Source organism: Mus caroli, unplaced genomic scaffold (genome assembly GCF_978045245.1).
Source record: "Mus caroli unplaced genomic scaffold, Mus_caroli_1 scaffold_7, whole genome shotgun sequence".
Taxonomy (NCBI): Eukaryota; Metazoa; Chordata; class Mammalia; order Rodentia; family Muridae; genus Mus; species Mus caroli.
In genome coordinates, this window is record NW_028227262.1 from 28,169,846 (window position 1) to 28,314,024 (window position 144,179).

At 41.6% G+C, this 144,179-nt stretch overlaps 2 protein-coding genes across 7 annotated transcripts; one reads left to right on the forward strand and one right to left on the reverse strand.

Moving 5' to 3' along the window:
• Positions 1 to 7,320: 7,320 nt before the first annotated feature.
• On the reverse strand, positions 7,321 to 80,825 carry Kdm5a (lysine demethylase 5A). The gene is made up of 28 exons (XM_085840018.1): positions 80,334 to 80,825; positions 78,367 to 78,444; positions 76,132 to 76,254; positions 70,447 to 70,617; positions 64,540 to 64,674; positions 63,225 to 63,330; positions 61,050 to 61,141; positions 58,201 to 58,359; positions 57,324 to 57,443; positions 56,659 to 56,817; positions 55,530 to 55,711; positions 52,111 to 52,273; positions 48,193 to 48,312; positions 44,594 to 44,788; positions 41,640 to 41,821; positions 41,102 to 41,226; positions 40,349 to 40,499; positions 38,724 to 38,838; positions 34,558 to 34,913; positions 31,721 to 31,859; positions 28,551 to 28,730; positions 27,728 to 27,889; positions 23,670 to 24,221; positions 22,954 to 23,097; positions 22,454 to 22,613; positions 20,715 to 20,935; positions 18,164 to 18,574; positions 7,321 to 10,775 (listed from the first exon to the last, which is right to left on the reverse strand). The coding sequence occupies exons 1-28, from the start codon at positions 80,496 to 80,498 to the stop codon at positions 10,569 to 10,571; spliced, it is 5,073 nt and encodes a 1,690-aa protein (XP_085696144.1). The 5' UTR covers positions 80,499 to 80,825; the 3' UTR covers positions 7,321 to 10,568.
• On the forward strand, positions 80,794 to 121,311 carry Ccdc77 (coiled-coil domain containing 77). 6 transcript variants are annotated; one of them, XM_085840021.1, is made up of 12 exons: positions 80,794 to 81,031; positions 92,657 to 92,710; positions 96,206 to 96,443; positions 98,171 to 98,313; positions 104,395 to 104,491; positions 107,682 to 107,745; positions 109,134 to 109,225; positions 112,472 to 112,620; positions 115,457 to 115,676; positions 118,188 to 118,313; positions 118,402 to 118,554; positions 120,257 to 121,311. In XM_085840021.1, exons 2-12 carry the CDS (start codon positions 92,673 to 92,675, stop codon positions 120,404 to 120,406), a joined length of 1,470 nt encoding a protein of 489 aa, XP_085696147.1. In that variant the 5' UTR covers positions 80,794 to 81,031; positions 92,657 to 92,672; the 3' UTR covers positions 120,407 to 121,311. The 6 variants fall into 6 exon arrangements, with proteins under 6 accessions (XP_085696147.1, XP_085696145.1, XP_085696148.1 ...); XM_085840019.1 differs by lacking the exon at positions 80,794 to 81,031 and adding an exon at positions 89,053 to 89,171; XM_085840022.1 differs by lacking the exon at positions 80,794 to 81,031 and adding an exon at positions 89,053 to 89,171 and having other exon boundaries at positions 96,260 to 96,443.
• The last annotated feature ends 22,868 nt before the right edge of the window (positions 121,312 to 144,179 follow it).

Consider the following 144,179-nt stretch of genomic DNA (forward strand, 5'->3'; position numbering starts at 1 on the left):
TGGAGAAGATAAATCCATTATCTCATAAAGGGGAGAATTACTCCTCCCATCTCCTTAGCATGGCTTCTTCCTGGGTAGCTGACTGACAGGCCTAGCTGGATTAACTCTTAAGTGAAGAAACAATAGTATATGAATTCTGCGCATATCAGAATGTCCTGTCTCTATCCAGGGCCGGGGTAGAACCCAGAATTCATTATTTTAACTAGAAGGAAGCTTTTACTCGATGGACCTCAGCAAATCCTTGAAATTTCTACCCTGTATATGGTAATTTAAATCTTAAGGGAGCAACTACAATGCTTTGCTTGGAAGGTGGATCACCAAGATGCCCATTAGGGACCAGGCCCCCAGTCTCTATTTAGCTACTTAACTTTTGGTGTGTTGTATGGAAACTCTTACTAGAAAGGATCTAACTAAAATATTTCATTTTCTGTGTTTGGGCATTTTGCCCACATGTATATCTGTGCACCACGTGCAGACCTGGTGCCATGGAGGCCAGAAGAGGGGTAGTTATCTAAAGGACAGGGACATTCTAGAAGTAGTGTTTAGCTTTGGCCTCTAGTGTCCTTTATTTGGGTTTAATAATCTATGGTTTATCCCAGCACTCAGGAAGCAGAGGCAGGAGGATCTCTGAGTCTGAGGCCAGCTTGGTCTACAGAGTGAGATCTAGGACAGCCAGGGCTACATAGAAAAACCCTGTCTCACCCCCAGCGGAGGAGCTAGAGAAAGCACCCAAGGAGCTGCAGGGGTCTGCAACCCTATAGGAGGAACAACAATATGAACTAACCAGTACCCCCAGAGCTCGTGTCTCTAGCTGCATGTGTAGCAGAAGATGGCCTAGTCTTGGGAGAAACTCTGTAAGCATTGCATGAGGAGAGACTGTGGAGAAGCTAAATCCATTATCTCATAAAGGGGAGAATTACTCCTCCCATCTCCTTAGCATGGCTTCTTCCTGGGTAGCTGACTGACAGGCCTAGCTGGATTAACTTTTTTTTTTTTTTTTTTTTTTGTTTTTCGAGACAGGGTTTCTCTGTGTAGCCCTGGCTGTCCTGGCACTCACTTTGTAGACCAGGCTGGCCTCAAACTCAGAAATCCACCTGCCTCTGCCTCCCGAGTGCTGGGATTAAAGGCGTGCGTCCCCACGCCCGGCTCTGGATTAACTCTTAAGTGAAGAAACAATAGTATATGAATTCTGCGCATATCAGAATGTCCTGTCTCTATCCAGGGCCGGGGAGGAGAGGCCCCTAGGTCTTGCAAACTTTATATGCCCCAGTACAGGGGAACGCCAAGGCCAAGAAGTGGGAGTGGGTGGGTAGGGGAGCAGGGTGGGGGGAGGGTATAGGGAACTTTCGGGATAGTATTTGAAATGTAAAAAAAAAAAAAAAAAAAAAAAACCTGTCTCAAAACAAAACAAGCTCAAAGTTCAAAATCTCTTTAAAGACTCAATCTCTCTTTTAATTAATCTCTCTTGTGACCCCCTTGTAAAATCAAAAAGCAAATTACATAATTCCAGCTAATACTGGCACACAATATTGATTACTATTCCAATAGAAAGAATACATGACCAAAGAAAGACTAAAAACCAGTAGGGAAGACTTCAAACCCTGTCACTCCCTGTCTGAAGTCTAAGAGCTTAGAGGTCTCGTAACATACTCCTCTTTTTTGGACTACTTCCATTTCCTACAAGCAGCTCTCCTTGATAGGTATTCCACGGCTCTTCATCTCTAACATCTTGGAATCTCCAACACAATTCAAGCTTCTCTTTCACAGAGTCCCACAGTAGTCTTTCTGGGTCTTCCATGCAGAGGGACCACCCTGCCGTGTCCTTGGTCTGTCTTAGTGTGGGTCACTGTTCTCTGGTGAAACAACACGACAGGAGCAACTTGGGATGGAGAAGATTTATCTGACTTATACTTCCATATTGCTGCTCTTCATCGAAGGAAAGCAGGATAGAAACCCAAACAAGCAGGAATTGGACAGAGGCGCTGATGGTGGAGGCCATGAAGGGATGCTGCTTACTGGCTTGTTCCACATGGCTTGCTCAGCCTGCTTTCTTATAGAATCCTGGACCATTTTCCTCAGGGTTGGCACCACCCACAGTGAGCTAGCCCTCCCCCATTGATCACTAAAATGCCTTAGAGCTGGATTTCATGGAGACATTTTTCTCAACTAAGTCTCCTTCCTCCGATGATTCTTACTCATGTCGTTGACACACAAAACCAGCCAGTACATCCAGTTAGCCACAGGGGCTGGTGTGACTATTTATGGATGAAAGAAGAGAGATCTTTAATGGTAATGGAGTTTCTTGTCTTGATGGGTGCAGTGGTTACACAAAGACACATGTGTAATGGCGTGTGTCAAAGGCGCACACACATACCTGCATTGCTTTCTTGGATTTTATATTATGTCATACGTAATTTCTAGAGGAATTGGGTCTATACTTCCTTTTTTAAAAAGATTTATTTATTTATTATATGTAAGTACACTGTATCTGTCTTCAGACACTCCAGAATAGGGCATCAGATCTCATTACGGATGGTTGTAAGCCACCCATGTGGTTGCTGGGATATTTGAACTCAAGACCTTTGGAACAGCAGTCAGTGCTCTTAACTGCGGAGCTGTCTCTCCAGCCTCCGGGTCTATACTTAACTCTGTGCCTTTGTGTAAGGTTTAATTTTTTTTATTTACGTGTATTGTGTGTATCAATGTTTATGTATGCTATATGTGTACATGTGCAGGTGCCTACAGAGCCCAAAAGGTTTCAAATCTCCTAAAACTGGAGTTTTAGGTAGCTGTGAGCCACCTAACCTGGATGCTGGCTGGGAACTGACTTGAGCCTCTGGAAGAGCAGCCAGTGCTCTTAGCCACTGAGCCATCTCTTCAGCCTCAATAGTGCATTTTTAGTTTTTGTGGCCTCTATAAAGTCTATAAACCAGGTTGGCCTCAAACTCAGAGATCCCCCTTCTTCTACCTTCTGAGTAGTGGGATTAAAGGTGTATATCTGAATCTTTGAGTTTAAAGTTTTTCCCATAAGGTTTTAACTTTTTTTTTTTTTTTTTGGCTTTCTGTTTTTCTTTTCTCTTCTCTTCCTCCCTTCCTTTCTAAGATTTATTTATTTATTGTATGTATGTGAGTACTCAGCACACTGTCACTGTCTTCAGACACACCAGAAGGGGGTATCTGATCCCGTTACAGATGGTTGTGAGCCACCATGTGGTTGCTGGGAATTGAACTCAGGACCTCTGGAAGAGCAGTCAGTACTCTTAACCACTGAGCCATCTCTTCCCTACTCTTTATATATTCTCCCTTTTCTATCTCTCTTCCCCTCTTCTTCCTTCCTCTCTGTCTCCTGTCACTTACACATACATAATAATATCTAGACATTTAAAAAAGTGAAATATAACTCTTATTTTCAAGACAATAATCAGAACAGAGGAAGAGGAAAGCTTCGCTAATAATAATAATAAAATCTTAAATCCTTATGAATCTAAACATAAGGGCTGGACAGATGGCTCCTCAGTTAAGAGCACTGACTGCTCTTCCAAACGTCACGAGTTCAATTCCCAGCAACCACGTGGTGGTTTACACCCATGTGTAATGTGATCCAAAGCCCTCTTCAGGTGTGTCTGAAGACAACTCATATATATTTAATAAATAAATAAATCTTTAAAACAAACTAAAAAGAATTGCAACGTAAGAAATGTTAAGCTGGAGAGATGGCTCAGTAGTTAAGAGCACTGACTGCTCTTCCAGAGGTCAAGGTTATGAGTTCAATTCCCAGCAACTACAGTAAACTCATATACATAAACTTAGTAAATCTTCTTTTTAAAGAGTAAGGAAGAGAGTGATATAAAGAAAGAGTAGGAAGAGTGAGAGATAGGGAGAGAGAAGGCAGTGGGGAGGGAGAGGGAAAATGTACATGGAGAAGTCACAGAATGAATAACTCTCTAGAATTGGTTCTCTCCTTTCCCCTGTAGGTTCCAGGGCTCAGAGGAAGCTCTTCAGACTTTTGTGGCCTTTTAGCCACTGGTCCATCTCTTTGGCTCCACTGCATGTTTTCTTGGGATAAGGCTTTGCCTTAAATATGTAGCTGGGGGAGTGGGAGTTGCAGTTTTAAATGCTTGTTCTTCCTGCCATTCCCTCTTGAGTACTAGCATCATAAGTGCACACATAATAACATTCAAGTCTATGTTGATACTGTTACACATAACTGATAGCCAATACGGCAAGCATACTGAACACACACACGAGAGGTTGTGTTTGCACTACAAGTTTTTAAATGACTGCATGGAGAGATGCAGGGAGTTGGAAGCACAAGCCAATAGTCAGAAGAGTAAACACACCATATGTACTTAAGAAATGTAGTCAAGAGGGGAATAATCTAGAGAAAGCTGCCATATCTCACAGTGGTTAACTCAGGACCGAACAAAGATGTAATATAGAGAATAAAACTATCAAAGTATTAAGCCATTGGGGAAGTCCTTTTATATCATGTAATGCCAAAGCTCATTGTAAGCATGTCAAAAAAAAAAAAACAAACAAAAACAAATCAAAACAAAAACAAACTCAGGATCCATAAAATTTTAAAAGTTGGTTATCATAAAAGTTAAAGCAGACATTATAAATAAGGTTGAAAGACTAATAAAAAGGGGCTCAAAATTTGAAACACAAAATAAAGAATGCTTACAACATGCATAGCTCTTAAAAATCAAGAATTCAGCCAGGCAGTGGTGGCGCACACCTTTAATCCCAGCACTTGGGAGGCAGAGGCAGGCGGATTTCTGAGTTTGAGGCCAGCCTCAGAGTGAGTTCCAGGACAGCCAGGGCTACACAGAGAAACCCTGTCTTGGGAAGAAAAAAAAAAAAAAAAAAAGAGAGTCACTTCTATTTCCAACACCACCCACCCTTTCTAAGCAGTGATAACAGGCTAACCACACCAATAATCAAATCATTCTTTTCGCTTAGCTCTTCATATTATAGATAGCAAGTAAAAAAACAGCTTTGGCCCTGGTTAAAAGTGGCTCCTGTTTATTGGCTATTTTTCCTCAGGATTTCAATACTCATTCTAGAATTTACATTTACTTGGTAACCATTTGAAATCACCACCAATACAAATGATGGGATTGGCTGAGAGTTGGGTGGGGAATCTTGAGCACAGACATAATGGCAAACAATGTAGTAAAATTAGCTACAGTTCAGACAAAAACAAAAAACCAGATGCTCAAACATCATGAAATCAAGTTATAATTTCTGTAAGGCACAACTGTGGAGTAATTTTAATTCAGAACATGGCTGCTCTGCCAAGAGATCACATCCAAAGACCTTCTAGGTCTCTGTGATCTGGCTGGAACACAGACATGCCTTTAATCCCAGAGACATAGATAAGCAGATCTCTGGATTCAAGGCCAGCCTGATACACAGCAAACTTCAGGTAACGAGAAGCTTAAATCCAGACGTGGGGGTATAGACTCTTAATCCCAGCACTCAGGAGAGAGAGGCATGCAGATTTCTGAGTGCTAGTTAGCTCTCTTTAGTCATTTCGGTTGAGTCAGTTCAAAGGCAGGCAGTGGAGCTGAGTTGGTGGAATTCAGAGGCAGTTTTACTGGGAGAGGTTTCCAGAGACAGGTGAAAACAGAATGAGCCAGAGAATGAAAAGGAGCCTGAAGTTTGGAACAGATTGCTAGAGTTAGCAGAGCAATTCAAGCAGAGCAGAGAGTAAAGCCAGAGTTCACAAGGAGCTAGAAGGGGTGAGCACAAAGTCTCGGAGGTGAATACCTTCTAAGCTTAGGTTAGCAGAGGGAGGCAGGAAGCCTGAGAACAATTAAGCCAGACGACTAAAAGTTACTCTTACACACAACCAAAAACCCTGGTACAATTTAATGAACATGTAAGGGAATCATCAACTGGAGGAGGTTCAAGTTCTTAAAATATATTCCTGTTTAGACAGACACATTGTATAAGATGTTGTGTCCCTTCCCGGTGCACATCCTATGCTGCACAGTGGTGAGTGGATCCCGGCCAAGAGAATACTCCAGTCTCAAAGACGTCAATGTCCATTCTTTCCCTCTTGTGCTATAAATACCTGTGGTAAATCCATATTGAAAGTAACAGTGTGGTTTGATTTAAAGAAACAGGACGTCTGAAAGGTACTGTGCTCAAGGACCTACTCCAAAAGCAACATTCTACACACATAAAGCTAATTCACATTTGAAACTTCATTGGACTTGGTTTAGGGATATTTGGGACTTAAACAACTTAAAATCTTTACACTTTGTAATTTTCAAAACCCACTCCAAATTGTTGCTTTCTCCCAAAAGTATTCTAATTTAACCTTTTGAAAGGCAGGGTCTCTCTGTAGCTTTGGCTGTTCTTGAACAAGTTCTTTATACCAGACTGGCCTCGAACTCAAGAAAAGATCCTCCTGCCTCTGGTTCCTGAGTGCTGGAAATAAAGGTGTGCTTCATAACTACTTGGCAAAAGGCAGGCTTTATTTTTCCATTATTTCTACTTTACTGGCTGACACACTGACAAGCAGTTCCTTTTCCTTTTTTTTTGGTGACAAGTTCTATTATGCAGCTCTGGCTGTCTTAGAACACACTATATAAACCAGTCTGCCTCTGTCTCCCGAGTGCCAGGATTAAGTGTATACCACCATGCCCAGCTGACAAGCAGTTTCTTTATATTCACTGAACTGTGTCCAGCAAACTAAGAAAAACAAACTGACATTTCTTGGACCCTGTTGAGGACCAAAGGCAGAGCTGGAAGGGAAGAACTCATGAAATCACATCCATCTTTCAGATCTGGCAGTGTCTGCCATGTTCCTCAGGTCATGGGCAATCACAGATTGAATGTTTGCCTCCCAGTTCTTCTAAGTATGCCACACAGTAATTCATAATCTCACTGCGGCTCAAGTCAGAGTCAGCAGGGCAGAGCTGGCTCACAGCAGCCACTGCTCATGGTTTCTGCAGCAACACCAGGAGGTGAAACATCTGCGAGAGGGTGACGATGCCTCTTCTCCACCAACTAGGGACCTGCAACGATTGCTACCTTGTACTTCTGTAGAGTTCTAAATGACCTACTACTTTTCCTTTTCTTTCTTATTCTATAGCCCTGGCTAGTGTAGAACTCACTGTACTTAAAACTTCTGCCTCTGATTCCCAAGTGCTAGGATTTAGTGTGTGTGCCAAAACACCAGGCAGACTTCCAACTTTTTTCATTCCGTTACCTTTGTTAAAATATAATGAAGGCAGTGAGAAATAGCTTAAAAAATATTAAACACTTGAGTTAAAAAATCTAATAACGAAGAAGTGCAACTTTGAGGAGTCAGAAAGAAACATAAATCAAGTTTTAATACAAAATGTAAACAAACAGTACAGAAGAATGGAGTTACTTGCAATTCTTGTGAAACAAAGCTTTACATTAAAACATCTACTTTTCCTTAAATAGATGACTCTTATTTCATTGACTCACAAACTGTAGAATAGGTGACTCTTATTTCATTAACTCACAAACTGTAGAATAGGTGACTCTTATTTCATTGACTCACAAACTGTAGAATAGGTGACTCTTATTTCATTGACTCACAAACTGTAGAATAGGTGACTCTTATTTCATTGACTCACAAACTGTAGAATAGGTGACTCTTATTTCATTGACTCACAAACTATAGGTTTTTAATTTGTGGGTAGAGTGCTAGTTTCTCTTATATCCTTAATTTTTTAAAAAAACATTTTAATTACTTGTATTTGTGTTTTGAGTATTTTCCAGAACGGATGTCTGTATACCACATGTGTACAATGCAGTAACGTCCAGAAGAGGACATTACAGATGGCTGTGAGCCACCATGTAGTGCTGAGAACTGAACCTGGGTCTTCTGGAAGAGTAGCCAAGATTCTTAACCGTTGAGCCATCTTTCCACCCCCTCCCTTATGGTCTTCTGAGTTTTTGTCTAAATCTATGGTTAAAACATATCAAATTCTTCAAATAAGTACAGAAGAGCCAAACGAATCAATTAAATTATATATTTAAAAGTTTCAAAACATCAGAAGATGACAGGCAGCTATTCACAGGTACAGACTGCCCATTTTTGAGGTCTCCAACAGACAAACACTGTACAAAGAACACAAATTACTCAAAACAGTCACCTCTCAGTATCCTCATGACTCCTTACTATTGATAACACAGTTAATGAAAAGTAGTTAACTGGAAGGAAAATCAAAATTGTATAATGTATTCTTGGATTCTATCATTTACATTGTAAATTTCTGAAGGGTTGGTGTACACTCAATTTTAAATCACAAGTATCTCAAGTCTTTTACAAAGACTAAAAGTTAAGAAATATTGTGCTTTTTTTTTCATTATAACAATAACCAAATAAAATTTTTACATGATAATCTTCATGTTTGGCAAAATGAAAATGTGTGAAATTAACTATTTACTTAATTAACCTTGTAACCATTACTGAAATCTTAGCTCACACTCACATTGAGATGGAAATTCAAGAAACAAGCACAGCAACACATTCAAACAACATAACTGGTCAAGATATGTTATTTAACATTAAGTGAAGAGACCAAAAAGTAGGTAGTATAAACCAGAGAAAGTATTTTCAGAAATTGGATGTTGTACCTATAGCCGTACCACCTGCACGTGTATGTCTCCTCTGACCTTGGAAGCTAAGCAGGGCCAAGCCTGGTTAGCACTTGGGATAAGGGGTTTTGTAAGAAAACCTTTTCTTTTCCTAAGATGCCTTTTGAGGTAACCCTCATACCCACACAGTCTGTAACTGGACAGTACATCTCACTTCTAGTTACTAGAAGACATTTCTTTAAGAGACTGGAGCAAAGGGGAACAGAGGCTACAAACTTCCTAGGTTTGCTCAATGCCCCCTTTAACAGGACAAGTGATGAGTTTAAGTTAAATTGCAGATTCTTAAACCAAAATAAAGAACAAAGGATAGTGAAGATAAACACTATTTTTAGAAAACCTTTTTGTCCTTTAAAATATATTATTCTCCTTCTAGCAGGAGTTTACAGAGTCCACCTAAGACCTTTGTAAGAACACAGAACCCAATGGGGGCAGGGAGGGGGCACAGCACCATAGTTTCAGACATACAAAACATTCAGCACTGACTAGAATAAGACCAAGCTGCCCAACAGACAGGGACAAGTCCCAACATGGAGGAAATATATTATCTATTTGAATAGAAGAAAAGTGGAAGATACGTTTAGGTGAGAATGAAGAAGGAAGTGCTAACTCCTTGTACTACAAGGAAGGAATGGGATTTCTTTATCAAAAAGCAGAAAGAAAATGCAAGCTTCCAAATGGATTTCTGATGCTCAAACTCTATCATACGCTGCTGGTAACAGTAAATATATATATATATATATCTATATTCATATATGTATATCAAAAAAGGAAAAATAATCTATAGAACAGTCAGTAGTCAGAGACATTTAGAAAAAAGTAAAAACAAGTCTTTCTTTTTAAAAACGGATTTACTAGAACAGCCTCACACCCAGAGGACCTACAGCCCCACATCCTCTGATGAAGCCATGGTGTTATTCATTAACATCTGCTGGGGCCATGTTGGAAACTACAGGCATTGGGGTTAGGGCTGCAAGGCAAAAGCTGTTATCTGCCAGTCTTGCTCATGGCCATGCGTGAAGCATGGTGGAGTCTGGAATACTTGTGAATGAGGGTTTCCCAGATAAGCATGCATCACCGAGGCTCAGTAAAACATTCTCATTAGTCATCCCTACTCCCTCCAGAAACCTGGATCCGTGTACCTACCTTTCTTTTCTAAAACACAGACCCAGTTGTACTTCTCAAACCAATGGCCTACTTGCCTTGAAGTAAGAAAAAAACAAAACAAACCAACCAACCAAACAAAAAAACCCCCTTCTTCCCAGAATCCAGTCTAATCAGATGTTCTAACCTGCTTGACATCCTCCTGAGGAAAGTGAGGGGATCTTTTGGAGGATTTTCTTATTGGTCTAAATAAGCACAAGCAGCTGAGGTCATAGACTGCACTGCCACTCCAAGACTTCTAGAAGGGATAACTTTGGCCTGCTTCTCTTAACTGGATCAGTAGGGCATAAATGTCAGTAATTACAAAGTTGTGCTCTGACTCCTGTCCAATTATCCTAACTAACGATATTCAAACAGTCAGGGCCTTCCAATGGCACCACCTGTAGGTTGTAACCGTCTACAACAAGTATCAGTTGGCTGAAAGCCACTTCTTATATGCCCCACTAAGCACATCAATGTATTATGCCAAACAACCTCCTGAGAGTTCCATTAGAACCTGACCTGAATTCAGCAAACCACACTCAAAGGAATCAAGAGTTGAAATACTTGGCTGCTGCACCAAAGAAGACATCCTCTGCACAGATGATAAGAGAATGGAGCCCACACAATCCATGCAGAGAGGAAGCCAGCACTAAGAGGACTTTTTCTGAAGTCCATTCATCTTTGGAAACAACATTCTGAGTGGTCAGAACCACTCTGCTTGATGAGTAAGGTCTCAATGTGGTCCACTTCCCCCCATGTTCAAGCTAACCAGACATCTGCTAACTGGTCTCTTTAAGATCCTCCATTGGTAGTTTGTAGCTCATTAGGAAGGGAGGAGGTGGTGCTTGGCCTGGGCTATCTGGCCCCTGCTTCTTTGCACAGTTTATACAGATGTAATCTTCATTTTCAGCCATTTCTGCGGATACACCAACACAAACTTGATGAAACCACTCATCACAGCCACCATCACACTGTACCCAGTCTACCTGTAGGAGATAAAGATTGGGAAATGTTTAGCATCATAACAATAAGGCCAGAATAAAAGCAAACCAGAGAACTTTCTTGGAATTAGAAGAGCAAACAACTGGGATATCCAGAGATAGATATGACTTCTTATGGGGTTATTTTTCAAAGAAAGAAGCTGAGAAGTTAATACCCCCAAATTATATTTTACCATAGTGTGTCCACAAAATTAGGCCTCTTAGGTACTCCATTCCCTCATGAATACCTGGGGTTCCTTGTGAGGCAGAAACATGATTGGGGAATACTTAACAAAAAAGAAACTTCTAATAGAGCAGCCAAGTAGTTTTAGCTAATATTAACAATTTCTAGGCTCTAAAATAATGCAATTAACAATCAAGAAAGGAAGAGGACAATAATGTGAGGCAATCCTGTGGATTAGCTTTATTTCAAAGAGATAAGCCAAAGTACTAAGAGCATTAAATACCTTTTTAGAAAAGCAGTCACATAGGCCACTTTTAAAACTACTATTTTTTATTCTTCTCTTCTTCCGTTACAAATACAACTCCCTATAAAAAGTTAGCAAATATCAGAGGTCAAATCTTACAAGTTAACCAATTACAACAGTCAAAGACACAGGTCAATAGATTAACTCTGGGGTTTAAAATTAGTCTGAGAAAGTGACAGGTGTCAGCGGCAGATGCCAGGCAAACACTGATCCTTCAGACCCTACAGTGACTAGGAGGGGCACAAAAGGGCTTTAGTTTGGTGACTTAAAACCTTGGCGCTAACAGTAAAGTAGGAAAGTAGTGCAACTTCAGGCTTTTCTGTTCAGAAGGCGACCTTATACTTAATGTCATATCAGACAAGATCTATCAATACAATAACAAGGGCTACGGGCATCCCCCTTCACAATAAAAAGGCTGGTTACTGTGGTAGCAATACAGGAAGGCACTTAAAATCATAAGTTTTATTACACCTTGGAGCAAAGAATTATGAAGGGATCAAAGAAATCCCTTAACATAGCCAGAAGGACAAAGGAGGCCTTGGCTAGGTAAATACGTTTTATTTAGGGAAAGTGAGTGGCTTTAAAATGCTTCCATAGCTTATAAAACAAGTCATGTCAGTAAGTTTTGGGTTTATAATAGAGGATGGAAAAATTATAAAATATTGCGATTTGGCTTTTATTATCTTTTATCATTTCTATTCTAAGCATTCTTAAATATTTGTATTGTTCTTAAATATCTGTTCATCCCTTTAGGTGTTCCCTCCTAAGCATACAGTCTTACTGTGTAGCCTAGGTTAGCCTCATCTTCATCTTTCAATACAGCACTCTGCCAGGCTCAGACTTGAGATCCTCCTGTCTCAGCCTCCAGAGTGTTGGGATCACTGTGGCAAAATTGTGAGTTTATTAAGCAAAGGAAAGTACATATTCCAAGAACTAAGCGTGGACTTTAAGACATTCTAGATGATCCCTATGTATTTCAGATCACTGCTGTCTGTGATATTGCTTCCTGTAAATTCAGAGCAACTTAATTATTCCCAACTAAACTCAATTCCATGTTTTGCCTCAAAAGAAAGCAAAAGTATAGTTATGAAACTGATAACAGCCAGGCAGTAGTTAGTAGTGCTCACCTTTAGTCTCAGCACTCAGGAGGCAGAGGCAGGCAGATCTCTGATTTCAAGGCCAGCCTGGTCTACAGAGTGAGTTCCAGGACACCCAGGGCTACATAGGAAAACCCTGTCTCAAACAAAATAGAACATCCCCCATCCTGCTCAAAGAAATAAAGAAAAGATCCTGCTGTAACCAGAAAAAACTAGGATATAACAGGCTGTAGAATAAGGTAACCATAAAGGAGCTGTGGGAAAGTGAACACTTACAAATGCTAACAAGAGAGTGCTCTGGGTATTTGGAGTCTGTAAGGGAATTAGAAAAATGACCAGTTGGGCTGGCAAGATGGCTCAGTGGTTAAGAGCGCCAACGGCTCTTCTGAAGGTCCTGAGTTCAAATCCCAGCAACCACATGGTGGCTCACAACCATCCGTAATGAAATCTGATGCCCTCTTCTGGAGTGTCTGAAAACAGCTACAGTGTAATTACATATAATAAATAAATCTTAAAAAAAAAAAAAAGAAAAATGACCAGCTTTTCATGGGATTTGAAATCCTACGCTGTTTTATAATGACAGCCTAGCCAACAGACTCCTTCATTGCTATCTCTAACCCTATTAAATGGATCAAGTCTTCATTTATGCTAGTCAATAGTAAAAAAAATGTTACCAGGAGAATGACAGTGGTTAAGAGCACTGACTGCGGGCTGGTGAGATGGCTCAGTGGGTAAGAGCACCCGACTGCTCTTCCGAAGGTCCAGAGTTCAAATCCCAGCATCCACATGGTGGCTCACAACCATCCGTAACGAGATCTGGCTCCCTCTTCTGGAGTGTCTGAAGACAGCTACAGTGTACTTACATACAATAAATAATAAATAAATCTTTAAAAAAAAAAAAAAAAAAAGAGCACTGACTGCTCTTCTGAAGGTTCTTAGTTCGAATCCCAGCAACCACATGGTGGCTCACAACCATCTGAAATGAGATCTGACACCCTCTTCTGGTGTGTCTGAAGACAGCTACAGTGTACTTACATATAATAAATAAATCTTAAAAAAAAAAAAAGTTACTAAATCAGATGTATCTGTTACCTACCAAAAAGAAAATTCTATGGTTTTTAAATCTATTTTTTTTCAATGTATACACTGGTTTCAAGTTTCTAAAAACTAAATCTATTATTTTCTTTCAAATAAGAAAGGCAGTATTGGATGGACCACAGGCCCCCCCCCCCCCAAATGGAGGAGCTAGAGAAAGTACCCAAGGAGCTAAAGGGATCTGCAACCCTATAGGTGCAACAACATTATGAACTAGCCAGTACCCCGGAGCTCTTGACTCTAGCTGCATATGTATAGAAAGATGGCCTAGTCGGCCATCACTGGAAAGAGAGGCCCATTGGACATGCAAACTTTATATGCCCCAGTACAGGGGAACGCCAGGGCCAAAAAAGTGGGAATGGGTGGGTAGGGGAGTGGGGAGGAGGGTATGGGGGACTTTTGGGATAGCATTGGAAATGTAATTGAGGAAAATACGTAATAAAAAAAAATATTAAAAAAATAAATAAAAGAAAAGCAGTATTAGCCGGGCAGTGGTGGTGCACGCCTTTAATCCCAGCTCTTGGGAGGCAAAGGCAGGCGGATTTCTAAGTTTGAGGCCAGCCTGGTCCACAGAGTGCATTCCAGGAGAGCCAGGGCTACACAGAGAAACCTTGTCTCGAAAAAACCAAAAAAAGAAAAAAGAAAAAAAAAAAAAAAAAAAAAAAAGAAAGACAGTATTTTTTTCTCTAGTGATCTTGATTAGAAGTAGCTTCCTAACCCAGCTCTTCCACTGTTTCTAAATAAATAAATAAATAAATAAATTTTTACATTTTTCCTGAGTTGGGTATTCATTTGTGCAGATTCTACTTCAGCCTTCTGGTTATATGACAACTTACCCTGATAATTCAAGTAAGGAAATTATATCCTTCATGTACCAATTTCTTTATTAACAATCAACCTGAATTCTACTTCTGTATGAAAAGCCTCATAGGAGCACAAATCAAACAATTCAGAATGTCAACTGAATCTACAGACAATTCTGAGAGGGAGGAAGTGACCTATATGATAACCTGAAAGTTCAAAAGCATAGAATCTGGCTAACTACATTCTAATAGTCACCTCCTGCCCTGCCCCTCCCCACCATTGATTAGGGAAAAGGACTTTGTTGTTTAAGAAATTACAAAAATAAGAATAAATTTCCCCCAAATGCAAGCATGATGGCAAGTGTCTCAATAACTATAAGGTGATAGATTAACTGGTAAGAAACTACTAAAATAGAACAAATGGGTTACTGTGTTCAGGTATAAGAGAAATGTCTGTTCAAAGAGAAATAGGGCCTCAGACATCTTGTGTTGGTAAGAACACTGCTGCCAAGCCTAACAACCTGAGCTGACTCCTAGGATCGACTCCACATGGTGGAAGGAGAGAACTATTGCTGACTAACACATGTACACCCTCCTCCACAAACACACACATTAATATATTGAGGTTGGGTGTCTATAATCTCAGTGCTAAGAATGCTTGCCTAGCATCTTAAAGGATCTAGGTTTTATCTCCAGCACAATCAAGACAGAGAAGAAAAGGAATGGAAATGTGAGGGAAACAGAGGAGCAGAAACAATGATAGCCTGGCCTTCTTTTGTTTTATCATTTCATATTTAGACTTAAGTTCCTGGCAACTTGTATTTTGTTGTATGCCTTACAGTGTAATACTGTTGGAAGAACCGAAGAAAACTAATATTTAGTGATAGTCTTAGCTTACTAGTTTTAATCAATTTATGTACTCTAAGCATTATGACTAACCATTCCAGTTTTCTTAGGGGCTTACCAGGATACAGGAGCAGACCTCAGGGAGAAAAAGCTTCTAGATTAAAACATTTCCAAACATACTTCTATCTTGTTTTAAAAGTTAATTTCAGCTCAAATTTCATAGCCAATGGAAGAAATAAGACTTTCAGAAACCTTCACCTTCCTCTGATGCTATCTTTCTTTACTATTTGTTAGCTATTTTGAAACTGAAGTTAGGTCCATTCAAGTAAACAATTTTAAAAATTGTCTCAATCTATTTTTAGAAAGAAATCATATCCATTATTTATAGGAGAAATGATGAAGGGGCATTCAGTATGATTTTTAAAGAACAGGATATTTTCCTTAAAAAGTGCTTTTTTCTTTTTCTTTTATTTCATGTATATGAATACACTGTAGCTGTCCTCAGACACACCAGAAGAGGGCATCAGATCCCATTACAGATGGTTGTGAGCCACCATGTGGTTGCTGGGAATTGAACTCAGGACCTCTGGAAGAGCAGTCAGTGCTCTTAACCACTGAGTCAATTCTCCAGGCTGAGAAAAAAAAGTGTTTTTCTTATTCTGAAGTTGTATATCAGACATCTGTTATATACTTAATTTACAAATTAAGAAAGTTAAAAAAACTTAAAAAAAAATAAAAAAAGACAGTTTCTCTTTATAGCCCTGGCTGTCTTAAAACTCCACTGTAGACCAGACTAGCCTCCAACTCACAGATTCACCTGCCTCTGCCTCACAGATGCTGGAAAGGTGTGTGCCACCACAGTCCAATGAAAAAATTTAATTCAGTAAACTAGTGCCAGAAAAAACAAAAACAAAAACAAAAACAAAACAAAACCCTGCAAAATAGCACTGGAGATGAAATATTTATAATCTGAAATAATCTGCATAGAATTAAACAAAGAAATAGAATATTAATTTTATTTTATGTAAGTTAATGTCAGGGAAAACCAGTGTTCACCTTTAAACATTTTTCCCAAAAGACGTAGCAAAATCTATGTTCTATCAAAATATACCCATATAAATATCAATTACGGTAGGAGCAAATCTCACCTCTACACTTTTCCTTTTACCAAGTGTTCTCACAGACTGTGTCCTCTTTTTTTCCTGAGTTAATTTATATTTAATTGTATAGTGAGTGGGGTGGTGGTGCATGCAGAAGGAAGAGGACGGGGACACATTGCTAGTACTGAAATTACTGAAAATCAGCTAAAGAGAAGATAGAAGGAGGATCTGATAGCACTGAGCTGCTGCCTTCACAGCCAAAGAAGAAAAGCTAACTTCCCATCAGCCTGTTTAGTTAATGAATGAAGAATGACCCACGAGCCAGGGACTTAGTAGAGAACCTGAATCTGGAACAGTCGGACACCAGGGCTGGCTTTTGGTTTTGCGGCTCTGCTACTAGTTAGCTCTGTAACTGCTCACCTCACCACCTGTGAATGTGAGAAGCTGGAACAAGAGACTTTTTGGTTCCTTTCAGGCTCTAAAAGTGTATTAAATTTATAATTCAGAAAGTAAGTGGGATACTACTTTCAAGAAATGGTGAAAATGCAGTTCTATTTATTCTTTATTTTCAAACTGAGGAGCTAGTAAGATTCTAAAGTATCAAATGGTGTGAGAATAAATTTAAAATTACAAATTGTGTGTAGCAGCAGGAGGTCTATTGGTATCAGATGTCTTCCTCTAATGCCCTGCACCCTAGTTTTCGAGAGGGTCTCTCACTGAACCTGGAGCTCAAGTGGCTGGACTGTGGCCAGCAAGTTAAGGCTGCTCCTGTCTCACATCTGTCCTCCCTCTCTTTCACCTCAATGCTGTTACAGCTCAGTGCTGTTATGCCCAGCTGTTACATAGGTTCTAATACTCAGGATCTTACAAGCAAGCTTCAACAACTGAGCCGTCTCCCTAGCACTTTAAAATTATCTATATTGGTTTTAAAATTTAGGTAGGTCAAGTTGGTCTCTAACTTGAAATCCTCATTTTCTCTGCCTCCCACGTGCTGAATTGTTTTGTATCACAATGGCTCCTTTCTAGTATTCTTAACAAGAAGAATAAAAGATGTCTTCAATCACTAAAGAATTGAGGTTTTATTTTCTCCAATAAAGTATGTCCATTTCTCCAGACACTAATGAAAGCATCACCTAAAAAATAGCCAACACTGAATTACTGTTCTTAAAATTTAAGGTTAGAAAGTTACTACATGAGCCGGCGGTGGTGGCGCATGCCTTTAATCCCAAAACTCAGGAGTGAGAGGCAGGTGGAATTCTCAATTTGAGGCCAGCCTGATCTACAGAGTGAGTTCTAAGACAGTCAGGGCTACAGAAAACAAAAAAGCTCAACTAACCAACCAACCAACCAACCAAATAAACAAGTTACTACATGTATTTGCAGTCACATAACAGTCCATATGTAGGGGTCAGAAGACAACTTGAGGAAACTAGCTTTCTACTTAAATCATGTGGTCCTGGGACTGGACTCAGGTTGTCAAACTTGGTAAAAGTACCTTTAACAACTGAGTGATCTACTAGCCTAGGCTGAAAAATTTTAACAATAACATTATGAGTCTGAATTATTTGCTTAAAAAATCATTTTCTATTTAAGAGAGTATCTTATTAAGTATACATTAAGAGAGCATCTTTTATCTAGAGCGTGGATAAGCTAAGGATGAACTATTCGGGTCAGAAGAGTATTCTGAAGACTGACCTGCATGCACACTATGCATGAGAAGTACAGCACTTGCCAGGGTGTCAAGTAAGTTTTCTCTGCTTCTGTATGTTTCTAGTAAATGACTTAAAAACTTCTTCCATTAACGCATATTTAAGGAGCTTAATAACAAGTTTGTAAAAATTGTATAAAAATATGTTTGACGTCCAAATTCTGTCATCACAACTATACTATTATCACATCATACACACATGTCTACGACCACTAGCTCTGGCCCTTCACAGCAGGCAGTGAACCCCTGCACCTCACCTTGTCCTTACACGGCCTTTGGCAGTTTTGGGCTGCACACACAGCATTCTCATCGTCAGACTCCTCTGCCCCCGACCAGTCATACTTTGAGGGGATATCCAGCACCTTCCTCTCCCGTTTCTTCTCCGTGCTCTCTTTCACAAGCTCCACTTTGGCGGCAGCAGCCTTTTCTTTCTTTTTCTTTCGCTCTTCTTCTTTTGCTAATTTCTTGGCCAATTTATTCAGCTCTTTTGATTTGTCCACATTTAATTTTAATTTCTTCTTTTTAGGTTTATCTATTTTCTTTAGCTCCTTGGTCTTCTGTTTTCCTTCTCCAAAAAGCTGTTCTACCTTTTCTAGCTTCCGTTTCCGTTTCTTCTCTGAAGAATCCTTTCCTTTCATTTTTAATGGTTTCTCTTCTATGCTATCATCCTTCAAAATATGAAATTAATCAAGTCAATGCAAAACTTAAAAATAGTGTCACTCTCTTATGTGAGGTATTTAAAACAAGAAAATTAGCAGACAATTATTTTTTTAATGGTTGAGATTTCCTGTTTGGGATGATTACAGAGTTGCGGGAAGCTAGGCATTGGTGGTACACATCTGTAATCCCAGTTCTTGGGAGGCAGTTGCAATGGGGTGGCTTCAAGTTCAAGGGTTGCCTGGTCTATATAGTGAGAGTGAATGAGTTCTAGGAATGTATTGTGGTGGTATTTGCATACAATATGATGTACATAATAGAACTGAACTGTTTACTCAAAAAAGGTAAGATGATAGCTCTTGTGTTGTAGCTACTGTACCAACATTTTTAATTTTGAGTTTTAATTTATTTATTTAAATGATTTATATACTTTTATTTTATGTGCATTGGTGTTTTGCCTGCATGTATGTCTGTGTGAGACTGTCTAATCCCCAAGAAGTGGAGTTACAGACAGTTGTAAGCTGTCATGTGGGTGCTTAGAAATGAATCTGGGTCCTCTGTAAGAGCAGCCAGTGTTCTTAACTGGTGAGCTGTCTTTCCATCCCCTAAAATTCTTTATATGACAAAATGTATTATTCTAAATACCATAGAACCAGATGGTAGGGTGCTTGCCCGTAACCCTAGCACTGGGGAGGTAGAGACAGGAGGATCAGAAGGTCAAGGTCACCCTTTGCTACTCAGAAAGTGTGAGGTTGAACTTGGCTTCCAAAGTCCCTGTCTCAAAGAAAAATAAATAATAAACTGGTTAAGCCAAGTGTAGTTGTGTTCATCTTTAATCTCCCAAGACTCTAGAAGCAGGAGGTGTTTCTCTTTGAGGTCAAGAGTAGAAAATAAAACCAAACCCTAAATTCAGAAATGGACTGCTCATGCCTGCAAACCTAGCATGATCAAAGAGGATCACAGACATAAAAACACCAATATGAAATGCACACTGCTGATGCAAATGTGGTATGTGACTGTAAAGTATCCTAATTCATCCAGTTCTGCTTTACCACCTCCTTGCCTTTCTTTACCTGTGGGCATGTTTGGAAGTGCCAGTGGTGTGTGTATACATGTGTTGATATCAGGTGTCTTCAACTCTCCACTCTAGAAATTGAGGTACAGTCTCTTAATGGACATGGAGCTCACTATTTTGGCTAGTGTGGCTAGCCAGTTTGCTCCAGAGATTCCCTGCCTCTGTCTTCCACCCACTGGGATTACAGGCAGGCCACCAAGAGCATCTCCTTTTTTTTTTTTCTTTCCCCGAGACAGGGTTTCTCTGTATAACTCTGGGTGTCCTGGAACTAACTTTGTAGACCAGGCTGGCCTCAAACTCAGAAATTCACCTGCCTCTGCCTCCTGAGTGCTGGGATCAAAGGCGTGCGCCACCACGCCCGGCTTTTTTTTTTTTTTGGGAGCATCTACTTTTAAAAAAAATGTATGTGCCAAACTCTGGTCCTCATATTTGCACAGAAGGCAATTCCCCAGCCCAGACTTTAAAAAATTTCAACATTTATCCAGTTATTTAAGGCAACTGTTATAAAACTGATTCTTTTTTAAAAAAAAGAGGCATTTTAAATGGTGTGTGTGGGTATATGCATGTGAGTGGAGGGGCTTTTGAAGTAGAGGAGGGCTTCAGACCCCAGAAACTGAAGTTACAGGTGGTTGTAAGCCACCTAATGTGGGTGCTGGGATCTGACCTGGAGCATATGGATAATCTTAACATCTCTCAACCCCTAAGCTGCTTTCTTGTTTTGTTTGTTTATGTATTTCTGAGAAAAGAGCTTGTGTAGTGGAGGCTAGCCTCAAAGTAGCCAAGGATGGTTTTGAATGCCTGATCTTGCCTCCACTTCCCATTTTAGGATTATAAGCCTGACCCATGCATGATACTTGGTTAAACTGTTTTTTAATCCTTCCTTCTCTCTAGCAGAAATAGAAGAATTATTACATAAAATTTCAATGAAGAAATAAGGAAACAAATATTTCTGCTTAAATGAGAGAACATGACTGCCAAACTACAACCCACTCTGCCATCCCATTGCCAGTATCATAGCACTAGTAAGGAACATGGACAGGTTAAAATCACTAATAAAGTCAGTATGAACTCCATACCTCCATGATATGTAAGAATCTGTCCTCTGAGGGTGGATGTGTGGCCTGCAAAATCCGCCAAATGTGTTGTGTCTCATCCAGAGACACTTCTAGGAGGTCTCCAACCATCATGAGTTCTTCCAACTGGGCTTTTGCTCCAGGAGACAATTCCAATACTGGAGGCTCCAAACTTCTGGGAACCAAAGGACTCTTCCGAGGCTGCTTTCTTGGAGTGCTAGAACCTTTCCCCAAGACATCAAGAAACAAAGCAAAGAACTGAAAGTGGTATACACATATTATGATAGTAAATGTTTAGAAAAAATTTACCTCTCCCCTTTATTGGAAATTTAGGTAACTGAATTATTATTTCAATACAAAAAAAGGTTTTTAAAATTGAATTAAATGGATAATATAATGATCCATAAAATTTCTAAAAGTTTATCATATCATAGAGAAAATAATCTCCATTTTCTAGGGATGTGAAATAAAGTATTACTTATTTTCTCTGGGTAGAAGAAAAGTAAACATCAGTGAGAAAGAATTCACCAAAAGAAAGAAGTTCCTAACAGTTAGAAATACCAAACACTCATACACATTAAAAAACAAATCACAAGACAAAAACAACAAAAAACTCAAGTATTAAAGTCTAACCAGGTAGAGTGGTACACTTGAAATCCTAGCACTTAGGAAGCTGATCCAAGAGGATTGTTTTAAGTCTGAAGCCAACAGAGGCTACACCAAGAGAATGAGGCCTACTAAAGCTACAGAATGAGACTGTCTCCACACCCACACGTGTGCGTAAAAACCCCAAGCAAACCAATAAACTCCACAAAATAAAAGAATATCTGAGTCCCGTATTGATATTAAGCATCAGTGAGTTCACTGACAGCTGGTACTGATCAAGAAGGTAAATGAAGGTCTAACAGAGATTGCACACAAATTATGACATGCAATCATGTGACCCCCAAAATATCCCTAGTTGGGACTCAATACGTCTATTATCTTTTCAGGTCATCATCTAATGATAGAAAATGAAAACAAATTTTGGCTTTTCCCAACCACAATAGTGTTTTCAAGTTCTCTCACTAGGTGGCAACCAGGTCATGTATTCAAGAGAGGTTGACAGTCTGGGTTAATATGATGTCTTTTCTATCTGTTTCAATTTACTTTCTAAATATATATTATTTTGTTTTTCTCAGGACTTAGGACCAAACTTAGGCCTTTCACTTGCTAGGCAAACATTACCACAGAACTCAATCTCCAAACCTTGTTTTCTGTTTTGTTTGCTTTTTATTTATGTTATGTGTGTGTTATGTGCAAGTGAGTACAGGCACATGTGTGCCACAGCATGTAGAGATCAGACGACAATGTTTCGAGAGTTTGTTGAGGGACCTGTTGTTTCTCCTGTTGTGCTACTTACTGCAGACAGGCTAGTCTGAGAATTCCCAGCCAAATCTGTCTCCACTTCCTACCTCTTGTACCAGTACCGAACTACATACACATGACACTGCATCTAACATTTTTATAAGGGTTCTGGAAATAAAACTTAGGTTGTCAGATTTACATGGCTGGTGTTGAACCATCTCCCAGGCCCACTTCTGTTTTTATGAAGACAGGATCTCAGGTAGCCTAGGTTGGCCTCCAATTTGCTATCTGATAGTCAGGAACTCCCGGGCTCTCCCGCCTACATCTCCAAGTGCTTAGATGACAAGCATGTACCACCTTGCCCAGATTGTGCCTTTTCAAGAGGTAATTAATACCTTGAGAACAACTCTTAGAAGCAGAAGAATATGCATGCTCTGCACAGAATGAAGGTGCTGTCCACATGTGAGTCACCACTTCCTCAGACTTGATGGGAATCTCTTCATCACAAAAGAGATTGGGTTCCAGACTACTAGAGGACTTCACGCTGGCTGTATCCTAAAGAACAAGAAGTTATCAGAACTGTAACCAGTTAGTCTACAAAAAGCTAAAAATGAAAGCTTTTGTGACCTAAGATACTAAAAACATGACATTAAAATTGACTCTAATATTATATAATACATAATCGCCACGGCAGGGGCACCTCACCACAAACATAAGATAATTATTTAAAGTTTCACTTTTTTTTTTCTTTAAGTTTTGAAAAACTGCCATTACCACATACTCGAGGCAAATATATGACTATTTCTCTTCCACCCTCAGTCCTTAAGTATCAACAGCAGCAGGTTTAAAAACAGAACTTACCAAATACAAATCCTTAGCCTGTCCCTATAATTACCTTCATGTCATAGCCGTATGTCTCCCGAATATCTTCATCAGAATCTGTTTCTTCATCATCATAGTCCATTGTTTGGTGGGGGGAAGATGATACACTGCTCACCACCCGGTTAAAAGCAGACTGCTGGAAACTAGGTAAGTGTCCCTAAACAGTAAGATGAACAGACAGACTAAAACATAGGCAATTGATGTATGCTTAACACAAACAAAATGCAAGTATTTTACTTAAAAAGCAGCTAACAGACTTCTTCAACAGAGCAGAAAATAAATATTCTACAGTCTACCTAAATATTTTCAGGTAGTATTTCACTAAAATTACTTGAATTTTTACTGAGAAGAAAAGCAAAGCTGTGTATGCAGAAGGAAGAAGATGCTATGGACCACAGAACTGCTGGCAAATGATAGTTGCTTTCCTACCCAAGTCAACAGGTTAAATACATTTAAGTGGGCTGGTGAGATGGCTCAGTGGTTAAGAGCGCTGACTGCTCTTCCAAAGGTCCCAAGTTCAAATCCCAGCAACCACATGGTGGCTCACAGTCATCCGTAACGAAGTCTGATGCCCTCTTCTGGAGTGTCTGAAGACAGCTACAGTGTACTTACATATAATAAATAAATCTTTAAAAAAAATAGGCTTTAAAAAAAAATACATTTAAGTTACGAGGTACACACTGACAGATGCTACCACATGAAACATAAGAAGGTAAATTAGAAGCTGACCTGTAAATCTGGATTGGCAGCTGCTTTTTGGAGTTCTGCACTGATAATCTTTTCAGTTTTTTCTCTAGCTGCTTGTTCCACCATACGTTGGCTTAACACAGAGAGTTTGGCCAGGGCAGAGGACAGTTCATCTGTGGCTAAAGCTTGTCGTGCTTTATCTTGCCAACTCATGGCACGTTCTGTCAAACACTGCAGTGCTTCTCCTTCTGGCAACCGTACAGGCAACTTCTGAAGGGATACCAGGAGTGACAGAATAGTCTCTAGCCTTGGCCTCCGAGATCTCATGCAAAGAGGGCAAAGGAATTTTACATCTTTAGCCTGCCAGCTGGACCCCTTTTTCTGGGAACTAGATTTAGGAAGGGGAACACAGCTGTTATGGAACCAGTCTTTGCAGAGCTCACACTGTAGCATAAACCCACTGGCTGTCTTGCGGCAAATACAAAATTTCACTTCTTCTATGCGCTCCACAATTGTCATCTTGGCTAGGTTGGCTGCTCTGAGGGAATGCATGGCTTCAATCTCCTTTTGCTCTCGTTCTTTGAAAACTGCCACCTGTACACAACAAGCATTTAATTAAAAGAAATCATTCTAAATCACCCACAAAATAGTAAATGCTTAAGCTGAGGAGTGTTTCTCCATGTTCCAGCATCATCGTAACCAAGTACTGCCCTTCTAAAGTACAGTGGCAATTTCCTAAAACGTGTGTTAGCACACAAACATTTCTCACCTATGAAATGGACATTATACCACAGTACTTTACGTAAGGTACAGTATAAAGAGTGTGTTTCTTGAGATCAAGTACCCTAGGTACCAAGCCCGGCTATTGGACTCACAGACCACTAATCAGTGGTACAAATTTTCCAGATTTCAGTATTTCTGAAAAGTGCAGGCACACCACCAACCACATTTTATTGTTTTAAGGATTAAATACAATTATACACCAAAGTGTGGGTGGGACCATCTCTGGGCTGGTAGTCTTGATTCTATAAGCAAGCAGGCTGAGCAAGCCAGGGGAGCCAAGCCAGTAAAGAACATCCCTCCATCTATGCATCAGCTCCTGCTTCCTGACCTGTCTGAGTTCCAGTCCTGACTTCCTTGGTGATGAACAGCAGTATGGAAGTGTAAGCCAAATAAAACCTTTCCTCCCCAATTTGCTTCTTGGTCATGATGTTTGTGTAGGAATAGAAACCCTGACTAAGACGCAATCCCACTAAAATCAGGACTAGACAAGGCTGCCCACTTTCTCCCTACCTACTCAATATAGTATTTATAGAGGAGACAGTGCGGAAAACCCTCAAAGATATGGGCACAGGGGGAAAATTCCTAACAGAACAGCAATGGCTTGTGCTGTAAGATTGAGAATCGACAAATGGGACCTCATAAAATTGCAGTTTCTATAAGGCAAAAGACACTGTCAATAAGACAAAAAGGTCACCAAGAGTTTGGGAAAGGATCTTTCTTTAGCAATCCTAAATCAGATAGGGGACAAATATCCAATATATATAAAGATGGACTCCAGAAAATCAAATAACTCTATTAAAAAATGGGGTACGGAACTAAACAAAGAATTCTCAATTGAGGAATACCGAATGGCTGAGAAGCACCTGAAAAAATGTTCAACATCCTTTTTTTTTTTTTTTTTTTGTTTTTCGAGACAGGGTTTCTCTGTGTAGCCCTGGCTGTCCTGGCACTCACTTTGTAGACCAGGCTGGCCTCGAACTCAGAAATCCACCTGCCTCTGCCTCCCGAGTGCTGGGATTAAAGGCGTGCGCCACCACGCCCGGCTTAATGTTCAACATCCTTAATCATCAGGGAAATGCAAATCAAAACAACCCTGAGATTCCACCTCACACCAGTCAGAATGGCTAAGATTAAAAATTCAGGTGACAGCAGATGCTGGCGAGGATGTGGAGAAAGAGGAACACTCCTCCATTGTTGGTGGGATTGCAAGGTGGTACAACCATTCTAGAAATCAGTCTAGTGGTTCCTCAGAAAATTGGACATAGTATGGCAAGAAGATCCAGTAATACCTGTCCTGGGCATATACCTAGAAAATGTTCCAACTTGTAATAAGGACACATGCTCCACTATGTTCATAGCAGCCTTATTTATAATTGCCAGAAGCTAGAAAGAACCCAGATGTCCCTCAACATAGGAATGGATACAGAAAATGTGGTACATTTACAACACAATGGATTAGTACTAAGCAATTAAAAACAATGAATTTATGAAATTCTTAGGCAAATAGATGGATCTGGAGGATATCATCCTGAGTGAGGTAACCCAAACACAAAAGAACACATATGATATGCACTCACTGATAAGTGGACATTAGCCCAGAAACTTAAGACTACCCAAGATACAACTTGCAAAACACATGAAACTCAAAAAGAAGGAAGACCAATGAATGGATACTTTTTCCTTCTTAGAATGGGGAACAAAATACCCACAGAAGGAGTTACAGAGACAAAGTTTGGAGCTGAGACAGAAGAAGGAACTATCCAGAGACTGCCCCACCCAGGGATCCATCCCATATACAACCACCAAACCCAGACACTATTGCATATGCCAGCAAGATTTTGCTAACAGGACCCTGATATAGCTATCTCTTAAGAGGCTACGCCAGTGCCTGGCATATACAAAAGTGGATGCTCACAGTCATCTATAAGATGGAACACAGGATCCCTAATGAAGGAGCTAGAGAAAGTACCCAAGGAGCTAAAGGGGTCTGCAACCCTATAGGAGGATCAACAATATGAACGAACCAGTAACCCACAGAGCTGTGTCTCTAGTTGCAAATGTTGCAGAGGATGGCCTAGTCAGTCATCAATGAGAGGAGAGACCCTTGGTCTTGTGAAGATCATATGCCCCAGTACAGGGAAATGCCAAGGCCAGGAAGTGGGAGTGGGGATCAGGGTGGGGGGTTTAGGGGATTTTCGGGATAGCATTTGAAATGTAAATGAAGAAAATATCTAAAAAACAAAACAAAACACCCAAAAAACAACAAAAAAAACAACCATAAAATGTTATTAATCCTAACTCAGCAATTTTATTCCCACAAGTCAAGACTAGAAAAAATAGTTTCAAAAAAAGAAATGGGCAAAGAAATCATGGAAAATACCTGTACCTTTCATTCAGTTTTCTAGAAATTAAAGCTGTTCTTTGGGTGGGGGTGTCTAATTTTAAAAAGTACATTTAAAGGGATGGAGAGATGGTTCAGTGGTTAAGACCACTGACTGTTCTTCCAGAGGTCCTGAGTTCAATTCTGAACAACTAACTACATGGTGGCTCACAACCATCTGTAATGGGATCTGATGCCCTCTTCTGGTGTGTCTCTACACAGTTACACTGTATTCATACACATAAAATTAATAAATAAATCTTTTTTAAAAAGTACATTTAAGAGTAGTTTCTATTAATATAGTAATAATGTAAGATATTACTTCACGATCACCCCCCCCCAAAATTAAAAACATAAAAAACCTTTGGTTTTTTAAACAAAAAAATGATAAATATTTCAGATTCAAAATGGACAAGGTCTACAAAGAAATTCACTTTTTTTTTTACCTATAACAGAAAAGGCTTAGTAACAAGTAAAATATTTAAAACTGAAGGAAGGGTATAGGTCAGCAGTAGAACACTCCAGTGGTCAGTCCAGAGATCCACACTTAATCCAAAGCACAAAAACAAAGAAAACTATGGACTGCTTTGATGAAATATTTTGCATTATAAGAACAATAAGGAATAAATGTGGAGGTTGGGAATATAACTCAGTGGGATAGCACCCAACCATACATGAGGTCATAGGTTCTGAGCAGCCAAAAAAAAGAGAGAGAGAGAGAGAGGGGCGGGGGAGGGAGGGAGGAAGGAAGGAGGAAAAAGTGGGGGAAATTCTTTGGGAAAAGAAGAGCAAACCTCTTACACTATGACATGTGTGCAGGTGCGCCTGCGCACACATACACACAAGATAGGTAAACAAATAGTTAAGAACCTGCTAACATCTTCATAAAATTTTGCATTCAGAGAGCAAACTCAAGGTCTGTCCCTTGGATCCTTACCACCATGGCTGTATCTCTTGACTCCTCCAGTCCTTCTTCTAAGTCACTCAAAGGCTCAAGGTCGAGGTCCTTCTCCTTTTCTTTTTCTATTATTTCTTTTACTTTTTTCCTCCTGTTTTTACCACTCCCATATACACCAATGTCAGTTCGTGGACTTAGCACCTGCAAAATTTTAAAAATATTTAAAAATAAACTCTAGTTCAAAAATTAAAACCCTTGAGAGTAAAAATAACCATTAATGCAACGCTCTCCATGCCCAAGGTACCAATTCACTTAACTTTAATGTTTAAGAGGCAAGATCTTACTCTGTAGCCCTGTCTGTCCTATAATTTATGGTGATCCTTCTCCCTCACCCACCACATCACAGGTATGCTATCTAATTAAAATTTCACAACTGTACACAGCAGTTACTAATTCCCAGATTTTATTGATAAGAAAAATGGACTCAGACAAGGGACAACTTGTCAAAGGACAAAAGCTGAAATTCCAAAGTGTATCTATCCTCTTTGACTACTGTTAAGATGTTCAACTGTTCAAGATAAAAAGAATTAAATTTGTCTCTGAGGGATAAAATTCTTTAGCAGAGTCTGTTGACAGAAGTTTAAATATATGCTGGTTGCTTTTCATGGATACAGCATAGATTAATGAAATAAGAGTTTGCCTAAGACTCCAAGTTTGAATTTCACATCTGATACCAGCTAACAGAAATAAATTATAATGAAGGCTAAGTTAACCGAAAAGACCCCTTCACTAATACCTCTACGGGGAGTGGTTTATCAACTGCTGTGAGAGTGCCGAAGCACACACATGAATTATTCCTCACCTGTAACAATGTATGGCTGGAATTCTTTTTAAGGAAGGTCCGCCCAGTCCGTTCTCTCCAGGCCCGTGCTGCTGCTACCTGTGACTCCACTTGAGGCAAGGCATCAAGACGCACAGGGATAGGGCGTCCTTTAGCAGATAGGCTCTCAAGCTGTTCCAAGTAAGCATAGTTGTTGCCACTCTGGAAAAAGAAAAAGTAGATCCATACAATTTTAATTCTTTCATGGAATCTGGCAAAATATTTGGAGGAACTTAGTTAATGCTTTCGTTTCTTTTTTTTTTTTAAATTCAAAACAGGGAATGGAACCTATCCTTTGTAGACTAGGCAGGTAGTAGATCCACTAAGGGACACCTTCAGTATTCATGTTAATTTCTGTCTTAAACAAAGTAATTAGGTCTTTTTAAAAATTTAAACTTCAAATTTTTTACAGAAAAAGTTAGTAAAAATTAATTTAATGTAGTTTATTTTTGAGACAGTGTAAGCCAGGCTGGCCTCGTACTCACATATATCCACTTGCCTCTGCCGCCAAAGGAATTAACTTGTTTTGTTTTGTTTTTTCGAGACAGGGTTTCTCTGTATAGCCCTGCTGGCTGTCCTGGAACTCATTTTGTAGACCAGGCTGGCCTCGAACTCAGAAATCCTCCTGTCTCTGCCTCCCAAGTGGTGGGATTAAAGGCGTGTTCCACCACTGCCCGGCTTGTTTTGTTTTTTAAAGATCTATCTATTAATTTATTAATTATGTATGCAATGTTCTTCTTGTATGTATGCCTGCACACCAGAAGTAGGCATCAGATTCCATTTCAGATGGCTATGAGCTAAAAACATGTGGTTGCTGGTAACTCAGGACCTTTAAAAGAGCAGTTAGTGTACTTAACCACTGAGGCATCTCTCCAGTCCCTTGTTTTCTTTTGTTTTTTTTTAAAGACATGGTTTCTTTGCATAGCCTTGATGGTACTGGAATTAGCTCTGTAGACCACGCTGGCCTTGAACTCAGGGATTCACCTGCTTCTGCCTCTGAAGTGCTGGGACTAAGGATGTGTGCCACTACTACCCAGCAAGAAATTCATTTTTTAAAAAAATTTATTTATTTATTATATGTAAGTACACTGTAGCTGTCTTCAGTCACTCCAGAAGAGGGCGTCAGATTTTTTATGGTTGCTGGGATTTGAACTCAGGACCTCTGGAAGAGCAGCCAGTGCTCTTAACTGCTAAGCCATCTCTCCAGCCCAAGAAATTCATTTTTAATGAACAAATTACCAAAATTTTTCTTTTAATAATAAATAAGAGAACCAGTAAGATAAAAATACTTCAAAGGACAAGCTAAAGAACAGAAATATATAAATGAAATTAAGAAATGAAGAATGAATTTGCTACTAAAACAAGTAAATATTTTTAAAGATTTTATGAGACTGACTTGCCAATATGTATGTGTAGCATGTACAGCGCCTTCAGAGGTCAGAGGTGTCAGATTCCCTGGAACTGGAGTTACAGATGTTGTGAGGTGCCATGTGAGAGCTGGGAACTGAACCCAAGACCTTCACAAAAGCAGTTAGTCCTCTTAACCTCTAAGCCATTGCTTCAGCCTCCATAAAAAATCACAGAGGACAACAGAAGAATCTTTTTTGCAGTGTAGAAATCTATTTTACCATTACAACCCCAAATTTAATTTCTATGGATATAAGATTTAAAAACAGTTCCTTAGATTGCATAGCCACTCCTGTGCAGTTACAGAATGAAAGCTATGAATGATTACTTCGCTCCAAAAGACATGTGGTTGCAGTATTTCCATGTTGTGAAATCACTTCTGTTTTCAGAACCACTCTACTACATTCTAGGAAAATGTTATTTCTCATGTAGTAACTGATATGGTTGCTTGAAATTTCATTTTGAAAGATACACTGACATGTCTTGGAAAATAAAGACAAATCTATGAATTTTTGCTGGTGTATGCATATAATCCCAGCACTCAGAAGATAGGAGGTAAATTCAGAGTTCAAGGCCCACTTTGGCTACACAGCTTGAAGGCAGTTTTAGGCTATATGAAACAGTGTTTTAAAAAATAGGCAACTAACTATCAATTCTTTACAATAATAATATAGAGACAGGGGACAAGAGAAATGGCTTGGTGGTTAAGAATTTTCTGCCCATGTATAAGACCCAGGTTCAGTTCCCAACACTCACATTACATCTCACTACAGCATAGAACTCCAGTTCCAGGAAATCCAAAACCCTCTGTTAGTTTTTCTGGGCTTGTCCATGAATGTGGTACATAAACATACATTCAGGCACAAACACAATTAAATAATGCTTTTAAATAATAATATAGTGTGTAATTATGAAACACTAATGGCAAGAAACAAATAAAAATGCTCAGATATCAAAAAGGGCCAAGAAATAATATACTCATTCTTACTCCTTCTGATGTCCAACTATGGTCCTTTGACCACAGATTATCTTCTGGGTAAAACTACAAGTCGTGTAGCCTGAAGAGCCGTCCTAGTAAAAGACTCTACTCACTCACAGCCTTCAAGTCAGTATTTTACCAAAGGGAAGGACTGACAGACAAGTTCTTAAAAATCATCAAGAAGGTAAGTTAGCAGTGGTAGTACATGACTTTAAGCCCAGTCCTGAGATAGCAGAAGCAGGCAGATCTCTGTGAACTGGAGGCCAGGCAGCTCTACGCAGTAAGTCCAGGCCAGTTTCCAATGTATAAGAAAATCATATTCATGAGCTCACTTAATCCTTTTCACACTCCCACAAGGCAAACAAAGCAGCTGCCATCTTTATTTCTATTTTACAGACAAGAAAACTATTTTATTTCTCAAAAAAGTAACTGAATGTAGTACAACTTTGAGTTTCAGACCAATCAGAGCTACACAGTGAGACCTGTCTCAAAAAAACAACACCCCCCCATATAAACTGTGAAATAATTTGTAGTCATAAAATTTAACTGCCCCTTTCTCTGAAAAATTGATTATCTAACTCTATCAGCTTTCCTAATCAAAACTAGTTACCTTTAAATATTTAGTATTTATTCTGAATTTTAAAATCAGAGGAAAGAATAGATGAACTATTACTTTATTATGCATATTCTAATGAAGTAAGGCTTATATAATTTATTTATAAGAACGTATTAACTGACAGGTAGGCTAATCTGAACGTTTCTTTACCTGAATAGCTTCCACTTTAGCTGTCCATTCACGAGCCTTTTGTAAGGCTTCTTTTAAGGACAACACATTGGGTAGAAAGGCTGGAATGTTCTTGGCTTCATTCACAATATTTTCTAAATTTGCCATACTGTGCCGTGGTCTAAATGAACAATAAAACAGTAAGATACTATGTAAAAGTCCAATTACTAAAAGAATTAAAATAGCATTTTCCAATGTGTAAGAAACTCATATTCATGAGCTCACTTCTTTTCACACTCCCACAAGGCAAACAAAGCAGCTGCCATCTTTCTTTCTATTTTACAGACAAGAAAACTATTTTCTCATAAACTAATTGGCAAACCTGATGTACTGATTCAGAATGAGTCTTGACTCCAGGTTCCTTTTACTATTTACTACTTAGTCCTAGACTACCTCTATTCTACCTCTCTAAACTACATGCAACCATCAGAGGTGGGCATGGCTAGCAACACATTTATGATGACCTTATTCGCATTCATCAAAATCCAAGAATTACACTGGTATTGGAACAAATTATTTTGGGTTCATAGCCACATAGTAAGTAATTCTGCCTAGAGATTTGAAAGTGCTTTAACGAAGGCTCTAAAAAAGTACATTACCTAATGAATGAAGAAAAAAAAAAAGTATGGACAAAATTTGTTTTTAAGCTGTCAGTTTCATCTTGAGACTGGAGGCTGTACGGTAGGTGCAGGAACGATGGAGTGCGAGTGAGTGTGAACTAGCAGAGTGTGGGCAGTGACACATAAAGGATTCTGAGCCCCACACATCCACTCTGTAAAGCAGTAGGAAGCTTTAGTCTTATCATCATGAATTGCATTCCATGTTAGGAGACATGTGGGAAAATTCAATGGCATTAGCTAAAAACAAAACAAAACAAAACAAACAAACAAAAACCAGAAGGCATTTACAAAAGAAACTTGTTATTGATTAAAATATTATGAGTTAGGATACTGTGGTGATGTATGCCTTTAATGCCAGCACCTGATGGATCTCTGTGAGTTCAAGGCCTAGTCTACATAGAAAGTTCCAAGACGGGCTGGAGAGATGGCTCAGCATTTAAGAGCACCGAATGCTCTTCCAGAGGTCCTGAGTTCAATTCCCAGCACCCACATGGTGGCTTACAACCATCTGTAATGGACATACATAAAATAAATAAATCTTTAAAAAAAAAAAAAAGTTCTAGGACAGTCAGAACTTTTGCTACATGGTAAGACCCCCCCCATCTTAAAAAAAAGTTTTGCTATATAAATATATACAAAGATGGTAAATAAAGCCATGAAATTTCCAAGGAAACTTTATATAGAGTAAAAAGAAAAGGCTGTTATTTCCATGAAAAAGCCATCATTTAAGCAGCAAAGAAAAGGCAAATGGAAGATACAGTAATTAATGCTAAGAGATCAAATGTACTAAGATATGGTTCAGAAAGCTAGAAAGCTCAGTCAGTCAGAAATAGAAAATTACACTACCACCTTTTTTTCTTCTTCTTCTTCTTTTTTTTTTTTTTGACTTTTTGATAAAGAGTTTGTGTAGCCCTGGGTATCCTGGAACTTCTTTTGTAGACCAGGCTGTCCTAGAATTCACAGAGATCTGCTTGCCTCTGCCTCTCGATTGCTGGGATTAAAGGCATGTGCCACCATCACCTGGCCAGACATCAGCACTTTTTATTTTCTTCAAGATATTAAGTATGTAAAATTCATTTATCTACCTTTTTTTTCCTCACTGAAATCTTAGCACTATAGAAATTGGGACCTTCTGGGTCTTGTTTACTACTATCCTCACAGAATGGAGAAATAGTGTGATATGGAGCAGATACTCTGCAAACACCGCACTACAAAACTCAAGGGAAATATCTAATGATTATTATAGTTAAGGTAGTGGCAACAGAGTTAAAAGACAGATAAAATCTTATTAAGTCAAAATCATTACAGAGTTTAGTGACTTAATCAAAAATTGAGAAGAAAGCTTCAAAAATTACTAGTTTCTTATTCCAAAGTTCCTTTCCCCATTTAAAATGTTCCAATCTCCATGAACAGAAACAGATGATACATAGTTATTTGAATATTTAGGATATCAGAAGTTATAAATAAATATTGGTATGTATTCTATACAGCATTTACAAAGCAAAATATCCAGGCTACACAGAGGGCCCTTTTAACTAAGCAAAACTGTATGAAGTCACCTGAAGTTTTCCCTATCAAATGCTTCCAAGGGCGCTGTGCACGTTTGGATCCTCTGGAACTGAAGTTACAGCCAGTTGTCAGCCACCACATGGGTGCTAAGAATCAAACCAGGGATCCTCTGAAGTGTTCTTAGCTGCTGAACTGGCAGTCTTCCCCTTCAATGAGCATTTTGTAACTCTGATTTTGTAATTGTATTAAGAGCATGGACTTGAAACAATACTATTTCCCATCATTTCAGTTACTTAACAACATCCTCTACACGATAGTCTGGACATATCTGAAACTCTCTACATGTAGCCACATTTGATTACTAATCATTGGTCAAAAGGCACAAGACAAATAATGTAAGTTAATGAAACGGGCTTTATGTTCCTCCACCTCATCTACTCTTTTACTCAGGATGGGTGCTTTCTCTTGTATATTTGTCTATGTACCATGTGTGTGCCCGGAGTGACAGAGGCTAAAAGAGGGTATCAGATCCTCTAGGATTGAAGTTACAAATAGTTATGTGCCACCTTGTGCTGAAACTCGAACCTTAGTACCTGGAAAAACAAGCAGTTCTCTAAACATTGAGCCATCTCTCTACCTACCCCTTCACTTAAGTTATTAAAGGGAAAATTGTCACCAAAATATGTTCACCTTGCTTGCAGGCAGACCTTAGCCTTCTCTTCCCATCGTTCAGAGACTGTAAGGAGTTCCTGTAGTTCGGCCATTGCTTTTTCCACAGCATGGTGAGGTGCCAAGCCTACGCCAGAGTCAATCAATTTCTTCATGACATCCAAAGTGACTTGTTGTGGATCTGATAGAGTTAGTCTTACTTCATCCAGCCATCGAGCCTGCTGCAGCTCTTGCTTTAGTCGGGGCAATTCAGGTAGCTCCACATAGAGACTAGAGCCCATGTCTATTAACATTTGGAGTTTGGAAGAATCTGGGGTTTCATCCATCATGGCCTCCTGGGCACGTTCATGAAATTCTTCTACATCATCCAGCAGATTCTGAAAAGGTAAAAAAATAAAACATAAATAAGCAACAGATTTTGTTTGACAATGTAGCTAGTTATAGAGTATTTGCCTAGTATGTACAAGGCCTTGGGTTTGATCCCCAATGTTACTACTAAAAAAATAAAAGAGGAAGTGTTATAAATAGCTCAGGTATAGTGTCAATTCTAGGCCCTCCTACAGTTTCACCAGAATAGCACAAGATATTCAGACATCTGAAAATCTTAGCATGTTACCTGCTAACTAATTTCTTTCTACATTCCCCTTTAAAAGGATTTATTATTTACATACATGAGTGTTCTATCTATACGTGTATATGTGTACCACAGGTATGTAGGTGCCTGGTGTTCTGAGAGGGCAGACCCCCTGGAGATGGAGTTAAGAATGGTCATAAGCAACCATGTAGGTGCTGGGAGTCATATCTGGGTCCTCAGAAAGAGCAAGCAGTACTCTTTACTGTTGAGCCACCTCTACAGCTTCCACCTCTTCAATTAAAATATGGCTAAATTGGGCTAGAGAGATGGCTCAGCAGTTAAGAGCACTAACTACTATACCAGAGGACCTGAGTTCAATTCCCAGCAACCACATGGTGGCTCACAACCATCTGATGCTCTCTTCTGGTGTGTCTGAAGACAGCTACAGTGTACTCATATATTAAAAAAAATATATGGTTAGCCGTGCAGTGGTGGCGCATGCCTTTAATCCCAGCACTTGGGAGGCAGAGACAGGTGATTTCTGAGTTCAAGGCCAGCCTGGTCTACAGAGTGAGTTCCAGGACAGCCAAGGCTACACAGAGAAACCCTGTCTCAGGAAAAAAAAAAAGGCTAAGTCAACAAAACATGTCTTCTTATGACAAGGAAAGTACAACTGATATATTCAATAAATATTAAATGCTGACTAATTTAGACACAGGCATTTCTATAGCATTTCCTTTGTTCTTCCCGTTTTTCTTTCTTGGAGATGGGGGGAGAGGCCAAAGTCAAAAGACAACTTGTGGGAGGTGGTTCTCACCATAGATTATGGAGGTATCAAGAATGGTACTAATTCGGCCTGGTGGCGAGCACCTCTACCCACTGAGTCATCTTGATAGACCCCCCATACATTCTAATTTAGATAGATAGTAGTAAATATCTAAATAAAACTGTGTCAATTAGTGTTACACATACTAAATATAAACCAGAACAACCTAACAATAGCGAAAGGTGAAAAAAGGTCTATTACTTAGTAGTAGTAACCATATACAAGAGTGAACCAGAACTAAAACAAAGATTAGGGAGATGGCTCAGTAGATAAAATGCTTGCTGTATAAATGTGAGGATCCAGACAGAGATGGGGCAGGAATGGTGGCCTGCTTGTAATCCTAGGACTTGTAGCCACAGAAAGAGAAGCTCCAGAACAAGCTGGCTGGCTGGACGAGCTGAATAGGTGAGCTCCAGGTTCAGCAAGAAACCCTGCCTCAGTAAATAAAGTTGAAAGAGACCCCACCTCATTAAATAGAGAATGGTTGAAAAAGACACCACTGGCCTTCACATACACATACACCTGTATAAATGCGTTTACATATGAACATACATATACATATGTAAGTGCATGCATACCATACATGTGGGAGGAAGGAAGGAAAGATGGAAGGGAGAGGGCGATGGAGGGAGGGAGGGAAGAAGGAAGAGAGAGAGAGGGAAAAGAAGTGGGAAAGTAAAGATTAAATGAAGAGGTGGAGAGGTGGGATGGGAGTGTAGTAGAAAATGTTCAAGCCTGGCAAACATTAATCACTGCCCCACTCTTTGTTTTGAGGCAAGCTTTCATGTATTTTAGGCTGACCTCAAACTCACTATGAAGCTAAATATGACCTTGAACTTCTGGTCCTCCTTCAGCACTGGAATTATAGATATTTACGACCACACTGATTTTTGTTTTTTATTAATCTGATATTGTAGATCAGGGTTTCTGATACGCATTCTACTAAGTGAACTACACACAGCCCCAGAGCCACTAAACACATGATTTTAGAGTTGCCGGAGCTCAGTATGTTGCTACAAGTGAGTAAAGTACAAGCAGAAAAACTAAATAGGCAGAAGACAGATGAGATGACTTACAGATTACAGCAAGTTAAGATTTCATTTGAAGCCAGGCAGTGGTGACACATAAACCCAGCACTCAGGTAGCAAACAGATCTCTGAGTTAGAGGCCAGCCTGATCTACAGAGCAAGTTCCTGAACACCTAGGACTATACAGGAAAACCCTGTTTTGAAAATAAAAGAAAACAAAAAAAATGACTTCATCGATAACTCTGGAGATCCACAAGAAAATTTTAATCATAGGAAAGTAGTCTAATTTGATTTATAAGATGGCCATTAACAGTAAAAAGGGAAAGAGAAAGGCAGTTAAGTAAGAGGTATTACAGGGGACCAGAGAGATGGTTCAGCTGCTCAGCGCACCGACAGGCTGTTCCTCCAGAGGAGGATTTGTATCCCAACATACACAGGGGATTTACAATCATCTCTAACTCCAGTTTCAGAGAATCAGACGTCCTCTTTTATTAGACTCCTTGGGCACTATGCATGCAAGTGTTCTACAGACAAATAAACAGACACCATACACATACCCCCCGCCCCACCTCACACACACACAAATACACACACACACGGCACAGAGCAAACTTTAAGTAATAGAAATAAGATGTTTACTGTGGGATATAGTTTGAAGTGAATATGGAAGATACACTGGAAACAAGTATATCGATTCATCAGAAGTCTTTTACCATTCTTTCTAGTCTGCCTACAGAAATAAAGAGTATCATCAGAACATAGGGTCTGTGGAAGGAAAAAAAAAGGAAAGGAAAAATCTTAGAGCTAGAGATTTGAAAATCAACATGATGTAGTAGATACTCGTTGAAAGCAGACAACTAAGAAGGTGTCAGAAGAGGGCACACCTAAAGAATACAGTCTAACACTTATTAGTCAAGCTAAGAACAATAATAAATAAATTAATAATTAAACTTTTTTAAAAGGGGAGAAAATGAAGAAAGGATACAAATTGTGTCATAAGTAGCCTTAGAAGAAAACTGTTACTAAAATACAGCTAACCAGATGCAATAAGACAAGAATGTAACTGATACTAAGATATTACAAACTAAGATATTACAAAGGCATTGCTACCACTGTCTTGCCACCTTTAAGATTTTTCTATGATCATTAAATAATAATAGTCCTAGAAATGTCAGAGCCCTGATTTTAAAGTGTCATGCATTATTAATGATTTATCACTATACTCTTGTGTTCTTTTTATGTACACTGCACTTAAAATACATTTGTGTTAGATGGAACTTTGACTCGAAATTAGCATAGAGAAGAATAATTCTAAAGTACTCATAGTTCAGGATTTTTAAATGGAATAAAGGCCAAGGGATCAGAGAAATGATGGTTTAGTGGTTAAGAGCACTAGCACTGGCTGCTGCTCCAGAGGACCCAAGTGTGATTCCTAGTACCTACATGGTAAAGAAAATGGCCTGTAACTGCAGTTCCAGGGGATCTGATGCTCTCTCCTGGCCTCCATGAGTACTGTGCACACATGGTGCACAGATATACACGATGGCAAAACAACTTGAAAAAAAAAAAAAGCCAAGAGTCTGCCTAGTCTTTCTAGTCTATCTAAATCTCAACTCTCTAAATTTTTTATCTCATATGTATACTAAGATTTCTTAAGATAGCATATATAGGGAGGAATACACAGAACCTAACACTAGTCTATACATACAATTCTAATTTGGAACAGAAGCTCGTAAATAAAACAAAAAGAATATTTCACCTTTACTTGTCGAGTTTGGCTGATGACACACGGAAGACTAACAAGTTGTTGGACAAAGGCCTTCAATTCTTCTACTGTCAGTTTGGTCCGAGTCTTCCCACTATCTGAGCTCTGCCTGATATGAAATAATATTGAGACATAGAAAAATACAGTCAATCTGATATCAAATGGGGCTCCTACTCTCCTATGAATTAAAGCCTTAGCAATCCTAGAGTTCTAGTGTTGAATAATTCCCCCCCAGATAATTATCAAGAAATAGTAACAGTCCTTCTAATCTATAACTACTATATATTTGACCATTAAATAAATTCCCATGGTAGAACATGAAGACCACTGAGAAAATGAAATCCTTGTATCTTAAAGAGGCTCACACTGGGAACATAGGGTTTTGATCTGCTTTAGACTACTGAACCCCCTAAATGCATCCCAAATTCTGTTTTGTTTTACTACAGCTCTTTTTATTTTCTATGTAGGGATGGATGTTTTGCTTGCAAGTATGTCTGTGTGTCACGTGAGTGTGGTGCTCAAGGAGGAGCAAGGGCATCAGACCTCTTGAGCTAAAGCCATGTGAGTACTGGGAACCGAACCTGGGACCTCTGCAAGAACAGTCAGTGCTCTTAACCACGGAGCCAACTCTTCAGCCCCCCAAAATCTTTTACATGTACACTTATTTTGAAACAGGTCTGAGCTCTGCCTGATATGAAATAATACTGAGACATAGAAAAATATGGTCAAGTTTTCCTAAAAGCAAGTTAATATCCACTGGAAAATGTCTTTAGCAAAGGTTCTCTGATTAGATTTAAAAAAATAAAAACTTAAAATCGAATGTAAAGTACTACAGAAATAGCCACACAGATAGAAGAAATATATTGAATAACTATAAAATAATACCACAGAAATTGTTTATAAAATAGGAAGGAAGGTCAGAAGAAGAAAGAAGTGAACAAGCTGCCTCAGATATGGCAGGAAAACTCCAAGCTGAATGAAAAGCAATCGGGAACCCTAAACAAGAGCATACTTGGTATGTACGAATAACAGCAAGTCAAAGAGTGTTGTAGAATGGAATAAGAGTTTATTGAAGAAAAGAAAAATGTAAAATTAGAAATGTAACTTCTCCTAAGAAGTCAATCAGTTCTAACAAAAGGTAGAAAATAAAGCTATTGCCTGAACTCAGAATATTTTATCTATATTCAAATCTTTTGTTATTAAGCATCTTGATCCATGCTGCTAAGAATGGATGCTGTGGTGTATGCCCTTAACCTCCCTACAAAGGCAGGTGGATCTCTGTGAACTTGAGCCTATGTGTCTAAGATTTTTGTTACTTCAGATAAAGTTGAATATAAAACTAGGTCTTTGTCACAAAGATACTGCATAAACTTCAGTATTATTTTCATCATTGAAGCTAGCAGGTCTTTTGCTGTTTTCTCAGTGTAGTTTACAACTAGCTTAAATTTAAAGAACTTCTGACAATTTATGATCATGGAGAAAGGGAGGGAATGGATAGGAAGAATGGGAGTTACTAGGGATGGAAGAAACATGGCCACTGGAGCAAAATAGGGCCTCATAGGCCAATTAAAATAGAAAGAATAGGAATCCAGAGGAGAATTCCACTATTCTTGGTTTACCTGTGTTTTTGCTTTTTGCTCAGAAGCAGCTGAGCCACAGAACCACAGGTCTCAGCTTCTTTCACCGCGTCCCTCAGCTTTCGAAAGAGATCATTCTCTGGATATTTCCTATCCTCAGCATCTTCCAGCATTACTCTCAATTCAATCAAATCTGTAAAGACAAATATGATAATAGACACAAAAAAGCCATTCTACAACGGTCATAAAGATCACTTAAGAGTCACTAATATACTAGTAAAACAATTTGGCTTTGAAAGTCTCTAGTGTAAAATCTTCTGATTAGATGTTTATTCCTAACAGATAACTTCACTCAAATAAGGTATATTTGACCTGTCTCCTTTTCCCTTATCCCAATTTGTCTCTCTTGAAAACAATCAAAAGTCTTTCAGTATCATTAAACTAAATTTGGTTCTCTAAAATACATGTCTACTACAACTTATCTGTCTATTTTAAGCCAGCTTTTTCATTTAAAACAGATTCTCAATAGGTGTGGTGGCACTGACACCAAGGGTAGAAAGGTCATGAGACTGAGGCAACAAAGCACAGTAGATAATCTTAAAACTAGGCATAGTCTACAGCCATAGCAAATGACCAAACCTGCTATCTGATCTCAGAAGCTGAGTTTTATCAGGTCTGCTAAGTACATGGACAAGAGAAAACTAAATGTATATTCAACTCTGTTATTATAAGCTAGAACTTCCATTTGTTAATGGAGAACAAAAACATATAATTAAAAAATTAAGGAAACATAACCTTTCTTATGGTTGAAGCTAGCTGACAATGCTTCTGTAACACGATTGACCCAAGTGTCATAGGACTGTGCTCTCACTTTGACACCATAAAGCAGAGATGGAAGGTCTTCTAGTGGATAGCGGTACCTACAAAAAAAAAAAGGTAAAAAGAAGTTTAAAAAACAGAAGTAAAAGCTTCAAAATACAACAACCTGAAAAATAGTGGGGGAAAAAAACTCCCAATTTCAATGGAGAGAGAGAGAGAGAGAGAGAGAGCGCAGAATCATGACATTAACTGGTCATGAAATTAATAATAGTTAGGCTGGATATGGCTAATTTTATAGGAAATTTAAAATATGAGAAGTAGATAGTTATCTGTTTAAGAACAGGAAAGAAAGCAAAGAACAATTAAGGTGGTTTTCTTAACAGATACTGCAAGAATGCTTTTATACCAATACTTGGGAAGCCTGATCTACATAGTGAGCTCTAGGCTAGCCAGGATTACAAAAAGAAATCCTACGTCAAAAAAGAACCCAAAAAGGTGCAGTAACTTTTAATACCTAAGACATTTGTTCTGCATGGGGCAAGAGCACAAATCAGTTGGATGATACAGACATACAAGTCGCTCCGGATTACAGGAGCATGTGAGAGCTGAGAGAAAACATGTAGTTCTGCATGCTGAACACTGCCGTTCATCATCAGGAACAAGTTCAAAGACTTCTTCTTCTGACATCACGACACCCTAGAATATAATTTATATTATCAGATCAGATCTCAACTGAAAATAAAACAGTAGCTTTAAAAAATTCAAATTTAGGCATGGTGAAGCACTCTTTTAATCTCAGCACTCAGAAGATAGAAGCAGGTGGATCTCTCTGAAGGGTAGCAAGGATTACACAGTGAGACTGTGTCTTAAAAACATAACAAAACAAAAAACCCAAAATGTACAATTCTATCAATAGACACTACTCAAAAGATTAAGAAAGGTCAAAAGTGCTGGGCATGGTGGCACACGCCTTTAATCCCAGCACTCGGGAGGCAGAAGCAGGCGGATTTCTGAGTTCGAAGCCAGCCTGGTCTACAGAGTGAGTTCCAGGACAGCCAGGGCTACGTAGAGAAACCCTGTCTCCAAAAAACAAACAAACAAAAAAAGATCAAAAGTTATACCCTAAAACAACCACCATTTGAAGAAATAAGAGAGAAGACAGAGTAGTCCAATCTGACAGTCCAGAATCACATAACTTGGATGGAAAACAAAAATGGATTTAATTTTCTTATTTAAAATAATTAATATTAGAGGGCCAGCTAGATGGCTCAGTAGGTAGAGTTGCTTGCATGAAGGCTTGACTCATTGAATTTAATATCCAGATTTCAAGAAGACCAACTTATAAGAGTTCTCTGACTTCAACATGCACCATGGAAATAGATGATTACATTCACATACATGTAAAATAAAATAAGTAAAAATTCATTAATATTAGAGCCAGTGACTCACATCTGTAATCTGAGAACTTGAAAGGCCAAAGCAAGAGGATTGCCAGGATTGTCACAACTTCAAGGCTACTCTGGGATTCATAATTAGTTCTAGGCCAGTCTGAGCTACAGAGTAAGAATCTGTCTTTAACAAAAAGGAAAAAGAAAATGGGGGCTGGAGATAGCCCTGTGATCAAGAGCACTTACTGCTCTCAAAGAGGTTCAATTCCTATCATCCACATGGTGACTCACAATGTCTTTGGCCTCTGCGGCTGTCAGGCAAGCATGTAGTGCACAGGTTAAATACACACACAGAGATGTACACTGTCCCCCTCCAAAATTAAATCAAATCTTACCCTTGTCAGAATGGCTAAGATCAAACAAACAAACAAACAAAAAACCAACTGGGGCTGGAGAGATGGCCCAGTGGTTAAGAGCACTGGCTGTTCTTCCAGAGGACCCAGATTCAGTTTCCTGCACCTATATTGGTCACAGCTATTTGTAACTCTGGTTCCAAGGGATCAAAAGACTTTTGTCCTCCAAGAGTATTTTTTTTTTAAGATTTATTTATTTATTATATGTAAGTACACTGTAGCTGTCTTCAGACACTCCAGAAGAGGAAGTCAGATCTTGTTACAGATGGTTGTGAGCCACCATGTGGTTGCTGGGATTTGAACTCCGGACCTTCGGAAGAACAGTCGGGTGCTCTTACCCACTAAGCCATTTCACCAGCCCCCCAAGAGTATTGCATATGTGGTGTTATACATGCACACAGGCAAACACTCATACATATCAGAAACAAAAAAACAACTGACCACAAACACTGACAAGGATATGGGAAGAGGAGAACGCTCAGTTCATTCATTCAGACATTGTGGAAATCAGCTGGAAAATTCTTTTTTTTTTTTTTTTTTTGGTTTTTCGAGACAGGGTTTCTCTGTATAGCCCTAGCTGTCCTGGAACTTACTTTGTAGACCAGGCTGGCCTCGAACTCAGAAATCCGCTTGCCTCTGCCTCCCGAGTGCTGGGATTAAAGGCGTGCGCCACCACGCCCGGCTGGAAAATTCTTAAAAAGCTGAAAATAAGTTTTCCTTATGACCCAGTTGTACCATTATTTGGCATATGCCCAAGGCCTTAACATTCTTTTCTGTAGTAATTTGCTCACTCATTTTCGTTGCTGCTCTATTCACAATACCTAGGAAATAGCAACAACCTAAATATCCTTCAACTGATGAATGGATAATGAAAATGTTCATATATACAATGGAATTCAATTCTATTATAAGAAAAATGGAAGGCCGGGCATGGTGGTGCACGCCTTTAATCCCAGCACTCGGGAGGCAGAGGCAGGTGGATTTCTGAGTTCGAGGCCAGCCTGGTCTACAGAGTGAGTTCCAGGACAGCCAGGGCTATACAGAGAAACCCTGTCTCAAAAAAAAAAAAAAAAAAAAAAAAAAAAAAAAAAAAAAAAGAAAAAGAAAAATTGAATCATAAAATTTGCAGGTAAATGAAAAGAACTAGAAAGCATTACACTGACCCAGAAAGACAAACACTACAAGATCTCTCTTATATGTGGTCCCTGGCTCTGAATCCTCAAATGTAAGTATATAACCTAAGTAACCACAGAACTAGGCAAGTACAAGTGGATCACAGGGGGTGGTTAGTGTGGGAACAACTGTACAGGAGAATAGCAGTACAGGTGCCATGAAGGGCAAAATGGGGGAAAAGCAGAGACAGTACTAAGGGCAGAAGAGGGGTAACATTAAGGTGATTATAATATACATAAATGTACGTGTGTGTACACACACACACACACCCCACAGTTTAAATAAAGTTACATGACACTTGGGAGTGAAATTGCTCTCCCTAATGCCACATCGTATCTAATAAGAAACCCAGTACTAGATATGAAAAACAAAGGAGAAACAGGTAATAAAGGAAATACAGTTCCCATATATAAAATTCCTAAGGAAAAACAAAACAAACACAACTGCTATTTAAAAGAGGGGAAAAAAAAAAGAAATCTATTCAGCATACTCACCATTTGAACAACTGATTCCCTTAGTCGGGTTTCTTCTTCAGTCATGAGAGTCAACTCTTTGCATACCATGGCAGCCAGCCCCACATCTAAGCATTCTGGATCTGCTGCCATCTTGAAAATGAGTTCCTCATGTGAAAAGACACAATGGCGCCTGAGCCGTCGATAGTGATTTACACACTGACGTCCAATGGGCAACTGAAAAAAACAGATTTCAGAATTAAATTATTTATGATATGTCCTAACACAGACCTTAATTTACTTTCAGGTACTCATTTTTATTATAAAGAAGATAAAATAAGTTCCATCTGAACAAAATATATAACATTAATTGCAATTCTTTGTAAACCAGCCAAAATTTCACAGGTTTTTCCTGAGACAATGTCCATAAACTGAGATGCTAAGATTCAGCCTTAAGCTGACAATTTTTTCTCTAACTCACGGTGTATAGGAAGAAACTAAAGAGACTCGGTCCTATTAATGCAGGTTTCTAATCCTGGCACTCAGGGGGTAAAGCAGGAAGATCTCTGAGTTTGACGCCAGCCTCTCCTACATAGAGAGACAATTCTGTTTGGGAGGTAGAGGGGAACAATCCAAACTAAAAAGGAACTGAAGATCAGAACAGGGTGGAACAAAGTTACAATTCTATCATTTGGAAAGTGGAAGTATGAAGATCAGGGGTTCAAGACCATCCTTTGCTCATTTGAGTTCAGCTCAGGGTAAACAAGACTATAATTAATTAATTAATTAATTAATTAAGTGAAGGGTCTTGAAGTGATATGAGGTAGCAAACTCTGAAACCAATCTAACACAGGACTATCCTTAAGTAACAAGGAAAAAATATTGCAAAAAATTTTAAAGCTCAGGCTAAAGTATTAAGTGGAAGTATTCAAAACTTAAGATTCCATAGAACAAAAAGAAAAAGTATTACCAGAAGGGGAACAAAAGGAAAAAAAAAAGATATTATTTAAGATTTTTAAAAATAAGAACCAAAGCAATGGGTAATTTAGATTCTAGCATCTAGAAATTCTTTCAGTAACAATCAGCCTTGAAGAAAGAGAGTTCAAAACTGTGAAATCGGGCTGGCAAGATGGCTCAGTGGGAAAGAGAACTGATTGCTCTTCCAAAGGTCCCAACCATCATGAATGAGATCTGACACCCTCTTCTGGTGCATCTGAAAACAGCTACAGTGTACTTATGTATAATAATAAATAAATCCTTAGGCCTGAGCAAGCGGGGTTGACCAGAGCAAGTGGAGTAAACAGAGATCCTAAAATTTCAATTCCCAACAACCGCATGAAGGCTCACAACCACCTGTACAGCTACAGTGAACTCATATACATAAAATACATAAATCTTTAAGAAACTGTGAAATCACTAAATAATAATACACGTTGTTTTCTCTAAAAATAAAATCTATACAGACTATAAATGACTACTTTTCAAAAATCAACAGATATACTCTGTTGTTGGATATGTAGTTCACTGGCACAGCATGCCTTAGCAAGCACAAGGCCCTGAGTTAGACCCACATCACCAAAAAATAAAAAGCCCAAATACAGTCTCCTCAAAACAGTGTTTGAAAATTTCTATAGCCAGTTTGTAAACCAAATTATGGTGGTTAGAACTCATATTTAAATTTAAAACCTGAACACAAAGGGACCAAAAAAGGAATCAGAGAGGAATCAGACCCAGAGTGTAGGAGAGAGTTATTTGAACCAAGCAGTGTTGTATTCATTAAATGAATCCACGGAAAGATATTTTGAACTTGTGGCTATAACTGTCCACTAATGTCACACAACTCCTTTGTATCTTACTCTACACCTTTCAGGGATTCTGACACAGGGTCTAACTTACGCTGGAGTCCAGTCTAACCTCTAACTCACAGCAATCCCTGTGCCTCAACCTACCAAGTGATAGGATGAACCATAAGGCCTCATTTGTTTTTGGATTTTTTGCAGTCCTTAATTATTATAACATGTGAGGAAGTCAGAACTGATAGTCATGGCAACTTAGAAAAGCTTTTAAATTTTCATTCACGTCACAACCTTCACCTTAAAAAAACCAATAGCTCTTAACTATTAACATTTAAGTTGCTTAGGGTTGGGTAAGTCAAGCTATTAGTCTCTTGACACAGAAGGTGAAAAAACCTTAGGCCTTTGGGCTGATGAGATGGTTCAGCAGGTAAAGGCACTTTATAATAAGTTTGATAATCTGAATTCAAGCCCTGGGACCCACATGGTAGAACAACTAGCTCCTATCAGTTTTCTTCTGACTTCCACATGCATACTGCAGCACACACACTAAATAGATGTAGAAAACACACAAAATTTAAAAATTTAAGACCACTAAAATTCAGAGATTCTCAAGATCAAATATCAGTATTTACTGGGTATGCTGGCCAGCACTCAGGAGACAGAGGAATTGTGAATTTGAGGTTAGCCTAGTCTACATAATGAGTTTCAGGTAAGTTATGGCTACATAGTTAATTAAGACCTTACCTCAGACAGATGGATGAATAGATGAATGGATGGATGGATGGATGGATGAAAACCCGTATTAGTGATCATATTAAAGACATTAAAAATCATCTCTGACTCTTACCTGAATCATCCTGTATCCTGCCCTATATCTATCCAGTATCGTGTAAATCCTAATTAATGTTAGGTACTTTTCAAAAGAGCTCAGGCCCAAAACAAACCCTTAACTGAGTTTTAATTACACTGTATTATGTTTCCACAGCCAAATATGGAAGAAGTTTTAAAATACTAAACCAAGACAAGACAGCTCATAGTTCATGCCCAGCCTAGTTCAAGGGCAGGCTAGGAAACACAGCAAAGTTCCATGCCAAATACAAAATACTATCTATTTTATTATTATATATCTTTTGTATGATGGACTAGTCATGAAATGTAACAAATTAAATTATCCAAAGAAAATGTAAGATCAGTGTTTAATTAGTGTTCCCCACAGCAAAAGTGTTAAAAAGTCAAAGAACCCAGCATTACTGGGGGTGGAAAATAAATTCAGCGTGTATTAAGCATTCATTCAGACTTTGCCAGTCATTTCTCATTCAACATGATATAGTCACAACTAACTGTGGTTTGATATAGTCATTGTTGTGTTTTAATTATACATGTTTTTAAAAGATTTATTTATTTTTATTTTATGTGCATCGGGTGTCTTGCCTACATATATGTCTATGTGATCATGACAGATCCCCTGGAACTGGAGTTGTGAGCTGCCATGTGGGTGCTAGAAATTGAATCTGGGTCCTCTGGAAGAGCAGCTACTGCCCCTCAACCACTAAGCCATCTCTTTAGTCCCATCATTTATACATTTTAAGATCTAAAAGAGCTCAGTGAGAATGAAGACTAGAAAAAACATATCTATTCCCTCAGGAGAGACAAACAAGTAACTGCCCATTTAATTGCAAACATACCAGGGAAAATAATGAATAAGGAATGCAATGAAAAATCTAAATCACAATAGTTACTCCAGTATACCCTGAAATATTCAAGGGCACTACCCCACACCCAGCTAAGCAAAAATTTTATAGGGGTGTTAGTAGACGTACAACAGCCACGTGCTATAGAACAGACCCAGTCAGCAGTACAGAAGTTCACCGCTTCGGCAAAGTTGTATCCCTGGTTAAATCCAGAGTGATAGGCACGAGGAAAGGTCACCACAAACTCTCCAGCACACTGATTAGTCCTGTACACCTAAAGGCAAATTAGGAACAGAGATTAAAATGAGGGGAAAAGACAAGCCAACTCAGATCATTTCAAAAATACTTTCTAAAATTGAAAATAACAGATTACCTTATAAATATCAGAAATAATTTTAGGATTTAAGAAACAGCTACAACTCTGCCTCCCTCCAACTCCTCACCCTAGACCCCGCAAGACAGGGATTCTCTGTGTAGCCCTGGCTGTCCTCCTAGACCCCGCAAGACAGAGATTCTCTGTGTAGCCCTGGCTGTCCTTGAACTCTCTGTAGACCACGTTAGTCTCAAACTCAAAAGAGTTCCACCTGTCTCTGCTTCCGAGTGCTGGGATTAAAGGCTTCTGCCATCACTGTCTGGCAAACTCTTTCTTTTTTTTTTTTGGTTTTTCGAGACAGGGTTTCTCTGTGTAGCCCTGGCTGTCCTGGCACTCACTTTGTAGACCAGGCTGGCCTCGAACTCAGAAATTCGCCTGCCTCTGCCTCCCCAGTGCTGGGATTAAAGGCGTGCGCCACCATGCCCGCCTTAGGCAAACTCTTTCTTGAGACAGGGTTCGTCTGTGTAGCCCTGGCTGTCGTGGAACTCACTCTATAGACCAGGCTTAGCCTTGAACTCAGAAATCCATCTGCCTCTGCCTCTGCCTCTGCCTCCCAAGTGCTGGGATTAGAGGCGTGCACCACTACCACTGCCCGGCCAAACTCTGCTTTCTTAAAATGATAAAATATATGACAAGAATGAGCAGCCAAAAGAAACTCTCAAAGAGAAAACTGTACTCAACTTCCTAAGTCTTGTAAGTAATGATGAATGTCTGTAATTCTAGTACTCAAAGAGTAGAAGCAGAAGGGTCAGGAGCTCAAGGTCATTCATTGCTATAAGCATGAGCTAAATGAGAACCCTCCTTTAAAAAAACAAAAAAGACCTTTTTCTTTAAAAAGTAAGAAAACTGAGTTTTGTTCCTTTGTTATAAAGATAGAAGATTAAATTTCCTTCAATCATTAGATAATATTTAGAAGTAAATTGATCAGTTAATGTCATGAAATACCACCCAATCCATTTTACCAAATGTAACTTTGTTTTGTGATAATATTATGAATGCTTTTTAAAATTAGTTTAAAAAACAGTTTTGTTTTGTTTTTTTCATTTTATCATTTCGGGTTTTCCAAAACAGTTTCTGTGTATGTAAGAGCCCTGTCTGTCCTGGAACTCTGTAAACCAGACTGGCCTCAAAATCAGAGATCCATCTGCCTCTGCCCCTCGAGTGCTGGGATTAAAGATGTGCACCATCATGCTTTAGGTGTTTTAATTACAACCTACAAAAATATATTCTGAAAGTGTATCTTGATACACATCAGTTGTTAAATCAAACAGAATTAGCATGTAAACATGGAAGATATTTCAAGACAGTGGCAACAACTATTTTAAGTAGGTTTAACCTTAATCCTCTGGGTCCTAGCATAAATCCACCGTTTGAAGACAAAGGTAACATAATTTATCTACATTTGAATCACCATTATATGAAGGGAATGTAGTAGCACATACTTGTAAACCCAGAAGCAGGGAGCCAGAAACAGAAGGAGCACGAATTCAATGCCAAACCTGGACAAATAAACCCTGAGGGAATGTAGCTTAGTGGTAAAGTAAATTTATAAAGTATACAAGGGGGCCGGGCATGGTGGGCGCACACCTTTAATCCCAGTGCTTGGGAGGCAGAGGCAGGCGGATTTCTGAGTTCGAGGCCAGCCTGGTCTACAAAGTGAGTTCCAGGACAACCAGGGCTACACAGAGAAACCCTGTCTTGGAAAACCATAAAGTGTACAAGGCCTTGTGTTCCAGCCTTAGCAGTTCAAACAAACAAACAAACAAAAATAAAACAAAACAAAAAGTTTTAATGAGTGCCAAATGTACGTTGCAAACGTATACAGCAAATTCAAGGCCAGCTGCTACCTGAGAAATAGAAATGAAAAAAAAAAAAAAAACCAAAAAAAACAAACAAACAAAAAAACCAACTCTCTCTCAAAAGAACAAAAACCCACCTACCAATATCTGAGCTAAGTGGTGATTCCATAGTACATTTGTTTTTTCTTTCGAGGCAGGGTGAACAGGGAAATTTCAGAACAGTGAGATAACAGAGCATGAGTATTATAATCGTAACTTTTTAGCTTATTAGTAGCATTCTTCAGTGTCAGCGAGAAAAACCACAGTGAGCTCATATGCAGGTGCAGAAAGGGTTGCCCGGGGATCATCTCTGACTCAAGCCATTTTAGTCAGAACAGTTCATATTGACCTTTGACTTGATGGATCCTATGTAAAGGTTTGTGGAATTTCTTAAGATTAGCAAACCTCAATCAGAAAATACAGAACAAAGCAGGGTATGTGATCAGCATGTCCTTGAGCCATGGCTAGTCACTTCTTTGTGTCAATGACTGGCAGGTCTGTTACAGCAACGATATGAAATAGCTGACAGGCATAGAACCAAACGGCTACTGCTATTCTGGGGGAGTCAGACCATAACACTACCATGCCTGATGACCTGAATTCAATCTCCAGGATCCACATGGTGTAATTAGAGGAATGAATCCTACAAGTTGTTCTCCAAACTACAACACATGCATCATGGCACAACAGGGCAAAGGCTGGGCTCACAAACAAAACCACAAAAGAATCTAGGTCAGTTTCTATCACTCACATGGCAGCTAACAACAAGCCATAATGCCTTTTATAGGGATCCAGTGTCTCCTTTTCGCCCCCGAAGGAACCAGGAATACATATAGCACACACACATACATGCAAGCAAAACACTCATACACATAAAATAAACTGGAGAAATGGCTCATCCATTAAGAGCACTTACTGCCTGCACAAGACCCAGGTTTGATTCCACCCACATGGTGGTTCATAAACATTCTCATCTCTAGTTCTAAGGAATCAAAGCCCTCTTCTGACTTCCTCAGGTACCAGGCATGTACACGATGTACATATATACTTGCAAAGCATTCATACACATTGAATAACTCTCTAAAAAAAATTAAAAACCCCAAACATTTGGAAATGATACTTCACACATTTAAGTAACATGTGAAATCAAATACTTATTTAATTTTGGTTTTTTGAGACAGAGTTTGAGTGAAGAAATCCACCTGCCCCTGCTTTTCAAGTGCTGAGATTAATAAGGGCTTCTGCCACCACTGCCTGGTGAAATTGAATGTCTTAATAAAATCAAAGTACATATTAAAATCAAAAGTATACTTTAAATTGTGAAAATGACCACACAAAATATTTTGAAAAAATAATTCTTAAATCAAAAACAAGTTGGGCATGGCAGTATACACTTTAATGCCAGCACTTGGGAAGCAGAAGGAGGTAGATCTCTATGTATTTGAATCCAGTCAGCTTGGTCCACACTTGGTGTGTGGTCCACAGAAGAGTTACCAAGTAATACTCTACTTAAAAAAGAAGAAGAAGAAAAAAAGGCAAGGCAGTGGTGGTGCAGGACTTTAATTCCAGCACTCGGGAGACAGAGGCAGGTGGATTTCTGAGTTCAAGGCCAGCCTGGTCTACAGAATGAGTTCCAGGACAGCCAGGGCTACACAGAGAAACCCTGTCTCGAAAAACAAACTAAAAACCAAACAACAAAAGTTTAAAAAGAAAATAAAATTAACAGTTTTTATTGAAAAATAGGTTACTCATACTTTAAGGATCCCTTCTTAATATTAAAGTTCTATTCAAAGTATAAACTCTAATTTGGCTATACTAGAAAATCTTTAAAAATGCTGAAGGAAGACACAAGAAGACTCACAGGCACACCATGCTCCATGAGCACATTTGGGTTCATGATGGTTACTAACTGATGTAGGAGATCAGGCTGGGATTCAAATAACTCGGGGGCCAGCTCCCTCATCACCTCCTCCAGTTGTTCTGCAGCATGAGATGGTACACCATACCATGTCTTTGGCTCGCCCCTAGCAAAAGAAATAACTGTTTAGCTAGGTAGAACATGGTACCAAATAAAGCCAGGGTCTTTCATTCAAATCCACTAAATTATAATTAACCATGCCGTATTCCTGGCCATAGGTTATATGCCCAGAAACCTGGCATCCATCCCATCAATCAATGCTACTACTAATATGGTAAATAAGGCAAGGATATATGGACAGGTAAAATACACACTCATTGCCACTTGGCAAATAACCCAAAGTACATAAATAGGGGATCAGTAAAAGTAATTTTTGGAACAGAAAATAGATTACATGGAAATCACTGTTCAAAAGGATATGGAAATAATTCTCTAGAACCGCAGAACAGGAGTCTTTTCTAGTCTGATCAAATGGTTAAAGCAAAGAGTCAACGATCTCCAGGGTCCATATAAATAACTCCTTTCAGTTCAATTTCCTCTCTTCATGGAAATAACCTAGTATTACAAACTACTCAAACTTTAAATATGGCTATCTTCAAAAAGATAAAACCAAAAATTAGGCATCATTAATCTATTATTATTAGAGTTCATTTAGAATACTCAGGAAATAGTACTGGTAGTTGGGTGTAAACCTGACACAAGCTAGTCATTTTTGAAGAGGGAAACTGGAAGATGTCCCCACCAGACTGATCAGTGGACAAGCTTGTGGTACATTTTCTTGATTTATGATTAATGTAGAAGGGCCCAACACACCATGGGTGGTCTGGCCCTAGGCTGGAGGTATTAAGTGCTGTATGAAAGCAGGCTGAACAGTACTCTACTCCTCTAGGACCTCTGCGTCAATTCCGACCTCTAGATTCCTGCCCTGACTTCTCTGGATGACTGCTACAAGCTCTAAGATAAAAGAAATCCTTTCCTCCCCAAGTTGCTTTTGATTATGGTGTTTTATCACAGTAATAAAACCGCTAAAATAGAAATGAATTTATTAATCAAGCTATTTAAAAACTAGTTGCATTTCCTAATTTTCATAATTCAGAAGACTACAGATGAAAGCTATTCCATTCCCTATAGGATTTACTGGAGCAATATTTGGGGCTAGATAGATGACTCAGCAAACTAGATAGAGTTTGCTGCTCCTGTATGATTACCCAGGTTTAGTTCCCATCACCTATATAAGGCATCTTACAACTGTCTATAACTCCAGTTTCAGGGAATCTAATGCCATCTTCTGGTCTTTAGAGGCACCTGTACTCATGTGTACACACACACACACACACACACACACACACACACTTCCCATACATACACATAAAATTTAATAAATCTTTTATTAAATTATAAAGTAATATTTTTAAAAGTATTATTTTGTTTGTGCTAGTAAATCAAATAGCTCCTAATCATATATAATCATAAAACACTTGAAATGCGGCTACTTTAACTGAAGTAGTAAATTTTCAGTTTTACTTACTCTTAACTAGTATTTAAAATGAAGATACAAAAGGCAGTCAGGAAAAAAAAAAAAAAAAGGCAGCCAGTTACTAATAGAAGGTAAGGAACTGGGCTGGAGAGATGGCTCTGAGGTTAAGAGCACTGACTGCTCTTCCGAAGGTACTGAGTTCAAAACCCAGCAACTATATGGTAGCTCACAACTATCAGTAATGAGATCTGATGTCCTCTTCTGATGTGACTGAAAATAGCTACAGTGTACTTAGATATTATAAATAAATAAATCTTTAAAAAAAAAAAAAGTAAGGAGCTAAGTGAATGAAAGTCTTTTGAGTGAAAAACAACAAAAAAAAATCAGTAAATGAATTTACTGCATATGTATTTTAGGCATTTTAGAGGAAATGTTACAAAAATGAAAAACCGCTTTAAGTTTCAAATACCAAATCAAATCTTTCAGCTATGAAGTTTAAGTATCTCATTTTATCTGTCAAGATATTTCAAAAGTGGGGGAATGGAGATGGCTAGGTGGTCCTCTTTCAGAGGACCCAAGTTCAGTTTCTAGCATCCCCATGGCAGCTCACAAACACCCAAACTCCAGTTCCAGATGATCTGATGCCCTCTCTTGACCTCCAAAGGCTTATATACACATGTGTACACACACATACACTCAGACATACACATGTATACACATAAAATAAAATATAAATAATTTAAAAATATGGCTACATATATAGCTCAGAACTTTAGTGATAACACTAAAAACAGGAACAAGGTCTTTTAATCCCTAATATACGAAGTAAGTCATCATTAATTCGTTAATCATATACTACAGAAGAAACATTTTAATTTAAAACTTGGGGGCTGGAAAGATAATTCAGTGGTTAAGAAAACTGGCTGTTCATTTAGAGTATTTGTGTTCAATACCCTGAAGCTATGTGCCACCTCAAAGCTGTCTGTAGCTTAAAATTCCAGAAGATCCGATATTCTCTTCTGGCCCTTGTGGCACAGCACACGCATGGTCCATACACACACATACATGCAGTCAGAACACCCACACACATAAATAATACAAACCAAAAAAACCTGTTCTAGGTTCTGGTAATTACACTTAATTCCAAAGAGTAGGTAGTCTGAGACAACTCCCTTCCCCTCCTCAGTATACTATTTTGCTTTAATGTAAAAAATACTTTTGAAGTCAGTTCTCCCTAACACATCAGCTAATATTATATCTTAAAAATAAAAGACGAGGCCTAATATGGTGATATATGCTTATAATCCTAGCACTCTGGAAGTAATAGAGTCAGAATATACAGCAGCTCAAGTTGAGCTACACACAAGTTTGAGGTTAGCTTGTCTCAAAAAATAAATAAAAAAACCAAAAAAACGAGTCAGGGATGAGAGTATGGCTCATAGATAGTTCAAGTACTTGGCATATATGAGTGGAGAGAGAATATTTTGTCAATTAAGAAGCCTTTGGCCTATGGCTTAGACAGGAAATGGAAGGTGGGAAACCCAGAAGAAAGAATTCTGGAATAGAGCCGGGCATAGGGAGATCCACCCAGAAAAATGTGAGGAGATGGACACACAGGTAACCAGATATGTGGCAGAATGTGGGTTAAAATGCTTGAGTTATAATTTAGTCAGAGAGGAGCCCTAGCTATAATGGCCAAGATATTTGTAAATGTGCTTTGAGTCTGAGTCTTATTTCTGGGAACATAGAACTGGGAGGTAGAACCATGCCGAACTTCAACATGAGTCCCTGGATTTAATTCCTAATACCACTCCATGACCCCTAACTCCTCATTACAAAAAGCCAAGGTCACTAAGTACACATGCTGTAACAAGATTGGACATACCAATGCAAGTAGTTAATGGAATAACTCCAGTGATCTTCAATATGCCAGCAAAAAGAAGAAAAGCACATTCCCACATAGAGCCATGGCACCTTCATACCAGAAATGTCCACATTAATATGTGCAAGAACGGACTGCTCCAGAACAGGCATGTTATTCAAATTCCAACCAGAAAGTGCATATTCCTATAAAAGAAAAAAAAGTTAAACAACAACAACAAAAGAGTTTACAAGTACTAAACAAAAATCTTAAAGAGAATTTTGTAACCCACAGCTAATCTACAACTAATCTACTAATTTAGGTACCTACAATTTAATCTAAATAAATGCTTGATATCTAAATATTTAAACTTTCCTAGGTTCTACTGACATTCCCCTTTATTTTAGGTATATATCTTCAGAGGCCAGAGAGCATGTTGGATCTCTCGAACAAGTATTCTTAAGCACTGAGCCATGTCTCCAGCCCACTTTTAGATTGTGGAACAGGAAGAACTAGGCAAAAACTATAAATGAGGGCCAGTGAGAAGGCTGGATGAGTAAAGGCACCTGCTACTAAACCTGATTACTTCAGTCAGATTCTTGAGACACTCTATATAGAGAGAGAGAAGTGACTCTCATACATTGTCCTCTGTCTACCCCAAACAATACTCCAGCATGTGTCACAACACTAATACAACAAAGAGAGGGTTGTTTTTCCTGGAACTTCATATGTAGATCATGGTGACCTCAGAAAGATCTACCCACCTCTGTCTCCCAATCATAATACAATTTTTAAAAAACAACTTTTAAACTGGATTAAAATTTGAACTAAATTAACTTTAAAATTTAGAGATAAAATAATTCTTAAAGCTATTGCTTTGCTTTATGCATATGCTTTGTTTATGACAGCTTCAGTGTGCAGCTCAAGCTGAACTATTCATAGATCTCATTCCAAAGCATCGGGACTATACACATGCACACCTATGGTTAGTTCAAAACCACTGCTTATAAAACTAAATTTTATTTATATTGTCTAAATTCTACATATTTCATATTTGATACTGGCAAGGTCCCTTAGGATTAGAGAAAAAAAGTTTTCTATGAAAATGCAACATCAGCTTCAGAGTAAGAAGTTTACAGAACAGTATCCACACCTCTTCTTCAGGCAACATCTTTCTTTGACCATCCTTTTTAGGAAATCCACTTCCAAAATCTTTTGAAGAGATATCAGCTCCATACTCTACAATAACATCTTCTTCAATGCTACTTACTAGCCGCCAGAATTCTTTTTCTACTAGCTCTGTAGGAACCATCTATAATAAAACCAAAGATGATAATTAACTCATTATAATTATAATCTCCTGAAACATAATACACAAACTGAACAAAAACATGATAAAAACAAAGAAATTACCCATTTCCCAGAGCAGAATTAACCCCTATTATCTCTCCACTGAGAATAGGGAAAAGCTAAAGATAACTAAAATTTAAACATCAAAATGCTTTTCTTATGAGTTGTGGTGGTACACACCTTTGATCCCAGCACCAGGAGGCAGAGGATCTCTCTGAGTTCCAGGTCAGCCTGGTCTACAGATTAAGTTCCAGGCCTGCCTGCCAATGCTACATACATAGTGAGACCTCATTTCATAAACAAAAAACAAAACAAAAAAGAGTGAAACTAACGAAACAGATTATTAGGTCCCTAATTTTAAGATTTGGTAGTCTCTAACCTTTTTCATATTGTTCCCAATTTCTACAAAACTTAACAGGAAAAATATCTTTGTTTCTCTCTAAGCCAACCAAATTGATAGCTACTCACATGGACTGGCATATTGAAATAATCAGACTTAAAATTATCTGCCATCTCTCCAAAGCTTTGAAGTGTATATTCTCTTACAGCTTGCTCAAATCCAAAGGCTTCTCGAGGTTTGTTACATTCCTGTGGGGGAAAAAGATGCCTGAGGTAAACTCACTGAAAAGTGAAAAAGAAAGCATTAAAACCTGCCAATACTAAGAGATATGGATAGTAAATCAGTGGAAAAGCTTTCGGGCCGGCCGAAGTTTGATATCCAGACATACAGCAAATAAATGTATCAAATATAGCATTTCTTGATCGTTCCTTTAGCTGAAACAATCTAATCACCCGTACACAGCAAAACATGAATCCGCTATTTGCAACAGGTTAGTTACTTGAGACTAGACTCTCAACTGAGTGCTCACGCTTCTAAGGTAATACTCTGCTACCAAAATAAGCCTCAAAAGGAAGACTAACAGGAATCAAACACAAGGATGTTAACATTATTAGCATCCATGAAGCAAATAAATACAAAGGAAAGAAAGGCTTGTGTTATAGGACATCCACTGAACTGTTAGGCTAGGAGAATGGTTTCGTCACACTACTAGTCCCAGAAACTCAAATATCTCTAAGTCTTTTAAGTAGCAATTAAAAGGCCATAAAAGCCTCTGACTACATCTAGATATCTCAAACATCCCTTTTCTTCAGAGATCTATCATGATATTTTGTTAAAATAAGTACAAAGTCTCATTCAACTAAAACAATAAAATTATAAATAATAGTCAGAGAAGAAAAAAAGTTAAGAAATACAGTTGTTACACATCCATTGGAAACGTGTTTCTATTACACACATGGATTCCTGTCATTAGTTTTAAATGGATCCATAAGGTGAAGTTTGTACCTCAGCAACACATTTAGGACACCTCCAGTCTCCTTTGGGCACATCAGGTAGTGGTGGAAGTAGACAGAATGTATGATAGCTGTCATCGCACCCATCACACAAAAGCAGTTTATCCTCATTATTTCCTCGACCACAAAACATGCAAACATAGAGATCAACCTATGAAGATAAATAAAAATAATTATATTTTCTACAGTATGGAGTATTATATTTTTCTCATGAACTACTCCATAAAACAAATAAATCAATGTACACTGAAGATTAAACATAAGCCAGGCAGTGGTGGCACACGCCTTTAATCCCAGCACTTGGGAGGCAGAGGCAGGCAAATTTCTGAGTTCAAGGCCAGCCTGAACAGAGTGAGTTCCAGACAGCCAGGGCTATACAGAGAAACCCTGTCTCAAAAAAACAAAACAAAACAAAAACCCTAAAAAGACAAAACAAAACAAAAAAATAAACATAGCTTAATCATAAAGAAATCTATTTCAAACAATTCTCCTCAGAACTTCTGTATGCAAATTAATAAAGATATAAGAAAGTGTCAGAATAAAGAAACAGTATAATCTAGGGAAATGGGAAAGTAAATTCATACTTCAAAACCATCACTCAATCGAACATACAAATACTATACTACAGAATGAATTCTGAAAAACTGCTACTGAGTATCCCACACCTCAGTGATTTTTAAGAATCCTTGGAGAGGACTAGAGTGATGGCCCAGTGGCTAAAAGCACTGGATTCCACAGAAGTGGATGCTCACAGTCAGCTATTGGATGGATCACAGGGCCCCCAATGGAGGAGCTAGAGAAAGTACCCAAGGAGCTAAAGGGGTCTGCAACCCTATAGGTGGAACAACAATATGAACTAACCAGTACCCCCAGAGCTCGTGTCTCTAGCTGCATATGTAGCAGAAGATGGCCTAATCGGCCATCAGTGGAAAAAGAGGCCCATTGGTCTTGCAAACTTTATATGCTTCAGTACAGGGGAAAGCCAGGGCCAAGAAGTGGGAGTGGGTGGGTGGGGAGGGCATGGGGGACTCTTGGGATAGCACTGGAAATGTAAATGAAGAAAATATCTAATTAAAAAAAAAAAAAAAAAGCATTGGTTTCTCTTCCAGAGGACCCAGTTTCAACTCTCAGCACCCACATGACAGCTCACAACTGTCTCTAACTCCAGTTCCAGGGGTTCTGATATCTCACACAGACATACATGTAGGCAAAACACCAATGTACATGAAATTTAAAAAAAAATAAATTAAAAAAAAAAAAAAAAAAAAAAGAGCCGGGCGTGGTGGCGCACGCCTTTAATCCCAGCACTCGGGAGGCAGAGGCAGGCGGATTTCTGAGTTCGAGGCCAGCCTGGTCTACAAAGTGAGTGCCAGGACAGCCAGGGCTATACAGAGAAACCCTGTCTCGAAAAACCTAAAAAAAAAAAAAAAAATAATAAAATAAATTTAAATTTTCAATCCCTGGAATTTTGTCAGGGTTTAGCTCAGGCTCCAATCATGCATACCCATTCCAGTAGATATCAAAACATACATGTGATTAAATTCCTTACATAAAATAAAATGGCTTAATATTTGTCTATATTCTATATATATCATCCCTCAGAGTAAGTCATCTATAGATTATTTATACTAACATTATGTAAATGCTTTAGAAATTGCCACACTACACTGTTTTATATATATAGTAAATAATGCCAAGGGAAAGGGATTATTTTATGGTGGGCTTGCTGATGCACACCTGTAATCCCAGCACAAGAGGTTAAGCCAGAATCATCTCATACTAAGGCCACTTAGGCATCACCCTAAATTCTAAGCCAGCCTGGCCTATGTAGCCAGAACCTGTCTCATGTTTTTTTTTAAAAGACAAAAGAAAGAAAAGAGCTCTGCATTGCTCTGTATAAAAGCAATTTGTTATAATTTTATTTATTTTTTTTTAAAGATTTATTTATTTATTATATGTAAGTACACTGTAGCTGTCTTCAGACACTCCAGAAGAGGGCGCCAGATCTCATTACGGATGGTTGTGAGCCACCATGTGGTTGCTGGGATTTGAACTCTGGACCTTCGGAAGAGCAGTCAGGTGCTCTTACCCACTGAGCCATCTCACCAGCCCCTTGTTATAATTTTAAAAATATGTATGGGTATTTCTGTTGTTGTTGCTGGTTTTGTTTTTTGCTGTGTACCATGGACATGCCTAGTGCTCTCAGAAGCCAAAGGCCAGAAGACGGCATCAGATGCCCTGCAACAGGAATTACAGATAGCTGTGAGCTGCCAGATATGTGCTTGGTGTCGGACCCAGGTCTTCTGGAAGAGTGTCTAGTGAGTTTGGCCACTGAACACTTCTCCAGCTCCAAGAACAAGTTTTAAAAAGTCTTTGATCTATATTTGGTTAAACCAAAGCAAAGAGAAGCTGAAGACACAAGGGCTAATTATGCATAGATTTATATTCTCTTCTCTAACTCAGTACCCACAGGCATATGATTTAGGATAATGTACATAAGACAAAGCAAAGTTAATATTACATAAACCAAAGCTGCAATTTGAGATTTTCCACCATGTCTTTTAATCAATAAGCTAGTTTTTAAAAAAGATTTACTTATTTATGTATATGAGTACACATTGCTCTCTTCAGACACACCAGAAGAGGGCATCAGATCTCATTACAGATGGTTTGTGAGCCACTATGTGGTTGCTGGGAATTGAATTCAAGACCTCTGGAAGAGCAGTCAGTGCTCTTAACCACTGAGCCGTCTCTCCAGTTGCCAAATAAGCTAATTGAACACTATATATATAGCAAGACAAAAATAAATCCTTTCATGCCTGACAAGTCCCAATAACTTACAAAGTTAACAGAGAGAGTTCCTTTCCGTTGTCTCATTTGCATGTTAAATGCATCTGACCTGTTGGTAACTTTTCTTCTTCGGGTGACTTCATCTTGAAAAAAAAAGTTATATAAGTAAACTGATATTGAGCTCTTATTATGAATCACACATTACTTAAGATTATTTAAATTAGATAAAGTCTTATAACAATATGAGCTAGACTTAGTTACTGTTAGCAGCTGAAGATAAAGAACCTAAGGTATAGCAAAATTGGATAACTTCTTTAAAATCATATAGCCAGTGTATAGCAGATTTGGGATTCTAATCTACACAAATCCAGAGAGTTAAAACTCTCAATGACTACCTGCATGCCATATTTATTACATACTGTGTATATGTATGCTTTAGAGTGGGGTCTCCAGTTAGTCAAGGCTTTTTCTTTAAGATTATTGTCAGGCAACACAGTAATTATAAGAATGGCATCAGGTGCCGGGTGTGGTGGCACACACCTTTAATCCCAGCACTCAGGAGGCAGAGGAAGGTGGATTTCTGAGTTCGAGGCCAGCCTGGTCTACAGAGTGAGTTCCAGGACAGCCAGAACTATACTGAGAAACCCTGTCTCGAAAAAACAAAAAAACAAAAAACAAACAAACAAAAAGAATGGCATCAGGAATGGCTGTGTACAGCTTTAATCCCAGTACTCAGGAGGCAAAGGCAGGCAGAATTATGTAAGTTTAAGGCCGGACTAGTCTACATAGCAAAACAAATTCTAGGACAGCTACAGATACACAGTGAAACCCTGCCACAAACAAAAGAACAGAGCCAGGCATGATGGTTCATATCTGTAATCCCAGGCTTGTGAGGCTAAACATGAGAATTCTCAAATAAAAGAAACCCACAAAAACAAAAGATGAAGGTTTAAAACAAAACAAAACAACACAACAACCAGGTCTTATAATGTCTGAAGTACTGGTGGTAATTATTATGAGGCTGTCTGATGCTATTCTTTTTTTTAATATTTAACGCCAGTAGAGTGCATCGGACCCCATTACAGATGGTTCTGAGCCACCATGTGGTTTCTAGGAATTTAACTACGGAAGAGCAGTCAGTGCTCTTAACCGCTGAGCCATCATCTCTCCTGCCCGACTGATGCTGTTCTTTTTCTTTTGTATTTTGTGTTACTTGATTGATTTTGTTTATGTAGGTAAATATTTTTACCACTGAGCTACATCTCTAGCCTTTTATCTTTAACCTATTTTTTTTTTTTTTTTTTGGTTTTTCGAGACAGGGTTTCTCTGTGTAGCCCTGGCTGTCCTGGAACTCACTTTGTAGACCAGGCTGGCCTCGAACTCAGAAATCCGCCTGCCTCTGCCTCCCGAGTGCTGGGATTAAAGGCGTGCGCCACTACGCCCGGCTTTCTTTAACCTATTTTTAATGCTATTTTGTCAATCCAAATGGCCTGAATTGGCCAGAAACTCACTGTGTAGTCCAGGCTAGTCTCAACCTGTATTCTGTCCCAGCCTACTGAGTAGCTGGAATTACAATAAATCTTCATTACCAGGCTTGGACATTCCCAAAGTCTTGAGAGTGGTACAATAGTATCTGATCCCTTACAGTTCAGCCCACAATCCACATTATATTGGTTATTCCTCTCATAAAGGCAGAGCAATATATGACTTGAAATAGTTCATTAAATTATTAACTCAAATGGTCCATCTTATTCTTGGTTAAAATACACATTAAATTAACATGCTATATAAAAATAGTGCAATATAATTTTTGCATCAGGAACTCTACTCCCATAAGTTTCTAATATAATGCTAAACTAAGCACTTTAAAGAAAATTTATTTCAATGGTATAACATATAGAGGACAAATATTTAAAAAATTAAAATGGTGGTCATAGTATAAAGTTCTAACCTCTCCTCAGTGTATTTCCCTACTAAAAGTCTGAGAATCTCTTTAATTTAAAAGTAGTAAGTTTTAGAAGATTGCATGGCAACCAATAACTTAAACATTAGTGAAACAATTTGTACTTTCCTTTCAAAGATTGAAAGCTTGCTATATATGATTAAAACATTCTTCATGAGGCTAAACCACAAAGAATTCACAGCATAGAGTGAAATTCAAACATCACTTGAGCCTTGTAACAACCATGTCATTACACTTCATTTTATAAGAGTAACAGATTTTACCTTCTTTATCTTTTGCTCCTACTGCCAGGCCCACAACTTTGGGTCCAGCCCCAAAAATCTGAAGTTTCTTCAGTTCTGTGTTTCTATTTACTTCTCCAGAGTCTGACTAAAAATAAATAAATAAATACAATTAATATTAGCATAATTACTCGGGATCATACAATTAGTTTTAAGAGGTAGGGTCTTAATGAACAGTGGTAATCCCAGTACTTGAGAGGCACAGGCAGGCAGTTTGAGACCAGTCTGGTCTATTGTGGGCCTAGGTACCAGAAGTTTTCCATGGAAACCTTTATCCAGGCCTGGTGGGAAGGCCCCAGCGAGGGAAGTAGAAGCCTCTGCCCTGCCTTGCAGGTTGCTAGGTAACTCTGAGCCTGGGTAGGTGAAAAGCAGACAATCCAGGGAGGAATTGAGAAGATCTCTTCCCAGGTGTTACAGCTCTTGGAACAAAAGGATCAGACAAAGGAATAGTTCTCACATTCCTTTAATTCCCTGCATGGCTCTCCTATATACAGTTCTAGCAGTTATTTAGAGTTTGACAGCAAGCCCCTCTCATTGGCTTGGGCTGAGAGTTTGGGGGAAACCTAATTTGCATGTTAGATGGCTTGGTGCTGTTCCTAAGTGGCTGATAGCCAGGCCTCTCCTGTGTGTGTGTGTGTGTGTCTGTATGTGTGTGTGTGTGGGGGGGGGGGGAGCACGGACAGGAACTCTGACAGGAGACAGGAGACAGGATCCAGGAAACATGAGAGAACACCTGTCCCATGTAATTTGTGAATTATCACTACTGGGTCCCAGGGTTCAAGATCTTGCCTTGACTGGAATCCAGGCTGTCTGCGCGTAGCCCATTGCTCCACAGTCTATAGAGCTAATTTCAGGACAACCAGGGTTACACAAACAAACACACTGCTACTACTCCCCCAAATGATTAAGTTCATGAGATCCCGTCTCTAAAAAAAAAACCAAACCCCAGATAAATTCTATTAAAAATAGTCCATGGGAGCTAGGTGGTGGTGGCAAATGCCTTTAATCTAAGCACTCAGGAGGCAAAGAACAGCCTGGTCTACAGAGTGAGCTCCAGTACAGACAGAGAAACCCGGCCCTGTCTAGGGGAGTCGGGGAGTGGTATCCCACAGGGCTACTGAAGATGACTCACCAAGTAAAGGCACTTCCCACCAAGCATGACAGCCAAAGTTGTGTCCTGGGACCCCATGGTAGGAAAGAACTTCCAAAAATTGTCCTCTGACTTCCACATACACACTATGATATGGACACAAATACACACTAAAATTTTAAATGGACCATGGACACTGACAGCTACCTGAGATTTAACTCGTCTTGTTCTCTTTGGTGGAATATTCATTCTTGTTCCCCGCTCTGGGGAAGGCTGGATGTCAGTGCTGAGAACCTCAGCCTCAACTTTTTCTTTAAGATCTAAATCAGGCATTTGTACACCCTAAAAGAGGACACAAAAAGAGAGAAAATTCACTAATAAAACAAGTTTGAAAATGAGTGGAAAAATTAGCAAGTTTCCAGATTAAGTCCCTAACACCACATCCAGGTGGTAATCCTGACTTCACAGTCATCTATAAGCTCAAAGCAATCCCTGACAAAGCAAATTCTGCTGTTCTTCAGATTATCTTATGCAATCCATAAGACATTGGAACTGGCCTGGAACTCTTATTGAGAGTTCTGAAGTTCTGATCCTCTAGAATTAGAGGCATGCACCACCAAACCAAGCTCCCAATGGGATTTGTTTATATTTTTCAGCATGCCCAGGATTTCTTTCCATGGAAAATGAAAGCAAACACTAAAATTTGTGTGAAAATGCATAGTTTGAAAATACTAAAAAGGAAGCAAACTAGAGAACATATGAGGTTTCAAAAGTTACTATAACATAACACTGAAGATCGTGCAGTAGGGGTTGGAGATGGCTCAGCAGTTAAATACTATCTATTGCTCTCATAGAGGACTCAAGTATGGTTCCCAGCACCCACATTAGCCAGCTCTCAACTGCCAATGACTCCAGCTCCTGGAAGAAGAAACACCTCTGACCTCTGAGGGTGCCTGCACTCATCTGCACATAGCCACATGCAAACATACACAACTGGAGAGAATGGAGAGATGGCTTGGCCATTAAAGGGTAGGTTCACAACCCTCATCATACATGCATAATCATAAAAGAACTTTAAAACAAAAAGACAGTGTAGTACTGGTAATAGGGTAGAAACATAGTCTGATAAATATAGATACATATAAATGTCTGATAAATATAGATATTTGAAATTGTGCAGAGTGCTGAATCCTACATACCCTTTCTGTATATTTATAGTTAGAATAAACTTAACTTACAATGATTTTTTTTTTTTAATTCTGTGTTGAATGTTTTGCCTGCATACATCTAAGTTTCTACTATCTGTGAAGTCAGAAAGGACATCAGATACCCAGAAACTGGAGTTTCAGATGGCTGTAAGCTGCTATGTAGGTGGCTAAGAACTGAAGCTGAGTTCTTTGCAGAAGCATCAAGTCTTTCTACTGCTGAACCATCTCTGTAACCCCAAAACTTCAACTTTTAAATTAGGCCCTGTAAGATACTGACTATAGCTGGGTGGTGGTGGCAGAGACTGTTGCATCTCTGAGTTCAAGGCTAGCCTGGTCTACAGAGGAAGTTCCAGGACAGCCAGGGCTACACAGAGATACCCTGTCACAGAAGAAAACAAACAAACAAACTGACTATAAAAACAGAACTATAGTAATATGAAGTTATATTAATGTGGCCTATAGCACTGAAAGTTCCTTACTGTACTTTCACCTTTTTACCTAAACTCATCTATAAATTTGGAGTTTTCCTTTGGTGTAAACTGCCAACTTCACATTTCTGGGCCATTATCAACTAAAATAAAAATGGCTTACACAGAAGTACCATAATTCCAACAGAAAATGTAATATATAAAATGTCTCCTAACTACCTACAAGGCAGAGATAAAGAGATGATCCATTACTAGACCAAGAAGGGACAAGATTTAACCACACTATTTAAAATGAAATGTAAAGTGAAACATAGATTATATATTTCTGGACTTAATCTAGACTTGTGGTATGAAATTACTATGTTCATACCATAGCTAACTAGGTAAACTGAAATGAGAGAAAATGAAACCACATATAAGGAAGAGACTACTGTGGAACAACAGAACACTACAGAAATAAGCATATAGTTTTGAGGTCAATTATTGGTCAATAAAGATGACAAACGAATCAATCAGAAAAGCTATCTTTTGAAAGGGGTAGAACCAGGTATGGTGGCACATCTATAATCACTGGTGTTCAAAGCTGGCTTGGTCTGCATATGGAGTCCTGGCCTGCTGGAACTACATAGCAACACTGTCTCAATAGAAAATTAATTTACTAAAAAGAAAAAGAAAAAAGGAGCTGGCGAGACAGCTCAGCAGGTAAGAGCACTGGCTGCTCTTCAGAAGGTCCTGAGTTCAAATCCCAGCAACCACATGGTGGCTCACAACCACCCATAATGAGATTTCATGCCCTCTTCTGGTGTGCCCGAAGACTTTGACAGTGTACTTATTTATAATAATACATAAAAGCTTTAAAAAACAGAATAAAAATGAAAAAAGTAGAAAAAAAGAGAAAGAGAGAGAAGAAAAGGCCTGCTAACTTTGGGAGAACAAGGCAGCACAAAGATATAAAGATATCCAAGTTAGTTGTTAGAAGCCAGCCAGGGCTAAATAGTAAGACAGAGTAAGACCTGTCTCTCAAAATAAATAAACAAATAAATTTAGAAATTGCAATAACTCTATGTTTCTTTGAGCTCCAGAGCAAGACAGTCTCAAAAAATAAAGCTACATCAAAAACAATTTATAAAAGAAGTCAATAGGCTGGGCAGTGGTGGCATACACCTTTAATCCTAGCACTTGGAAGGCAAAGGCAGGCGGATTTCTGAGTTCAAGGGCAGCCAGGTCTACACAGAGAAACCCTGTCTCGAAAACAAAAACAAAAAAAACAACAAAAAGTCAACAGGATGGTAAATCTTCAAACAGACATCACTATAAAAATGTCAAACAACATTTATCACTGAATCTTAAAAAAAAAAAAAAAAAAACTGAAAAAAGACATATCCAGAATAAATACCAAGCCCTTACAAGTATAAAGCAAACAGCTCAATTTTAATGAAAAAAAAAAAAAAAAGATATAAGCAGACACTTCAGGAAGATCACAAAAATGGGGGAAAGCTAGAGATAGTTCAGTGGATGAGTTCTACTCTTCACAGAGGACATGCATTCCGTTCCCAGCACCTACATGGCAGCCACAACTCTCTGTAATTCCAGTTCCAGAAGGTATGTGTGATGGTTTGTATATGCTTGGCCCAGGAAGTGGCACTATTAGGAGGTGTGGCCTTGTTGGAGTAGGTGTGTTACTGTGGGTGTGGGCTTTAAGATCCTTACATTCAGCTAGCAGCCTTCAGATGAAGATGTAGAACTCTCAGCTACTCCTGCATCATGCCTGCCTGGATGGCGCCATGCCCCCACCTTGATGATAATGAATTGAACCTCTGAACCTGTAAGCCAGCCCCAATTATGTGTTGTCTTTATAGGAGTTGCTGTGATAGGCCTGACCATGCTTTTGTCTGGAAGAATGTGGATTTGGGGACTTTGGATTTAGACAGCAGTATAATGCTTTAAGTGGAGCTCAATGGGTTATCCTAGCAGGAATATGGAAGACTTTATTTTGTTGCTGAGAGTGATGTGAACTGTGCAGACGAGGTCCAAGAGGTTTCAGTGGAGAAAAATTCCAGTGTGTGGCGTACAGACGATTTTTGTGGTATTTGGGTGACTGCTTTCTGCCCTTGTCTGAAAAGTCTACATGAGGTTAAAGTAAAGAGACGTTTTGTTTTGCTTTGTTTTTTGTTTTTTTTTCGGAGGCAGCGTTTCTGTGGAACTCACTCTGTAGACCAGCATGGCCTCAAACTCAGAAATTCGCCTGCCTCTGCCTCCCAAGAGCTGGGATCAAAGGCGTGCGCTATCACACCTGGCCTTAAAGTAAAGAGATTTATATTAATTGCATTGACAAAGGAAGTCTCAAAATAGCCCAGCAGAGACTTTGTTCACATGAAGAGCATCTTGAACAAGTGTAGCAAGCTTAGAAAGGAAAAATATAAAATATATGGTTTGAGTATTAATGTGGCACCAGGAAGTGAAATGGAGCTGAATCCTGTGTTCTAGGAGGTAACAGATTAAGGGAATGGGACTTCAGGGCAAGATCCTACCCAGCTAAATTTAGATCCAGGCAAGGTGGGAGGCACCTTTAATCCCTGGAGACAGGCATACAGATCTCTGAGTTCAAGGTCAATTATAGACCAAGATCCAGGATACAAGCTTAGGCAGTGAAGGAGTTGGAATACAGAAAGCTAGTGATAATATAATAGAACAAGGGGGTCATATTCCAGCTCCTGTAAGCAGCAGAACTCAGCAACTTTGGCCATGTGGCTCTGGCTTTAGAGTGAAAAATAAAAGGGACTACTGGGACAATTGACACTGGTTAGCTGGAGCTAAGAAATGAGCAAGGATTAAGAAGAGACCAGTATCACTGAGGTGAAATCTTCTGGGAAATGTTTGCTGAGAGCACAAAGAAGCTGTGTTTCCAAGATTTTCGAGATGCCAAAGCCATAGGATATCTGCTGAGGAATGCTGCTAACAGGGAGTGGAAACCAGCCCAGGAATATAATTTTGTTTCAGTCAACAAAGGAGTTGGAGATCCTTTTGACATCAGACATGGAGATACAGAGTTTGGAGTTTGCCCAGCTGGTTTCCTGTCTTGATTTGGGGATTATAGCTAAGTGAATGGATGGATCTCAGAAAAGACTTTGAACTTTTAACAGTGTTGAGACTGCTATAGACTATGAGGACTTCTGAAGTTGGACTAAATGTTCTTTTATATTGCTACTGCTAGATATGGCCCCCATATCAGCCTATGGGGGCCAGGGAGTGGAACGTGTTGGTTTGTATATGCTTGGCCCAGGAAGTAACACTATTAGAATGGTGTGGCCTTGTTGGATTAGTTGTCCCACCATGAGCGTGGGCTTTAAGACCCTTATTCTAGCTGCATGGAAGTCAAGTATTCTACTAGCAGCCTTCAGATGAAGATGTAGAACTCTCAGCTCCTCCTGCACCATGCCTACCTGGACGCTGCCATGTTCCTGCCTTGATGATAATGAACTGAACCTCTGAACCTATAAGCCATCCCCAATTATATGTTGTCCTTATAGGGGTTGCCTTGGTCATGGTGTGTGTTCACAGAAGTAAACCCTAACTAAGACAGCCAGTGAGGGGAAAAAAAAAAAAATTCAAGATTGAACCATTACACTCTCACAAAAAAGTTTAAGCTACCCTGAATGGTGCACTACCAACTTGCCAGACACAATGGGTCCACTAGTATAATAGTGGCAGCTAACCAGTCACTTCTTGGGTTTGAGGTCTATTTCACAGAAGGGAAGTCATCTTTGATACTATACACATAATCAAAAAGTCAATGACTGGAAAAGTGATAGTCCCTGGTGAGAAATTTACTGCTATTTTGCTAGTCAAGATATGCCTATCAAATTGGATTTTAAGTATTTATGATCATATAATAGTGCTGTTATCCTCTTTGACCAGAAAAGCTTCTTTCTGCAGTGTGTGGTGGATAATACCAAAACTCATAACTGGTTAAAGTGTGAGAATAAGAGGCTATTTAAGGCTCAGACTCAAAGCAGAAACCTCTGAAATGCCCACTTTAAGGTTTAGTCAACATTAAGAAGTGGGGTTGGGGCTGGGTGTGACAGCTCACATTTTTAATTATAGCACTCAGGAGGCAGAAGCAGATAGGTATCTATAAGCTGAGGCCAATCTTATCTACATAGTGAATTCCAGGCTACACAGTAAGACCCTGTCTCAAAAATCCAAAATAGAGCAAAACAAAACAAAAACTTTTTTCCAGAAATAATGAAGATTTATATTAAATATGGAAACACCCTTCATTCCCATTATCCTTTACTCTGCAAGCCACTAGAAATAATTCTAATTTTTAAACTTTAACACACTGTTTCTTCTTTTGGTGCCTAGAAACAGCGATTCCAGTTGGCTATGCATAAGCATTATTACTTATAGTGAGTATCACTTGAAGTTTGTACTTGGCAAATTAAATTTTCCACTCAAAGAACTGTGATGCATCTCACCATAAGGCTGACACCAGATTGGAAAAGCTCGTATGGGTAGAGAATTCTTTCATAGTGTGACTTCAAAAGAGACCCAGTTCCTTTTCCTGGCAGATATCCCAAGCGGCTACCCACTTTAGACCATTTCTTCTCTTTGGTGACTATTTCAAAACCTCCTTTGCTGGCAACAATCTAGAAAAAAAAAAAAAGTAAGAATTCATTAGGGAAAGAGATTAATGTCAAGCATCCTAACTTGTATAATCTCAAAAGATAAAAGCTTTTCCCCAAAGCAACCAGTAGAGTGCTTGCCTAGTATGCACAAAAGCATTGATTTTGACCCCTATACCATAAAACCTAGGTGTGGTAGTGCACACCAGTAATTTAAGCTCTCAGGGTGGGGGGCTGGGGCATAAAGACAGGAGGATTTGACATTCAAGGTCATTTTTCAATACACAGTAAGTTGGAGGGCAGTAAGTGGGATACATGAGATCTGACTTTAAAAATAAAAACAGTAGGCCAGGAAGATGGTTCCTCAGATAGGCTATTGCTCACAAGTCTGATGATCTGAGTTCCATCCGTAGAACCAACATGATAGGAGAACCAGTTCCTACAGGTTGTCCTCTGGCCTCCACAAACACTTTATGTCCAAGATCGTGTATGCGCATACACACAAAATTAATGTTTTAAAATAAAAGTTTCACCAGGTAAGTAAAATTCCAGCATCCTAACTCTATATGTTGTCTGTAAATATAAACATTATTTTTGACTTAAGATGTAATTACCTTTAATTAAACTGATACCTTAACAAAGGAATGGAAACAATTTTTACAAATATCAAACCTTAAAGTTTAATGTTACTGGTCCACATTCAATATATTAAAAAGTATTTAATAAATTTATACTTCGTACATTATGCAGTATAAAAAAATGTACACTAAACAAAAAAAACAGCCATCCCCACAAAAACAAAACAAAACTCTAATCAAAACCAAAAAGATATTTTTGAATCAAGCTGCAAGGCTGGACACATTTCTGTGATTAAGAGAGCTCGTTTCTCTAGCAAAGGAACTGAGTTTGTTTCCTAACACCCATACTGGGAAAGTCACAAACACCTGTTAATTCCAGGTATTCCAGGGATCCAATGTCCTCCTCTTTAGGACTCCACAGGCACCTGCATGCACATGGTACATATAGATACAGAGCAAAAACACACACATACGTGTGTGTATACATATGTAGATTTATATACAGACACACATGAGGTGTGGAGTGTAGAATAGAGTATGCACAAACCTTGAGGATACCAGTTATGTGTATCCCACCACTCAGGTTAGAGGATTAGAGTTAAGGCCAACCTCTGCAATATAGTGAATACATAGGTAGTTTTGAGTCACACTGAATTTGCTTTGGGTATAAATATATTTACGTAACAAACAAAAATCCTAAAATCAAGGGCTGGAAAGATGGCCAAGTATCAGTGCAGAAAGTAAGATTAAGAAATTCAAGGTTAACCTTGGCTAACTCAACAAGGTGGAGATAAATGAGAGCCAGTCCCAGTGTGTGTGTGTTGGAGGGGAAGGGGAGTACAACATAAAGTGTTCTAAATTTAAGATCGTTTTATGTTGTATATGGCTTTTAATCCCAGCAGCACTCAGGAGGCAGAGGCAGATGAATCTCTTAGTTAAGGCCAGCATGGTCTACAGAGGGAATTCCAGGATAGCTAGGGCTACATAGATAAACCCTGTCTGGAAAAGCCATAAGCCAAACAAACAAACAAAAAGATCTTTTTATTTATTGGGTATTTGTACTAAGGGGGTGCATGTGTACCACAGCACTCACATAAAGGTCAGAGGACAACTTTGTGGAGTTTACCCTTCCTTCCTTTACTTGGGTTCCAGGCATCAAAGTCAGGTCATGAAGTGGCACACTTTACTCAATGAGCCATTTCATTAGGCATAAGACCTATGACTCACAGTAAAAAGGTCACATATAATACACAAAATTAGCCAGGCAGTAGTGGCGCATGCCTTTAATCCCAGCACTTGGGAGGCAGCCTGGTCTACAGAGTGAGTTCCAGGACAGCCAGGGCTACACAGAGAAACCCTGTCTCAAAAAGCCAACCAAAACAAAACAAAACAAAAACACAAAACCAAAAAGGGAAAAGTACCATAAATCCTTTGTTTGGAAACAACATAAAAAGTCAAAATCAGTAATAGCCAAAAGCACTGCAAGCGACTAGAATGAGAAATAGGAATGGATGTGGTCAAAGAGAATCATTTTCATTTTAAGTCTTATTTATTTTGTAAAAGCCCATTATTCAGGGCCAACCCAAATATTTCCAAAAAAAAAAAATCTTTTCCCAACAAAAGGAATTAGATTTCTCAAGATGTAGCTAAACAATATGGCTGGCAAATGTGACCCTGGCATTCTGGTTAGTTTACCTCCAAAACAGAAACGCAATCTAAACTCAAATTAAAACTAGTAATGACTTTCTAATTAGGGGAAAAGAAAATCACAGAAAGTTTACATTTTTTGATGAGTGTTTAGGAGTTTTCGGTTTTGTGTGTGTACGTGTGTGTGTGTTGTTGCCGTTCATAAAAAAAAATTATTTTAGTGCTTTTTAGTCATGTGCATATGTATATCTCTGTAGGAGTATATGTATGCAAGTGCAGGTGCCTACAGAGTCCAGAAGAGGGTATCAGATCCCTTGGAGCTAGAGTTGTAGGTGCTGGGAACCAAACTCATGTCTTCTGCAAGAGTAATAAGCACTTTTAACCTTTGAGCCTCTGCAGCCTGTTTGTTTCAGAAATAGTATTACTATTTTATAGCCTAAACCCAGTGTACCTCAGGCTGGCCTTGAATTTGTAACAATACTCTTACCTAAGCCTTTTGAGTGCTGAGCTTACAAATGTGCGATACTGTACCTGGTTAAAAGAGTGTGTGTGCACATGGGTGAATGTGTGTGTGTGGGGGGGGGGGGGGTCCTCTCTCTCTCTCTCTCTCTCTAAAGACAGAGTCTCACTATGTAACTGGCCTCATATTGAGGTAGATCTGCCTCTACCTCCCAAGTGACAGGATTAAAGTATGGACCATCACACCCACCCAAAAGAGAATTCTTTTTTATTTTTCTTCCTTTGAAACAGGATTTCTGTATAGCCCTGGGAAAACTTTTAGGGGCTAGAGATAGCTCAATGATTATGATCAATTGCCATGCAACCATAAGGATCTAAGTTTGCTCCTAGTACCCAAGTAACAAGCTAGGCATGCTCTCATGTGCACCTATACTCCTGATGCTGTGGGGAGTAGACACAGAAGGATTGCTAGGGCTTGCTGGCTTCCAGCCTAGTGGAAAAAACTCCAAGTTCAGGTTCAAGAACTTAAGTTTTCAAGACTCTTCCTTAAAGAAGTGGTTCTCAACCTTCTTAATACTGCAATACAGTTCCTCATGTTGTGTGACTCCCAACCATAAAATTATTTCATTGCTACCTCATAACTAATTTTTCTACTATTATATAAGCTGTACTGTAAATATGGTATATAGAAATATCTGAAATGCAATCCCTGTGGGGTTGAAACTCACAGGTTGAAAACTATTGGAGTAAGGCAGAGAGTGATAGATAGGGATACTTAATGCCCACCTTAGGATTCCAAATGTACAAGGGCACACACATGCACGCACTAGAAATTTTAGCGGCCAGGCATACTTTTGTATGCCTATGTAAGTCTGATGGCTAAGGACATAGTTCAGTGGGTAAATAGGTTTGCCACATGTGACAATTAGTATTCATTGTCAACACGATCTAGAATCACCTGGAAGATGGGTGTGGCTGTGCCCATGATGGACTCTCATTAAAGTTAACTAATATGGGAAAAGCCTTCCTGGGTAGGGAACCTGCACTATATAAAATGCAAAAGGGGAACTGGGAACAAGCTATTATTGCACTGCTCTTGCTTGCTGATACAGTTCCATTAAGCTTCCCTCATGTTCCTTAATTGTGACTTCCCCACTATAACAACTCTCTAACCTAGAATTATGGGCCAATATAAGTCCTTTATCCTTGAAGTTGCTTTGACAAAGTAAAGCAAGTGTAAGAACCTGAATTCAAATCCTCAGAACTCATGCAAAACTGAGCAAGGTATTGAGTCTATATTCAATGTTCCTATGGTATAATGAGGAGACAAAGAAACTTGACTGGCTAGCCTGGTATACACAGTAGAGAACATCAAGAGGTAGATCCTTCAGGGTGGAAGATGAAGATCAACACCCAAGGCTGTCCTCTGACCTCCATATACACACATGCTACATGTATGTTCAAACACTAAGTCTAAGGCCAGCTTGATCTAAATAGGGAATCTAAGACCAGCCATAAAACAAGACTCTGCCTTAAAAAGTTGATTAACCTATAAACAGACTAATAGATAAATGGAGTTAGTATGGTGGCACACACTTGTAACTGAACACTCAAGGAAGCAATGGCAGGAGGACCACATTATGGTCCAGGGTTATCCAGGGACATAAAGCAAAATCTTGTCTCAAAAAACCCAAAAATCAAACAAAAAGGGGGTTGGTGGTGATGGTGGGCCCTGGGGAGATGATTCCATTGTTAAAGTGGCTATCAAAAACATAAAGACCTGAACTCAATTCCTAGCACCCACTTTAAAAGCTGGATACAGTGGCCTGTTTTTATAATTCCAGGTTGGTGGATAAAAAAGATCCATGGAGACAGATGACCCCAGGCCTTGACCTCCACACACATATAAAAAATAAAGTAAGCTGGGCGTGGTGGCACACGCCTTTGATCCCAGAACTCGGGAGAAACCCTGTCTCAAAAAAAAAAAAAAAAAGGTATCAATAGACATACCAAGATTGTTTAAAAAAAAAAAAAGTTAATAAGCTAGAGAGAGGGCCTAGCAGTTAAAAGCACTGGTTGTTTGTCCAGGGTGCCCACTTTTCTGTTTGTTTGTCTGTTTTGAGACAGGGTGTCTCACTATGTAGTCCTAAGTTGTCCCAGAATCACAGAGACCCATCTGCTTCTGCCTCTCGTGTGCTGGGACTAAAGTATGGACAGCACACTGAGCTTCATGTTTTCTAACACAGTAAAAATCTGTGGCTGCTGTGACTTTTGAGTTAAGACACCTTTATTATTTTTGAATTTTCAGTTTTATTAGTTTCAAATGCCCAGGACACACATGGTGTAACTCTGTTACATCTGTAACTGAAAGCGTCTGACACTTTCTTCTGATTTCCATGGACAGCACGATATAGTATACACACACACGTAGACAATACACCAATGCAGATAAAATAAAGATAAATCTTTCTAAAAAATCAAGTAAATAAAAATATGAACCAGGGATATGGCTCAATAGCAAAGGGCTTGACTAGGAGTGCAAAAACTTAAAATGTTTTTTCGACTATATTGAAATATCTGCTGGGCATGGTAGCTCAGGCCTCTGATGCAAGCACTGAGAGGCAGAGGCTGGCAGATCTTTGAGTTCGAGGCCAGCCTGTCTGGTCTAAAAAGCAAGTACTAGGATAGTCGAGCTATTACACAGAAAAGATTATTTAAAATTCTTAATTTCATGAATCACGAACCTCTGTTCAATTACCTCATGAGAGGACCTGGTACAAACCAAGAACTACCACCTACCACTGGGCTATATCTCAAGGTTCTGCTCAACTCCTAAGACAAGTCTTAGCCTCACCTTGCTTAAAGCATACAAATCCAGGATTTTTCTTTCCACCACAGGGATCTTCAATGTAGATCCTTGAAGTTCCCAAAATTTTGCCAGTTGATCCAAGAAGTCCAATCTTACTCTAGTCATTGCCTAAAATCATTAAAATACAGAAATCAAAAAAACACAGGGCTGGAGATAAAGCAGGGGGATGGTAATAGATGGTTCTGAGTGTTGAACTCTGGTGGCTGAATGTTAGGCTGTCTGAAAAGATTTAATAAACTGAGTCTTAGCAGGCTTAGAAACAAAAAACAGCCAAAGAAATGGAGTTTCTACTCATAAGCACAATCATAACTGTGAATAACGGTAGAGTATATCAAGTCATAACATTTCAATACCTAACTGACCAACAAAAGCCCAAAAACATTTTGCTATCTCTGCTTCCAACCCAGAGAAAAGTATCTATGTCTAAATTACCCCTACCTCAACTCCACCATCTTCCCCATCACCCTGTCTATGAAGTTATGCTTTTTAATAAAGTTCTTTGCTAGATGTTAAAAGAAAGCCTCAGCTGGGCAGTGAGAGCACACTTTTAATCCCAGCACTCTGGAAGCAGAGGCAGGTAGATCTCTGGGTTCAAGTCGAACCTGGTTTAAACCCTGGCTCAAAAAAAAAAAAAAAAAAAAGTTTCTCCTTCCATTTAAGGTCTGTTATGTTCTTCTTGGTTGTTTGTGGATTTTCAATCTGTACGGGTGTAGTATGCCTACAGATACTAGAAGGGGGCACCTGATCCCCCTAGAACTGGAGTTTCAGAGGGTGGTCAAACAGGTGGATGCTGGGCCTCTGAAAGAACTGCTGAGTCATCTTTCCAGCCACTGTTATACTATCTTAAATTTAATTCTGTTTCTTTCCAATGATCTCCTACTAGAAGGCACAATTCTATGGGCCCTTTTTCCTAATAAACTTCATTTCCAAAGAATAATTATTTGTCAGCTTCTCTACTGAACCAACCACTGCTGACTCCATTTTTTAATCTAACAATATGAAAATATCATAATGAAATCCGTTATTTTGTATGTTATCTAACATACATATAATTAGGGGAAAAATTCCAAGTTTGGAGCTGGGGCACCATAGCCAGAGTCTTTTGTTTTAACCCCAGCACACCCAGGAGGCTGAGACAGGAGGACTTCCATGAGTTCAAAGCTAGACTAGGCTGTGTTAACTCCAGACAAGACCACATATTAGCTACAAAAAAAGACTGACTCGAGCCGGGCATGGTGGCGCACGCCTTTGATCCCAGCACTCGGGAGGCAGAGGCAGGCGGATTTCTGAGTTCGAGGCCAGCCTGGTTTGCAAAGTGAGTTCCAGGACAGTCAGAGCTATACAGAGAAACCCTAGGGGGGTTGGGGGAAAGGGTGGAAAAGAGGGTTGGGGAAGTAGCTCAACTAACTGGTGGAGCACTTGCCTAGTTTCTTGAAGCCCAGAATTCTATTCCTAGCATCATATAAACTGGGCATGGTGCACACCTGTGATTCCAACACACAGGAGATCAGGGGATCCAGGGAGTCATGGATTATACATAAAGCTAACTGACATCTTGGACCACATGGAACTCTGCTTTTAGAAAAGAAAGAAGGAAAGAAGGAAAAAAGAAAGAGAGGGAGCAAGGGATTTCCACTTTTTTAAAGCTAAGCATTAGAATTTCCACTAAGAAAATATGTTAAAAAAATTAAGTTTTCTGTTATCCCATTGAGTGAAGAAGCAAAGAAAAAAAAGTAGTAACTACTTGAAACACTCTTAAATTCAAGTGACTATTTATTTATTTATTATATGTAAGTATACTGTAGCTGTCTTCAGACACTCCGAAAGAGAGCATCAGATTTCATTATGGGTGGTTGTGAGCCACCATGTGGTTGCTGGGACTTGAACTCAGGACCTTTGGCAGAGCAGTTGGCGCTCTTAACCGCTGAGCCATCTCACCAGCCCTCAAGTAAGTATTATTCATTAAATTCCAATTAGCACAAACTCTGGGTCCTGGTACAAGCTTTTCAAAGTTCTCTATCTAAAATCCTAAAGTAGTTAATAAAAGTAAATTAAGTTTTGGCAAAAAATAAAATAAAATCCGAATGTAAGCCATCAGGAGGATGGAGCTATATAAAGTCATGACAGACTTGCTTAGTCTGTGTGAAGCCCTGAGTCCCAAACACCACCACCACTAAGAAAAGAAAAAAGAGAAAGCAGAAATACTGGTCTAATACTCACCTCAAGTTCATTCAGGCGCTGGACTCTAGGAGTGAAACGGAAGGTTTTTACTTCACAGGCAAATGGAGGTTGCCAATCCTAAATAGAAAGAATTATTCTGGTCATTTAGCATGGAGCTGCCACAAATCATAGCATATGTAAGTCTTCACTATAGAGACAAAAAAAAGAAAAGAAAAAAAGAAAAAAAAAGCAATGTTTTTTTTTTTTAAAGATTTATTTATTTATTATATGTAAGTACACTGTAGCTGTCTTCAGACACTCCAGAAGAGGGAGTCAGATCTCGTTACGGATGGTTGTGAGCCACCATGTGGTTGCTGGGATTTGAACTCCGGACCTTCGGAAGAACAGTCGGGTGCTCTTACCCACTGAGCCATCTTACTAGCCCAAAAGCAATGTTCTTATAATTTACATTTTAATATTACTTGGAAAAGCAATTCTCATCCCACAATATACAGTTATACTCTCCAAGGTTATCCAGGAAGAATACAATGAGCTTGTCAAATGCAAAAACAGTGTCCAATAAACACACAAGTTTACCAAGTAAAACTTAAAAAGAAGAAAAAAATCCACTGCCTGAGTATGGCACATGGCCATACTCCTAGTACTCTGAAGTAGAGGCAGGAAGCTTAAGAGTTCCAAATCAGCCTAGGTTACACAGCTTGACCATCTTAACAAGGACAAAAGTCATCTGGGTGCCTGCTAGGGAAGAGAACTGTAGAACCGAATAAATGACGTCTGCAGCCACACTGGTTCTACTTTAACAAGGCACAGGGATCTCTTCTAAACAACATCCAGTTGATGCTGGTGCTCATTTTTCAGCAACATTTGGACAGGTTTTTCTCCCATGTTAGTGAGGATGGAAGCCTGGGCCTTGCAGCACTCTCCCACACCAACAACATTATTTGGAAAACACCTAATATATTAAAAAAAAAACAAAAACAAAACAACCCTTTGACCTTGAGCATATCACTTAACCTCCTAGGGAATTAATTCCACTCATTACCGGGTATCATTTGCTTTCCTAACCTTAGGAAGTGAGGTTAATTAACCAATTTATAAGCAACTTTGATTATTTATAGTACAGTTTGGGAATCTTTGTCCCTTACTTTCTTATTTCTTACATCTAGAGATTTCAACGTTTTCTTCCATCCCCATTTATTGGCCAATTCTTTCTAAACCTCCACATTAAAAAAACAAAAACAAAAAAATTAATGCTCTTTATGTTCCTCAAGGGTGCCTCCTTGTTGCAGTAATAATTAGCGTGGGGGTTCTAGTCTAGTGACATCATCCTGAGGACAACCTGAGTTTGGATTACTAAATTTAAGAAACCCGAGTAGTGGCCTGCAAAGGTTTGATAAACTGAACATTAGCAGGCTTGGACACAGAAACGGTCGACATTAGTGGGGTTTTTTTTAACACGCAAACAGAAAAATGGTGCGTGAGCTGATGACAGGACACTTCAAACACCTTTCCTTAGGAAGGGCCTGAAGCCTTTTATTATCCTTACCTCCACTCCACGCTACAATATCCGTGCCCAAATAAGTTCTGGGAAGAAAAAGGTCCCAGAGACACCTCTTTCTGTCTTTTGAAGGGGGACCTGAGAAGCGGTGCGATGGCCCAGTCGTCAGGCCCAAGCCTGACAATCTTGAGTTCGAGCCCGGAGACCCACAACCCCCACGACGCAGAAAGAGAATCGACTCCTACAAAATGTCCTCTGACCCCTCCGCGAGCGCACACTCACACTCACACACATACACACGCGATCAAATAAAATGTCAAAGTGGACGTGAAACTGCGTTCAAAAACCAGGGCAAAAAACATCCTCAAAAGTGGCCTCGGGACACCAAGAGAGGAGGGAAGGGCCCCCGGAGAGCACGGAAGACCCCCAAAGAGGACAGCCACGGCGAGAAGGAGGACCGTCCCGCCGCCCCAGCACGCCCCCGGTCCCTGCCCTCAGGCAACGCTACCTTGGGTGGCCGGATTTTGCAGATGCCCGTTTTCTCCGCCAAGGGCCGGATGCGCCCGATAAAACTCAGCGGGTCTGTGAACTCCTCCCAACTGGGCTCAAAGACCGGGCACTCGGGCGGCGGCACGAACTCCGCCGCGTAGCCCCCCGGGCCCACGGCCGCCATGGTCACCAAAAAATAAAATAAAATAAGAAGCCAGGGGGGCCTGAGGTTCACAAGCGAGGAAAGGCTTGGCTGACGGGCACCAAAGCCCTCTCAAGTCCCCGCACTGGGGCCGCAGCGCATCTTCTTAGGACGAGAACCAGTCCTCACAGGAGCGCCAGCCGCCCTCCCTCCGCTCGTTTGTTATTGTTTCCTTCAGGGCTTTTCCTCTCAGGGGCAGGACGCTCCCGGAAGTTAACGTGCTGCTAAATCAGTCCGCCACCGCAGGAAACAAAATCCCACCGCCGCCACGTCTAGTCGGGTCTTCTCTCGCTCCCTTCCATGACGGCCGGCGGAGCTTTTTTTTGTTTTATTTTTGTTTTGTGTTTTCTCTCAGCTTGCCTGTCAAAGTTCTGCGCCCTCCGTCCACCCCGGGTGCGCGGCCCCTCAAGGCGCCGCGACCTCTCCTCGAGGAGAGGCGAGGGAGAAGCTACCCCGCAAGGTGGAACGCGCGCTTCCGGCGCGCGGAGGAATGTGTAATGCCTCGGAGAGCAGAGGTACTGCTTCCGGTGAGGGGCTTCCGGTTCCTCTTTGTGCCCGGGGGGGGGGGGGGGGGGAGAGACACGAACGCAAGGTGGGCCCCTCCGTGGCTGGTCGGCTGGGTTTGTTCGTTCTCCGAGACCTGTTTTTAACACCGTTTCTAGGTTTGGACAAGTGACGAACCCTTGGCCGAGTTTCCGCGTCTCCGTTTCCTTCTTTCCAATGCTAGTCTTGTACAACTCGTTTCGCTCGGTCGCCTTCGTACGGGTCTCTCGCTTCTCCGTGACCAATGGGTTTCAGCCCGATTCTGTCATTACTTGGGCCGGCCTTCACCAACCAGCTGCGACTTGCTTTTTCTCACGACACTGGGAACCTAACCATAAAGTGCCTGGCCTTGCTAGTCTAGCTGTTGGCAGCCATCCGGAAACCGTATTTGAGAAGTAAGCAGGGCCTGAAAAAACGCTTGCTTTGTAACTCATTTCAGTTTGGTATGAAACTGGTCACCTTGTCAGAAACCTCTACGTGGAAGGCCGGGCATAGTTGCGCACGCATAGAGTTCCGATCAGCAATGGCTGTTTAAAAAAAAAAAAAGCCACGTTTCTGGTATACGGTCCTACAGTTCCTTTATGCGTCTAAGCCTGACTCTACAAGGTTGAAGGCAAGAACCGGCTCCAAAAGTTATCCTGTGCCCTCCACATCCATATGCCTTTATGGTGATAAAGGTAGATGCTTTAGGGGCAGTTCGAGCTGCATATGAATCTGAGGCCTGATTAGGCTACGGGAGACCATGTCTAAAATAAGGAAAGTCCCTGTGTGGTGGCGCAGGACTGTAAACTCAATTCTGGGGAAGGAGATGTAGAAAGCACCATAAGGCCACATGGTACACGTTGCGAGTTCCAGATCGGTCAAGAATACGGGGTAAGGGCTCAGCTGCGAAGGGCACTTGCCTTCGCAGTGCCCTTGCTTGAAATCCTGAGTTTAATTCCTGGAACCCCATGATTAAAGGAGAGAACTGAAAGCTGACCTCACCTTCACACCAGGTCCACATACATTCATCTACAAATTCACACATTAAGTAAACAAAGGCGGGGGTGGGGGGGAAGCTACCAGGTAAAACGCTGTCTCTAAATAAATAAAGGTTCTATTCTGCTAGTCAGGATCAGGAATGCAAGGAAAAGGACTCAGGCTAGTTTGTTCAATTACTTTCTGTACTAGAAATTGAACCCAAGTCCTTGAACATATTAGGTAAATGTGTCCTGAGCTGTAACTCCAGTCTAGTCTCCATTTCTTGCTTAAAGAAAAAAGGAAAAAAAGTGATATACAGAGAAAAAATGGACACAGGAAGGTATGATGAATTATATACAATTACTAAAATATTTTATAACAATACTTAGGTCATTTTGCATTTAATCTGGAAAAAAACCGAACTATGCACATCAAAAGAGAAATAGTAAAATTCAAAAGACTGTTTTAAATTTTTGTGTTTGTTTTTCAAGACAGGGTTTCTCTGTAGAGCCTTGGTTGTTCTGGAACTCTCTGTAGAGCAGACTGGCCTCTGACTCCCAGAGGTACCCCTGCCTCTACATCCCAAGTGCTAGGAGGAGCAAAGGTGTGCACAACTATTACCTGGTACACTTAAAAATTTTAAACTCATCAAAAGTTCTTTCATTACATACGCAATCAAAATATATTGTTATTTGGCTGGGGATGGAGCCTGAAGGCTCACAACTCCAAGATCATCCTCAGCTGTCTGTGTCAAGGCTGCCCTGGGATTAAAAAAAAAAAAAAAGGCAACAAAAGAAGCAACTTTTAAAGAAAAATGAGTTTATTTCAAGTAAATTGAGGAAAATACATTCCAAGTACCACATATTTATCTGTAACTTACCAGTGTTAGAGTAGAATGAAATTAGTATTTAAGTCTGGTAATTATTTGGCAAGACTATGAAATATGGCCTCTGATGTATTTCATTTTACTTTTGAGCCAGGGTCTCTCTGTCTCATCCAGGCTATTATTGTGCTGGATGCTAATGATCTTCCTGTATCAGCCTCCCCAGTGTCTGGAACTGCAAGTATATACAGTTTATTTTTTAATATTTTTTTAATATTATAAAGCCTCACATCAGAGTAACAGGAGTGGGCAAATCTTATTGAGTGAAAAATGTTAAAAAAAGAAAAAACAGAATTTCTAAAGAAATGGCTTTTAATTTCAACGGTAGTGGGGTTGTTTGATTTTGCAGTACTAGGGATTGAACCCAGGGCTTCACAGGTAAGTCCTCTGCCACGAAGCTGCTAAAAATATTGGGTCTACATAAAATATTTTTATTGCTTAGAGCTCTGTGGCACAGAGCACATGTGGAAATCACGGGACCTGCTGGAACCCACATGGTGAGTTCTCACCTTCACCGTGTGGGTTTCAGGAGCTGACCGAAGCCATCAGACTTGTCAGCAAGTGCCTTCCTTGGCTAAACCATCTCAGCGGCCCCTTATCCTTTGTTTTAAACTTAGTTTTGATACAGGGTCTCACTAAGTTGCCTGGTGTGCTATCTTTGAACTGAATTCTCCTTCCTTAGTTTCTATACCTGGTTAGTCCTCAAACATTTTGTTAACAGCCCATTGTAGCTGGCTGGTGGAGGTCTTTAATATATTAGCACTTGGCAGAGGCAGGCAGATGTCTGAGTTCATGGACAGCCTAGTCTACAGAGTGAGTTCCAGGACAGCAGGCTACATAGGACGGTAACAAAAAGACCTTTGTAGGGGATAGAGAAATGGCTCTATCCCCTCACCAGCCAGTAGCATTTGCTGCTCTTGCAGAAGACCTGAGTTCAGATCACATCAGCCAAGATGAGTGGTTCCCATCTGTCTATAACCAGAGCTCCAGGAGATCTAATGCTCTCTTTAAACTTATGAGGGCACATACATATGCAGCATATACACACGTGTACATTTTTAAAGGTTTATTTATTATTGTATATACACTCTGTCTTTAGACACACCAGAAGAGGGCATCAGATCTCATTACAGATGGTTGTGGGCCATCATGTGGGTGCTGGGATTTGAACTCAGGATCTTCAGAAGAACAGTCAGTGCTCTTACCCACTGAGCCATCTCACTAACCCCCCTCATGTATATATTTTTAAAGATCTCACTGTAGGATAGCTATAGCTGGTAGTATGACCTCACTGTAGTTTAGCCATACCTGGTAGTCTGGCATTCAAGGTCATCCTCTGCTACTTACTAAGTTCAAGATCAGCTTGGGTTACATGAAATCTTGTCTCAAGTCAAAATAACGTATACATTTTAAAAGTACTGAAAGAGCCAAAAACTTTTACTTACATAGATTATGTATTTGTATATTTATATTTTTCATATAGTAGTAATTAAAGCTAACAAACTTAGCATGGCAGATATCCCATAATTCCAGCAGAACAACAAGACATGAGAATCAAGGGTTTAATACCAGCCTGGAATACATAGTGAGTTTAAGATTACTCCTCCTCCTGTTCCTCCTCTGCCATGCACACCCCAGTGAAGTCTTCTTGGCAGGCCAAGAGGCCTGGAAGCGCTCACGAAGCAAAGAGTTTCACGGAAACTCACCTCCTGGAGCGTTATCGTTCTCATTAACCCGTATACTCATACCCTATTCCCGAGTTAGTCTGGTGTATGGATCCATGTGCTCTCTTTTAGTATTATCTTATAAGTGCCTTTTAAGATTGAATTCTGACATAGCTAAGCCTTCACCAGTGTTCCAACGTCCTAGAAAGTCCTTGAGCTGACCATGGGCTTGGAATTCAATGTTGCCTATTCAGTGACATTCAGAATTGCCTCTGGTATTACACTATCACTTAGAATAAAAGCCAAGTCTCTCCCATATACAGGAATTTACAATGGTTTAGGAAGTAGAACAGACTGTGGTTTTAGAGTATTGCATTATTCATGAGATGGTTAGCTAGAGCGGAACTCCCAAATTAGGGCCATGACTTGGGTGTGAAAGCCCTTGCCCTAGGAGTGTAAAGACCTCACACCTGGCTCCTAAGACTATAGCTGACCTTAGACAGGGCTGACTTTGTCTCAGTTATTTTATTGCCCAGTTCCTGCCAGTCTTTGTGTTTACATTCCTCTGTTTTGTGTAAGAGTCATTAAGCATCCAGTAACCTCATTTGTACCTTGCTGATATGTCACCTAACTTCCCTATTTTCTTCTGTATAAAAAGTTTGATGCTCAATTTGACAGATGACATTCAGATTCTACACAACCTCTCCTGTTGTGTCTGTCAGTCAGTCATTTGCTGTAAATTGGTAACTTGTCGTACTGAACTAGCCGATAGTGTAAAGACTCCAAAATCTGTGCTCATCAAGAGAGAAGGCTGCTGGTCCTACCCTGGAGTGTCTGTCCTCCAGCACATTGTCCAGGGGCAGTGAGTGGATATTGGAGCTCTTCACCATTCTATGGTGGGGGACGGTGCCTCTGGGCCACCTTGATACACTTACTGCTCATGGTTAGACTGACACCCAGTCTGGGACTGACTGACATTTTTGACATCCTGCTGTTGAAGTGTTAGTACATGCTTGGTATGAAAGGCATTTGATATATTTTTCTTAATTATGGGGTTTATTTTTCTAAATATGGGTTAATCAGCTTGTTGACTGGGCATGCCCTTAAAAGGAATTTAAATTTCCCTCTATAGACCTTAAAGAATCAGGGAAGTTCATTTGTTAAATTCTCCTTGAGAGAACAGAACTTCTCTTCCCTGACACTTCTATTATCTTTGATTCAGGGCCTTGATTGGCATTTGTGCCTCAGCTAGACTTTAGGGACTTTGGTTGTTATATAGTGGGCATATATGAAATCTGAAGTATCATAAATAAAGTTATTTATTTAAATATACAGCCAGTCTTTTCTACTGGTTTGATGACATGTTTCATTCACTAAAGCTGATGAGAGAGCGTAGGCTAGGACATGGTCCTGCTCCACTGCCAGCCGTCACCACACAGCAGCTGGGCCGCCCCAGGATGCTGCACTCAGATGAACAGATGGAATTATGTTGCTTGTCTTCTTTTTGAGAGTAGATCAGTTCTTTCAAGGAATGCTAGCTGTAGAGGCTGGGGTCCGACCTTCCACTGTGGTGCCGTGGAGGGAAGAGTGCTCCTCCCCTTCCAGTTCTGCCCTGTACAGGACCCCATTGGAACCTCGGTTTTATGTCATTCAACATTTTTTTCAAGTTCGTTTCTCCCATTTTGGGCTTACCCCAGTTATCAGGCTTAGGCATGGACAGTGAGGAATTTCTTGTCAGAGCCTGAGGTAAGATTCAAAACTTCCCACTTCACAAAAAGATAAGAAAAATGGAAATAAACAGCAGAAAATTCCAAGTGTATTTGTCTGCCCTGGCTTGAGAGCACTGTTTAGCTCCGGCTGGCCTTGAGTTCCTGCCTCGGCTTCCTGAGACCCTGGGACTGCTACCTGATGTAGCCACCAACCCTGGCTCCAAACAGTACCTTCCTCCAGTTTCCCATGTGTCCCAGTGACTCAGATGTATAGTCCATTGCTACTGAGATCCACAAACCCATGCCGAAGGATGCTCTGCCTCCTGCCCTGCTCACCTCTGATTTTTCCCTTCTCCTTGATACCAGCATTTACTTTTATTGAGAATGTCCTTTGTTTTTCTCAGGATTTCTCTGTGTAGTCCTGGCTGTCCTGGAACTTACTCTGTAGGCCAGGCTGGCCTCGAACTCAGAAATCTGCCTGCCTCTGCCTCCCAAGTGCTGGGATTAAAGGCGTGCGCCACCACCGCCCTGCAATTTACCCATGTGCAACTAGAGACCCATTCCACCCAGACAAAGGGACACCAGAGGGTCTGCGGCACTCCTCCTTTTTAAAAATTGGAAATGTGGGGCTGGAGACATGGCTCAGTAGTTAAGAGCACTGGCTGTTCTTCCAGAGGTCCAATTCCCAGCAACCACATGGTGACTCACAACCATCTGTAATGGGATCTGTAATGGGATCCAATGCACTCTGCACTCTTCTGGTGTGTCTGAAGATAGCAACAATGTACTCATATATATATATAATAAAAAAAATAAGATTCCTCTAAAAAATTGGAAATATATAGGAAGGAGTGAATCATGCTTTTAAAAATAGTATTTATGCTATAATTTATGCCATAATATTAAAATTTTAGATTTACTTTATGTTTATGAGTGTTTTGTCTGCAGGTGTGTATGTACCTAGTACCCACAATAGGAGGTCAAAAGACTGGGACTTGTCTCCAGTCAAGGGATTACATATTCAAATGCTATGTCTAGTCAGTCTCATTTAAACATCAGGAAGATATATAAAGAGCTGGGGTGGTGGCTCATGCCTCTAAACCCAACACTAGTTGGGGAACCCTGTCTCAGCAACAAAAGAGGATATATAAAAGGAAGTTACACAAGAAAGGATCAATTCTGCAATGCATAGTAGCATTACTTTAAAATTTGGAAAGCTTGAACATTGAAGCTTTTATGCCTATGTCAACTTGAGTGGCTCACTGATAAGTGTACACAATTTTTCAATATGATATTTCAAATAACATTGGTTTTCCTATTCATGTCATAGGAAAGGATAAGGAGAAAGTTTATAGTTTTTCCTTCTTTGTTACTCTATTTTGGTTAGTCCCTGGGAAATTCTTGGAGTCAGGCTTGGGTGAGAAGTATAGTTCAGTGGTAGAATACTTGTTTACCATTAAGTAACCATGATTCCTTTTTTGGTTTTTGTTTGTTTGTTTTTGTTTTTGAGACAGGATTTCTCTGTATAGCCCTGGATATCCTGGAACTCACTTTGTAGACCAGGCTGGCCTCGAACTCAGAAATCCGCCTGCCTCTGCCTCCCGAGTGCTGGCATTAAAGGCATATGCCACCACGCCTGGCATAACCATGATTCTTGAAGCCTGAGTTCAGTCCCAGGGTGTATCCAATGACTGAGCCAACAAGCAAAGAACCATTAAAATGTGTTTGGAGTCAGAGGTGATGAGCTATACCTCTCTGTTTTTGTGTTTGTTTTGTTTGTGTTTGTTTAAGGGTGTAGTTCTGCCCTAGAACTTGCTGTGTAGACCAGGCTGGCTGCCCCTGCCTCCCATACACTGGGCTTATGCCTGAGTCCCAGAATTTGAGGGTAGATGCAGGAAGATCTCTGAGCCTTCTACACAGCAAGATCCAAGCTAAACTGGATACATAGTGAGTCCTGATTTGGTTCCTCACACCCATATGGTGGCTCACAACCATCCCTAACTCTTTAATTACATCTAAGCTAAGACATAGAAAACTCTGTCTTGGGCTGGTGAGATGGCTCAGTGGGTAAGAGCACCCGACTGCTCTTCCGAAGGTCCAGAGTTCAAATCCCAGCAACCACATGGTGGCTCACAACCATCCGTAACGAGATCTGACTCCCTCTTCTGGAGTGTCTGAAGACAGCTACAGTGTACTTACATATAATAAATAAATCTAAAATTGTTTAAAAAAAAAAAAAGAAAACTCTGTCTCTCCTCTCCCCCTCCCCTCCCCTCCCCCCCCCCCCCTTTCTGCCTTCCTGTTTTGTCTTTTTGAGTCAGGGCCTTAGGTAACGCAGGCTTCTAAATTGCTATTTGGCCGAGGATGACCTTAAACTCCCGATCCTTTTTACGTCCCTTCTCGGGTATTGGGATTACAGGCTTTTACAACTCCGTAGGATTTGTAGAACTTTTCTTAGGTTCACTTGAAACAAACTAAAGGCTCACTCGAAACAAATGATAATGTGTACTAAACTCTCGGAGGAGTTCTTGTTATCTGCTCGTGATTATGTTTGTCATTTATGCAACAGGTTTCATTAAAGGAAAATAGTTAAGTGAGTTTAGACTGAGTTGTCAAAACGTATGAGTTCTAACAGCCAAGGGATACCTACCTCCCCCCTCCACACTCATTCTGTCTTTGCGCAATGCTCTGTGCAAAAGAGAAACTACACTTCCCAGGAACCTCTGCCGGTGAGGCGCAAGGCAAGATGGGAAATACTGCTGGGTGAACAACCGTCCTATTGGTGTGCAACCTAAAAGGCCGCCTGAGCTCGTGAGCGATTGGTAGGATTTTGTAGACGCTCGTTGATTTGAGTTGTTTTTCGGTTGCGTTGTTGGACACCAGGGGTTAGCACTTGGTGAGTGTGGATTTCAGGGAAAGGGTGAAAGTTTTTTGGGGAGTAAATATGGTGGGATAAAAGCCTTAGTAATCAGTACGGAAGGGAGCTACAGGAGACTAAACCTAGGGCCAGTCAAGGAAAGATTGTCTGTAAAAAGAGAAGTTTCCGGGACGCGGAGAGCTGTAAGAATGACTGAGCAAAGATCTGGTTAAGAACTGTATGAACTTGCCAAAGAACAGGATCCAGAGGTCCTGAGATGGACGGAGTTCCGTCTCCGTCTTCCTCCCACTTGCTGAAGTTTCGATTTCCTCGTTTGAAAAGTAAGGGATAATAAAAATACTTCAGAAAGTGGTTATGCGGGTAAATACGACTTTTTAGGGACGGAGTTGTGGCCAATAGTAGAGTGTTTGCTTAGCATGCCTGTGCCCTCAATTCGATCTCTTATACCTACAAAACAGAAACCCATTCATTACCTTTTATATAAACAGAGGCATTCCTGCCTTGGAAGGTAGGATTAAGATGGCTTCTGTCTGCCTGGAAGATAGGTTATAGTAAAACTGCAAATACAGGCACTTATCAGTGAAGGGGGAAAAAAAAACTTTAAAAATTTTTTAAATTATTCGTTTTTGCTTTTTGATTCGGGAATCTTACTCTGCAGCCCACGTGGGCTTGCAGTTCACTATATGTACCAGACCAGTCTCAAACTCTTGGCAGTATACTCTTGTCTCTGTCTTCTGAGTGCTGGGAATACAAGTACACAATCATTTTTATGGTTTTTCTGTTGTTTATTTGAGACAAGACTTTGCTCTGTTCCGGGCTTGCCTGGAACTCAACTCTGTACCGTAGGCTGCCCTCAATGTTGGGTGATCTTCCCAGTGCTAGCTTTTAATGACAGAAGCCACTACAATTGGCTTTCTAGATCGTCTTAAGTGGAAAAACTCAAGAAAGAGATGATGGAAATAGTATTCAAGATGAATTTTACATGCAGGATACACTTGATTAAGTGAATTTACTAGAGTTGTGGGAGGAGTTATAATTAAACTGCCAGGAAGCTCATGAGCAAAGGCATAGAACCAAGAACATATGTGCCTCTGGCGTGGTGTATAAGCTTCTAATCCCAGTGCTCAGGAGCCAGAGGCAGGCAATCTCTGGAAGTTCTAGACCAGCCTGGTTTACATAGTTCCAAGCCAGCCATAGTGAGATCCTGTCGAAAAATAAACAAAAAACATTTTATAGAAACAGGATATATCTGGGGAAAGAGATAAAAATAAGTCAGGGAAGAGAGGTTAGGCTCTAAAATAGAAAGTTCTGAATTCTAGGCTTTATTTAATGTTTGTGTCTGTAAGTAGCCACTGGTCAGCTTGTGATTTTGTTGTTGTTGTTGTTTTGTTTTGTTTTGTTTTTTGTTTGATTTGGTTTTTTTGGAACAAGGTATCTATCACTATATAATGCTGGTTGTCCTGGAACTCAGGCTGGATATGAGACTCAAGAAAAGAGTAGCCTGAGCCGGGCGTGGTGGCGCACGCCTTTAATCCCAGCACTCGGGAGGCAGAGGCAGGCGGATTTCTGAGTTCGAGGCCAGCCTGGTCTACAAAGTGAGTTCCAGGACAGCCAGGGCTATACAGAAAAACCCTGTCTCGAAAAACCAAAAAAAAAAGAAAAGAAAAGAGTAGCCTAACCTTTCTCTTAAATCATTAGACAGGGGCTAGAGAGATGGTTCAGGTGCTTAAGAACACAGGCAGCTCTTGCAAGGGACCTGGATTTGATTCCCAGCACCCACATGGCAGCTCACAATAAACATACATCTAGTGCAGACACATATGCAGGGAAAACACCCATACACATAAAATAATCATATTTTTAAAAATTACTAGAGCCAACAGTATAAAAACAGTATAAGAGGGCTCGGCAGGTTGAGGTGACAATTTGAGGCTGACCCTCCTAGAGATACCAGGGAGTAGGAAGAGAAAGCTGACCCTTTAGATGTACATACATGCCGACATACATACACCCCCCCCACACACACACACACTCAAATACACACACATACTCTTAGAAAACCAAGATGATCTTTCCTCCTCAGTTACATGTTGTCAGTTGAGATGGAAATTATAATCATACAGAATTTTTTTCTTCTGCTATCTTTTAATTTTTGTTTTGTTTTCCTGGTGCTAGAGGATTAGAACCCCGGGCCTCACATATCCTGGGTAATCTTTGTCAAAGATAAAAAGTAGAAAAAGCAAGTCAAATAAAGTACTTTTGACTCTCTGTTCATTCTAAATTTGGCATGACAGTCTACCTTAATTCCCATGGACTATATTGCTTATTTTTAAAAGTTTTTTTAAATTATTGTGTTTATGTGTGAGTATGTAGAGGTCAGAGGACAACTTTGTGGGGTTTTTGTTTGTTTGTTTTGTTTTTTCGAGACAGGGTTTCTCTGTATAGCCCTGGTTGTTCTGGAACTCACTTTGTAGACCAGGCTGGCCTCGAACTCAGAAATCTGCCTGCCTCTGCCTCCCAAGTTCTGGGATTAAAGTTGTGCGCCACCACGCCCGGCTAGGTTCCACACACACACACACACACACACACACACACACACACCCACCCACGGATTGTACTTAGGTTGGCAGGCTTGCTAAGCCGTCTCTGCAGCCCGTTTGACTGATTAGAAACTGGCTGGGTATAGTAATGTCAGCCTAAGTGATGTGAGTTCAGGTGTAGGCAGGCTAAGACTGGCCGGTTCCAGGCAAGCCTAGGCTACATAGCAAGATCCTGTAACAAACAGATTGAGTGAGCTTGAGTGTACTAGGTGTGGTACTAGGACATACCTCTATGCATGGTGCCTTGAAGTTGGAGGCAGGAAGTTGGAGGCAGGAAGATTGGAAGTTCAGTGCCAGTCTAGACTACGTCCTGTTAGGGTATGGGTGGGGGTATAGTGTAATATTTTTCTCAGTATACACAAAACACTGAAGTTGATCCAAAGAATTACATATATTATGTATGGTGGCACATGCATTCTAGAGTTGGAGGCAGAAGGATCACAGGTTTAGGTCATTCTTAGATACATAGGGTGCTTAAGGCCATAAGTTACACAAAACCTTGTCAAAAACAAACGAACAAACAAACAGCTGGGATGTGGTGGTTCTGAGGCCAGCCTGGTTTACAGAGTGAGTTCCAGGACAGTCAAGGCTACACAGAGAAACCCAGTCTCAGAAAAACACAAAACCAAAAAAAAATAAAAAAATAAAAAACCATTTAGGGCTATAGCTTAGTGGTAAATGTTTGCTTCATATGCATAAAAATAAGATAAATTCCCCCCAGTTTTTTTTTTTTCTGTACTACAAGTTGGATAAGCGGTTGTGAAAACACCCAGTGTTGGTCTGAATGCCACACTCTCCACAGGAGTCAAATATGGTAACAGAGGGCACTGTGCTCTATAGCCTATATTTACTTATTTCCCTTCTTCCTGGCCCTCACTGTGATTTTGTGTATTTGATTGATAGGTGTGGATAAGACAGCATGAACTTCACTCCGACACAGACACCCATCTGCAGAAAGTAAGATATTTGCTTACTTATGAGTTGTTAATATACTTCTGTATACTTCTGTAGGTTTTATCCAGTCGGTACAGGGGCAGCATACTTTTCTAAATCTCAATTCTCTGTTTTTATTGAGAGAGTGTTTATTGTGAGAGTGTTTTATTCTCTGTTTTTGTGAGAGTGGGGTGTGTGTGTGTGTGTTTTAGTTTTGGGTTTTTTAAGACATTTTCTCTGTGCAGCCCTGACAGTTCTGGAACTCACTCTATAGACCAGGATGGCCTCAAGAGATCCATCTACTTGCCTCTGCCCCAGGAGTGCTGGAATTAAAGGTTTGTGCCACCACCACCTGGCTCAGAATCTAGATCTTTTTTTTTTTTTTTTTTTTTTTGGTTTTTCGAGACAGGGTTTCTCTGTGTAACCCTGGCTGTCCTGGCACTCACTTTGTAGACCAGGCTGGCCTCGAACTCAGAAATCCGCCTGCCTCTGCCTCCCAAGTGCTGGGATTAAAGGCGTGTGCCACCACGCCCGGTCAGAATCTAGATCTTAAAACAGCTTACCAATGGTGATGGCAAGCATCTTTAATCCCAGAAGGCAAAGACAGGTGGATCTCTAAGTTTGAGGCCAGTCTGGTCAGTGTATTGAATTCTAGGACAGCAAGAGCTACATAAGAGACTCTGTTTCAAACAAAACAAAACAAACAAACAAACATGACCTCTCTTTGGAACTACCAGAACTCTTTCATGTGAATGGAGGAGTCCCAGTGATGGTAGGTCTTGGGTCATAGGGAGTAACCAATATGTAGATAAGAGATGGATTTGCCACACAGCCTTCATCCCTCCCAGCCATAGCTCCCCTCCTACAGAGTGTAAGAATTACTCTTTTTTTTTTTTTTTGGTTTTTCGAGACAGGGTTTCTCTGTGTAGCCCTGGCTGTCCTGGAACTCACTCTGTAGACCAGGCTGTCCTCAAACTCAGAAATCTGCCTGCCTCTGCCTCCCGAGTGCTGGGATTAAAGGCGCGTGCCACCATGCCCGGCTTACTCTTATTTTTTAATAACTTATTTATTTTGATTTTTGCTTGCATGTATGTGTGTGTGAGGGTGTTGGATCCTTTGAAACTGGAGTTACAGACACTTGTGAGCTGCCATGAAGTGATGAGAATAGAGCCCAGGTCCTCTGGAAGAGCAGCAGTGCTCCCAACCTCCGAGACAGCTTTTGAGTTCAAGTTGCTCTCATATTTATTGGCCTCTTTTTCACTCTTTGAAGATAAGATCTTATTTCTGTCATGGGCTTTTGTGTCCGGTGCTAGGGATGTGTTGTGCTGGGGTGTTGGCCTTATGTGTGCCAAGCATGTGTTCTGCTCTGGAGCTGCAGGTCCAGTCCCTAAAAGCTGTCAATAGCTGAGGAAGTGTTAGGTTTCTGCTCTGCTGATGCGCTACACTCCAGCTGGTAGCTTATTGCATGCACTTGGCTTACTTAGAGAGGGACATGTATATTATCCACATTCATTAGCTGTAACTGGCAATCTTGTGCAAAGTTTCTGCACTCTAATGTCTATTTTGCTCTGCTATGATTTATTTATGTGCACAGATATTTTGTCTGCATATGTGTTTGTGCACCTTTCGCACAATTGATTGGATCCCCTGGAACTGGAATTACAGATGATGGTTATGAGCTGCCATGTGGGTACTGGGAATTAAACCTGGGTCCTCTGGAAGAACAGCCAGTGCTCTTAACTGCTGAGCCGTTTCTCTAGCCCCATATATTGTAAAATCTAGAATGCCAAAATGGATTGGTTTTCATAGGAGGACTTTTGCACTGTTCTTTTTGTAAAATTTTTTATTTGATTGGTTCTTCTTTAAGGGGGGGTGGTACTTGGTGTTTGGTTTTCCTTTAAGGCAGTCACATTAAAGCCAGGCAGTGGTGACGCACTTGGGAGGCAGGCAGATTTCTGAGTTCAAGGCCAGCCTGGTCTACAGAGTGAGCTCCAGGACAGCCAGGGCTACACAGAGAAACCCTGTCTCGGAAAACCAAAAAAAAAAAAAAAAAACAAAAAAAATCCAAAAACAAAAGGCAGTCACATTATATGATTATATGTAGCCCTGGCTTGCCTAGAACTTGCTAAACATAGACCAGGTTAGCCTTGAACTCAGATACCTGCCTCTGCCTTTGAGATAAAGGTGTGCACTACCACCACAGCTTACTGTTGGTTTTCTAGCTCTTACTGTCTTAGCTTAAGTCTCTTGCTTATTATTTATTACTTTTTAATGGTGTATTATTGGAGGACACCTGTATGCCAGAAGAAGGCATCAGATCCTACCATGGTTGTGAGCCACCATGTGGTTGGTTGGAATTGAACTCAGGACCTCTGGAAAAGCAGAGGTCTTACCGCTGAGCCATCTCTCCAGCCCCCAAGTCTCTTGACTATTAAGAACAAAGAAACTAAACATTTCTAGTCATTCCTCTTTTTCTTTTGTGTTCTAGGTTGGCCTGGAACTCAGTGTAGCCAAGGGTGGCCTTGGATTTCTGACTCTCCTTCACCTCCTGAGTACAGGGATACTTTTTTTTTTTTTGGTTTTTCGAGATAGGGTTTCTCTGTATAGCCCTGGCTGTCCTGGAACTCACTTTGTAGACCATGCTGGCCTCGAACTCAGAAATCTGGCTGCCTCTGCCTCCCAAGTGCTGGAATTAAAGACACTTGCCACCACTGCCCGGCTCTTGATTTTTCTTAACAATCCTAAATTCACACTCTGTCTACTGGTTGCTTGCTCTGCGTCTTGCCCTATGGTTGACTTTACTTAATCCTGTGTACAATATTGAAGCAAAAGGCTCTTGGATTAAAGGTATGATAAGACTGAACCATACCACAACTAAAAACAGGTTTTTCCAGTAAATAGCATAGTCTCAGGGTTCACAGTGTGATTAAAGATCCTGCAACAGTACTGTGTAGTATCCATTTATATTGTTTTTAAATGTTATTTTCAATCTCTGGTGTTTATTTTAGATATGGTTTTAAGTCATTAATACTTAGAAAACACTTCATAAAAATTTTTACTAACTAGTTGGCTCAAACTTTCAATGCATATGAACTCTTTTTTTGTTTGTTTGTTTTGTTTTGTTTTTTGTTTTTTGAGACAGGGTTTCTCTGTATAGCCCTGGCTGTCCTGGAACTCACTTTGTAGACCAGGCTGGCCTCGAACTCAGAAATCCGCCTGCCTCTGCCTCCCAAGTGCTGGGATTAAAGGCGTGTGCCACCATGCCCAGCTGCATATGAACTCTTAACACCACTAGATATGGTGACTGATGGCTGTGATCCCAGCATTTGGAAGATAGAGACAGGTCCATCTTTGTGAGTTCAAAGCCAACCTGGTCTATACATCCAGGTCTAGACCAACCAGGGCTACATAGAAAGACTCTATATCAAAACAAAACACCCATAACACCCCTTTTATTTAAAAAGTTTATGTTTTACAAGTGTTCAGAGGATTTATTATATGCTGTCTAATTTCACATAGAATATCGTTTGCCTCTAAACGTGGTGCTGGCTCTGGCTCTGATGATACCAACAGGTGGAAGAAAATGGCAGACTCAATGGAGTCAACACCCCTGCCTTCAGTCGAGGATCGCCTGGCTGTCCTGTGCCCTTCTCAGGAGCTTCTGAAGTACTACCAGAAGAAGATGGCAAACTGTGAGTCTGAGAATGAAGACCTGCTGAAGAAGCTAGAGCTCTACAGAGAAGGTTGCGAAGAGCAGGTGAGAGAGAGAGAGAGAGAGAGAGAGAGAATTCCCATGGATCCGGGAGCTCACTGCCCAGGCCTTGATGGACTGCTGATGCTGAGCTCTCAGTTTAAGGAGAGACCTGTCTCAAACAAAAAGTTGGAGAAGCAATGGAGGAAGGCACCCAGAATTAACTTCTGGGTCACACACGCACCTGTGGGCGCGCACACACAGAGAAAGAGAACAGGGGAGGCATGTGGCATTCTCGATGCTGATGCTGTTGACTGTGAAAGGAAACTTAAGGGCTTAGTCATTAATGTTAGAATTACCAATCACACGAGTCCTGTATCTTGTCTTTCCATTTTGCCTTCCTTTCCTCCCTTCTTCCTTTTTTTTAGTGGTAGATAGCGAACCCAGGGTGAAGCCTGCTTACCTGCTGCTCTATCGCTGAGCTACACCCCCATCTCATCCTTTTGCTTTTTAGCTCAAATGTGTGCACACCTAATACTGTCACTTGAATTCTCTGTTGGTGAAACTATCAGGTATGTTCTTACACAAGCCGGTAAAAGTATCACTTAGTCTCCTGTATTACTTGTCGTCTTGGAGGCTTACTGCTTCCTTCTGCTAACTTAGGCCAGGCCTGGAAGTGTCTAGTCTCTGTATAATCTAATCTAGGCCTAGAATGTTTCCAGCCTCTGAGACTTGCTGCTGAATAAGCTCACCTTTTCTAGTTCTTTCTGATCTCCAGTTGGCTGATTCAACTTAGCTGTTCTATCTCAAACTCCTCTCCAAGATGACTGATTCAATCTGTCTTTTCTCTCTCTGCCTCTCCTTAATTGCTCTGCTTGACCTCAGACTAACTCTGGCAATCTGTTCTAATTTTCTAGTTCCTTTTCATTCTCTGGCGCATTCTGTCTTCATCTGTGTCTAGCTTGTTATCTCTGCAACCTGTCTCTGTAAAATTCTCCAGTAAAACTGCTTCCTCTGGGGTGGGGGAGGGTATGGGGGACTTTTGGAATAGCATTGGAAATGTAATTGAGGAAAATACATAATTAAAAACAAAACAAAACTAAACTGCTTCCTCTCCTTTGCTTCACTGCTCCTTAAACGGCTTCCCTTCCCCTTTCTCCTCATGAGATTTCAGCACATCCTATTCTGTCACATATTTTTCTGATTCATCTCTGATCTGTTACTTTGTCTGCCATTCAATCAGATATCACTTTCAAACACGGCAGCAGTGACTGCTGCTGCTTCTTCTTCTTCTTCTTCTTCTTCTTCTTCTTCTTCTTCTTCTTCTTCTTCTTCTTCTTCTTCTTCTTCTTCTTCTTCTTCTTCTAAGATTTATTTATTATTATATATAAATACACTGTAGCTGACTTCAGATGCACCAGAAGAGGGTGTCAGATTTCATTACGGGTGGTTGTGAGCCACCATGTGGTTGCTGGGATTTGAACTTAGGACTTTTAGAAGAGCAGTCAATGCTCTTACCTGCTAAGCCGTCTTGCCAGCCCCCTGGCTGCTTCCTTCTACAAACTAACTTTACCTTCACTTTTTGGGAATAAAAGTATGTGCTAAGGGCTGAGCCACACCACAACTAGGAACAGTTTTGTTTTTATTTTTGTTTTTGTTATCAGTAAATAACACAATCTTGGTATTCACAGCATGATCAAATATTCTTCAACATGAACTGACTCCTCCATATCCACTAAGAGGTTTCCTTTGAGACCTAATATGTTTTCAACTACTCTATTTTTTTTTTCCAGCATAAACTTGAGTGGGACTTGCAGCAGAGGGAGGAAGAGATTGCAGAATTGCAGAAAGCTCTGAGTGATCTGCAGGTCTGCCTCTTCCAGGAAAGGGAACATGTTTTACGACTCTACTCAGAAAATGACCGACTAAGAATCAGGTACTGGCTCAGTGGTTTAGAGTAAGTACTGCAAGGGTCCGGTTCCCAGCACCCATGTTGCACAGCTCATACCCACCTTCAACTCCAGCTCCAGGGAATCCAGTGTCATGATCTAGCCTCTGAGGACATTGTAAATATGCACACAGAGTCACACATGTATACAAGAATTATAAAAATATTAAAAGAACAGGTACTGAACAAACAGGAAATGTTAGAATGAAAACTTTTTCTTTTCTTTTCTTTTTTTTTTTTTTTAATTTATTTATATGAGTTCACTGTAGCTGTCTTCAGACACACCAGAAGAGGGCATCAGATCTTATTATAGATGGTTGTGAGCCACCATGTGGTTGCTGGGAATTGAACTCAGGACCTCTAGAAGAGCAGTCGGTGCTCTTAACCGCTGGAGCCCAGTATGAAAACTCTCGAGTCACACTTAAATGATGAAATGTAACTAGAGTCATTCTCTTTAGTTGTGTCCTCAGGAAACAAACTTGGATAGAGATTACCTGTAAGACAGTTGCTAGGGAGGTTCTTACTAAAAAATACCTCTGAGCAGATGTTTTTGGCAGATATTACCGCAGAGAATGTTAGAACTATAGTAGAATGGTTAAAGGCCAACCCCATACCAAGCTGTAGGATTAGAGTGGTCTTTCCTTTTTGTGTTTTGTTTGTTTTTTTTTTCAAAACAAGGTTTCAGTATGTAGTCTTGACTATCCTGGAAGTAGCTCTGTAGACCAGCATGACCTTGAACTCAGAGATCTGCCTGCCTCCGCCTCTGCTTCTGTGGTGCTGGGGCTAAAGGTGTGACACCTCCACTCAGTTTAGGGTGGTCTTTTACAGGCAAAGGATTCTGACTTTTGTGTCTTGATATTGACCAATTGTTAGGTGTAGTTTGTTCTTCTGAAGAAGTCATAAACTTGGAGTTTTTTCAAAACCCTTATTTTCTTTGTCATATTGTGTGTGTGACGTCTGTGGGGTGCACACTTGCAGCAGCAGCATGTGGAGGTCAGAGGACAGCTGTGCACTTGGTTTTCTCCCTCATGACACCTCACCAGCTTCCATAGTTCTTGATGAAGGGATTGGCTAGTGGGAGAGAATGTCATGAACAGATGGATATTTGGGCGAGATGTACTTTTGGAGCCGAGAGACACTTCACTATTTTAACCTTTTTGTTTGTTTTCTTTGGTGGTTATTGTGTGTTTTGTTTTAATATTCAGAATTGAGCCTGGGGCCTCATGCACACTAGACAGGTTCTCTACTAAGGAGCTATATCCGTAGATCATTTTTTAAAATTTTGGGCCAAGGCCTCACCAAGTTGTACAGAATATCTTTGAATTCTGTATAACCCAGACTTGCACCTCGGAAGCCTCCTGCCTCATCCTTCAGAGTTTATAGGCTTCCCTCCATCAGCCTAGCCCATCTGAACTATTTCTAAGTGCTTGGTAGAAGTAAATACATTTACATTGTGGTACAACCTCTGCAACGTTTTCCTTTCCCCACACTGAAATGCTGACCATTAAACAGTACCTTCTGTGTTCCCTCCCAGGTCATGGCTTGTTTGTGTTTGTATTATTTTTGTTGTTGTTTGTGACAGGGTTTCTCTGTGTCCTGTGTCCTGTGCCCTGTTTTCTGGAACTCATTCTGTAGACCCAGTCTGACGTGGAACTCAAAGATCCACCTATCTCTGCCTCTGAGGAGCTGGGATTAAAACCATGCCCCACAACCTGGCTTAAGCACCTTTTTGACTATTTTTTACCCGTTTATATGATGTTGCAAAAATGTAAATTCAAGTTCTTTGCTATTTTTTCTTTTGGTGTAGTTTTGTTCATTTTGTTTGCTTACTGAATGAAGCAAGATCTTGTTCTATGACCCAGGCTAGCCTGGAGCTGACTGTGTGGCTTAGGCTATCCTCTACCTTGTACTTCTCGTGCCTCAGCCTTCTGAATGCTAGGATTACAGTCGTGAGCCACCATGCCTGGCCCTTGTGTTGGTTTAGTTTTGTTTTTTGTTTTTTATTTTTAACATTTATTTATCTATCTATCTATTTATTTATTTAATATATGTGAGTACACTGTCACTCTCTTCAGACATACCAGAAGGCATCAGATCCCATTACAGATGGTTGTGAGCCACCATGTGGTTGCTGGGAATTGAACTCAGGACCTCTGGGAGCACAGTCAGTGCTCTTAACCTCTGAGCCATCTCTCCAGACCCTTGTTTTATTTTTGATGCTTTTAAATGTTTCCTTATTGCCAGTCGGTGGCCATGCACACACACATACATCCCAGCATGCAGGAAGCAGATGCAGGAGGACTCTTTCCCCTTTAATCACGTGCCTGTGACTGTCCTGCCAGCCTCTGTCTCCCAGTCACTAGGACTAAATACATGCTCCACTGTGTTCAGCATGTGTATGTGTGTATGTACACACATACATGTATGAGTCTGCATTTTAGTGGCTGACATCAGGTGTCCTCCATCATATTTAAAGCCATATATTTATTTTAAAACCAAAACAAATAAATTAATTTAAAAAATGGTGGCACACACCTTTAATTCCAACTCTTGGAAGGTAGTTCTAAACAGCCTGGACTACAAAGTGAGTTCTAAGACATCTAGGGACACACATGAAACCATGTCTCAGAACAAAACAAAACAGAAAAAGAATCACACCCAGCCCAATACTAATTTTGTGTGAATGAATGTTTTGCCTGATTGCCTCCATGTACAGATATGCACGTGCGAGTGTGTGTGGGGACACACATATACACACACACACACACAGCAGAAGTCAGAAGAGGGCATTGGATCCCCTGGGTCTAGAGTCACAGGTGGTTGTGAGCTGCTGAATGGGTGCAGAGACTCAAACCTGGGGTGCATGCAGGAACAGTCAGTGCTCGTAACCACGGAGCCCTTTCTCCAGCCTCCTCTTGCTTTTGAGGCAGGGTTTTTCGCTGAGCCTGAAGCACCCCAGTTCTGCTAAACAAGCTCTCCAGTGTCCTTCCTTTCCTACCTCCTCAGCACAGCTGAAGTCACCTTTTCTTATCCCACTGAGGCATTTTCTGGCTGTTTTTTTGGTTTTGTTTGTTTGTTTGCAGGGCTTAGCCAAGGCTGCTCTACAATTCTTCATCTTCTTTTCTCAGTTTCCCCAGTGCTGGGATCACAAGTGTGCCATTATGTCTGGTTGTCTTGTGCTTTGGAGAGAATGTCCTAGCATGCCCTAAAATATTTCCTGTGTTCTGTCCATGTGAAACAATCGAGTATATCGTGGATAGCAAATTTACTATCTGCTCAAAAGTTAAAGAATTGCCACCACCGCCGGGCGTGGTGACACACACCTTTAATCCCAGCACTCAGGAGGCAGAGGCAGGTGGGTTTCTGAGTTCGAGGCCAGCCTGGTCTACAAAGTGAGTTCCAGGATAGCCAGGGCTATACAGAGAAACCCTGTCTTGAAAAACCAAAAAAAAAAAAAAAAAAGAATTGCCACCTAGGGAAGGACTTTTTTTTTTTTTTTTTTTTAAAGATTTATTTTATTTCTATGAGTACACTGCCGCTGTCTTCAGACACACCGGAAGAGGGCATCAGATTCCATTACAGATGGATGTGAGTCACCATGTGGATGCTGGGAATTGAACTCAGGACCTCTGGAAGAGCAGTCGGTGCTCTTAACCACTGAGCCATCTCTCCAGCCCAGGAAGGACTTTTGAAGCATGCTCATGTCTATCTCGTGCACATGAACTGCTTTCTTCTTTGGGGGGATGGAACCTAAGGCATTTGTCTCATTAGTCCATGTACCTGAGACCCAATTAATCTGCTCTAGCAAAGACTCACCTGGCACTGGAGCTGTCTTTGGACTTGTCCAGAGTCCACCACTTGCTTTTGTTTAGGTCAGAGTAATGAATGAAAGAAAGAATTGGTGTGCACTTCCTCCAGGATCTTTTATCCTTTGTCTGTCTTGACCAAGTAGGGAAAGCTAGTTTGAGACGTTTCCCATTGGCTTACCTCCAAAGAAAAACAAAACAAAACAAAACCAACCACCCAAAAACCCCAATTCCCTAATTTGGAAGTTGTGCCAACTACCAAGTGTGTACCTCCTAATTAGACATTGGAAACTGGGGAAATGAGTCTGAAAATCTAGTGGACTCACTGTGAATTAGATCTGGGCCAAAATTTGATTACTAGGATGGTCCCCATACACCTGGTGCCATGATGGTGCTTCAGGTTACTAGGTAACAGCATCTCCTGAGGCCCTGTACCCTGCAGGCCTTGAAATACTTGTGGAAAAACAGGGTCTTGTCCTGGGAGATCAGGCTCTTCTTCAGATTATCGCCTGGAAAATTAGAAAGAAGGTATAGTTTGTTTTGTTTGTTTTTTTATGTAGGCCGGATTGGCCTAAAACTTGCAATGGAGATCAGGCTTCCAACTCACAGAGAGAAATCTGCCTTCCAAGGACTGGGGTTAAAGGCATGAACTACCATGCCCAGTGTGATTTTTTTTTTTTATTTTAATTTTAATCTTGCTTATTACTGTGGTGTGCATGAGTGTATGCGTGTGTCTGAGAGAGAGTAAGAGAACATGCAAGCAGGGACATTTGTGCCGTGGTGTATTATGAAGTCAGAAGACAACTTTTAGGAATCAATTTTTTTCTTCTACCATGGGTTTCTGGGAATGAACCGGTACCAAGTTTGTTCAGTGTACACGTTAATTCACTGAGTCCTCTTACTGGCACAGATTGTGGGGTCATCTTTACGGTTTTTGTTTGTTTTAGAGGAGGGTGGCCACCTCTTTTCCTTTTTGATTATTGTAATTGTTTAACCAAAACCCATTAATTCCTCCCCTGTCCTGCTCTTAGGAACAGGATGTTCTGTAAATCATCTGTGTCGTTAGCTCTGAGAAATCCCTGTTGAGTTTGCTTCCTTGGACTGTTCCTGACCTTAGCTGTGTTAGGTTGGGTGCCTTGGGAAACAAACTGCACTATGGGATTTTCTTCCAGGATATTTGCTGGGAAAAATCTGCCTCTGAGGAAACAAGGGGAGTCTGGCTGGGCAGATGGAGAACCTTGACTGTAATTTGGTTATAGCAGGTCCCAGTCAATACCATGGGGGCCCTGACACTGAGCCATCTGCACTGAGGTAAAGAAAATGGATGTTTATTCCCCATCCCAGCCTCACTGAGAGGGCACTGCAGGCAGGCTGTCCCTGAGGATGGGAGGCATAAGCAGGAAAGCAAGTGTCCTTTCTCTTGAGCAGTTCTGAAGGGAGAGTGGAGTGTGCGTCACGAGGAAGACCAACTACTGTACTCTCCTAGAAACAGCTAAGAAATTATTCCCTGGCCCCTTCTTTGAATTCCTGAATTGAAATACTTAATCTTCTAATAGCTAGAACTGAGGTATAGATCTCTTAAATTTTTAACTTGTGGGTATAGTCATTTTTAAAACACCAGAAGCTGGGGATACAGCTCAGTTGTAGAATGTTTGCATTGAGTGCACAGAGCTCTTGGTTTGTCCTTAGCACTTCATAAACTGGGTGTGGTGGCATAGGCCCGTTATCTCAAAGGCAGACAGCAGGGTCAAGGATTGGGGTTATCCTTGGCTCTACAACATGCTCAAGTGTGACCTAGGGTATGTGAGGCTGTCTCAAGAAAATATAAAATCAAGAAATCTTGAATCCTATTCTGTTGTTTTTGTTTTGTTTTAGAGTACTATGTTGTCCTGGCTAGTTTAGAACTCATTGTGTAAACCGTGCGTGGTGGCACATGCCTTTAATCCCAGCACTTTGGAGGCAGAGGCAGGCGGATTTCTGAGTTCAAGGCCAGCTTGGTCTACAAAGTGAGCTCCAGGACATCCAAGGCTACACAGAGAAACCCTGTCTCGAAAAAAAAACAAACAAAAAAACCCAAACAAAAAAAAGAACTCACTGTGTAGACCAGGCTGGCATTGAACTCCCAGAGATCTTCCTGCCTCTGCCTCCTTTGTGCTGACACTAAAGGTGTGCTCTACCACAGCTGGCCAGAAGGGAAATATTTTAAATAGAAACGGTTACTTACATGGGGGTATATAATGTTTATTTTTTATGAGAATTGCAGAGAACTGGAAGACAAGAAAAAGATTCAGAATCTGTTAGCTCTGGTGGGCCCAGATGCCGGTGAAGTGACCTATTTTCATAAGGAGCCTCCCCACAAAGTAAGTAATTTCTGCTATGGTGTGTGTGATGACACAGGTGAGGGCCCATAATCAGGACATCTCTACTTGCCAGAGATGTCTCATGGAGATCCATGAGCCAGCCAGCATCTAGTCGAGGTTTCAACCTCTTCTCTGCAAAAACCTTTTGAAGATTATTTTTTCAATATTAAGAAACTGACAAGGGGGCTGGTGAGATGGCTCAGCAGGTAAGAGCACTGACTGCTCTTCCAATGGTCCTGAGTTCAAATCCCAACAACCACATGGTGGCTCATAACCATCTGTAATGAGATCTGACGCCCTCTTCTGGTGTCTGAAGACAGCTACAGTGAACTCATATATAATAATAAATCTTTAAAAAAAAAAAAAACTGACAAAGAACTAGAGAGATGGCTTAGCAGTTAACGCATACTGATTCTCAGCACCCACATGGCAGCTCACAACCACCTGTAACTCCAGGTCCAGGGAAGAGATACACGCTTCGACATGTACACAGGTGAACCACCTACACATAAAATGTTTTTAAATCTCTGAATGCTCTCTCAAGGTATAACACATTTTCAGTGTGAAGAAAGTCTTCAATAGTTAGTCCTGCATGTCATTTCTGCAGGGGTGGGGGCTGCCACATTACTGGGAGGCAGACCTTCATTTTAAATTAGGCTTTTATGTGTAGTTCTTTGTGAACGCTACTAAACTTAGTACATTTTCTTCTTTCAACAAGAATTTTTGCTATTGAAAATAATGGGGGGCTGGTGAGATGGCTCAGTGGGTAAGAGCACCCGACTGCTCTTCCGAAGGTCCAGAGTTCAAATCCCAGCAACCACATGGTGGCTCACAACCATCCGCAACGAGATCTGGCGCCCTCTTCTGGAATGTCTGAAGACAGCTACAGTGTACTTACATATAATAAATAAATAAATCTTTTAAAAAAAAAAAAAAGAAAGAAAGAAAATAATGGATTGTAAAGATTATTAGAAGTAAAGAAGTAAATTAAAGTGCCATGATTCTGACAACTCAGAGTCTCTATGGATGCAGATTAGTCCCTGATCCTGGACAGTAACTTGCCGGGGTTTGAAAACACCGAGAAAAGTGTCGATCTGTTCTCATCGTATGTTTTAATTCCACATTATACCAGTGTTGGTGAGTAAGGGTACTTTGGGTTTTTTGATAAGGAAGAAAAGAAACCTAAAGCCTAGCATTCGGCCATAGCTCACCGGCAGAGTTCCTGCTAAGCCGGCGTGAGGTTCTTGTTCGTCCCCAGTGCTAGGCCAGAGAGAGCAGAGAGCAAACTCATGCTTAGACAGGCAGATGTCTGTGCTGAGATTAGAGAAGAAAGCAAAGCTAGTCTTTGAAGGTGACATTTCAATACTTAATTTCTTTTCAAATCTTTTTATACTTATTATAAATTAATAGTGGTCTTTATCAAAACCACACAGTTAGTGAGACACACTTTAATCCCAGCACTTGGGTGGTGGATACAGGAGTATCAGGAGTTCATGGCTGGCCTGCATTCGGCGAGATCTGGTCTCAACCAAAACAACAACAACAAAACCCCACACAGAAGTCCATTCTTTTTAAAGATTTACTTATTTATTATGTGTAAGTACACTGTAGCTGGGTGTTGGTGTTGTTGCTGTTGTTGTTTTGCTTTTTAGACACAGCAGAAGAGGGCATCAGATCCCATTAGATGGTTGTGAGCCACCATGTGGTTGCTATGAACTCAGGACCTCTGAAAGAGCAGTCAGTGCTCTTAACCACTGAGCCATCTCTCCAGCCCCCATATGCCAATTTTTAAAAATAATTTGTGTTTATTTTATGTGCATTGGTGTTTACCTGCATGTATATCTGCGTGAGAGTGTCAGATCTTGGCGTTATAGACAGTTTTGAGCTGCCATGTGGGTGCTGGGAATTGAACCCAGAGCCTCTGGAAGAGCAATCAATGCTTTTAACCACTGGGGCACCTCTTCAATCCCCTATTTCTATTTCTCTTTCTTTTTTTAAATTTTAGTTTAGTTTAGTTTAGTTTTGTGGGTCTAGTTTTTGAGACAGTCTCACTGTGTAACCCTGGCTGTCCTGGAACTCTCTTTATAGACGGGGCTGGCCTCAGACTCACAGACATCCACCTGCCTCAGCCTCCTAAGTACTGGGATTAAAGATGTGGGCCATGGAGACTGAAGAGATGGCTCAGTGGTTAAAATACTTATTACTCTTGGAGAGGAGCTGGGTTAAGTTTCACAGCCATCTGAAACTCTGATTCCAGAGGATCTGAGGACACCAGCCATGAACATGGTACACATAATGTATGAAGGCAAATCACAGATAAAATAAAGATGTGGGTCAAATTTTTACTTTGTGTGTTAAAACAAACAAACAAACAAAAACAACTCAACTAACACACACACAAAAACCCCAAGGTCTAAATATGTAGCCCCAGCAAATCTGCCCAGCAGGTAACCCAGTTTGGCCTCGTGCTTGTCATCTGAGGGACACACCACCTTGCTTGGCTGCTTCTCACTCTTGTAAAGTATTTCTCTGTAGCATGATCAGATATTCCTAATATGCATATTTTTACTATTTTCTTAATGTCCTTGTCAAAGGACACCTTACTTTTGTGAGGAGGGGCTGCATTTTGAGACAAGAACTCCCTTTGTACCCTTGAGTGGCCTAGAAGTTGTTATATAGACCAGGCTGGCCTCAAATTCATAGAGATTTGCCTGTGTCTGACTCCCATATGCAGGGATTAGAAGTATACACCACCACAGCCTGCTCAAAGAGCACGTTTTAAAATATATTTTGTTAAGTTGTGATGTGAAGTTACTGATCGTTAGTTTGTATTTAACATTGGATTTTAGCAAAAAAAAATTAAAAGGTTACTTTGCCCATGTAGGTGTTTACATGATTGTCTATCAGTTTTGACCTGTTTAACTTACAAACGTTAGATTTGTAAAGCTAAGGCTAAAGGCTAAAAGCTGCAGCCTCACACATACGGAGCCCACTTCTTTTTTTTTTTTTTTTTTTGGTTTTTCGAGACAGGGTTTCTCTGTATAGCCCTGGCTGTCCTGGAACTCACTTTGTAGACCAGGCTGGCCTCGAACTCAGAAATCCGCCTGCCTCTGCCTCCCGAGTGCTGGGATTAAAGGCGTGCGCCACCACACCCGGCACGGAGCCCACTTCTATTCCTCTTGTTCTTTAGGTCAGCGTTCTCCAGAAGACTCTGCGGGCTGCAGTCGCATGTGAGCCTTCTGCTTCCAAAGCAGGTAGCCACCGTACTAGAAGTTCTCTCTGATGTGGACTTGAAAATCCCACTGCAGGCAATTAGAAAAATGTCCCTACTAGACAGACAGAGTGGCTGGCATTTGTAACAATGTCTCTGGCAGTCTACCACCATACAGCTATGGAAGGAGTGAACTATTGTTTAATGCAAGGGATTTTGTTGTTTTGTGTCATGTGTGTATGGGTGTGCATTTGTGTCAGTGCCAGAGGTCTATGTCTCACCTTGTTGAGACAGAGACATTGTGTTAGTGACAGGGTAACTGGTAGATCGCCATCACCTTTTATAAGCACTGTGTAGCCTTGTCTACTTCTAGTTATTTTCATATATTCAGTTGTTGTCGGCCATAGTTATGCTACTGTGCTAGAAACCATCAGACATTATTCCAGCTAGTTAGCTGCACCCCTGCACCATCACCCATCCTCCCCACTGCTCCTCTCCATACCCTTCCCAGGCTCTAGCTGCACCCCTGCACCATCACCCATCCTTCCCACTGCTCCTCTCCATGCCCTTCCCAGGCTCTAGCTGCGCCCCTGCACCATCACCCATCCTCCCCACTGCTCCTCCTCCATGCCCTTCCCAGGCTCTAGCTGCACCCCTGCACCATCACCCATCCTCCCCACTGCTCCTCTCCATGCCCTTCCCAGGCTCTAGCTACACCCCTGCACCATCACCCATCCTCCCCACTGTTCCTCCTCCATGCCCTTCCCAGGCTCTAGCTGCATCCCTGCACCATCACCCATCCTCCCCACTGCTCCTCTCCATGCCCTTCCCAGGCTCTAGCTGCACCCCTGCACCATCACCCATCCTCCCCACTGCTCCTCTCCATGCCCTTCCCAGGCTCTAGCTGCACCATCACCCATCCTCCCCACTGCTCCTCTCCATGCCCTTCCCAGGCTCTAGCTGCACCCCTGCACCATCACCCATCCTCCCCACTGCTCCTCTCCATGCCCTTCCCAGGCTCTAGCTACACCCCTGCACCATCACCCATCCTCCCCACTGTTCCTCCTCCATGCCCTTCCCAGGCTCTAGCAAACGCATTCATTTTTTGTTGCTTGTTACCCTTCCTTTTGAAAATCATGTAGCATGCCAAAACCAAAGTGTTTAAATTTGAGTCTTTACTGAGGAAACATTCGCAACTCCAGAGGAACATTCTGCCAAAAGATAGATGTGATTACCCAGGTGAAATGCTGCAGAATTACCATAAAGTCTTCTGTCTGGGAATCGAGCACCGTAGGTCTCTAGTGTGTTCTTTTCCTTCTCTTGCAGGTAAAGGAAACTAAACTCCTGCAGGGTCAGTGCTGGTGCTTGAGTAGCAGAAGTAGAAAGAAGAGCTGAGCAGAGTTTTTGATGAACTTTTGTTTTCTATTTTAGATCCTGGAGTAAGCAAAAGACAAGTAAGAATAAAGGACAAGGAGGGCATTTCTGAGCGCCACCAGAGGGACACAGAGATGCTGCTCCTGCAGGTGACACACTCGTCCTGAGGGACATAGAGACACTTCCTGCAGGTGACACACTCATCCAGAGGGACATGGAGAGACTCCCCCTGCAGGTGACACACTCATCCAGAGGGACATAGAGACATTCCCCCTGCAGGTGACACACTCATCCAGAGGGACATAGAGACACTCCCCCTGCAGATGACACGCTAACCTTGACAGATCATTCAGTTTCTCTCCACACAATGAGCCATGTGTAATGTACCCTTGCTATTATATGAGAACTATCTCTTTGCACCTGGATTGTATTGAGCATCATTGGGGCCAAGAAAATTGAGATTATTCTTAATATTTAAGCACTCTTTTGTCTAGCAAAGTTAGAAATATTTTTTGTTGTTTTTGTTTTGAGTTTTACTTTGTTTTGTTTTATTTTGAGACAATGTCTCTCTACACAGCCCTGGCTGGTTAACCTGGATCTCACTGTGTAGACCAGGCTGGCCTCCAACTCTGAGATCCACCTGCCTCTGGGATTGAAGTCATGTGCCACCACACCTGGTTTAGAGGTAGTTTTAATACAGATTAAATATGAACACTAATATAGGAGAGAAAGTCCTACATAGTGGCACACTTAGGAGCCTAAGGCAGGAAGATATAAATTTGAGGTCTGCTGGGCTCTATGTAGGGAACAGTAGATCAAGTATGGCTACCTAGCAAAATGCTTCTTCTATATATCTTCTCCCTTCTAAGAGATATGAGATGGAAGTGAGGGGTTCTGCTGTTATGTGGTACGTGAAGAGAAAGACTCCCAAGATGCCTGACTAAGTCATATGGAAGCTTTATTCACTGCTTCTAGTTTGTTAGAGGTTTTTTTGTTTGTTTGTTTTTGTTTTTCGAGACAGGGTTTCTCTGTGTAGCCCTGGATGTCCTGGAACTCACTCTGTAGACCAGGCTGGCCTTGAACTCAGAAATCCACCTGCCTCTGCCTCCCAAGTGCTGGAATTAAAGGCATGCGCCACCACCACCTGGCTTTGTTAGAGTTTTTAAAGGCAGCTGTGCATGCATACAGAAAGGCAGTGTGGATATGAAGGGCTTGTTCACAGAAGCAGAAAGAGCAATTAAGTGGTCAGGAAGTCCCCATAGCCTTTAGGTCACAGACTCAGTGTATAGAGTTTATGGCTGGTCTAGAGACAGTTTACTAGGAATTTATGGTGAATTAATTTATGGTTATCTGAGTGAGCAGAGACCAGTGTTTCCAAGATGGATTTATCACTTAAAGTATTCTTAGGAATAGCTTCACAATACTGCATAATTATAGTTCAGTAGTCCATTAATTACACTGCCACAGGCAGCCTATGACTTTACAAATCTGGAACTATACAGGGAATGAAATTTGTTTAGTGCAGGGTTTTGTTGTTGTTACTGTGTGTGTGTGTGTGTGATGGACTGTATGGTGTGTTGTATATGGTTGTATAGTTGGAAGGAGGCAAGGGGAAAACAGTACTGCAAGCCCTGGGTTTCTCAGAGAGAATAAATAACCTCTTACACTTACACTTTAAAATCATTATTTTCTTTCTTTTCTTTTAGAGATTTATTTATTTATTTTATGTATATGAGTACACTGTAGCTGTACAGATAGTTGTGAACCATCATGTGGTTGCTGGGAGTTGAACTCTGGACCTCTGCTTGCTTGACCCTGCTTGCTCCGGCCCCTAAAATCAATATTTTCTATTTGAACATTCTAGAATCTTAGAATGCTTCTGGCATCCTTTTTAGATCATATGCTAAGTTCTATCTAACAAAACCCATTCCAAAGTAAGAATTCCCATTTGTTTTATGTTTTGTTTTGCAACAAGGTCTCATCACGTAGCCCTGGCTGGTCAGGTACCAGGCTGCTCTGAAGCTTATAGAGATCTTCCTGCTTCTGCCTCCTGAGCACTGAGGCCACCGTGCCTGGCTAGGGTTTACTTTGTGATTGGTCTGAGGACTATAGAGAGAGTAGCACAAGGACATTTGACATCAGCACTGGGGCTATGTTCATTTATTTAGTACATGTGTTCTGAAATCTAGGAAAATAGTAAACCATTATCTTACTACTAGGTCATGTATGTCATTAGGAAAGTTCCAGTCCCTACTTGGGGGAGCAATCCATTGACTTAAAAATTATTCCTGCCTTTGGCCAATTCTCAAAAGTCAAAAAAGCCAGACCCCAAGAAGGAAGTTACATCACATGCATTTTGTCACTGTGTGTCTGTGGAACTAGGGCATCTTGTCTCGTCTTGTTTTGAGACAGGGCTTCTCTGAGCGGCCCTGGGTGTCCTGAAACTTACTCTATAGACCAGGCTGACCTCAAACTCACAGAGATCCACCTGCCTCTGCTTCCCAAGTGCTGGATTAGAGGCATGGGCCACCACTGCCCAGCTAACTGGGGCATCTTGAAAGGAAGACAGTCCTCTAAGTTCAGAAGGAGACAATGAAGTAAGAGTAACAGGGTGGGAAGAAGTAGGCTACAGCTTTTACTGTGTGCGATGGAGATGAGCGGCTGGGTGTGAACAAATAGTTGGTGCTTGTACAGCCCAGTACCATTTATAAGGCATTAGATAAAGGCAACTGAGAGTTAGTGGGAGCTGCTGACGTGCATGTCAGGAAGCGTGAGGGTCAGAGCCCACATCCCTAGCACCCACAGCAGAAAGCTGTACTGCTCCTGTTGTACTGGTGCGGTAGCTTAGCAGTTAGGAACACAGGTCCCAGGTTCAATTCCCAGCACCCACGTGACAACTGACAACTTCCTGTAACTCTGATGTCCTCTTCTGACCTCCATGGCAAGCACCAGGCACACATAAAGCAAACCGTATGTGTAAGCAAAACATTCATTTATTTATATATTTTAAATAAAAAGAAAGAAAGAGAATCTGGGCTGCAGCACATGTCAGGACCCTGTTACCGGGGAGTGAAGAGAGGCAGGTCCTGAGCTCACTGGCCAGTCCGCCGGGGCAGCTGCTGAGCTCTGGGTTCCGAGAGAAACCACGCTTTAAGAAATAAAGTGGAGGGCGATTGGAAGAGACATTCATTCCCATGCACACACACAGGTATGGACAGAACACAGGCATGTACAGCATCCGTACACAGTAGATCAGAGCTGGGAGTTGTCCTTTGCTGCCCCTTCCTCCTGTTGTACTGCTCCCCCTCAGCCCCCCTGGTTTCCTTTGTGTCTAGGAAGGGCTCTCTGAAGTCCTAGAAGCAGGAATGGTAACTCAGTCCTCTCGGCCCATGTAGGTGGAAGCACTTGAGGCGCAGCTGGGAGAGCAGACAAAGCTTTCGAGAGAGCAAGTGGAGGGGCTCATGGAGGACAGACGGATCCGAGTCGAGGAGATCCAAGTTCAGCACCAGAGAAACCAAGAGAAAATCAGGGAGCTGACCAAGAGGTGGGGACTCAAGAAATACCATCCTAACGGGCATCCTGTTTTTCTGAATGGTTTAAGAGATGGCTCAGCTGTTGTGAGCACTGCTCTTACAGAGGACCTGGGTTCAGTTCCCAGCATGAACATCAGGTGGCTCACACCATCTATAAGTCCAGTTTCCTGGGGCATCTGCCACCTCTGATCTCCAGAAGTGTTCAACAAGTACATTATGCAGATGAACTCACACAGGTACACATTAAAAAAAAAAAATCTAAGCCAGGTGATGGTAGAGCACACCTTTAATCCCAGAATTTGGGAGGCAGAGGCTAGTGGATCTCTGAGTTCAGTGCCAACCTGGTCTTCAGAGTGAGTTCAGTGGCAGTGGCCTAGCCTAGGGTGTATTGAGCCCTGGGTTCACCAGGAATAAAAAATAAAGATTAATGGTTATGGGGATAAAGAGATGGCTCAATTGTTAAGAGCACTCCCTGCTTTTGTGCAAGTTCCCAGTTCAAGTCTTGGCACCTACAGCCTCCACCTCTCCAGTGGTGCTTTAGTTTAGTTTGTGCTTCGGTGAGGTTAATAATTTAGGAACAGTTGTTTTAAGCAAGGGCATCACTAGGCACAGCAAGCCTTGAGCTGAAGACTTACTCAGACCAAATCCATATCTCCATAATGACTAGTGTGTCTTTATGATGGACCCCCCTCTCCACATACACACGCACACACACTCTCACACACGCACACACACATTCATGCACGCGCATACACACGCACGTGCACACACTCAAGCACATAATCATGCGGCGTCCTTACATCTTTGTTCCCTGGCTTCTTTCTGTTGACCTCAGTCTTATCCTGTGTGTAGAGTAGCCACAGGATATGGTTTGGGGTTTGTTTGTTTGTTTGTATTTTGTTTTTTTATTTTTTTGAGATAGTTTCCCTCTGTAGCCTTGACTGTCCTGGAATTTGCTCTGTAGACCATGGTCTAGAACTCATTGACCTGCCTGCCTCTGCCTCCCGAGTGCTGGGATCAGAGACAGGCATTTGCCATCACCTGGCTTGATGATTTTTGTTATGTTGTACCTAACCATCTCTTTTCTCCATTAAACATGCTTAATTCATTTTTATTTAATTTTTACTTTCCAGATAGGTTCTCACTATGTTTCTCTGCCTGGCTTAGAAAACTCTGTGTAGTGGAGGTTGGCCTTGAAAACACAGGGATCCCCCTGCTTCTGCATTCCCAAGTACTGGAAGTGAGGCTGCCTGCCTGCCCATCACCATGCCCGTCTCCTGTTCACCATGTGGCTGTGTGTTGAAGTGTGTAGGGATAGATGTGTGTGTTAGATGGAGGCCAAAGGTCACCCTTGGGTGCTGTTTCTTGTGTTTTGACATGGAACACAGCCAGGCCTGGTGTTCATTGACTGGAAAACAGTGACTAAGCTCAGCTCCGGTCAGGAAGCCCAGGGTTTGCTCGTCTTCACCTCCCCTGCGTTGAGGTTATTAGGTTCTTACTTGGGTTCTGGAGGAGAATTGAGGTCTTCATGCTCACACAGCAAAGGCTTCACCATCTGAGCTTTTTTTTTTTTTAAATATTTATGATGTATTTTTTGTGTATGCATGTTTTGGCTGCATGTTTGTCTGCACACCACTTTCCATGCCTGGTCTCTGAGGAAGCCAGAAGAGAATGTCACATCCCGTGGAACTGCGGTGCTGGGAATTGAAGCTGGGTCCTCTAGAACAGCAAATGTTTTTAACCATTGAACCATCGCTCCAGCCCCAAATTTATTTATTTTTGAGACAGGGTCTCTAGGCAGGCTGGTCTCAGAATCCCCATGTAACCAAGGATTACCTTGAACAACTTAGACTCCTGTCTCTACCTTCCAAGTGCGAGGTCTGCAGGAATATTCCTCTATAGCCTAGTTATGAAGTGCTGGGAATTGAACTCAGGACTTTGTACATGCTGGGCAAACACTTCACCAATTGAGATAACATTCCCAGCCTTAAATTTATTCAATTTTGCTTTTGGGGTATTTTTGAGACAGGGTCTCACTATTTAGCTTTGGATGGCCTTAAACTCAGAGATCTGTGAGATCTGTCTGCCTCCTAGGTGCTGGGATTAAAGACACAGACCACTGAGCCTGGCTGTTTGTTTATTTTTGGGAGCATATTGGGTATTAAACGGGGCTTCACACATGCAGAGCAAGCACTGTACCACAAAGCTATACTCTCAGCTCATAATATGTGATTTAAAAATAAAAAAAAATATTTTAGCTTTTAAGTATATGCATATCTAGGAGTCTGTGTATTTATGAATGCAATTGCCCATAGCGTCCACAAGAGGTCAGAGCAGTATGTACTGTCAGCCACTGGCTGAGCCATCTCTCCAGCCCAAACTTTGTATATTTTATATTAATTTTTCAGTATGTAAATAACCATCTTTTTAACCTGAGTTCTCAAATTTACACTCAGGAAAGTTTCTATAAAGACAAATATAAACCAAGGAGCATGATAGATACAAGACAGTTCCCCTAATAAAGCATGTAAAACTGTCAGTGATCAGACTGTGTGTTTTAAAACTGCTATTATTTCAAAATTCATATTGTACAATTTTGCCAGGTGGTGGAGGTACATGCCTTTAATCCCAGCACTTGGGAGGTGGAGGCAGGCAGATTTCTGAATTTGAGCTCAGCCTGGTCTATAGAGTGAGTTCCAGGACATCCAGGGCTACACAGAGAAACCCTGTCTCCAAAAAAAAAAAAAAGTACAACTTTTAAAGACCCTGTCATCCTCTTTGGAATGGTCCTGTGATTGAGCCGTGCAATGAGCATCTCCATGCTCATATCTCTTCTCTCTTTCGTAGTCTCCATCATACCCAAGAACTGCTCTATGAGAGCACCAAGGACTTTCTACAACTAAAATTTGAAAACCAAAATAAGGAGAAGGTATGGATGCTTGAGAAAGATCACCTGATGTCAAAGATTACGCAGTATAGAGCGCAGTGTAAGAAGAAAGAGGACAAACTTGGAAAAGTTGTTCCCATTTTACACGAGAGTCATCATGCTCAAAATGAATATATTAAGGTAATGTCGTTCTCTCCTGGGACAGTTGAGAAACTCAGAATCCCGTGGGGTTGAGGTGAAGCTCAGTTGATAGAATGCTTGCATAGCCTGCTGAGGACCTGGGTTTGATCCTCAGCACTTCGTAAAACCAGGTGTGCCTATAAGCCTAGCATTTGAGAGATTAGAGATGGTAATGGAAAGGGCCTCCTTGGCCACATGTTGAGTTGGAGAGCCTGTCAGAGACTGGGAGAATTTCTTTCTTTTTTGGGGGCGGGGTTGCGGGGGAGGTTCGAGACAGGGTTTCTCTGTGTAGTCTCGGCTGTCCTGGAACTCACTCTGTAGACCAGGCTGGACTTGAACTCAGAAATCTGCCTGCCTCTGCCTCCCAAGTGACGGAGAATTTCTAAGAGCCTATAAATTATTATATAAGATTCATTCAGTTCATGAAGCTAAATAGCAATAATGTTATGAAATCCATAACCAAGAGTAGCTGATCATGATAGTAATGGAGAATTGAAAATACTAAGCTAGACAGAATTCAAGACCAAAGTGTGGAGTAGACTCTGTCCGGGCGTGGTGGCGTAATCCCAGCACTCGGGAGGCAGAGGCAGGCGGATTTCTGAGTTCGAGGCCAGCCTGGTCTACAAAGTGAGTTCCAGGACAGCCAGGGCTATACAGAGAAACCCTGTCTCGAAAAATAAAACAAAACAAACAAACAAAAAACAAAAATATCACATCATTCATTTATTCATTCATTCATTCATTCATTTCCTGATTCAACATATGGACTAGTCTCTGGGTATAGCCCTGTGTAAATTAGACAGTATTTTTTTTTTTTAAGATGTATTTATTTATGTAAATACACTGTAGCTGTCTTCAGACACTCCAGAAGAGGGCGCCAGATCTCGTTACGGATGGTTGTGAGCCACCATGTGGTTGCTGGGATTTGAACTCTGGACCTTCGGAAGAGCAGTCGGGTGCTCTTACCCACTGAGCCATCTCACCAGCCCCGACAGTCTTTTTTTCATTGTTTTCATATTTTAGTGAAGAAGGAAAATCATGTGATTTTATGTTAATAAGAGACTTATGTAAGGATTGTATTACTTGTTGGAACTCTGCTTCCGAACAGGACCGAGGGACATCCCCATAAGATGGTACTTTGCTGAGGCCTGTAATATAGACTAGGGAAAGGGCATTCCTGGCAGAGGGGAAAGAAGTTCCATGTTTCAGGGAAAGGAAGGATGCTATCATGACTGTAAAATAACAAGGAATTGGGGGCTGGCAATGTAGCTCAAGGAACACAAGGCCCTCCGGGTAATCCTTGGTGCCACAAGAGAAGAAAACAAGGAGAAACTGACATGCGAGCCCCAGAGAAGTTGGCAGAAGCCAATTGTAGATGGCCCCGCAGGCACTGTGAGGAATATAAACAGCTCTAAGGATTATGTATGGGAAGGAAGGGCTGTATAAGAAAGTAGCATAATCTGATGGGAAGTTCAGACTGGGTTTCAGCTGGCTTCCAACTCATTGTGTGGCTGACGATAGCATCTTGCTTCTGCCTCCTGAGTGCTGGTCTTCTAGGCATGTGCTGCTACCACACCAGCTTAGTATTTTGAAGCAGGAGGCTCATTGTTTCCTAGGCAGGGCTTAGACTCCTGGGCTCCAGTAATCCTCTGCCTGCCTCCAGAGTAGCTGGATTACAGGTGCTGGGTACACTAGTGTATATGGATTTGTTTATTTATTTTATTTTAAAAATTGCATTTATTTATGTGGGATGGGGGGCAAAGCAGGAGGAATGGTGCGTGAACATATCATGACACAAAAGTAGAGGTCAGAGAACATTCAGGGGTCAGGTCTTTCTCCTTCCACCATGTGGGCGGGATGCCGGACTCTGGGGCAAGGGCCTTAGTTGCTGAGCCATCTTGTTGCTCTCCTGGTTTAAGGTTTTCAAGGATTGTTTTTCTGGCTCTTTCACAGAACATTTATAATCCATGTTGTTGATGTTTCTTCTTTTTGAAGAGCTAAAACACATAGTGTCCTGTTCTGACTTCCTTCATTGATAGACAAGGTCGTGGGCACGTAAGCCAAACCAACCCTTTCCTTCCCAGGTTGCCATGGGTGCGATGTCTCATCACAGCAGTGGTAATCCTGATCAGGGCGCCTGGATTATCTCATTGTAAAGATATCTACTTAGGGACACTTGAGAGAAGGATAGACAGGGAAGCTGGGTCTCTCCTCACATCTGTTTTTACAGATTTGCTCTGAAAACCTTTTCCTCCCTTCTTTACCACAGTGCTATTTTGAATTACAAATTTGATTATAGGGATGAACATTAAAACTTTTCATCCAGCCAAGCGTGGTGGCGCACGCCTTTAATCCCAGCACTCGGGAAGCAGAGGCAGGCGGATTTCTGAGTTCGAGGCCACCCTGGTCTACAAAGTGAGTGCCAGGACAGCCAGAGTTACACAGAAAAACCCTGTCTCGAAAAACCAAAAAAAAACCAAAAAAAACCCTTTTCATCCTTTTGGCCTACAGTCTCTTAAGGATAAGCTAATACAAGAGAAAAAGCTGTCCAACATGTACCAAGAACAGTGCATTTCCCTAGAAGAGGAACTTGCTCGAATTCGGGAGGAAGAAGGAGTGAGGAGAGAGATCTTCAAGGTGTGTGGTGTTTCACACTTGGGCTGAGTAGAACGCAGGCTGCTGAGGAGAGCCTCCTCTTCATAAACTCTTCATCATTCATTTTTAGGATCGCTCCAACAAGATGGGCAAGCGCTTACAGATAATGACAAAGCGCTATCAGGCCTTGGAGCACCGACGAGCCCTAGAAGTAGAAGGCTTCAAGACGGACATTAAGTCTCTCCGACAGAAGCTGCGAGACCTGGAGCAAATGCTCTACAAGGTACTGTTGCTCCTGAGTTAGGACAGGGGAACCAGGTTGGGACTGTAGAGAGATGGTCAGCGTGGTGCCTCAGAGGGATGGCCACGGATGTGATGTAGATTTCAGTAGGGTGTGTGTAAGAATAACAGAGCACTGGCTTGATTCCAGCACTACAAAAACCAATAGGCCGTGCCTTGTCCTTACCTGAGCAACAACAGATTAGTAAGTATCCTTGAATCTCTCTGAACATTAGTTCAACAGGAGCACTTTGTTGGAAAAACAAAAACAGACATAACTTACAAATTATCACCCCTCACAATTCAACTAAATGAAAAGAATTAGGTGTGTCCAGGAAGTGGGGGCTGGGCAGATGGCTCTGTGTGTAAAAGTTGCTGGTTGTGAAGCGTGATGACCCGAGTCCCCGGGACACACATGAAAACCGAGAACAGATGTACATCTGCAACCCAGGGCTGAGAAGACAGGAGAGCCCAGGGATGATGTGCTGGGCCGTAGTATAGCCCTTCATCATGTGCATGGCTGAGTGCACACTCTCAGAAGAACTGCGTGGGTTCTCTCTCTTTTTTTTTCTCTCTCTCTCAGATTTTTTAAAAAAGCATTTCTCTCTCTGTGTTTGTGTGTGTTGGGGGGGTGTTGTAATGATTTTGTTCATTTTTATTTTGTTTGTTTGCATATATGTCTGTATGAGAGTATGAGATCCCCTGGAACTGGAGTTACAGACAACTGTGAGCCACCATGTGGTTGCTGGGAATTGATCCCAGATCCTCTAAAAGAGCAGTCAGTGCTCTTAACCACTAAACCATCTTTCTAGCCTCAAGAATTGTCTACTTTTGGGCTGGTGAGATGGTTCAGTGGGTAAGAGCACCCGACTGCTCTTCTGAAGGTCCAGAGTTCAGATCCCAGCAACCACATGGTGGCTCACAACCATCCGTAACGAGATCTGACTCCCTCTTCTGGAGTGTCTGAAGACAGCTACAGTGTACTTATATATAATAAATAAATAAATCTTTAAAAAAAAAAAAAAAGGAATTGTCTACTTTTAAAGTGGGGAACTAACTGGGTGATGAAGTGCTTTCCCAGACACCTTCTGGTATCTAGGATGCCTTCAGAGCCTTGCTGGAGATTCAGCGTCGCTGTGAGTCCTAAGTAGCTGCTGTGCTCTGAACAAATAGGGAAAATATGACACTTTCTGTCACTTTTGGCAAATTTACCAATAATGCTATTATTGGTTTTATTTATTTTAAATGTTTTGTTAATGCAGACACGTTTGTCATGGTGAGTGTGTGGAGGTCAGCGTACCCCTTTCAGTTACCTCAGATCCCCAGGCAGGGTGGCAAGTGCCTTTACTAACTGCTGAGCAACCGGGACCTCACTGATGCTGTATTGTCATTTTGCCCACTGTTAGTTATTTAATAATCTTGAAGTTTCTCTGTCCTTTCGTTCTGAGTGTGTATTTGAGATGGTTTCTTGTCAGCCAGGCTGTCCTCAAACTGCATAGGTAGCCAAGAAGAACCCGGAACTCTCTTGATCTTCTTGCCTTCTTCTCCCAAATGCTTTGACCAATTAAACATTTTCATTTAAAAATACATCACTGAAGAATTTTAGTACTGCATTTATCATATGGAAAAAAGGAGCCAGCTAGCGTAGCTGCTCTTCACCCTTAGCTAATGCCATAATTCTTTCTCTCTTTTTTTCAACTCTCTAGGCAACCATGAACAACACCCATGGAGATCAGGACCTGGCCATGCTCTGTGAAGTCCGTGACAGCAACAGGAGAGCTCATAAGATACAGGGGGAACTGAAGAACCTCAAGTCTAAAGTGTTCGGGCTGGAGAATGCGCTTAGGCTGTGCTGATGGCTCCTTTCAGGGTTGGCTTCTGGAGACCTGAGACAAGGTCATCTGTGCCCACAAAGTGGACCTGGAGTTGTCCAGAGTAGTGGCATCAATTTTAATAAAGATGGTGTTAAGGGCATGATAGCTCACACCTATAATCCCAGGGCTTGGGAATCTGAGGCAGGAGGATTGCCACAAACCCATGGTACAGGCAGGTGGATCTCTGTCATTCATGGCCAGCCTGATCTACAATAGTGCCTTCTAGGCCATCCAAGGCTATTTAATGAGACCCTGTCTACAAAAACAAAAATAAAACATCAAAACCAGAGAGGAAAGAAGGAAAACAATGGCAAACCTGGCTCTGGCACAGCTGCCCTGGCAGACTGCCATCTCACCATCCTGCTAGCCTTGTCTTTTATATACTGACAGGCTTTTCTGTCTTTAAAAAATCAGTGATGGGGATGTAGCTTATCTGGTGAAGTGCTGTCAAGCATACAGAAAGCCCGGGTCCTGCTAGCTCCCCTAAAGCCAGGTTTGGTGGCTCACCTGTAGTCAGCACTGGAGAGAGCCCACGTGGGAGATCTGAAGTTCACATTCCCCCTTGGCTAGATGGTGAGTTCCCGGCCAGCCTGGGCTACACAAGACCACGTCTAAAAATGAAAACAAGAAACAAACAAACATACAAAAAAGAAAATAACTTAGGAAGAGCCATTTTGCTGAGCTTGCTAAGTGTCAGTGGGAGAATGTGTTTCCTGAAGACCAAAGTCATTCACTGAAGTCATTCACTCAGGAATTACATACACCTGGAAAGATTCACAGACTTAGCTGCGTTCCGAGTTACTGACCACCAGGGGGCAGCATAGCCCTTTCATCAAGAAAAGGGTGCTACTTTATGTACAATGGGCCAAACCAAAATGATATTTTATGTGAAAAATTTTGACATTTTATCCATAGTTTTAAAATTCAAATTAAGTATTTTCAATAAAATGTGTGGTTTAAAACATCTCAGTGCTCTACAAGGTCTCGTGTTTGTTCCTCGTATAGCATTTATCTCAGTTCACTTTCTTTGAAAAGTATCTTACGTGAGTTTATAAACTAGGGTGGAGTTGGTGAGCACTACAGCATGTGTGGAGGCCAGAGAGGAACTTGGGGGGCTCAGCCCTCTTCCTGCTGTGTGGGCTTGGGGATCTCTCGGGTTGTCAGGCTTGGCAGCAAATGGCTGCTTGCTGGGCCAGCTTACCAGCCCTGGCTTACAGCATTTTTTAAATTTTAATTTTGATATATATATATAAACTAATTCACTTTACATCTCACTGCCCCTCTCCTGGTCCCATAATCCTTCCCTGTTCCCCTTCTCTGGACTGGTGGGGATCCCCACACACCCTGGTATTTCAAGTCTCTTTGAGGCTAGGCACTTCCTCTCCCACTGAGGCCAGACAAGGCAGCCTAGCTAGTAGAACATATCCCACATACAGGCAACAGCCTGGAGTATAGTGGATGTTCCCTTATAGTTAGCCTATGATCTGTGTGATCTGAGGTCTGGTTTCAGTTGGATTCCTCTAACTTAATACCATTAATTCTTTCAAAATTATATTTAAGCAAAGCATGGTAGCTCATATCTGTAACCCCAGCGCTCAAGTAGCAAAAACAGAATGATCACAAGTTAGAGGCCACTCTGGTCTGTGTAACAGGTTCCAGGCCAGCCAGGGCTACCAATGGCAAGACGGCTCCAGAACCCATATGGAAGGAAAGAACTAACTCCACAAGTGACCACACATAGTGTGGCATCACCCACCCCTAACCCCCAAATACACAAGCAATAAAAAATAGAGTTTAAATCAACAACAACAATAAATAAGCCACCAAAATATCACAATCTCAGGCATGGTGGGCCAAAGCTTCTAAGGACTAACCTGAGGAGAGATGAAAACCTCACATCAGAAGTGCAGCAGACACTAAACGTTGGAAAGGGAACTTTGAACCCTTTCCACGATAGCTGCAGCGATAGCCGACGGCAGCAGGAAGAGCCAGGAAACCCTCAGACGCCAGACATCATTCCAGAGATGTGTGCTGTGACAGTGGAGCAGCCTGAGACCCTCTATGGGTCTCACTCACAGAAAACGACGTGTAAAATAAAAACGCTTCATGCTGCACCCTGAGGAATAGCATCCTCCAAAACCTCGATCCAGTCTGCACGGCGTTCAGGAAGCTGCCAACCTGCAGAACTCTCACCCAGGCCCCAAGAGCGTGCAGGGCATTTGCAGAGCTTCGTGGGACAGAGCCCTGAGGGGTTAGCAGAGGCTTGAACAGATCTGTGGTCCTTCCTGTGTAGCAGTGTCTACAGACCGGACAGCATGGGCCATGTCACCAAAGGAAGACAGTGCCTCCCAGCAGCAGGGAAGACGTGAGAAGCCAGTCAGTTTTTTGTTTTTTGCTTTTTAAAATTGGATGTTTTTCTTTATTTACATTTCAAATGTTATCCCCTTTCCCAATTTCCCCTCCAGAAACCTCTTATCCCACCCCCCATCTGCTTCTACGAGAGTCCCCACCCACCCAACCACCCACTCACTCCCACCTCCCTACCCTGGCATTCCCCTTCACAGAATCAAGGGCCTCTCCTCCAGTTGATGCCCAACAAGGCCATCCTTGCTACATCCTTGCTACATATGTGGCTGGAGCCATGGGTCCCTCCATGTGTACTCCTTGGTTGGTGATTTAGTCCCTGGAAGCTCTGGCAGGTCTGGTTGGTTAATATTGTTGTTCTTCTTGGGGGGTTGCAAACCACTTCAGCTCCTTCAGTCCTTTCTCTAACTCCTTCATTGGGGTCCCCTTGCTCAGTCTAATGGTTGGCTGCGAGCATCTGCCTCTGTACTTGTCAGGCTCTGGCAGAGGCTCTCAGGAGACAGCTGTATCAGGCACTTCTTGGCATCAGCAATAGTGTCTGGGTTTGGTGCCTGTATATGGGATGGATCCCCAGGTGGGACAGTCTCTGGATGGCCTTTTCTTCAGTCTCCGAGCCTCACTTTGTCTCCATATTTCCTGTCATGAGTATTTTGTTTTCTGTATTCCCACCCACCTCTCTCCCTCTTTTGACCACTACCCAACACAATTTTAGCAGACTGGCTTGGACTTTTGCTTTGTTTTGTTGTTGTTTTCGAGACAGGGTTTCTCTGTGTAGCCCTGGCTGTCCTGGAACTCACTCTGTAGACCAGGCTGACCTCGAACTCAGAAATCCGCCTGTGCGATGAGACTCTCTCCCTGCCGCTTCAGTCTACCTTAAGCAAGATTCCCTCATCCTCCCCCGGCTTTTTTTGTGTGTCCCTAAAGTTCCCCACTTCTACTTATATTTCCCTCTTCTACTTCCAAAGATCCCAATTCTGATTACTAGTCTTACTTTGTTTCTTCTGTTTCTTTTCTCTTTCCATCCACACCCGCTATCCTGGTTAAATTTGTTTGTTTGTTTGTTTGTTTAAGATTACTCAAGGGATTGATGCAGTGGTGCATGCCATTAATCCCGCACTCCAGAGAAACAGGTGGCTGAGTGTGAGGCTAGCCTGGTCAACATAATGAGTTCTAGGCCAGCCAAAGATACATAGTGAGATCCTATTTCTTTCGTTCTTTGTGTGTCTGTGGTTGTGTGAGTTTTATGTACATGTGTGTATGTATGAAACTGTAGAGACCAGAAGAGGATGCTTGGAGCTGGAGTTACAGGCATTTGTGAGCTGTGTGACATGGGTACCCGGTTCTGAACTCTGGTCCTCCTGGTTGAGCAGCAAGTGTTCTTAACAGCTGACTTATCTCTACAGTCCCTGTCTTGGTTAGCTTTAACTGTTGACCTGTCACAGCCCAGAGCAGTGGTTCTCAGCCTTCCCAATGCTGCATCCTTTTAATAAAGTTCCTCATGTTGAGGCGACCCCCAATGATAAAATGATTCCGTTGCTACTTCATAACTGTAAGTTTGGTACTTTTATGAATTGTAATGTAAATATCTGATATGCAGGATAGCTGATATGCGACCCCGTGTAGGGGTTTCAATCTACAGGTATAGAACCACTAGCCTAGATTCTTTTGAGAGGAGAGTCACAAGTGAAGAATTGGCTATGTCATATTGACCTTTGGCCATGGCTGGTGGCGTGGGGGTGGGGGTTGTGTAGATTGTTAGCTGATGTGGGCAGACCCAGCCCACTGTGGGTGGTACCATCCCTAGCCAAGTTGGTCCTAAACTATATAAAAAAGTTAGTCCACCTATGAGCCTGCAAGCCATCTCTTTTTTGTTTTTGCTTTTGTTTTTGTTTTTTGAGACAGGTTTTCTCTGTATAGCCCTGGCTGTCCTGGAACTCACTTTGTAGACCAGGCTGGCCTCGAACTCAGAAATCTGCCTCCCTCTGCCTCCCTAGTGCTGGGATTAAAGGCATGCGCCACCATGCCCTGCTACAAGCCATCTCTTGCGTGGTTCCGGCCACACTTCTTTGACTGTTGAATGAATTCCTTGGTTGGAAGTAATGCTATATACAATATGGAACAGCAAGTAGGCCTGACTTCAAGTTCCTACCTTGATTTCCCTCAGTGAAGAACCTGGAGTGTTACCTGGAGTTGTACACTAAAATAAATCTTTTGTCTGCTAGGTTGCTTTTGTTGTGTTGTATCACAGCAGCAGCAGAAAGGAACTGAGAATCCCCAGGAGAACTGATTAGTGTGTTCAGTGCCATGGCTGTCTCTGCTCCTTGTGAGCATTAGTGCCTAAAGGATGCTTGCTGTGCTAACTCTATTTCCATAGTAGCTCCACCCTCAATAGTGATTCATTCTATTGTCAGGGGAGGGCTGAGGACCCACAGAGCTGTTGTCAGGAAACCAGTCTATCAGGGGAAAACAGCACTTCAACCCTGCTTTAACATAGCCATTCCTGAACATTACAAACACTAACTCTGAAAGGAGATGATCTCGAGTCAGCCAGAAAATTAACTCTTCTTTATTGGATATTTTCTTTATTTACATTTCAAATGTTACCCCCTTTCCCGGTTCTCCCTCACCCCAAAAACCCCTATCCCATCCTCCCTCCCCTTGCTTCTATAAGGGTGTTCTTCCACCCACTACCCTCTCCCACCTCCCCACCCTCGATTCCCCTACACTGGAGCATCTATTGAGCCTTCATAGGACCAAAGACAAAAATGAACTCTTGATGTTTAAGTCCCTACACAGAAACACGAGTAACATGAAAATCCAGGATGTTCATCTCTGAAATCTACCAACCCCAGAGTAATGGCCCCCAGTGAGAATGACTGATAGGGAAATTCCAGACAAAGAATTCAGAAGAATGATTATAAATATATTCAAAGAAGCTGAGCAGTGGTGGCACACACCTTTAGTCCCAGCACTTGGGAGGCAGAGGCAGGTGGATTGATTTCTATGGGTTCAAGGCCAGCCTGAGCCACAGAACTCTGGGTCAGAGAAACCTTGTTGTGTGTGTGTGTGTGTGAGAGAGAGAGAGAGAGAGAATATATATATGAATATATATGTATACACACACATATACACACACACACACATATATATATACATATATATGTGTGTGTGTGTATATATAATATATATACTAAGAAATGAGAGTATAAATAAACTTGAATAAATTTCAAAATATTTTAAAAAATACAAAACCCTAAACAAAATGAATCAATGTAGGAATGTACAAATGCGATTAAATAGAGAGCTAGACACACTGAACAAAACCCAAACTGTACTAATGCTGGAAATGGACACTGAGTAAGCAGTGTCAGGGGGCTCAGCAGGTAGAGGGACTTGCTGTGGAAAGCTGACAACCCGAGTTCAGTCTCTAGAGCCCTCCTGGGGGTTGTCCTCTGGCTCCACGTGTGTGCTGTGGCATGTGCCCGTCCCCATCATACGCACACAGCCATGATAAATAGAGCAAGTGAGATGACGCAGTCGGGTGCCTGCTGCCAAGCACGACGGCCGGAACTTATCTTGGGAGCTACATGGTAAATAAAGGAGAGGACTGACTCCTGCAAGTCACCTTTCGACTTTCACGTGTGTCCTTTCTTATAAACCATTTTCTTTTTATTTTAATTATGTGTGTGTGTCTGTCCGTCCGTCTGTCTCTGTGCCTATCTGTGTAGGAGGAGGACAGAGCAGTGTCAGATTCCCTGGAGCTGGAGTTCCAGGCACTTGCCTGCTGCATGATGTGGGTGCTGGGAATCAAATTTGGACACTGTGCAAGAACAGTATGTACTCCTATCCAGAGTCATCTCTCTAGCATCCCCCTCACACACACACACACACACACACATACACAATGTCAGTGTGGACACATAGAAATACATATGCCAATCAAACTGTATATATATATATAATATATATATATATATATATATATATATATATATATATATAATATATAATATATATATATATTGAACCAGCAGGCTGTTCTTCAGTAACAGGCTCCTGAGTGGAATGACCAAGAGACCAGAAAATAAAGAAGATAGGAAAGTTTGGAATCAGGTCTTGCCCCAGCTTGCTAAGCAAGTTTGTTAAGAAGTATAGAGGGCTGGAGAGATGGCTTAGCCGTTAAAGGCTAGGCTCACAACCAAAAATATAAGAGTTCAGTTCCCAGCACCCACGACTGTCTCTCCAACCACCATTTTTAGACGAGCAGTGGTGGTGCATGCCTTTAATCCCTGCACTTGGGAAGCAGAGGCAGGAGGATTTCTGAGTTCCAGGCCAGCCTGGTCTACAGAGTGAGTTCTAGGACAGCCAGGGCTACACAGAGAAACCTGTCTTGAAAAAACAAAAGAAAAAGGAGGAGGAGGAGGAGGAGAACATCTTATGTATGGCTTGTATGGAAAGAAGGATGGAGTCAGCAGAAAGCTATCGTACACTAACAATAGGATGATGTCAGCAGTAGACCTATCTGAGCAATGATGCACAGGGGGAAAGCAGTAACCTTGGGTTTGATAACTCCAGTCTCTTCAAGGGAAAAAGCCAGGTTCCTAAGACTTTAAACCTTTTTTTTTTTTTTTTTGGTTTTTCGAGACAGGGTTTCTCTGTGTAGCCCTGGCTGTCCTGGCACTCACTTTGTAGACCAGGCTGGCCTCGAACTCAGAAATCCGCCTGCCTCTGCCTCCCGAGTGCTGGGATTAAAGGCGTGCGCCACCACGCCCGGCTGTAAGACTTTAAACCTTAACTCCTATGAGGCCTGGGCTCCAGCCCCAGACCACCCCTGGGAAAGGAGACATAATTAACATTCTCTTTGTCCTTTTATCAGGGCCTGGCTCCCAACAAGTAAGAATTCAACAAGCAAAACAAAAAATCTCTCTGAAAGTCTCACCAGTAGACGTTAGAAGGCTCACTGGAAGGACAGAATATCAGATCCTCAAGACAAGCTTCCCACAGTGAGTCGGTACATTTAGTCAAGGATGAAAATTTTTTAAAAACATAAACATAAGCCGGGCGTGGTGGCTCACGCCTTTAATCCCAGCACTTGGGAGGCAGAGGCAGGCAGATTTCTGAGTTCGAGGCCAGCCTGGTCTACAAAGTGAGTGCCAGGACAGCCAGGGCTACACAGAGAAACCCTGTCTCGGAAAAAAAACAAACAAAAACAACAACAACAACAAAAACATAAACATGCAAGGTCTTTAAACACAATGAAAAGAGAAAAATCGCCGGGCGTGGTGGCTCACGCCTTTAATCCCAGCACTCAGGAGGCAGAGGCAGGTGGATTTCTGAGTTCGAGGCCAGCCTGGTCTACAAAGTGAGTGCCAGGACAGCCAGGGCTACACAGAGAAACCCTGTCTCGAAAAACCAAAAAAAAAAAAAAAAAAAAAAAAAGAGAAAAATCTATGAATTATGTGCATAGAAGAATTTCATGTCAAAGGCATAGAGAATATCTTCAATACAATTATAACAAAGAAATTCCAAAATATAGGGGAGAAGAGGCCCACTGAAGTAAAAAGGGCATATATAACACGAAATAGACAGGACAAAGAAGAAACTCTCCAATCAGGCAGTGGTGGTGCACTCCTTTAGTCCTAGCACTTGGGAAGCAGAGGCAGGTGGAACTCTATGAGTTCAAGGCCAACCTGGTCTACAGAGTGAGTTCTAGAACAGCCAGGGCTACACTGAAAAACCCTGTCTCAAAAGAAAAAAGAGAGAGAGAGAAAGAAAGAAAGGGAAGGGAAGGGAAGGGAAGGGAAGGGAAGGGAAGGGAAGGGAAGGGAAGGGAAGGGAAGGGAAGGGAAGGGAAGGGAAGGGAAGGGAAGGGAAGGGAAGGGAAGGGAAGGGAAGGGAAGGGAAGGGAAGGGAAGGGAAGGGAAGGGAAGGGAAGGGAAGGGAAGGGAAGGGAAGGGAAGGGAAGGGAAGGGAAGGGAAGGGAAGGGAAGGGAAGGGAAGGGAAGGGAAGGGAAGGGAAGGGAAGGGAAGGGAAGGGAAGGGAAGGGAAGGGAAGGGAAGGGAAGGGAAGGGAAGGGAAGGGAAGGGAAGGGAAGGGAAGGGAAGGGAAGGGAAGGGAAGGGAAGGGAAGGGAAGGGAAGGGAAGGGAAGGGAAGGGAAGGGAAGGGAAGGGAAGGGAAGGGAAGGGAAGGGAAGGGAAGGGAAGGGAAGGGAAGGGAAGGGAAGGGAAGGGAAGGGAAGGGAAGGGAAGGGAAGGGAAGGGAAGGGAAGGGAAGGAAGGGAAGGGAAGGGAAGGGAAGGGAAGGGAAGGGAAGGGAAGGGAAGGGAAGGGAAGGGAAGGGAAGGGAAGGGAAGGGAAGGGAAGGGAAGGGAAGGGAAGGGAAGGGAAGGGAAGGGAAGGGAAGGGAAGGGAAGGGAAGGGAAGGGAAGGGAAGGGAAGGGAAGGGAAGGGAAGGGAAGGGAAGGGAAGGGAAGGGAAGGGAAGGGAAGGGAAGGGAAGGGAAGGGAAGGGAAGGGAAGGGAAGGGAAGGGAAGGGAAGGGAAGGGAAGGGAAGGGAAGGGAAGGGAAGGGAAGGGAAGGGAAGGGAAGGGAAGGGAAGGGAAGGGAAGGGAAGGGAAGGGAAGGGAAGGGAAGGGAAGGGAAGGGAAGGGAAGGGAAGGGAAGGGAAGGGAAGGGAAGGGAAGGGAAGGGAAGGGAAGGGAAGGGAAGGGAAGGGAAGGGAAGGGAAGGGAAGGGAAGGGAAGGGAAGGGAAGGGAAGGGAAGGGAAGGGAAGGGAAGGGAAGGGAAGGGAAGGGAAGGGAAGGGAAGGGAAGGGAAGGGAAGGGAAGGGAAGGGAAGGGAAGGGAAGGGAAGGGAAGGGAAGGGAAGGGAAGGGAAGGGAAGGGAAGGGAAGGGAAGGGAAGGGAAGGGAAGGGAAGGGAAGGGAAGGGAAGGGAAGGGAAGGGAAGGGAAGGGAAGGGAAGGGAAGGGAAGGGAAGGGAAGGGAAAAGGGAAGGAAAGGAAAGGAAAGGAAAGGAAAGGAAAGGAAAGGAAAGGGGAGGAAAGGGGAGGAAAGGAAAGGAAAGGAAAGGAAAGGAAAGGAAAGGAAAAAGAAAAGAGAGAAAGAAAAAGAAGAAAAGAAACTCTCCACACTGTATTATAATTAAAATTATAATCAAAACACTAAGTATACAGAACAAAGAAAGAAACAGCAAGACACATATAAAGACAACCCTACCCAAATAAAAGCCCATTTCTCAGCATGAAATAAAAGTCAGAACACAGAAAATATATATTTTAGGTTTTTTTTTTTTTTAATATTTTTGTTTTTTAAGACAGGGCTTCTTTGTGTGTCCCTGGCTATCATGAAACTCACTTTGTAGACCAGGTTGACCTTGAACTCAGAAAGATCCACCTGCCTCTGCCTCCTGAGTGCTGGGATTAAAGGCATGTACCACCATGGCCTGGCTGTATTTCAGGTTTGTTAGGACGATAATTGCCCACCCATATTAGTATTGTATGGGAGGATTCAGCGAAACCCCTGCACTGGGCCATGCAATGCCTAGATAGAAAAGTTTATTGGAGGAGCAAACTGCCAATCAGTCTCCAAGAATAGAGGACAGCAGCTTAGCAGGAAAGCAGGCAGATTTTATATGGTAGAGTGTGTGGGTCCTTGAGCTGACGCAGGCTGTAAGGATTAATTAAGGGAGTTGAGCCTAGATAAAGGAGGTAGTGGTTTTCCTGGCAAACAGAAACCTTCCTTGCAAGATTCGTGAGGAATGCTGAGTTTAGGCTTCTGTTTACCCGGTCAGAGTCCTTCTGTTTAGGACTTTGTCACCAGCACTGCCACCTTAGGGGCCTGGATTAAACTTAACAAATCTACCCAGGAAAACTAGCTGTTGTAGTTGATGGAAAAAGAACATCCTATAATAATAAAAGCAGAGTAAGGGATTGGTGGCCACTAAACCAGATCTGTAGTGGATACCGAAAGGGTTGGCCTGAAGTAAATGATTAACACATCTAAGAGGCTTTAGATAATACAATGATAGCTAAACAAACATGAATTTAGGAAACACCAAACACTACCAAATTACAATAAGCAATATACACCTTCCAAGCCGGGCGTGGTGGCGCACGCCTTTAATCCCAGCACTCGGGAGGCAGAGGCAGGTGGATTTCTGAGTTCGAGGCCAGCCTGGTCTACAAAGTGAGTTCCAGGACAGCCGGGGCTACACAGAGAAACCCTGTCTCGAAAAACCAAAAAAAAAAAAAAAAAAAATACACCTTCCAATAATACTTCTGAACACTCATGGCTTCCAATCAGAGGACACCAACCAGGTGTAAAGCAGAACCTGTGCTTTTGCTGCTTCCAAGAGGCACAAACACATTTCACCATCAAAGACAGTCACCGTCTCACGCTAAGAGGCTGGAAAAGGTGTTTCAAGCAAATCAAACTAGGAAATAAGCAGTATCCCTAACCTACTAACTGACAAAACCAAACCCCAAAACTCTAAAGCAGCCGGGCGTGGTGACGCACGCCTTTAATCCCAGCACTCAGGAGGCAGAGGCAGGCGGATCTTTCTGAGTTCGAGGCCAGCCTGGTCTACAAAGTGAGTTCCAGGACAGCCAGGGCTACACAAAGAAACCCTGTCTCGAAAAAAACAAAAAGAAAAATCTATCAAGAGGACATTACAATTCTAAACATATGTGCACAAAATATACAGTCATCAGAAAAACAAAACAAATTGGAATAAACCTAACCAAGGAAATAAAAGATTTTTTGTTTTGAGTTGAGATTTTTTTTCTTCCAGTTCCCACGGATAAGGTACCCATCCTATAAACAAACTCCCATCTGTGCTTCAGCAGACAACTCAGATGAACTTTACACACCCACACACACGCGCACGCACGCACGCGCACACACACAATGTGAAAGTAGAAGGGAAGTGAACTGGGAAGAAGAAGGCATGAGAAGACCCCACCACAAGGGTAACAAAGAGTAAAAATGAGCCAACTACATAAAGTGAATGTGTACAGTGTAAAGTTAATATATGCCAGTAGAACATTCTAGAAGCCTTAGAAAAGCACCAACATCTTCTTTTTAAGTTATTGTGGTACGGCATACTAAAACTAGATTGCATTTATAATCTGTGGCCTGGGAAAAATAGCTCACTTGGTAAAGTGTTCACAGTCTAAGCATGAGGGCCCATGTTCTGATCCCTAGCAACATGTGAAAGCCAAGCTTGGTGGAAAACAATCTGTGACCTAGATCCAGGCAGAGCAGAGAGAAATGAATCCCCAGGGGTTTGCAGACCAGCCAGCCTCACTAAGGTGGCTCCTCCAGAGTCGCTGAGGAGAGATCTCGCTGTTGTGGTGGTACACACCTTTAATCCTGAAGTTACTGAACCTGGAGATCATAACCTGTTCTCCAAGCTCAGTAAGCCAATTTAAAAGGCCACAGTAAAAGGTGGAAAGCAGAAAGGAGAAGAAGAGCTTATGACCCGAGAACTTCAGCTTCTTCAGGATGTTAAGATGGAGGAAAGATCAACATATCAGCCTCCCACCGGTACTTACAACTTTTAGGCTGCATAGGAAAGCTCTGAATATGTAATCTTCCACCTCAACGTTCCCTTTTCTACCCTCTAAAACCCCAAGCTTGCTGCACCTGGGCACAATCCTGACTCCCTTGGACAGACCACTACCCTTCTTTGTTCTGGTTAGGGGACAAGCTGTCTCTTTATTTCCATGTCACCCCAGTCAATCTCCATGTGCCAGGAGGTTTATTCAAGTGTGTGACCATACCAAGAAGAGGGATAAAGATCCATCAAACCTCCCAAATCCATCTCAGGGGTCCTGAAGTGGCTCACAGTTTATAACTAGAAGGCCAAGGACATTTACATCTAGGCTGGCACATTCAAAGTGTGGTCCCTCCCGCACAGTGTCACAGTCTTTATATTCCAAAGTTTGGTGGGAAGGTAAACATAGGGCAGATTCAACAGAGGAGAAAAGTACTGTGGGTGTGCACGGTGCCATCAGAAGATGATGATTGATGTCAGGTGTTCTGCTTGAGCTGAATCTTAAAGCAAATTCACAATTAGACAGAGGCAAAGTGTTAGAAACAGAGGGACAGACAGCACATGGGCAGGCCTGGAAAACCAGAGTGGGGGAGGGGAACACAAGCAGAACAGACAATGTAACGGACAAGAAATTGTAAACTGTATGAACTCCAATTTAATTCAATTATGAAAGGTTTATGGGGGCTGGGAGAGATGTCTCAGCAGTTAAGAGCACTGACTGCTCTTCCGAAGTTCCTGAGTTCAAATCCCAGCAACCACATGGTGGCTCACAACCATCTGTAATGAGATCTGATGCCCTCTTCTGGTGTGTCTGAAGACAGCTACAGTGTACTCATATATAATAATAAATAAATCTTTAAAAAAGAAAGAAAGAAAGAAAGAAAGACAGAAAGAAAGAAAGACAGACAGACTTCTGGGTGAGATGGTGTCTTAGTCACTGTTCTGTTGCTGTGGAGACACCATGACCAAGGCAACTCTCATAAAAGAAAGGCTTGGGGGCTGGAAGATAGTTCAGTGATTAAGAGCACTGACTGCTCTTCCTCTTCCAGAGGTCCTGAGTTCAAATCCCAGCAATCACATGGTGGCTCATAACCATCTGTAATGGGATCTGATGCCCTCTTCTAGTGTGTCTGAAGACAGCTACAGTGTTTTTATAATAAATAAATAAATAAATATTTTTTTAAAAATGCTTAACCAGAGGCTTACAGTTTCAGAGGTTAGACCATTATTATCATGGTAGGGAGCACAGTGATGGGCAGGCAGACACGATGTTGGAGAAATAACTGAGAATTTTATATCCTAATCTGTAGGCAGTAAGGGAAGGGGGAGGGAGAGGGGGGAGGAGGAGGGGGAAAGGAGCTGACAGGCTTCCTTCAACCAGACCACACCTATTCTAATAAGGCCATATCTGCTAATCCTTCTCAAACAGTGCTCACTCCCTGATAACTGACCATTCAAATATATGAACCAAAGGAGGCCATTATCATCCAAACTACCACAGATTGTGGCTTTCTACAAACTTCTTCCATGTGACCCAGAGGAGGAGTCAGAGTAGGAAAAACTAGGCTAGCATATTCCAAACAGATAAAGAGGCATGTATCACAAAGGCATACGATACCTGAAACGTGCAGAGAAAAAGACGGGCTATGTGCAGAAAGGAAGGTTCCTGGTTGGGGGAAAGGGAAATAAGACTTGCCAAAAAGTAAGCGGGGAGCCCTTGTGAAAACAGACTTGGGTCACACCCTCAGGGCAAGCCCACACCCTCACTAGGCTCAGAACCAATTGTGACCTATGGTGAGGCAGATTTCCTTGGTGGGTAGGTAGCAATGAGAAGGAATCTAGCTGTAGCACACACACTCATACACACACATACACAACAACAACAACAACAATAATAATAATAATAGGGGTTGGCAAGATGGCTCAGCGGTTAAGAGCACCGACTGCTCTTCCAAAGGTCCCGAGTTCAAATCCCAGCAACCACATGGTAGGCTCACAACCATCCGTAACGAAATCTGATGCCCTCTTCTGGAGTATCTGAGGACAGATACAGTGTACTTACATATAAATAATAATAATAATAATCAATAATAACATGTTGATGTAATACTATCAAAGGCTGGGCGGGTCCCCCATTGATCCCCAAACCTTATAGCATCCCAAGCAAGGTCACTCAATTTATCATAGTTTAGAGGAATTTAAGAAGCCAGCAGCAAAGATGGAGAAACCCTACCTGAAAGTGCCAGAAAGCAAGGTTGCCCATCAGTTTAAAGGGGGGGGTAGGGGGGAGGAGGGGGGGTCTCTGCACTACCCACGTCTAGAAACATGGAGCTGGATGCAATGTGTAGGTGGATGATCAAGCTAGAAGCTTTTATGACAAGAAGCCCTATAAGTGGTGACTCCAGAGCCTGCTGGCACCGTCTTAAGAGGGTGGAGGTTGTATTGGGAAGGTGTGGACAGGCAACAGGTGATAGGATTACAGCAAACACTTGGATAAACAGCTAGATTTTATTTTTTTATTACACGTGTGTGTGTGTGAGTGTGTATGTGTGTGCTTGTACATCTGGGCACATATGCCATTTTGTATACATAGAGGTTAGAGGACAGTTTGCTTTGCTTTGCTTTGTTTGTTTGTTTGTTTGAAGTTATCAGGCTTGGTGACGAGTGTCTTTATCAATTCATTCATCTCCCTGGCTGAAAACTGGGATCTTGGACATACTTTGAATAAAACAAGCTCTGTCTCCTTTATGTAGTTATTTTATGAGTAATGATTAGTGTTTTCCAAATGGGACTGCTTCCCTACCAAACACTATTAGCCCCGGAGTGTGTAAATCTGCCCTTCAGGCATTACTAATTGAACCTGCTAAACGGAAACCAGCAAGCTTGCCCAGGCCTCCGAAGCGGGGTAGTTAATGGCCTGCGACTGTAGTGGATGGCTGAAGAGGGAAGAACTGCCTGAGTTCAGGAGTTTGAGGCCAAGTAGGGTAATGTAGTGAGCCCCATCTCAGAAAAAAAAAAAAAAAAGGAGGAAGGAAGGGAGGCGGGAGTGTGGTAGAGAGGAGTAGAAAGGTGTGGAGGGGGAGGGGGATGCCAGGAGCAGAAGAGGAGGGTGGGCAGGAAGATCAGCAGGAGGAAAAGAACTCTCTGTTGGGCAGCTCTACAGGGAACTTCCAGTAGCAGACCCCTGTGGATGGCTTCTAGAAGCAACATGGTACCGAGCAAATAACTGAGAAATTCCCCCTTGGGCATCAACTACTTTTTGGTGAGACATTGATTAGGGTTAGCCCATGACTAAAGGACACAAAATGAACTTAAAATCTCAAATACCCACAGTGTATTGCCCAGCTGTTGCGGTGCTTATGTGACATGTTTGAAGCCCTGGGTTGGGTCTTGAGAATTACATAAACGGTAGTCCTGGTATTGTGATTAGGGACAGAGGCAGGAAGATTAGACATTCAAGGTCACCCTTGGCTACATAACAAGGCAGAGATCAGTTTGGACAAAAAATAATAATAGTGGCCATATATGTTCTCATTGTTTTTCCTATTCCTAACCTTGAGGAATAGGAGAATCAACTGAGAAAAAATACCTCCATCAGATTGGCCTGTAGGCAAGTCTGCGGGCATTTTCTTGATTAATGGTTCATGTGGTAGGGTTCAGCCCACTGTGGGTGCTGCTACTACTGGTCAGATGTTTCTGGGTTGTATAAAAAGCAGACTGAGCAAACCACAAGGAGTGAGGCAGTAAGCAGGACCCCTCTACAGCCTCTGCTTCACTTCCTGCCTCCAGGTTCCTTGCTTAACTTCTTTCAATGCAAACTGTGATATCAAAATGTAAACTGAAATAAACTCAAAAGCAGCACTGGGAGAAAGGGTTTATTTGGCTTACACTTTTATGGCGTGGTGTTTGTGAAAGACCCACAACGTGAGGACTCCCCCACGTTCTGACTCAGGAGAGGTGACACCCCAAAATCACCCACAAGAAACGATCTTGCTGCAAATTGCAAGAGGATTTTTATTCAAGAGCGTTCTCGGGCCCATGGCCATACACCACGCAGGGGTAGAGGACCATGGCGCCCCGAGTAGCTGAGTAAGGGGGTATTTAAAGGAAGAAACCACAACTCATGGAGGTGGGGAGGGCGTTGTTGGAAAATACCAAAAATACCAGTTAAGAGTCACAAGGAAGTATAAAGTCACAAGTGTCAGGTTATCTCTCAAGACAGTTTCTAAGAGCCCCTAACAATCTAAGAACCCCTAAAGATAGCACATTTGCATTGCAGGTTCCAGTAATGGTCAGGGTGCCATTCTTTGAATGAACACTCTTTGAACCCAGGAAGCGGGTGGGTGGAGGAAGGAATGTCGCTATCTGTTTTATGACCAACACCTGGAGCACTAAGCCACAAAAGCCACACTCCCAAGCCTGGGCCCAAAAGCCTCGAATTTTGTTTTTACTTTGCTATACTTCTTCATTTTATCTCAGCAGTAGAGTGCTGTGATGGTTTGAATAGTTATGGCCCCCACAGACTTGTGAGTTTGAATGCTTGGCCCATGGGAATGGTGCTATTAGGAAGTGTGGCCTTGTTGGAGGAAGTGTGTCACTGTGGGGGCAGTGCTTTAAGGTCTCCTATGCTCAAGCGCCACTCAGTGTAGAACACAGTCTCTCTCTGCTGCCTGCAGATCAAGATACAGAACTCTCAGCTCCTTCTCTGCTCCGTGTCTGCCTGCATGCTGCTATGTTTCCCCAACATGAGGATGATGGACTGAACCTCTGAAACTGTAAGCCAGCCCCAAATTAAATGTTTTTCTTTGTAAGAGTTATCCTGGGCATGTTGTCTCTTCACAGTGATGAAACCCTACTTAAGACAAAAGCTACCTAAGACAACTTGGATGCAAGAAACACCATATATGGAGTTGCTTGGCAATATAAAGATGGGCTAAATCTACGCAGATCCATCTTACACCTACTCAGACCCAAAATGCCAATAAGGACTAGTAAACCTGACAGCAAACCAGAAACTGACAGATCTCCCAGGAGGAAGGCCCTGACCATGGCTGACAAATGGATTACAAAGGATGGCTGTCAGTAGCCTTAGAGGGCTATAAACGGGTTCTGAGAAGAGTAGATACACACTATGCACTGGATTCTGTATGTACATCAGACATCCAAAATACTGTTAGAGAACTGCAACAGGAAACACTGTATCAACTTAGGTTTCAAGTTCAGGTTATTTGGACATCCTAGGCAAGAAGGAGTATCAAATGGACCTTATTGGATTTCCTTCTCAGGGCTTAGTTGAAAAAAGAAAAAAACCCAACCAAATGTAACAAGCAAGTGAAACTATTGGTTTCTTGTAAGAAGGGGAGAAACAGGAGGAACTGACTTTTCTATGAGTGCCTGCTCACATTCAACTTCAGACGTAGTAAAAAAGTTCTTCCACTCTTCTGAGTTATGTAGGGGAAAGAGGTGGGGGTCGTTAATAAAGTTACAGTTTCCCCCAACAGCACCTCCCCTTTCTTCTTTCCTGCCTCACAAAGTGGCCCCTTGTCTTAGTTAGGGTTATTATTGCTGTGGTAAAACATGATAACCCAAGACTAGTTGGGGAGAAAGGGTTTATGGCTTACACTTTCACATCCATAATCCATCAATGGAGGAAGCCAGGACATGAGCTCAAATAGGGCAAGAACCTAGAGGGCGGAGCTGATGCAGAGGCCACGGAAGGATGCTGCTGACTGATTGCTCTCCATGGCTTGCTCCATCTGCCTTCTGATGAAACCTGGGAACACCAGCCCAGAGATGGTACCACCCCCATCGGGCTGGGCCCTCCCCCATCAATCACTAATTGAGAAATGTACTGTAGGTTTGCCTACAGCCCAATCTTGTGGAGGCATTTTCTCAGCTGGGGTTCCCTCCTCTCAGATGACTCTAGCCTGTGTCAAGTTGACATAAAATTGGCCAGCACTTGTCTGGACCAGGGACACAAATGCAGGTGATGCAGACAGGCAAGTCCCAAGTAGGAAATCAGAACCTTTGATACATTTGAACCTTTTGTCAGAGTTCCTAAAGATGATGTGGGGCAGTAATGTGGTAGAGCATTCGACTAACATATGGTGAGGTCCTGCCTTTACTTTCTCAACATGAGGAAAAAAAATTCCCAAAAGTCTAAACAGGTCGATTGTGACTTTATGATGTGTCCAGATGTGGGGGCTAACGGGAAATGCAATATAGTGCCTACTGGTGGGGTAACCTCACTTTCTATGAATGGGATGGACAGAGGATTTGCAAGGTTGCTTTGACGGCAATGCTAGCAGTCCAGACCAGCACAGACACTGAACCCAAGGAAGGTTCCTTAGGCAGAGAAGGTTGGGTGTGAATGAAAGAGAAAGGACAGAAGATAAAAGGGAGGGATTGAGAGGCTGGAGAGATGACTCAGCAGTAAAGAGCATGGGCTGCTTTCCCAGGGGACCAAGTTTGTTCTTGCACCAACATTGTGACCCACAACTGCCTGCAAATCCAGTTCCAGGGAACCAGATGCCTTCCTCTGTCCTCCCAGGGCATGAGGCATGCACATGGCATGGTACACATACATATATGCAGGCACCCACACATACACATGAAATAAAAATAAATTAATTTTTTTAATGAAGAAATGGACAGATGGATTATCAAGAAAAAGGTTCAGCATTGCAGAGACATCCTGGAAGAGGCTCAAAGTAAGACACAAGTTTGGCTCTTTGCTTTATCATACTGGAAACCTCCAAGAGTAAAGCTGTGTGTTTGCAGAAAATTACCTCTGCTCTTGGGCCCTGACATGGTCGATCTGAAGCCTTGAATGATGGGCTCACTCTCCATGATGTACTGTGAGTGTTTGAGCTCTGTCCGGGAAAGGAATCCTGGCAATCAGGGGTCAAGGAAGCCCACAAAGTCACGGGGCACAAGAAACGTCACATGGGAGAGACCCAGGAGGGTGGCTGCCTCGACGGGTGGGCAAGACGCAGCAGAACACAGAGAACAGGGTTTATTCAGGGTTTTTTTGGGGAAGAGGGACAGAAGCTTTCCAGTGTAGGGATTGGTGGAACTTCAATTCCTGGCCTTGAGCTTTTTACTCTGTAGGACGGAGCTTGGCTGGGTGTTGTGTGGGCAGAGCCTGGCAATTCGTACATGGATATAATTGAGTTATTTTCTTACCCCGCCCCCACCCCATTCCCCTCTCCTGCTGAACCCCTCTTTCTCTCTCTTTCCTTCTTTTTTTTTTTAAAAAAGGTTTATTTATCTATTATATATATATGAGTACACTGTAGCTGTACAAATGGTTGTGAGCCTTCATGTGGTTGTTGGGAATTTAATTTTAGGACTGCTGCTCTCTCTGGTCAGCCCCATTCGCTCAGGTCAACCTCATACCACTCCGTTCAACCTCACTCGCTTTATTTATTATTATAATTAAGTACACTGTAGCTGTCTTCAGACACACCAGAAGAGGGTATCAGATCTCATTCTGGCTGGTTGTGAGCCACCATGTGGTTGCTGGGATTTGAATTCAGTACCTTTGGAAGAGCAGTCAGTGCTCTTACCCTCTAAGCCATCTCACCAGCCCTTTTTTGTGTGTGTTTTTTTAAAGACAGGGTTTTCTGTGTAGCCCAGGCTGGCCTGGAACTCACAGAGTTCTATCTGCCTCTGCCTCCCGAGTGCATGTACCACCACTGCCTGGCCTTTTAAAATTATTATTATTATTAGATTTATTTATCTTATTTCATGTGTGAGTGTTTTGCCTACATTTGTGTCTGAGCACAGACTCTCCTGGAACTAGTTAGGGATGGCTGTGAACCACCTTGTTGATGCTGGGACTTGAACCCAGGGTCTCTGCAAGAGCAACCAGTGGTCTTAACCACTGAGCCATCTCTCCAGGACACTCCTTTTTGTCTCCAACTAGTCCCTATCCTACTTTGATGTCTTTTTGTTTAGCTTGGTTTTCTGGCTTTTTGTTTTGTTTTTTGAGACAGGGTTTCATTACATAATCCAGGCTGTCTTCAAGCTCAGAGATAACTGCCTACCTCTGCCTCTCAAGTACTGGTACTAAAGGTGTACACCACTACACCTGACTTTTTCTTCTGGTGACCCACGGAGCTTAGTTAGGGTTATTTGCATGAGCATAGGTTAGGTGATTTCCTGGAACACAGGTGACTTAGCAATGCCTGCACTACTAAAGGAAATACTCTTTGACCTATGGCAAGCACTAGCTACCAGGAGCTTCTCAGGGACGGATGGGGCACCCTGAGCCCTCCCCCATCCACTCCCTCCACCCAGGAGGGAATATTGACAGCCTCATCTTGTGCAGGCAACCACAGCTGTTTTGAGTCCGGGAGTGCAACAGACTGGTCCTATCTAGAAGACAGCTTTTCCCCGCGCTCCTCCCCACTCTGGCTTTCACAGTTTTGCTACCCTGTCTTCTGAGATGTTCTCCAGGGCTCAGAGTGGGTGACATAGATGCTGTTCTTAAGTGGAACCGTCAGCAGTCACTTATCCAGTTGTGAGTCTCTGTGTTAACTGTCGTCCTCTGCAAACACAAGCTTCTTTCAAGCCAGCTGGAGGGCAGAATTAATTCAAGCATAAATGTGTCGGAGACAGTTTAGCCACCTCTCTGTGTAGCAAAACATCAGTAGTACAGCCTCCTTTAGAAGCCTGGCCACTGGCTTATGACCAGACTTACAGGGCCAGGCAGCTGTTGACTCTTGAGGTGTGGACCTCAAGCCCAATCAGAACGCATACAGGTATGGCCACTCTGTGCCAGTGGGCACAGCTTGCCCTGGTGCGCCAGGACTTTGGCATGAGGGAACCACGGCAGGGAAAGGCGGATGGTGACCTTTCTCCCTCAGCTACCTGCACAGCAGCATGGTCTTTGACACCATGAACACTAGCCAGCAGAGGGAAGCTTCCAGCAAAGTTCCAGTTCCATTCTTCTGTGTCCTTACAACCACAGTGTGTGGTGTCTTCCGCAATACGGATGCACAGTCTACTTTTGATGGGCGACCAGGAATAACAGCAGTAGCATATATTGTCTGGTGGAACTTTGAACCTCACTGACCAACAGCTCACAGGGACCTTTTTCACAGCTGGCACTTAGGTTTCCCTTGCATAAACCTTCGGTTTCTGGGAACGTCTCAGCTAAGTGACAATGACCTGAGTAGGGTTTCTGTAACAGGCAGTATCTTATGAGCTGTGTACTCCCCTTCTATTTTAATCTTCTACATTTTCTCTTTTTCATATTAATTTTATTTTTCACGCATGCTTTTATGTGTGTGTGTCTGTGTGTGTGTATACATGCATGTGTGCAGGCACTCACAGAGGCCACACATCAGATCCCCTGGAGCTGGAGTTACAGCCAATTGTGAGGCACCTGATGTGGGTGCTGAGCATCAAACTGTGGTCCACTGACAGAGTTGTGAGCCCTCTCAAGCCCTGGGACATCTCTATACCTCTATTTTTTTTTTTTTTTAAAGATGGTATCTCGTGTAGCCCAGGCTGGCCTGGATCTCCTTCCTCCTGCTTACACCTCAGCAGGACTGAGATGACAAGTACGGACTAACACGTCCAGTGATTTGCATATGCTTTGATAGAAGAGAATGGTGTTTGATTATCAGAGGGTGGGCAGTGATATTACGATCTATTTTGCCATTTGCATATGGTTCTTGGACCATCACTCTCTCCCTAAGGCAGATCATAAATGTTCTAATTTTGTCCTGCCTTATCTTGGAGCCATCCATGGTGTCTGGCTAGGTATGGTGGTTCATGCCTGAATTCCAGCACGTGGAAGCTTGAGGAAAATGGACGCTGACTTTGAATCCCCCCTAAGCTACGTGGTGAGAGAGGAAGCGGGAGAGGTAGTTCTCTGACCTCTTCTGACCCTAATAATAGGTCAAAAATTCTTATTCCAGAGAGGCCCTTCCTGTACCTTTGAGAAAAGAGTGTTACACAAAGAAGCCAAGACAAATCTGAACAGACCAGCCTACCTGGATTTCTGTCAGTCTAGCGGTTAATTGTGCTTATGCAGAGGCGTTCAAAATACCAACCAAAAAAGTACAAGAAGTTTGAGATTACAGATAGCTGGACGCATAGAGGCTACAGGAAAGCTAAGGAAAACTCACTCACATTCCAGGAGGTCGTGTGAGCACCCCAAGTCTATGGCGGTGAAGGTCCTACTTGGGACTCTCCCAACTTTAGGCTGGGGAAGCTGTAGTCACATTTGTAGGTTGAAATGAAAAGGCCAGAGGAAGGAATTTCAAAACAAAAGAATAAGAACTGTTGATAAGAGAGATACTGGGGCCCTGTAGTGGTGGCACAGGCCTTTGATCTCAGCATTTAGGAGCCAGAGGTAGGCAGATCTCTCTGAGTTCGAGGCCAGCCTGGTCTTCAGAGTGAGTTCTAAAACAGCCAAATCTATAGAGATACCCTGTTTTTTTGTTTTTTTTTTTTTTTTTTTTGGTTTTTCGAGACAGGGTTTCTCTGTGTAGCCCTGGCTGTCCTGGCACTCACTTTGTAGACCAGGCTGGCCTCGAACTCAGAAATCCGCCTGCCTCTGCCTCCCGAGTGCTGGGACTAAAGGCGTGCGCCACCACGCCCGGCATGAGATACCCTGTTTTTTGCGGGGATGAGGTGGGGAGGGAGATACTGGAACAAATATGATTAAGGGTTGATTGAGACAGTGAGGGCAGACAAGTTAGAGATCTAAAGGGTTCAATGCCATATATCTAGGGACTATATATCAAGGCTGTCTACAGAAAGGGACATGGCCCTTGATATACATGATGGGGTGCTTCGGAAGAATTAACGTTTAGATTATAATGTGAGTATCGCGGCCTGCCAGCTCCCGGATATCAACACAGAGACCTTTTATTATTATGGATGTTCTAGGCCTTAGCTCTTATAACTTAAATGAATCCATTTATATTAATATGTAGTCTGCCATGTGGCTTGTTAACTCGGGTACTGGCATCTGCTCCTCCCTCTGCTTCCGGCTACCGAATCTTCCTGCTCCGGATTCTTTCCCAGAGTTCCCATCTTTACCGGTTGTCCCACCTACCCTCTCCTGCTTTGCTATAGGCTGTCCAGTTCTTTTTTTTTTTTTTTTAAAGATTTATTTATTTATTATATATAAGTACACTGTAGCTGTCTTCAGACACTCCAGAAGAGGGCGCCAGATCTCGTTGTGGATGGTTGTGAGCCACCATGTGGTTGCTGGGATTTGAACTCTGGACCTTCGGAAGAGCAGTCGGGTGCTCTTACCCACTGAGCCATCTCACCAGCCCCTGTCCAGTTCTTTATTAAACCAATCAGAAGGTGTTGGAGATGGTGTTTACAGATTCAGTGCTGCCATATGAATAACAAGACCAAAGTCATGTCTGCACTACACCCAACCACCCCCCATCCCAGCCGTTGCCCCCATCAGTATTTGAATAATAAAAAGACAATCTTTATTTATCATACAATAATATTATCCCAACTTTTGGTAGTTTGGCTATTGCCACTTAGCTTGTGCTAAGCAAGTATTCTACTACTGGGCCACACCCCACCAGGAACACGTCTTACTGAGTTGGATTGGTAGCCGGTAAAGTCTGTCTGTGATTGTAGCAGCTTGAAGTTGGCTTTATCTGGCCCACTGACTTCCTGAGTAGGGAGGGCACAGGGCCAAAATGAGTCCAGAGGAGGCCAGATGTGGGGGGCCAGGAGAGAGGACAGAACTGGAGGGAGGAATTGGCTGCCATTTGAAAGGAGGCCCTGCAAAGAAAATGTTTTAAAAGAGTGTTAAATGGCCATATGAAAATATTGTTTTATGGACAAAAA

Bases quoted from the DNA above. Each gene is read 5' to 3' on its own strand.
- Kdm5a (XM_085840018.1), bottom strand. From the start codon at position 80,498: ATGGCGGCCGTGGGCCCGGGGGGCTACGCGGCGGAGTTCGTGCCGCCG. The intron at 57,444-58,200 runs GTACAAACTTCA...TTTCCCCCACAG, and splicing joins GTCCTAAATGTGTTGCTGAG to GAATGTAACAAACCTCGAGA. The intron at 27,890-28,550 runs GTGAGGAATAAT...AAAATTTTGCAG, and splicing joins CCAGCCATACATTGTTACAG to GTGCTAAGTCCACGAACTGA.
- Ccdc77 (XM_085840021.1), top strand. From the start codon at position 92,673: ATGAACTTCACTCCGACACAGACACCCATCTGCAGAAA. The intron at 118,314-118,401 runs GTGTGTGGTGTT...ATTCATTTTTAG, and splicing joins TGAGGAGAGAGATCTTCAAG to GATCGCTCCAACAAGATGGG. The intron at 118,555-120,256 runs GTACTGTTGCTC...TCAACTCTCTAG, and splicing joins TGGAGCAAATGCTCTACAAG to GCAACCATGAACAACACCCA.